The 107,000-nt window shown below is 52.9% G+C and overlaps 10 protein-coding genes, 1 long non-coding RNA gene and 1 other non-coding gene across 20 annotated transcripts; 10 read left to right on the top strand and 2 right to left on the bottom strand.

The window, feature by feature from the left end:
• Window positions 1-2,740: 2,740 nt before the first annotated feature.
• On the top strand, window positions 2,741-8,973 carry LOC122420642 (sialic acid-binding Ig-like lectin 8). 5 transcript variants are annotated; one of them, XM_043436019.1, is made up of 7 exons: window positions 2,741-3,253; window positions 3,456-3,542; window positions 3,961-4,008; window positions 7,139-7,396; window positions 7,611-7,707; window positions 7,959-8,066; window positions 8,397-8,973. In XM_043436019.1, the coding sequence occupies exons 1-6, from the start codon at window positions 2,818-2,820 to the stop codon at window positions 8,056-8,058; spliced, it is 1,026 nt and encodes a 341-aa protein (XP_043291954.1). In that variant the 5' UTR covers window positions 2,741-2,817; the 3' UTR covers window positions 8,059-8,066; window positions 8,397-8,973. The 5 variants fall into 5 exon arrangements, with proteins under 5 accessions (XP_043291954.1, XP_043291952.1, XP_043291953.1 ...); XM_043436017.1 differs by having other exon boundaries at window positions 3,456-3,734; window positions 7,986-8,066; XM_043436018.1 differs by having other exon boundaries at window positions 3,456-3,734; window positions 7,986-8,066; window positions 8,392-8,973.
• A 4,756-nt stretch (window positions 8,974-13,729) lies between these two features.
• Window positions 13,730-21,284, top strand: LOC122420643 (myeloid cell surface antigen CD33-like). Of its 3 annotated transcripts, none has more exons than XM_043436021.1 (7): window positions 13,730-13,817; window positions 13,945-14,442; window positions 14,506-14,889; window positions 15,075-15,353; window positions 15,548-17,144; window positions 17,498-17,633; window positions 20,826-21,284. In XM_043436021.1, exons 2-5 carry the CDS (start codon window positions 14,148-14,150, stop codon window positions 15,763-15,765), a joined length of 1,176 nt encoding a protein of 391 aa, XP_043291956.1. In that variant the 5' UTR covers window positions 13,730-13,817; window positions 13,945-14,147; the 3' UTR covers window positions 15,766-17,144; window positions 17,498-17,633; window positions 20,826-21,284. The 3 variants fall into 3 exon arrangements, with proteins under 3 accessions (XP_043291956.1, XP_043291957.1, XP_043291955.1); XM_043436022.1 differs by lacking the exon at window positions 20,826-21,284 and adding an exon at window positions 17,813-18,129 and having other exon boundaries at window positions 15,243-15,353; XM_043436020.1 differs by lacking the exon at window positions 20,826-21,284 and adding an exon at window positions 17,813-18,129.
• Window positions 21,285-30,274: 8,990 nt separating this feature from the next.
• Window positions 30,275-38,372, top strand: LOC122420599 (sialic acid-binding Ig-like lectin 10). Of its 2 annotated transcripts, XM_043435888.1 has the most exons (11): window positions 30,276-30,872; window positions 30,956-31,330; window positions 31,489-31,773; window positions 32,419-32,466; window positions 32,563-32,826; window positions 34,112-34,159; window positions 34,289-34,546; window positions 34,632-34,916; window positions 35,427-35,520; window positions 35,638-35,815; window positions 37,441-38,372. In XM_043435888.1, the coding sequence occupies exons 1-11, from the start codon at window positions 30,836-30,838 to the stop codon at window positions 37,696-37,698; spliced, it is 2,130 nt and encodes a 709-aa protein (XP_043291823.1). In that variant the 5' UTR covers window positions 30,276-30,835; the 3' UTR covers window positions 37,699-38,372. The 2 variants fall into 2 exon arrangements, with proteins under 2 accessions (XP_043291822.1, XP_043291823.1); XM_043435887.1 differs by having other exon boundaries at window positions 30,275-30,872; window positions 32,419-32,826.
• Window positions 38,373-41,424: 3,052 nt separating this feature from the next.
• On the bottom strand, window positions 41,425-58,577 carry LOC122420705. Of its 2 annotated transcripts, none has more exons than XR_006263349.1 (4): window positions 58,456-58,577; window positions 48,670-48,738; window positions 46,935-47,151; window positions 41,425-42,853 (listed from the first exon to the last, which is right to left on the bottom strand). It is a non-coding gene; the product is annotated as an uncharacterized LOC122420705 (long non-coding RNA). The 2 variants fall into 2 exon arrangements; XR_006263350.1 differs by having other exon boundaries at window positions 46,984-47,151.
• Window positions 43,867-46,169, top strand: C18H19orf84 (chromosome 18 C19orf84 homolog). Its single transcript, XM_043436076.1, has 2 exons — window positions 43,867-44,318; window positions 45,011-46,169. The coding sequence occupies exons 1-2, from the start codon at window positions 44,284-44,286 to the stop codon at window positions 45,516-45,518; spliced, it is 543 nt and encodes a 180-aa protein (XP_043292011.1). The 5' UTR covers window positions 43,867-44,283; the 3' UTR covers window positions 45,519-46,169.
• Window positions 46,435-53,122, top strand: LIM2 (lens intrinsic membrane protein 2). Its single transcript, XM_043436067.1, is given in 6 exon segments — window positions 46,435-46,515; window positions 46,990-47,182; window positions 47,185-47,304; window positions 51,159-51,308; window positions 52,647-52,781; window positions 53,019-53,122. Coding segments are annotated over 5 exon segments (654 nt in total). The 5' UTR covers window positions 46,435-46,515; window positions 46,990-46,995; the 3' UTR covers window positions 53,081-53,122.
• On the top strand, window positions 57,070-57,141 carry TRNAE-UUC. The gene has a single exon. It is a non-coding gene; the product is annotated as a tRNA-Glu (tRNA).
• Window positions 58,578-58,665: 88 nt separating the features above from the next.
• NKG7 (natural killer cell granule protein 7) lies at window positions 58,666-60,335 on the top strand. The gene is made up of 4 exons (XM_043436078.1): window positions 58,666-59,038; window positions 59,116-59,262; window positions 59,368-59,502; window positions 59,675-60,335. The coding sequence occupies exons 1-4, from the start codon at window positions 58,882-58,884 to the stop codon at window positions 59,731-59,733; spliced, it is 498 nt and encodes a 165-aa protein (XP_043292013.1). The 5' UTR covers window positions 58,666-58,881; the 3' UTR covers window positions 59,734-60,335.
• A 1,955-nt stretch (window positions 60,336-62,290) lies between these two features.
• On the top strand, window positions 62,291-63,755 carry CLDND2 (claudin domain containing 2). The gene is made up of 4 exons (XM_043436097.1): window positions 62,291-62,627; window positions 62,953-63,090; window positions 63,307-63,426; window positions 63,639-63,755. Exons 1-4 carry the CDS (start codon window positions 62,459-62,461, stop codon window positions 63,710-63,712), a joined length of 501 nt encoding a protein of 166 aa, XP_043292032.1. The 5' UTR covers window positions 62,291-62,458; the 3' UTR covers window positions 63,713-63,755.
• Window positions 63,756-64,432: 677 nt separating this feature from the next.
• Window positions 64,433-74,862, top strand: ETFB (electron transfer flavoprotein subunit beta). The gene is made up of 6 exons (XM_043436023.1): window positions 64,433-64,590; window positions 70,232-70,390; window positions 70,592-70,750; window positions 71,500-71,562; window positions 73,245-73,403; window positions 74,649-74,862. Exons 1-6 carry the CDS (start codon window positions 64,534-64,536, stop codon window positions 74,817-74,819), a joined length of 768 nt encoding a protein of 255 aa, XP_043291958.1. The 5' UTR covers window positions 64,433-64,533; the 3' UTR covers window positions 74,820-74,862.
• On the top strand, window positions 74,842-88,116 carry VSIG10L (V-set and immunoglobulin domain containing 10 like). The gene is made up of 11 exons (XM_043435842.1): window positions 74,842-74,971; window positions 77,591-77,724; window positions 77,805-78,638; window positions 79,033-79,326; window positions 79,475-79,759; window positions 80,117-80,371; window positions 80,660-80,938; window positions 81,364-81,660; window positions 85,565-85,678; window positions 85,850-86,004; window positions 86,484-88,116. Exons 1-11 carry the CDS (start codon window positions 74,850-74,852, stop codon window positions 86,541-86,543), a joined length of 2,829 nt encoding a protein of 942 aa, XP_043291777.1. The 5' UTR covers window positions 74,842-74,849; the 3' UTR covers window positions 86,544-88,116.
• Window positions 88,117-89,803: 1,687 nt separating this feature from the next.
• IGLON5 (IgLON family member 5) lies at window positions 89,804-104,309 on the bottom strand. The gene is made up of 8 exons (XM_043436047.1): window positions 104,113-104,309; window positions 96,116-96,194; window positions 95,038-95,270; window positions 93,254-93,373; window positions 91,882-92,016; window positions 91,566-91,686; window positions 90,855-91,009; window positions 89,804-90,397 (listed from the first exon to the last, which is right to left on the bottom strand). The coding sequence occupies exons 1-8, from the start codon at window positions 104,189-104,191 to the stop codon at window positions 90,309-90,311; spliced, it is 1,011 nt and encodes a 336-aa protein (XP_043291982.1). The 5' UTR covers window positions 104,192-104,309; the 3' UTR covers window positions 89,804-90,308.
• Between the last annotated feature and the right edge of the window lie 2,691 nt (window positions 104,310-107,000).

Below are 107,000 nucleotides of genomic sequence, written 5' to 3'. Positions count from 1 at the left end.
TGCTGTTACAACTTCTATTAAGCAATATATTATAGATTCTCTCCAGTGCAATAAATGCAAGAAGCAGAAATAAGAGCTATCTGATTCATAAAAGAAGTAAAACAGTCCTTATTCACAGATGATGTAATAATTGTGTGCCCAGAAATTCTAAAGTTATCCACAAAGAAACTGCTAAGACCAAGCATAGAGTTTGTTTTTGTTTAGTTGCTAAGTTGTGTCCGACTCGTTTGTGTCCTGATCGACTGTAGCCCGCCAGGCTCCTCCGTCCATGGGATCTCCCAGGCAAGAAGTGGGTTGCCATTTCCTTCTCCAGGGGATCTTACCAACCCAGGGATCAAACCTGCGTCTCCTGCATTGGCAGCCAGATTCTTTGCCACTGAACCACCTGGGAAGCCCGGACAGAGTTCAGCCAGATGTTAAGGTACTTATTCAAATTGCAAAGTTCCTTTGTAATTCTATGTATTGGCCAAAGGCAATTAGAAATTGAATATTTTTTAAAGATGCAGTTTACAGTTACATGAAATGTAAAATGAATTGAAATGTATGTAAGTCCTGTATAGTGAGCACATTAAAATATTGCTTAAAGAAATGAAAGAAGACCTAAATAAATGGAGCTATGTACCATGTTCATGGATTGGAAGACTCAATATTGCTAGGAGATCAGATGGATAAATTCAGTGCAATCTCAAATTCTGAGTGAGAGCTTTGGTAGAACTTGATGCGTTGGATTCTAAATTGTGCATGGAATATATTGCATCATAGGTCATAAGAGCTGGGAAGGAGCTTAACACGATTTTACACAATCCTCTTATTTGTAGGTGCCCTTGGTGTTACAAAGTCCCAGGCCCTAGAAAGGGGACCACAGATACTTTCAGTATTGAAGAGGAATGCTTTAGTGTGTTCTTCAGACCCAGCATACTTTCGTGAGGATTGAATGAGATGTCTTTCATTCTATTTTCACTCTTTTCATTGTAGTTAAGAAGAGCAGTTCATGGAAAGGAGTACAGGTGGCTTGGGGAGAAGGGAATAGAGAAGCATCTTGGAAAATGGCAGAGGGGATAAAAAGACTCGGTATCTAAGGAAAGGATTGTGCATTATAAACTCAAGAGAAGACAAAGCAACATGTCTCAAAAATAAAGAAAGCAAACAATGGGAATGTCGTAAGACATTATGAAAACCGACAATAAGCCCATTTAATGAGCCTCCTCTCCAATGCCTGTCCTACTTTCCCATCACTTCCCACCCACAAGATTCACAAGAGAAACATTCTTCCCCATATTCAGGAGCAAGACTCTCGCCCAGCAAATCCTGATGGTTCCCAGTGGTAGATGGTTCCCAGTCTGGTCATCCTAATTCTTTGTGTCCTGAGCACCAAAGCCCCCCAGCAGAGGGGTTTTGCATGAGCAAAGCCGGAGACGCAGGGCAGAGCCTGTCATGTACTGGACCAGTGAGAGGAAGTAACTCTGGGAAAAGGGGAAAGGGCTGTGTGGCAACCAGTCACGGAGGCCATGAGGGCAACTGGGGTAACCCTACATCCCCAACCCACAAAAAAATAACAGCTGCCTTCGAGTGTTCACCATATTATAGACATTCTGAGTTAAGCACATTCTCCTACTTACTTCTGGTGACCGCCCACCCTGAGGCTCCTGGTCACACCCCTCCTGCCAACCCTAGTTTTCCAGTTTCCCGATGCCCCGGCCAGCTCCCTGCCGGAGGGTGAGGAGAAAGTCTTGGTGTGTCATGCTCACCTTGCTCTCTCCACCATACATCGCTGTGCTTTCAGAGGAATGAAGGACAGGACAAATGAAGGAAATCTGTCTCCCCATATTGACAAGAAACATGGCTAGAACTTAAGGATTCAGAAAGTTTGAAATGAGATGTCAGAAGATACATGGTGCAAGTACTAAGCATGAAACGCTGATGTCGTTATCCTAACGTGAGCTGGAGAAGGTTTTTCGCTGTTGTCGTTGTTCGTTTGTTTTGTTTTAGCCATGCGGTGCAGCTTGCAGGGATCTTAATTTCCCACCCAGGGATTTGAACCCTAGCCCTGGGCAGTGATAATCCTAACCACTGGACCACCAGGGAATTGCCTGGGTGAGTTTTTGATGCCAATGGCATTAAGAAGGAGCACTTCATAAAGAGCAAAGGTTTAATTCACTGTCCCCCTCAAATATAAAATTCTAAACACGTATGCATCTACAAATGGAGCCTCAAAATACATAAAACAAACATTCACAGAATTACAGTTCCTCTTCACAGGGAGCTCTGAATGCTGGGACACTTACTGTGTCTCCACTGGACGGTGCCTCGGGGGTGTGTGACCTCACTACGTGGGCACTGAGGGAGGGTGGACAGTGGACCTCCTCGCCCCCCACCTCCCATGTCCTCAGGTCCCACCCTGGCTGGACCGATCTTCACAAACACCTACTAGCTGTGACTCAGGGGATCTGGCCAGAAGGGACTCTTCGTCGCTTTGCAGAAAATGACCCCCGAGGGAAAGGGCATTGACAGAGAGGCAGGAGGTGGGGCTCTGGCCCAGCATGGGATGTGAATCTGTGCAAGTCTCTCACCTTCCTTGGCCCAGCGTCCCCAGGAATGGACATGAGGTGGTGGGTGGGTGGTGGATTCCTCAGGTCTCTTCCTCTGCCAACGTTCTCTGGCGTGAAGTTCCTCTTCTGACAGAGGTTCCTTCTGACCTCATCCTCGTCTTCCTGCTGTTGCCTCCTCTAGATCTCGCAACTTTCACTCCATTTCCTGCGAAAGGAACCTTGAGAAAGAGGCTTGCCCTGAGGCAATCTGCCACTGCCAACCACAGACATGCTGCTACTGCCGCTGCTGGTGGCCCTGCTCTGGCGGAGGGAGGCAGCCAGGGGCCAGATGGGGCCTGGGGAGAATTACAAGCTGCAGCTGCCGGAGCTGGTGACGGTGGAGGAGGGCCTGTGCGTCCACGTGCCCTGCTCCTTCTCCTACCCCTGGAATGTCTGGGGCATCTTTACCTCAACTCTGGGCTACTGGTTTCGGGAAGGGGCTGCAACATCCAAGGATGCTCCCGTGGCTACAAACAACCCAGACCGAGAAGTGCAGGAGGAGACCCAGGGGCGATTCTATCTCCTCGGGGACACCCGGGCCTACAACTGCTCCTTGGAGATCAGAGACGCCAGGAGGAGGGACAGCGGTTCCTACTTTTTTCGGATGGAACGAGGAAGTGTGGAAAACAATTACAGGTCTAACCAGCTCTCCTTGCATGTGACAGGTAAGGCGGGCTGTGGGGGGAAGTCCAGGAGAGGTCGCAGGGAGGGTCCCAGGGCAGGGCTGGGATGGGAGCCCCTCCTGGGAGGGGGTCTGGGGTAAAGTGGCGGCCCAGGGGGAGAGGCTGGACCGAAGCCTGAGGCTTCTCTGGGGGCTGCACCTCAAACCCTCCTCCCGATCCCCTGTCTCCCCCCTCTTCTCACCAGCCCTCAACCACACACCTGACATCCTCATTTCGGGGACCCTGGTGTCCGGCCACCCCGGGAATCTGACCTGCGTTGTGCCCTGGGCCTGTAAGCAGGGCACGCCCCCCATCTTCTCCTGGAAGGGGGCCACCGTCTCTTCCCATGTTCTCACAACAGCCCTCTCCTCGGTGCTCACTCTCATTCCACGGCCCCAGGACCACGGCACCATGCTCACTTGTCAGGTGACCTTGCCTGGAGCTGAAGTGACCACAACAAGGGTCGTCCGCCTCAACGTGTCCTGTGAGAGCTGGGCCAGGATGCCTGGGTCCCTGATGGGGTCCGGAGGGCAGAGGGGAAGGGGGCACCAGGGCCTCAGACATCAGATTCTGGAATGCAGGCTGGGAGGGGGTCAGAAGGGCGCCCGCCCCCCCACCCTTTCCCAATTTCTGCAGCTCCTGGGGACACTGGGCCCATGTCCACCAAGGCCTCACCATTGACGTGGATCCACCATGTCTCTCTGTCCCAGACCCACCACAGAACTTGACTGTGACTGTCTTCCAAGGAAACAGCACAGGTATGAAGGAGGGCCCCCCGCCCCGGGCTGTCAGGGGCAAGGCTGCTTCCAGCTCAGGGCTGGGCTGGGCTCTGCTGGTCCCTGCCTCACTCTGGACCCACCCCAGTGACCAAAGCCCCCCAGTGGGTGAGCCCAGTGGTCCCTGCCCCTCCTCTGCCCCCATGGCCACTCTGCCAGCTGTCCCCACCGGCCCCTCACTCCCCTGGGACTTGTCCACTTCCTCTTCTGCTCCCCAAGAGCAGGGCGACATCCCCAGGGCAAAGTCCACCCCTCAAAGCGCCTCACCATCCACGACCTGACTCCTCCAGCTCTGCTGTTTATTTTCTCCCAATAGTTGTACATTAAAAAAAATTTTTTATTTAAATAGTTTTACATTTTAAATTTTATTTTTGGCTGCACTGGGTCTTCGTTGCTGCACAGGCTTTTCTCTACTTGTGGCGAGCAGGGGCTACTCTCTGCTTTTGGTGTAGGGCTTCTCACTGTGGTGGCTTCTCTTGTTGCAGAGCACTGATTCTAGGTGTGTAGGCTGCAGTAGTTGCGGTACGTGAGCTCAGGAGTTGCGGCTCCCGGGCTCTAGAGCACAGGATCAGTAGTTGTAGCACACGGGCTTAGTTGCCCTGCAGCATGTGGGATCCCCCCGGACCAGGTATCAAACTCACGTTTCCTGCATTGGCAGGTGGATTCTTCACTGCTGGACCACCAGGGAACTCCTCTCCCAATAGTTTGTAATTTACATCTATTTTGACAGGTTATGTATTGTTGTTCAGGCGCTCAGTTGTGTCCAACTCTTTGCGACCCCATGAACTGTAGCACGTCAGGCTTCCCTGTCCTTCACTATCTCCTGGAGTTTTCGCAAACTCATGTCTATTGAGTCAGTGATGCCATCTAACCATCTCATCCTCTGTCACCCCCTTCTCCTCCTGCCTTCAGTCATTCTCAGGTCTTTTCCATTGAATTTGCTCTTCGCATCAGGTGGCTGAAGTATTTGAGCTTCTGCTTCAGCATCAGTCCTTCCAATGAATATTCAGGGTTGCTTTCCTTTAGGATTGACTGATTTGATCTCCTTGCAGTCCAAAGGATTCTCAAGAGTCTTCTCTAGCACCACAGTTCGAAAGCATCAATTCTTCAGTGCTCAGCCTTCTTTATGGTCCAACTCACATCTGTACATGACTAGTGGAGAAACCATAGCTTTGACTATATGGACCTTTGTTGGCAAAGTGATGTCTCCGCTTTTTAATATGCTGTCTAGGTTTGTCATATGTATTTCACATGATCAGAAATTCAAAATGTTCATCAGAGTCTGTCCTCAGATGCCCAGTCCCCTTGTGGAAAGTCACCTGTGTCCATGAGCTGCTCTGAGCCTTGGTTTGCTTGCCCAAAGCATCTCAGGCATCCTTTGATAGCAGTAGTTCAGACATCCCTATTCTTCTTCAGGACTGTAGAGTACTCCAGCTCATAGATGGATTCTGAGTTCTTGTGCATCAGTGGGAAATTGTGGTGTTTGTTTTATTCTACCAACTGAAACACTGCACTAGTAATCTTGTAACTATTGTAATATTCTTTTATGTTCTTTCCATTGTGCTTTATCATGGGATATTGAATATAGTGGGCTTCCCTGGTGGCTCAGAATCCACCTGCAATGTGGAAGACCTGGGTTCGATCCCTGGGTTGGGAAGAAGCCCTGGAGGAGGGCATGCCAACCCACTCCAGTATTCTTGCCTTGAGTATCTCCATGGACAGAGGAACCTGGCAGGCTATAGTCCCTGGGATCGCGAAGAGTCAAACATGACTGAGCGACTGAGCATACACACGCAGTGATTTTTACAGTGCTTAGATGGATAGGCTACTCACTCCAGTATTCTTGGGCTTCCCTAGTGGTTCAGATGGTAAGGAATCTGCCTGCAATGTGGGAGACCTGGGTTCAAGCCCTGGATTGGGAAGACCCCTGGAGAAGAGTATGGCAACCCACTCCAGTATTCTTGCCTGGAGAATCCCACAAACAGAAGAACCTGGTTGGCTAGTCCATAGAGTCTCAAAGAGTTGGACACGACTGAAGCAACTTAGCATGTATGCATACCCACAGCTACATTTATCAATCACATTTGCTTCTCCTACTTTGAGTTTAAAAAAACAAATGCCACTATTTGTCCTGTGGCCTCATTTCTGAAGGCCCCCCCACACACCCACCCTAACCCCTTCCCTCCAGCCTTGCAAGTCTATGTGCTTTTCCCCGATATGCACAGGCTTTGGTCATCTTTGCAAGCTCTGTTCCTCCTTCCTTTAATGCCCTTCCAACCCTTCATCATCATCTTGCCATCCCTGCTTTCCTTTCACACTTGACTGCACATGCTGCCTTCTCCAGGAAGCCCTCCTGGACCTGACAGTAGCATTCACATTGCCTTACTCAGGGGCTCCTGCCACCCAGCGTCACTGCCACAATAAGTAATATATGGTGTTGTGAGCCCCTGTCCCTGGGCCCGAGCTCCTCACCAGACTGTTTCTAAGAGTGAGCCTCCTTGTTGTGTAGCTGCTATCACTAAGTCATGTCTTAACTCTTTTGTGACCGCATGGACTTTAGCCCACCAGGCTCCACTGTTCATGGGATTCTCCAGGAAAGAATACTTGAGTGGGTTGCCATTTCCTCCTCCAGGGGATCTTCCCGACCCAGGGATTGAACCCACATCTCCTGTACTGGTTCTTTACCTGGTGGGTTCTTTACCGCTGAGCCACCAGGGAAGCCTGAGCCTCCTTGGAGGCAGCTTGTTAAATCAGTAAATTGGCGTCAAGTGAAACCATGAATAAGGGACAAGAGGTTTCAGGGTCAATGTGGGTTCTAAGCGAAGGGCACATGGAATTAACGGCAGGGCTGACAGCACTTACGGGTGTCCTGTGTAGGCCAAGAGCCTCCCTGCTTGCTTCGTGGGGGCTGGATCCATGAGGCAGAGCCCCTTGGCGCCCAGACTGAGCACACAGTAGTGACCACGCTCACGCGCTCTCTCTGGATCCCTCTCACAGAGTCTTTGGTTCTCCCAGTGTCTGTGGGCCGCTCCCTCTCAGCCCTCCTCCAGGTACATCTTCCTCTTCCTCCCAGTCTCTGGGTCTCTCTGACCCTCGGTCTCCTTTTCTCTAGCATCCAAAGCCCAGGAGAACGGATCCTCTCTTTCAGTCCGGGAGGGCCAGTCCCTGCGCCTGGTCTGCGTCGTCGACAGCAACCCCCCTGCCAGGATCAGCTGGGCCCGGGGGAGCCTGACCCTGAGCGCCTCGCCACCCAGCCACCCGGAAGTGCTGGAGCTGCCGCGGGTGCTCATGGGAGACGAAGGGGAGTTCACCTGCCGAGCTCAGCACGCCCTGGGTTCCCAGCACGTCTCTCTGAGGGTCTCGCTGCAGAGTGAGTGTCCAGGGGCTGCCCGCGGGGGCCCACCCCCGCCCGCAGGCCCTGAGTGCTCCCGACGACAACTGCTGGACCAGCAGGTGGCGGGGTGGGGGAGGCGGGCACGTGGGGTCCCGGGAGCCTGGAAGGCCAGGGTCGGCAGTCCACCAGGGAGCTGGAGGATGAGGCCGAGGACCAGCGGGTGACCCGGGCCTCGTCCACTCTCCCGCAGGGCGGTCCGCGCGCCCGGCAGACGCGGTCCTGGTGGCCATCTGGGAAGCGGCTGTCAAGACCCTGCTCCTCCTCCTCCTCTGTCTCCTGGGCCTCCTGTGAGCACTGCCCCGGGGGAGGAGGCTGAGGGGAGGGCAGGAGGCTGAGGGGAAGGAGGATGGGCAGGGGCACCTGAGGATTCCGCTTGGGGACCGGCCTCACCCCCGCCCAATGTCAGGATGGAGGTCCCTGCCGTGCTCCAGGAGGTATGTGGGGACAACCGCCCTGTCCCACGGCCACCCCTCCTGGCCTTGAACCACGGCTGGGGGCTGGGTGAATCCGCATCCCCGTTGAATCCCAATCTGAAAAGACTGCAAGAGCCTGGTCTGTCCTGCAGAGTGAGGTGCTGCACAAAGACGTCAGCCAGACCGGCAGGGGGCGTGTCAGAGGCAAAAGAAATCCACCTTTAACCCCTCAGGTGAGTGATGGGGCACCTCACCGCCCAACATCCCAGTGCACACCTCCGCCAGGATGGCTCCTGGGATTGCTACACTCGGGGCGGCCAAAACTCAGCTGCCATTTCCCTCCACAAACTCTTTTCTCTACTGGGTTCCCTGTCACACTGATGACAAGGCAGCCCTCATCACTTAGGCCAGAAGCTGCAGGGGTGTGAGAACTGTTAGAAGGTGGGGCTGGGTGAGGGGGTTGGGGCTTGGTTGGAGGAGCACAATGTCCTTTATTTAACCTTCACCCCTTCTACGGATCCAACAAATCACTAAACGCTCCCCGACCTTCCTCCTAAGCACAGCTCATCTTGAAGCCCATCTCCTCCCGGTCCTGACCTGGTCCTTCCAGCAGCCTCATCTCTTCCCTGAGTCACTGAACCCACCCACCTCCTGCTTCCTCTCGCTGGGAAACACGGCCCTCGGGTCAGAGGACTCACCAGAGATGGTTCCGTCCACTTCCCGCACAGTCGGAGCCGCTGTGTTTCCTCCCCACGCAGGGGACAGAGGGGCCCACACTGCAGGCTGGATTCAAAGTCCTGGCCGGCTCTTCCCTGCTGACGCTCCACCCAGAGTTTCTGTTTCGGATGATGAAAGCATTCTGGAAATCGACAGTGATGATGGTTGCACTAACATGGTGATGTTCTTACTGCCACTCAGGTGTAACATGTTATTGTTTAGTTACTGAGTCATGTCCATTTTCTTCAACACCATGGACTGTAGCTGCCAGGCTCCTCTGTCCATGGGATTCTCCAGGCAAGAATACTGCAGTGGGGACCTTAACAGAACCATCACAAGCAAAGAAATCGAAACTGTAATCAGAAATCTTCCAGCAAACAAAAGCCCAGGACCAGATGGATTCACAGCTGAATTCTACCAAAAATTTAGAGAAGAGCTAACACCTATCTTACTCAAACTCTTCCAGAAAATTGCAGAAGGTAAACTTCCAAACTCATTCTATGAGGCCACCATCACCTTAATTCCAAAACCAGACAAAGATGCCACAAAAAAGAAAAACTACAGGCCAATATCACTGATGAACATAGATGCAAAAATCCTTAACAAAATTCTAGCAAACAGAATCCAACAACATATTAAAAAAATCATACACATGACCAAGTGGGCTTTATCCCAGGAATGCAAGGATTTTTTTAATATCCGCAAATCAATCAATGTAATACACCACATTAACAAATTGAAAGATAAAAACCATATGATTATCTCAATAGATGCAGAGAAAGCCTTTGACAAAATTCAACATCATTTATGATTAAAACTCTCCAAAAAGCAGGAATAGAAGGAACATACCTCAACATAATAAAAGCTATATATGACAAACCCACAGCAAGCATCACCCTCAATGGTGAAAAATTGAAAGCATTTCCCCTGAAATCAGGAACAAGACAAGGGTGCCCACTCTCACCACTACTATTCAACATAGTGTTGGAAGTTTTGTCCACAGCAATCAGAGCAGAAAAAGAAGTAAAAGGAATCCAGATAGGAAAAGAAGAAGTGAAACTCTCTCTGTTTGCAGATGACATGATCCTCTACATAGAAAACCCTAAAGACTCTACCAGAAAATTACTAGAGCTAATCAATGAATATAGTAAAGTTGCAGGATATAAAATTAACACACAGAAATCCCTTGCATTCCCATACACTAACAATGAGAAAACAGAAAGAGAAGTTAAGGAAACAATACCATTCACCATTGCAAGAAAAACAATAAAATACTTAAGAGTATATCTACCTAAAGAAGCAAAAGACCTATACATAGAAAACTATAAAACACTGATAAATAAATCAAAGAGGACACAAACAGATGGAGAAATATACTGTGTCCATGGATTGGAAGAATCAATATTGTCAAAATGACCATAATACCCAAAGCAATCTATAGATTCAATGCAATCCCTATCAAGCTACCAACGGTATTTTTCACAGAACTAGAACAAATAATTTCACAATTTGCATGGAAATACAAAAAACCTTGAATAGCCAAAGTAATCTTGAGAAAGAAGAATGGAACTGGAGGAATCAACCTGCCTGACTTCAGACTATACTACAAAGCCACAGTCATCAAGACAGTATGGTACTGGCACAAAGACAGAAATATAGATCAATGGAACAGAATAGAAAGCCCAGAGATAAATCCACGAACCTATGGACACCTTATCTTCGACAAAGGAGGCAAGAATATACAATGGAAAAAAGACAACCTCTTTAACAAGTGGTGCTGGGAAAACTGGTCAACCACTTGTAAAAGAATGAAACTAAAAAACACTTTCTAACACCATACACAAAAATAAACTCAAAATGGATTAAGATCTAAATGTAAGACCAGAAACTATAAAACTCCTAGAGGAGAACATAGGCAAAACACTCTCCGACATAAATCACAGCAGGATCCTCTATGACCCACCTCCCAGAATATTGGAAATAAAAGCAAACTAAAAATGGGACCTAATGAAACTTAAAAGCTTTTGCACTACAAAGGAAACTATAAGTAAGGTGAAAAGACAGCCCTCAGATTGGGAGAAAATAATAGCAAATGAAGAAACAGACAAAGGATTAATCTCAAAAATATACAAGCAACTCCTGCAGCTCAATTCCAGAAAAATAAATGACCCAATCAAAAAATGGGCCAAAGAACTAAACAGACATTTCTCCAAAGAAGACATACAGATGGCTAACAAACACATGAAAAGATGCTCAACATCACTCATTATCAGAGAAATGCAAATCAAAACCACAATGAGGTACCATTACAGCCAGTCAGGATGGCTGCTATCCAAAAGTCTACAAGCAATAAATGCTGGAGAAGGTGTGGAGAAAAGGGAACCCTCTTACACTGTTGGTGGGAATGCAAACTAGTACAGCCACTATGGAAAACAGTGTGGAGATTTCTTAAAAAACTGGAAATAGAACTGCCATATGACCCAGCAATCCCTCTTCTGGGCATACACACTGAGGAAACCAGATCTGAAAGAGACACGTGCACCCCAATGTTCATCGAAGCACTGTTTATAACAGCCAGGACATGGAAGCAACCTAGATGCCCATCAGCAGACAAATGGATAAAGAAGCTGTGGTACATATACACCATGGAATATTACTCAGCCATTAAAAAGAATTCATTTGAATCAGTTCTAATGAGATGGATAAAACTGGAGCCCATCATACAGAGTGAAGTAAGCCAGAAAGATAAAGACCAATACAGTATATTAGCATATACATATGGAATTTAGAAAGATGGTAACGATAACCCTATATGCAAAACAGAAAAAGAGACACAGATGTACAGAACAGACTTTTGGACTCTGTGGGAGGAGGCGAAGGTGGGATGTTTAGAGAGAATAGCATTGAAACATGTATATTATCAAGGGTGAAACGGATCACCAGCCCAGGTTGGATGCATGAGACGGGTGCTCGGGGCTGGTGCACTGGGAGGACCCAGGGGGATCGGGTGGAGAGGGAGGTGGGAGGGGGGATCGGGATGGGGAATACATGTGGGTCCATGGCTGATTGATGTCAATGTATGGTAAAGACCACTACAATATTGTAAAGTAATTAGCCTCCAACTAATAAAAATACATGGAAAAAATAAATAAATAAAATGCTGCTAAAAAAAAAAAAGAATACTGCAGTGGGTTGCCATGCCCTCCTCCAGGGGATCTTCCTGACCCAGAGATCGAACCCAAGTCTCCTGCTTGGCAGGCAGATTCTTTACCACTGAGCTACCTGGGATTCCCCAAAGTGTCCCCTATGCAGTCTTAAAAATAATTTTTATTCTATGAATATTTTACTGAAATAAAGGGAATGAGGAGCACTTCTGTCATCACGGGCTGTCATTATGTGGACCAAAACTTTTAAAAATATATGAAAAATAAAATTAGTCCACATCAGCTGCTGACATGTTTGGAGGAAAATCACACAAGGAAAGGAGCAGAATCCCAATGGCTGTTACAACAGAATCAGCCCTAAAGTGTTAGCCTCTCAGTCGTGTCCAGCTCTGTTTGACCCCGTGGACTGTAGCCTGCCATGCCCCTCTGTCCATAAGGAATCTCCAGGCAAGAATACTGGAGCGGGGTGCCGCTCCCTTCTCCAGGGGATCTCCCCCACCCAGGGAGCGAACCCAGGTCTCCTGCATTGCAAGTGGATTCTTTACTTTCTGAACCACCAGGAGACCCCAGAAAGATCCAGGACAGCAAGAAAGAGCTGTGGCAAGAGTGCTGGGCACCCCAGGCAGGAAGTAATGCTTCGATGGCCCAGGGAGATCATGTAGACAGGGAGTGTATATTTAGATCAATTGTGATCCAATTTCTTTTCTCTTTAAAAATCTTTATTTATATATTTGCCCAGCCAGGTCTTAGTTGCATGTGGGATCTTCAGGGACGGCATGTGACTCTTAGTTGTAGCCCGTGGGATCTAGCTCCCTGACTGGGGTATCGAACCCAGACCCCCAGTCTAGGGATCAGGGAGTTTAGCCACTGCACCACCAGGGAAGTACCTGAAATTTTTTAGTGGAGGTGGTAAGTGAGGGAAAAAGAGGAGCTAAGATGATGTTGAAATGTTTCTCCTGAACAATTGGGTAGATGGAGTTGTGTTACGTGGAGGGCTTCAGAGAGTAGGACTTTGAAATGCCGTGTTTTTCCTGCGAAGCCCTTAGGTATGCAACTGTGATGCCAGGGAGAGAGCTGGACAGGAATGTCTAGAGATCAGGAGAGGGGTCCAAGATAAACACCTTCAAACATATAGTTAGTGTAAGTTGATCACAGCCGCGGTTAAGTCAGGGGGGCAGCAAGTCAGTGAGATGGTAAGATAATGGTACTTCCTCGGAAATTAAATATATTATTAGCATGATCCAGCCATTCCACCTCTGACTATCTCCAAGGAGATTGAGAGGATGGACTCTTGGAGACATTAGCACACTCGTGTTTCTGGTAGTGTGTTCACAACAGCCAGACAACGGAAGCAATCCAAGTGCCCCTCAGCCGATGAACAGATCAACAAAACCATGGGCAATTATTCGGCCTGGAAAAGGAAGGACTGTCTATTCATTTCTACCTCTGCTGGGTCTTTGTTGCTGCACGTGGCTTTGTCTGGTTGCAGCCGGCTAGGGTTTCAGTCTGGTTGTGGTGTATGGATTTCTCATTGTTGTAGCTTTTGTCCTTGTGTGGCCCAGTTTCCAGGGCAGGCAGGCAGGTAATTGTGTGGCACGGGCTTAGGTGCTTTCCAGCATGTAGGATGCTTCCTGGCCGAGGATCGAACCCATGTCCCCTGCATTGTCAGGCGGATTCTAAACCACTGAGCCACCAGGGAAATCCAGGAGGGAATCTCTGACACATGCCACCAGGTGGATGAACTCTAGGGACATTATGGTACCTTCAATAACCCAGTCACAGAAAGCCAAATGGTATATTATTCCACATCTACGAGGTACCAAAGGTGTCAATTTCCTAAAGACAGAAAACTAGAACTGGGGAGGCCAGGAGATGGGACAAAGAGGAATAAGGATTTGTTGTTGACAGTTTCAAGCTTCTCTGTCGGAAAAGAGTTAGTTTTTTATTGGAGTGAGAGAAATCATACTCACTTAAAAAAACCCCAGCATGCTGCCAGGACTCATGGCAGTCTCACAAGCGACAAAGCTCTAGAGCCGGCAGCTCTGTGTGTCTGGGGAGGAAGTGAGGGCCCCGGGCGGGGGGCATCTCTCGGGCGGGGACCAGGTGAGTCGGATCCCTTCTGGCCTTCAGGTCACCACCCAGAGATGCTCACCAGTGGGGGGATGCGTGAATGGGTGGTGGGCTGCTGCCTCCACTCCACTCAGGAGTCCCTTCTTGTCTTCTGCTCCAGACGCTCCCACAGACCATAAAGAGCCTGACATCTCGCAGGAATGACCACCCGAGGGTCTCCGTGAGGCTGTGACTCTCTGGGTCCAGAGAAGAGTTGAGCAGGGCCCTGGTGTAGACAGCGGAGCTCGGATGGGAGAACCTTAGGAGGCCGCCTGAGTCCCAGCCCTCAGAGTCCTCACAGGTCCAAGCTCTGGTGCTGGAGGGATGAGCCCCAGATGGGGGTCAGGACAGGGGTCCCCTGCGTGTCTGCTCCTCTCTGGGCAGGTCTCTGGGTCTCTGGGCCCAGGGGTGTCCTGTCCGCTGTTTGTGGAGGAGGAGGAGGAGGAGAAGTTCCTCTTCTGTGAACAGAGTCTCGTGCTCCTCCCCGGCTTCCCACGGGTCTCCCCACAGCCCTACCTCCCTCTCGCCTTCCCCTTCTCTTTTCACACACAGGACGCCCAGACACCCTCCTGCTCAGACATGCTGCCGCTGCTGCTGCTGCTGCCGCTGCTGTGGGCGGGTGAGTGGACGGCGGGGCGGGGGTGGGCGGGGCGGGGCTCGGCTGACCCTCGATTCCCCGCAGGGTCCCTGGCTCAGAATCCGAGATACTGGCTGGACGTGCAGCCGTCCATGTCAGTGCAGGAGGGCCTGTGTGTCCACTTGCCCTGCTCCGTCACCTATCCCCGGGAAGGCTGGAACGACTCTGGCCCAGCTCACGGCTACTGGTTCCAGAAAAGGGTAGATTCCCATGGAGTTCTGGCAGTGGCCACAAACAACCCAGAACATGCGGTGGTCAGTGAGGCCCAGGGCCGATTCCTCCTCGTTGGAGACCCCCGGGCCTACAACTGCTCCCTGGACATCAGAGATGCTCAGAGGAGGGACACGGGGACATACATCTTTAGGTTGGAGAGAGGGCCTACTGTGAGATATAGTTATGCATTGAATCTGCTCTCCGTTCGTGTGATGGGTAAGGATGGGGTCAAGGGGAGGACACACATACAGGAGTCCTGAGGGTCCCCAGGGCAGGGTGGGAGGGGAACCCTGTCTTCTCATCCTGGGGAGGGGGGACCCAGGGATACAGGATGCTGGGGAACAGATGCTCTGAGGGGCACACAGGGGTCCCCGCTCCAGTCCTGGGTCTGCTCTATCCAGCTCTGGCAGACACACCTGACATCCACGTCCAGGGGACCCTAGCATCCGGCCGCCCCACCAACTTCACCTGTGCAGTGCCATGGGCCTGTGACAGGGGGACGCCCCCCACCTTCTCCTGGACCGGGGTCGCCCTCACCTCCCTGCACCCTGAGAGTCCCCACTCCTCAGTGCTCATCCTCACCCCGAGGCCTCAGGACCACGGCACCAACCTCATGTGTCGCGTAACCTTCCCCGGAGCTGGTGTGAGCACAGAGGTGACCATCAGGCTCAATGTGTCCTGTGAGTGGGGGCCCAAGAGCCTGGGTCCCGGATGTGGTCCTCCCCCAGGGGAGGGAGAGGCAGGGTTCTTGGTGGGAAACTCGGGGACTCCTCTTGGAGAAAAGCTGGGATGAAGACACGGAGACTTCTGCCTCACCCCTTACTCCTGACCCCTCATTACAATGCAGCAGGATTTTTATTCCTTTTTCTTCCAGACGCCCCACAGAACCTGGATATTCGGGTCTTCTGGGAAAACAGCACAGGTGTGAGGTCCCTGGGCAGCATGGAGGTCAGATGGGGGGATGCTGTGAAGACTGAACAGAATCAGGCCCCTGACCACTCACCCCTCTTGGCTCCTATGTCTCCCCTCCCCTGCCCCCCACTCTGTCCCTTGGCAGGACTCTCTCTGGGGCCACTGTGGACTCCTAGGTGACTATTCACTGTCATCTCCCCTTGTTCCCTCTCTTCCCACCTCTCCTCACCCCTCACTTTGCCATGCCATCCTTTCCCTGATTCTCTGTCTCTTCCTGACTGTGCCATCTCCACCTCCCCGGAGCAGACTGAGTTCCCAAGCTGGGTACCAGGCTCCTGGTCTTCCGTGGTGGCTCAGATGGTAAAGAATCCACCTGCAATACAGGAGACCAAGGTTCGATCCCTGGGTCAGGAAGATCCTCTGGAGAAGAGAGTGGCTACCCACTCCAGTATTCTCACCTGGAGACTTGCATGGGCAGAGGAGCCTGGCGGGCTACAGTCCATGGAGTTTCAAAGAGTCAGACATGACTGGGTGACTAACACACGCTAATACCAGCTTCCTGCCCATTTCTTCAGGAGGGCAAGGTCAAGTTCATTCACCCTGGAGTTTTCTAGCCTCCGCACTGAAGGCCCTCACAAATCTCTGTCCTGAGTGTCCTCCACTTCCTCTTGGTCGGGACCCTCCGATCTGAGTAATCAGAGTCTGCATCTCAGAAATTCCTTTGGACTGTGTCTCACTCAACCCTCCCCCAAGACTTAGTTTGCAAGCTTAACTTCCTGAAAATGCCTCATGTCCTCCCTTCCTCCACCTCCACGACCACAGCCTCAGCTCAGGCCTGCATTCTCTCTCTCACCTGGACTTGGAGCAGCCTCCCCTCTGGCCTGTCAGCCTCCAGCTGAGCCTTGTCCAGCCTGCCATAATTGGGGCCACAGAGGGGTGTCTGCAGGCCCAGAGCTGACCCTCCTCCTTCCCTCTGTGTCCCCCTTCTCCTTCATCACCTGTGTGCAGGCCTACATGTGGCCAGACCCACAAGTGTCCATGCCCGGCACATGCTCACACATCAGAGGCCACCTCCTGGGATATTATCTCCCAGGTTGAGATACAGCCAACTCTTCTTCTAACATCTATCCTTGTGTCCTGGGTTCACTGAATTGCCTCTCCTTCCCCCGCCCCGACCTCACCCCTACTTGCCCTTGCCGGTGATGAAATCTCAGAGCCACTGTCCTATATCTGGGAGGAAGGGCGGGGGTGAGGGGGAGGGCCTCTCAGCCCTGCCCTTCCTGCTCTCTCTGAGTCCCCAGTCCCCGAGATCCTGGGCAATGCCACCTCCCTGCGAGTCCGGGAGGGTCAGTCCCTGCGCCTGGTCTGTGTCGTCGACAGCAACCCCCCCGCCAATGTAAGCTGGGCCCGGGGGAGCCCGACCTTGAGCCCCTCCCAGCCTTTGGATCCTGCGGTCCTAGAGCTGCCCCAGGTGGTCTTAGGGGATGGAGGAGTGGTCACCTGCAAAGCTCAGCACCCGAGCGGCTCCGACCGCGTGTCCTTAGACCTAGTGGTACTGGGTGAGTATAAGCAACAATCCCCCAGTTCTTTGCTTTCTGGCTGCGCTGGGTTTTCACTGCTGCGTAAGATCTTTCTCTGGTTGCTTTGTTCGGGCCTCTTATTGCGGTGGGTTCTCTAGTTGCGGAGCACAGGCTCTAGGCGCTTGGGCGCAGTAGTTGTGGCACACGGGCGTAGTTGCTTTGCAGCAAGTGGGATCTTCCCAAACCAGGAATGGAATGGGTGTCCCCTGTATTGGCAGGCGGATTCCTAACCACCGAACCACCAGGGACGTCCGGATGCTGTCTTTCGGAGCTGGGGCCATAAGCGGGGCTAAGGTGTGAACTCACACCTCGCCTCTGCCTTCCTCCTGCAGGTGTCTCCTCTTTCTGCCCCCAAGACTTTGGAGAGAGTCATGGCTCCTGGCCCCTGGTCCTCACCCTGCTGAGGGGGGCCCTGGTGGGGGCTGGTTCCCTCCTTACCTGTGGCCTCTTCTGGATCTACTACACCAGGTGAGAAGCACTTTCAAGGTGTCCCTGCATTGGGGGGAGGGGGGAAGGGACCCCTCCTGTGGCCTTCTGTCTTGTCCTTTCCAGAGCAAACCGTCCGTGAAACTGACTCCAACACATTTGGTGAAGAAACCAACAAACTGACCTCTTATTTCTGATCTGTGTTTCCCTTACGGGTTCAGAAGGACACAGGGGAGTAGGGCTAGGAGGTGTGACTAAGCCTGGTCCTTCCTGGGGGTGCTCCAGAAGTCTGTGGACAAGGAGGCGCTAGAAGACCTGGCCCAAGTCCTACCCAGGAATAACATCTCATCACATCTGGTCTCCAAGTGTCTTCCTGATCATTCTACAGGAAAGGTTGGGAGGGCAAGGAGGAAACAGATGTTCTTATTACAAAATTGAACTGTGCCACATGTAATAGTTTTTCTTCTGTGTGCTTACCTTGGAGTGGTTTTGATATGCACATAATGCAACCTGTAAAAATATAATGTGCAAAAATGTAGTTGCTCAGTCATGTCCAACTCTTTGCAATCACATGGGCCGTAGCCCACCAGGCTCCTCTGTCCATGGGATTTCCCAGGCAAGAATACTGGAGTGGGTAGCCATTCCCTCCTCCAGGGGATCTTCCCAATCCAAGGATTGAACCAGGGTCTCCTGCATTGGCAGACAGGTTCTTTACCACGTAGCCACCAGGGAAGCCCCCTTGTTCCTATTTTCTGATTTTTGGCCGTAAGGCAAGTGAGATCTCAGCTTACTGACCAGGGATCCAACCCACACCCCATGCATTGGAGGGTGAACTCTTAACCACTGGCCCATGAAGGAAGTCCCAAAGGAGATTTTTTTTTTAATTAGAAAAATTAACTATTTTATGTTTAGGCATATATGTGAATCATTTCAGTTGCTCTTCATTCTTTTATTGGAAAAACAACATCCCCTAAGGGGGCTTCCCAGGTGGCTCAGTGGTAAGGAATCCGCCTGCCAATACAGGAGACGCAGGAGACGTGGGTTCAATTCCTGGGCCAGGCAGGTCCCCTGGAGAAGAGAATAGCAACCCACTGCAGTATTTTTGCCTGGAGAGTGCCATGGACAGAGGAGCCTGGCGGGCTACAGTCCATGGGGTCGCAAACAGTTGGACAGGATTGAGCCACTAAGACTTTGACACAAGGAGGAGTAAACATTAGAGGCTTTCCCTGTGGAGGGAACATGGAAAATGGACCCACTGTGGCTCCCAGGGACCCCAAATAAACTGGAGCCAGGCAGTCATGACAGACATAGGGTTCAGTCACGTACACTGTGTTCTTAGAAAAACCACAAACAAAAACTGTAAGAATTTCTGCTTGTGCTAAGATTCCCACTTGAGAAACCGCTCAGGACATGCTCTGATGACAGCCGTCATCGGAAACTACAGGTCAGCCAGCAAGAACTTGGGGTCCGTCTGCCAGGGCCATCCAGACTGGTCCATCCAGTCTCTTTTGGCAAGTCCCCTCCTGTTGCTTCTGTGGTTTGTGTTTTTCGAAGTCCCTCACCCCTTCACCTCCAAGGAACATACTTTTGGTTACAGCCAAAGGCTTCTTATCCCTGGTTTGCGAACCTTGTGAACGACAAAGCTGCCCTTTCGCTTTAAGATAACCCTGCCTCGTTTCTCAGATTTATTTGGAATTTAAGACAAGAACATAGTTCCTCTGGGCTTCCCAGCTGGCTCAGTGGAAAAGAATCCGCCTGCCGATGCAGGAGATGTGGGTTCAATTCCTGGGTCAGGAAGAGGCTCTGGAGAAGGAAATGGCAACCCACTCCAGTATTCTTGCCTGAAGAATCCCCATGGACAGAGGAGCCTGGCGGGCTACAGTTCATGGGATCACAAAAGAATCAGACACGATTTAGCAACTAAACAAAAACCAAGTATTTTCTCTATAGTATCATTTTCCTTTTACCTGAAAGTCTTTTCCTATATTTTTTTAGTGTAGGTGTGTTGGTAATGAATTTTTTCAGCCATTGTTTGCCTGGAAAAGTTTTCATTTACGTCAGTTTTGGAAAGGTACTTTTATTGTATTAGGAATTCTAGGTTAAATTTTCCTCTTTTCTGTTGTTCAAATTATTTTGGCTTGCTTAGTTTCTTATGAGAATTCTGTTACTTTCATCTTTCTTTGTAGTTTATATCTTTCTCTGGCTGGTTTTAACATTTTCTCTTTTTCACTGGGTTTAAAAAATTTGATTAAGGGAATCATCTGGCTGTCCAGTGGTTAGGACTCCCCACTTTCATTGCCAAGAGCATGGGTTCAATCCCTAGTTGGGGAACTAAGATCCCACAAGCCATGAGTCATGGTTTAAAAATAAATTAAATAATTAAATTAATATGTGCCTTGATGTGTAAATGTGTATGTATGTGTGTGTGAGTGAGAAGGAGACAGAGATTATCCTACTTGGAGTGTGTTAAGTATCTTGAATCTGAAATTTTATACTTGTGATCAAATTTGTGAAATTGAAGTCAATGTTTACATATATATTTTTATTATATATATGTATTTCTAGTCTTTTATATATATATGTATATGTATATATTTCTAGTCTTCCTGTCTCTATTCTCCTATTCTCCTCTGCATCTCCAAGTTTACATATGTGGTATTGCCCAATACTATCACACTATCGGCCCTGAGCATCTGTTCACCATTTCTAGTCTTTTTTCTCTATACTCTTCAGTTTGAATAGGATCTGTTCTATATCTTCAAGTTTACTGATTATTCTTCCACAATGTTGAATCAGCTCTTAGTCTCATTCAGCGAAATTCTTACCTCAGATCATTTATTTTCATCGCCAGAGGTTCATTTCCTTAGTTTTTAATCTCATATTTCTCTTTTATTGTGTTAATGTTTTCCTTTATGTCCTTGAGTATATGGATCATATTTGTAATAAATGCTTTAATGTATCTGTCTGCTAGATCTGTTTCCTCTGTCATGTCTAACCCTGAATCATTGAGTAATTTTTCTTTCATTAAGTGTCATATGTTCCTACTTCTTTATGTCTAGTAATTTTTCACTGATTGCTGGACATTGTCAATTTTATGTGGTTGATGACATGGTCTTGTATTTCTTTAAGTAATACTAGTCTTTTTCTTGATGGCAGTTATTTGCATGTTGGGTCAATATTTTAAGGGCTCTTTAATTTTTATTGAAATAACATTGATGTACAATATTGTATTAGTTTCAGGTGTACTACATAGTGATTTGACATTTGCATACATTATGAATTGATCACCACGGTAAGTCTAGTAACCACTTGTCCCAACACAAAGTTATTACGATCTCATTGACCACATTCCTTATGTTGTCTGTTGCATCCTTATGGCTTACAGTGTTTCTAAGTGGTGGTTTGCTGACCATATTCCTTATGTTGTCTGTTGCATCCTTATGGCTTACTGTGTTTCTAAGTGGTGGTTTGCTGACCATATTCCTTATGTTGTCTGCTGCATCCTTACGGCTCACTGTGTTTCTAAGTGGTGGTTTGCTGACCATATTCCTTATGTTGTCTGCTGCATCCTTACGGCTCACTGTGTTTCTAAGTGGTGGTTTGCTGACCACATTCCTTATGTTGCCTGCTGCATCCTTATGGCTTACAGTGTTTCTAAGTGGTGGTTTGCTGACCATATTCCTTATGTTGTCTGCTGCATCCTTACGGCTCACTGTGTTTCTAAGTGGTGGTTTGCTGACCACATTCCTTATGTTGCCTGCTGCATCCTTACGGCTTACTGTGTTTCTAAGTGGTGGTTTGCTGACCATATTCCTTATGTTGTCTGCTGCATCCTTACGGCTTACTGTGTTTCTAAGTGGTGGTTTGCTGACCACATTCCTTATGTTGCCTGCTGCATCCTTACGGCTTACTGTGTTTCTAAGTGGTGGTTTGCTGACCATATTCCTTATGTTGTCTGCTGCATCCTTACGGCTCACTGTGTTTCTAAGTGGTGGTTTGCACTTCTTGATCTCCTTTGCCTGTTTGGCCTCATCACCACCACTTCCTCCCCGCCAGCAACCACCCACTTGTTTTCTGTGAGTCCGTTTTCATTTTGTTTTGTTTGTATGCTTTCTTTTTTAGATTCCATGTACAGGATCATGTGGTAGTCGTATTTCTGTACCTGACTTATTCCACTTAGCATAATATGCCCTGAATGCATGTGTGCTAAGTCACTTCAGTCATGTCCGACTCTTTGCAGTCCTATGGATCATCACCCACCAGGCTCCTCTGTCCATGGGATTCTCCAGGCAAGAATACTAGACTGAATTGACATGCCCTTCTCCAGGGGATCTTCCTGACTTAGGGATCAAACCTGAGTCTCCTGCATTGCAGGCAGATTCTTTACCCTCTGAGCCACCAGGGAAGCCCTCCTTAATATGCTGTAGATTCATCCAAGTTGTCAAAAATGGCAAGATTTCATTTTTTATTTCTGAGTAATATTATATGTATATTATATATTCACTCATCTATCAATGGACCATTAGGCTGCTCTCATATCTTGACTACTGCAAATAATGCTGCAGTGAACATTGGTGTGCATATATATTATCAACTTATTGTTTTTGTTTTCTTTGAGTAAATACCCCGAAGTGAAATTGCTGGATCATATGGCAATTCTGTTTTTAATTTTTTGAGGAACCTCTGTATTGTTTCCCATAATGGCCACCCCAATTTACAATTCCAACAACAGTGCACAAAGGCTCCCTTCTATCCACATCTTTGTTATTTGTTGTCTTTTTTAATAACAGCTATTCTGACAGGTGTGAGGTGGGAGCTCATTCTGCTTTTGATGTGCATTCCTTGAAGATGAGTGATACTGAGCATCTTTTCTTGTGTCTCTTGGCCGTGTGTTTGTCTTCTTTGGAAAAATGTCTACTCATGTCCTCTGCCTATGTTTAGTCAGAGTGCTGGTTTTTTCTTTTTGATGTTGAGTCGCATGAGGCTTTTGTATATTTTGAATATTAACCCCTTATCGGATGTACTGTTTGCAAATATCTTCTCCCATGTAGTAGGCTGTGTTTTTGTTTTGTCCTTCACTGTGGAAAAGCATTTTAGTTTCTTAGAGTTCCGTTGATTAATTTTTGCTTTTGTTTCCCTTGCCTGAGGAGACAAAAAGATGTCTTTAAGACCAATGTCAAAGAGAGTACTGCCTATATTTTCTTCTAAGAGTTTCATGATTTCAGATCTTGCTTTTGGTATGTCTGAGACAGCAGCAGGAACAGACTGAAACACAACAGGAACATTTTCTTGTGTAGACATCACAGGTTTGATGTGTCTCAGTGGAAGTCATTTGAGAATGACACTGTGAAAGTGTGTGTGGGGGGAAGATATTGAGGTGTTTTAAATTTCAGGAAGGGTGAGGGCAGTGGGGTGGTTGTGGTACCTAAGTGCTTGCTTTGATATGCTCCCTGCAGCAGAGACTCGGCTGTACTGAGGTACAGTGAGAGGAGCAGACTCCTTGTTCCTAGGTTCAGTGAGTATGAATGCAGCCTTTTTGGACAAGCAGCATTTGCAACTGTGTCCAGATCCTGGGAACATTCCCGAGGGAGCTGCAGGTCTTCAGGACTCTGGACAGCACAGATCCTGGTGACTGGGGCACAGGGGTCAGTCTGCGCCAGGGGAAGTGGAGCGCCCCCTGGGGACAGCGTTATGAACTGCAGCACAAGCGCTATGGGTGGGAACAGAGACAGACATGACACCGAATTGTATCCGAATGACACCAAGATGCCAGCTAGGGGGTGGTCCCAGATGGGCTTTCCTGGTGGCTCAGACGGTAAAGAATCTGCCTGCAGTGCGGGAGACCTCGGTTTGATCCCTGGGTTGGGAAGATCCCCTGGAGGAGGGCATGGCAACCCAGTCCAGTATTCTTGCCTGGAGAATCCCCATGGACAGAGCAGCCTGGCGGGCTACAGTCCACGGGGTCGCAAAGAGTCTGACACGACTGTGAGACTAAGCACAACAACAGCTTCCCAGGTGGCTCCGTAGGGAAACAATCTGCCTGTCAATGCAGGAGATGCCAGAGACACTGGTGCCATCCCTGGGTCGGCACAATCCCCTGGAGGAGGAAATGGCAACCCGCTTCAGTATCCTTGTCTGGAAATTCCATGGGCAAGGAGCCTGGTGGACTACAGTCCACAGAGCCGCAAAGAGTCTGAGGCGGCTGAGCACACAGGGGGTGTCTAAGATAGCCCCCTCACCCCAACAAAGGCTCCTCAGCACCCCCAGGGGCTCAAACACAGCCAGACTCGGACTCTGCGTTCACCCCTGGGATGCTTCCCTACATCCTTTTCATTCATCCGTCCTGAGTCCAGTCCTCAGACCCACACCCAGCATCCTTCCTAGGGCAGAAACTTGAGCTGCCTACCCACCTACCTACACGTACACACACATACCTACCGACCTCTCTTCTTCCTCCTCAACCTCCCCAACCCCATACCTACCCACCCACCCCCCTCTCACTTCCCCTCAGTATCTATCTTTGCCGTTGTAAGCTCAGGGGCAGTCAGCAGGTGCTCAACATCTGTTGAATTCGAGAAGTGTTGCAGAAGTGTTGCAGAAGCTTGCAGAGTGTTTTTGTTTGTTTGCTTGTTTGTTTTTTAAGGAATAGGCTCAGAGACAATCTGAACATTTTTAGGCAGAGAAGATGTACTGTTTGCAAGGATGACTGAAAAAAGGTTCTTGCAGATTCCAGTAACCCCTCATCTGCTGTCTGGCCGAGGGTTTGGGAAGGGTGGCTTGGATGAGAAGGCAGTTGCAAAGTAGAGTGGGGAGGTGCTCTGGTCACACGGAGGAGAGGTGGAAAGCTCAGAGGAGGTCCAATGAATCACCAGAAATTTGCGCATGGGGGGAAAAAAGTATACAGGTGGGGAAATGTTGGGGCAACTTCATTGTAAGTTCAGGAAAAACATTTTGGAAGAGACAGCCTCTGAGCTGAAAACAGTGAAAAAGGGCGCCAGTCACAGGAAGAGCATTCCTGGAAGAGGGGACAGCTTGCGTCATGTTCTTGAAGCGGAAACAAATTTGGTAGAGGTGAGAAACAGAGGAGGTAAGTATCATTGGAGAGAATGCAGGAAGTAAAGTGAAGTGGATTCAAAATGAGTTTTGCAGGGATCATTGGGGGTTACACCTGGTCAAGTTCAGTGGGTTGAGGTGATTAGTTTAGATTTTTCTCCTTAATAGAATGAAATGCCATTGAAATGTTTGAGTAAGAGGGTGACTTGACCTGATCTGTATTTTAACAGTAACTCTGGTTGCTGTGTTGAAACGGCATTAGGGAGGGAGCAAAAATGGAAGCAGAGAACCATAGTCAGTATCCAGTGATAAACCATAATGGAAAAGAATCTGAAAAAGAATGTGCATATGTGCACAACAGACTCACTTTGCCATACAGCAGAAACTAACACATTGTAAATCAACTATACGTCAATAATTTTTTTTTGCATCTTTTTTTCATTTATTTTTATTAGTTGGAGGCTAATTACTTTACAATATTGTAGTGGGTTTTGTCATACATTGATATGAATCAGCCATGGAGTTACGTGTATTCCCCATCCTGATCCCCCCTTCCACGTCAATAATTAAAAAAAAAAAAAAGGAAGCAAGGAGAATCATTGAGATTTTTGTCATACAGATGAGTGGTAATGCAATAACCTCAGATATGTAGATGACACCACCCTTATAGCAGAAAGTAAAGAACTAAAGAGCCTCTTGATGAAAGTGAAAGAGGAGAGTGAAAAAGTTGTCTTAAAGCTCAACATTCAGAAAACTAAGATCATGGCATCTGGTCCCATCACTCCATGGCAAACAGATGGGGAAACAGTGGCTGACCTTATTTTTCTGGGCTCCAAAATCACTGCAGATGGTGATTGCAGCCATGAAATTAAAAGACGCTTACTCCTTGGAAGGAAATTTATGACCAACCTGGACAGCATAATAAAAAGCAGAGACATCATTTGTCAACAAAGGTCTGTCTAGTCAAGGCTATGGTTTTTCCAGTGGTCATGTATGGATGTGAGAGTTGGACTATAATGAAAGCTGAGCGCTGAAGAATTGATGCTTTTTTAACTGTGGTGTTGGAGAAGACACTTGAGAGTCCCTTGGACTGCAAGGAGGTCCAACCAGTCCATCCTAAAGGAGACCAGTCCTGGGCGTTCATTGGAGGGACTGATGCTGAAGCTGAAACTCCAATACTTTGGCCACCTGGTGAGGAGAGCTGACTCATTGGAAAAGACCCTGATGCTGGGAGGGATTGAGGGCAGGAGGAGAAGGGGACGACAGAAGATGAGATGGTTGGATGGCATCACCAACTCGATGGACATGGGTTTGGGTGGACTCCGGGAGTTGGTGATGGACAGGGAGGCCTGGCATGCTGCGGTCCATGGGGTCGCAAAGAGTTGGACACAACTGAGCGACTGAACTGAATTGAATGGTGACTAGGGCCTGGAAAGTCATTCTCAATCAAGGGTGAATTTGTCAACAGGTGACAATGCCTGGAGATGTTTTTATTGTCACACCTGGGGTGCAGGGGCAGGGAGTAGAGAGTAGTGAGTAGAGAGGCCAGGAATGCTCCTCAATATTCTATACAACATGCAGGACAACTTCTACTCACCAGGACTGTCTGATTCGAAATGTCAATTATCTTGAGATTGTGAAATCTTAGACTAGGGTAATGAATGGAAGTGGGGATGGAGATAAGTGAGTAGATTTTTTTTTTTAATATTTAAAAAGTTGAGGGCTTCCCCGGTGGCTCAGTGGTAAAGAATTCGCTTGGCAACACAGGAGACACAGGTTCGATCCCTGGTCCAGGAAGATCCCACATGCCTTGAAGAATGAGCGCCAAACTGTTGAGCCTGTGCTCTAGAGCCGAGAGCTGCAACTACTGAAGCCCGGGTGCCCTAGAGCCTGTGCTCTGCATCTAGAGAAGCCGCTGCAATGAGAAGCCCGCACGCTGCAACTAGAGAGCAGCCCCCACTCACTGCAGCTAGAGAAAAGCCCATGCAGCAATGAAGACCCAGCGCAACCAAAAATAAATAAAATTATGTTTTGAAAAAAGTTGAACTGATGGGTCATGCAGATAGACCATACATGGGACTGAGCCAAAGACATCAGAATGATGCTAGGATATAGGCAGATATTGGTACCAGAAACCATGACCTTTGGATCCCTGAAAAGCAGAAGAGCTCAGAGAAGCAGGCTATTTCTGAGATTACTGGCTTATTATAAAAGGATATATGTAACTCAGAACAGTCAGATGGAACAGGGCAAAGTATGGAGAGAGGGCTCAGGGCTTCCATGCGTTCTCTTTGGGGACATGTACCATTCTCCCCAAATCTTCACATATTCCCTGACCTAGAAGCATTCTGAACTCCATACTTCTGGTTTTTGTTTTGTTTTGTTTGTTTGTTTGTTTTTTAATGGAGGCTTCATTCCATAGGCACAGTTGATTAGATAACTGGCCAAGGGGATTGATTCAATTTCCAGCTCCTCTCCCCTCCTGGGAGGTCAGGATTTGAATGGAAAATTCTAACCTTCTAATCACAGGGTTTCATTCTCCCTGAGAAACAGCCCTCATCCTTTTGTGCTTTCCAAAAGTCGCCCCATTAACAAACTCCGGTATGGTAGAAAGGGGTTTGTTAAGAATAACGAGACACCCATTTCTAGCTCTGAAGTGTTTTCACAAATTGAGGACAAGAGACCAACATTTTTTTTTTTTTTTAACAAAAGATGCTAGTATTGCTCTCATCACTCAGGAAATTTCAAGGGTTTGGGGAGCTGTGGGCCAGGAACCATGAACAAAGACCAAAATATGTATTTACTGGAAGTCACAGTATCACACGTAGCAACGCTTTTTAAGGTCATGGAGGAAATAGGACATCTTGGGAGTGCGATCCTGATGCATTCTAAGATTTAGGAGTCAGGGGAAGAGGCAGAACTATTAAAGATGAGGATGAACGTCTAGAAAGGTTGAAGGAAAACCAGGGAAGTATGGACCTGGGCTCGATCCCAGGGTCGGGAAGATCCCCCTGGAGAAGGGAATGGCACCCCACTCCAGTATTCTGGCCAGGAGAATTCCATGGGGTCGCAAAGAGTCATCACGACTGAGCGACTAACACAACATCAGTGGTGTCTTCTGCGTGCCACATGCAGCCCATCTCCAGCAGGCGCTTCGGAATGACAGCTCCAGGGGACACAGAGGCCGGACTGAAGCAGTGCTCCAGGAAGCAGGTGGGCAGGGGGCGACCAAGCACATCACACGCTGCTGGGTGGGCAGCATCCAAGTGAGATGAGAACATAACTTACCTAGGGCTTTTACGCATTTGAGGTTTTCGGGGATCTTGACAGGAACAGTTTGAGTGGTGTGAGGATGGAGGCAAGATGGGACCAGGAAAAGCAGGATGGGCAGAAAAGAAAGGACAGGTCCTGTGACCAGAAATACTTTTCCTGTGATGAGAAGAGTGGACCCTCAGGGTTTCCAGGAAAGCGGAGGAGGGGAGCTGATGGTCTCAGGACCACCTCCAGGAACCTCTTGGCAGCCGCCTGTGGAAGAGGATGGGTTGGTCCGTAAGCAGGGTCACTGAAGGGTCCCCTGGTCCCAGTTTCCACTTGCCCCTGGCCACCTGACTACGGACGTAAGCTGCCCAGATGACCTCGCCTGGTACGGGAGGCCTCCTCACCTCCACATCTCAGGTATCAGCACTGAGGTTTGAAGGCGTATCTAAGCCCGCGGGTGGCCCATGTTCATTGATGGGGGAATAGGAGACCTCTGGGTTGGTTCGGAGGAACAGGAGAGCCACAGATTGGCGTCTTTTGGGCCCTCTCTCTCCCTTTTTGGGCTCACGGCACAGCACGGAATAGTGCCGAGAAAGCCACAGAAGGCCTGAGATGTTGCCAGCCTCCTGGTTCCTGCTCCCGTTAGCCTCAGAGAGGCACGAAGATGCTCCAAGTTGGGGGCAAGACTAGATCTAAGCTTTGAGAGTGGGGAACTGCAGTTCTTGGCTCCTTCAGGGCAAGCCCCCAGCAGGACCCAGGCTTCCTCGCTCCTTCTCACTCCTCCCTCTGGGAGGCCCTTCCCCCTCTGTCCCTGGACACAAGGGTGTCCCCGAGAGAAAGCCCAGGAGGGGCAGTGGGGACCTGCAAGCAGATGAAGAGGACAGTGGATGTTATAAGCTGAACTGTGCTACCCCGGCCTCCAAGTTCCTATGTTATGCCTTAACCCCCAGTGTCTCAGAATATATATTTGGAGATAGGATCTTTAAAGAGCTAATTCAGTTGAAATGAGGTCACAGGGCAGAGTCCCAGTCCAATATGACTGCTGTCCTTGTGAAGGACACACGCACACAGCCAGACCAGCTAAAGACTCGGAGAGAAGACGGCCATCTCCAAGTCAAGGAAAGAGACCTTGGAAGAAATCAACACTACTGACACCTTGACCTTGAACTTGCAGCCTCCAGAACTGTGAGGAAATGCATCTCTGTTGTTTAAGCCACTCATCCTGTGTGGTTTTATGACGGCAGATTAACACAGTGGGTCCGAAGACAGGGATAGCTACATGTCATTTCCTCCAGGAAGCCCCTCCTGACTTCACCAGGAGGAAGTGAACACCCTTTCCCCAGGGCCAGGCGGGGACATCTGTCTCAGCGTGTAGGGCGGGGCATTCATGAACACTTCAGTGCGTTTCTGTTTCTAAGGCTCTTGGTTTACCAAGCTGGGATCCCCCGAAGTCAGACGCTGTCTGATTTACCTACGTGTATTCCCCCTCCCCCATTCACAGCAGGACACCTGTCACACACAAGGTCCCAGGGCGTGGAGGTCAAGAGGGCAAACATGACATCTATGCGACCAAAACAGAGAATCATTTCAAGGCGAGGGGAGCAACAGTCAAGACCTGGAGGAGTCAACGCTGACTCCGCACAGCTCCCACGCCTTTTACACTGCCAAAGATGCCACCGTGGGCATCACCCTGGCTGGTGGTGGTGGTGTAGTCTCTAAGTCGTGTTTGACCCTTGTAGCCCTATGGGCTGTAGCCCGCCAGGCTCCTCTGTCCATGGGATTCTCCAGGCAAGAATACTGGAGTGGGCTGCCATTTCCTTCTCCAGGGGATCTTCCCAACCCAGGGATCGAACCCAAGTCCCTTGCCTTGCAGGCAGATTTTTTGCCACCGAGCCACCAGGGATCCTGAGTTTTTATCACAACAGGTGTTACAAATGTATGTCATCCAACTGTGGGATAGAAGGGGAGATTGGGAAGCAGACAGAGATCTTGGAGGACCAGGCTCCAGTGAGCCCATCAGGGAGGGTGAAGGGGACAGACACCAGCCTGGGACTGCCAGATGTAGCCAAAAAAAAAAAAATGCGAAGTGTTCAGTTAAAGCTGAATTTCAGATCTAAACAATGAATAATTTTAGTAGAAGCATATCTCACGCATGGGCTTCCCCGGTGGCTCAGCAGTAAAAAATCTGCCTGCAATGCAGAAGACATAAGAGACTCGGGGTTTGATCCCTGGGTCGGGAAGATCCTCTGGAGGAGGGCATGGCAACCCACTCCAGTGTTCTTGCCTGGGAAATCCCACGGAAATCCCAGGAGCCTGGTGGGCCACAGTCCATAAGGTTGCCAAGAGTCAGACATGACTGAAGCGACGGACCACGCCGCATGAATATCTCATGCTTATACTTCTGAGACATACTTATACTAAAAAAAACTATTATTTAACTGAAAGCCAATTTTAACTGGGTATTCTGCCTTTTATCTGGCAAGACCAGCACTGCTCCACCACCACCACCCTCCGCCCCAGAAATCCACTGCAGACACCAGGGGCCCCTGGAAGGATTTACTGGGGACTTTCACTTCTGCTTCCTTAATGACTCAGGGTCCAGTAGGAGAGCCCCCAGCCTCCACCCACCCAAAGCCAGGCCCCAAGGTTAGACACATGCCCTCCACCCCCTCTCCCAGAGATGACTGGGAAAGGTGACCAGCTCAGGGAGCCCAGACGCCAGGTGAGCCCCCCAGGAAAGAGTGAGTTCAAGTGGGTCCCAGGTGGTGGTGGGGAGAGTCCAGAAAAGGAAAAAGAGTCGTGTGGGTCTGTGCACCAGAAGCTCATTTCATGCATCAGTTCCCCGGGGCTCAGCTTCCGCCTTCTGCCCTTGCCCACTGCCCGTCAAAGCGTCTGGGGAATGAGTGTGTCCCAGGAACGTCCAAGTGCCTGAGATGTTGCTGCCGCTGTTCTTGGCCATGCTGTGGGGCGGTGAGTGGATGCGGGTGGCCAGGAGGGGCCCGGGTTGGGGGTCGGGGCTGGGCTTGCAGCTTGAACCTCTGTCTCTCCCATAGGGTCGCAGGCTCTGGACTTATTCAAGCTGCAGGTGCAGGAGTCTGTGATGGTGCAAGAAGGCCTGTGTGTGGTCGTGCCCTGCTCCATCTTCTACCCCTCCAGAGGATGGATTCCCACCACCCCAGCTTACGGCTTCTGGTTCAGAGATCAGACCCCCAGGCCCAGTCTGCCAGTGGCCACCAACAAGCCGGGTCAGGACGTGGACACAGACACCTGGGGCCGATTCCAGCTCCTTGGCGATCCCAGCGAGAGCTGCTCCTTGCTCATCAGAGAGGCGCGCCTGGAGGACAGCTCACTGTACTTCTTCCGGTTCGAGAGAGGCGATTATGTGAAATATAATTTCATGGAATACAAGTTCTATCTGCAGGTGACAGGTATGGAACTGGCTGGAGCTGGAATGGGGCGGGTGGGGGGAACCCCTCCCCCACCTTCCCACACTGGGGAGGGGCTTTAGAGAACAGACCATGGGTGACCCCCCCGGAGTACCCCCCAATCCGGGGCTGACATCCCACCCTCTCTTGGTCCATCCCAGCCCTGACACAGAAGCCGGCGATCTATGTCCCCGAGATCTTGCAGCCCGGTCACCAGGTGACGCTCTTCTGTGCATTTAACTGGATCTTTGACGAATGTCCCGTCCCTACTCTCTCCTGGATCGGGAACACCGTCTCTGCCAATGGGGCCAGCCCGAGAACTTCGTACTTGTCAGAGCTCACCTTCACACCCAGACCCCAGGACCACAACACTGAGCTCACCTGCAGAGTGGACTTCTCCGGAGAGGGTGTGAGCACGCAGAACACCGTCCGGCTTAGCGTGGCCTGTGAGTTTCGGGGGCGGGAAGGACGTCAGGGTGCGCTCCAGGCTAGGGGGATGGGGAGGTGGAGAGAGGCGGCCGGGCGATGACCGACAGCTCTTGGCAGCCCGCGGGGAGGAAGGCGCGGAGTCTCGCGATGCTGGGCTGGGCCTTAGGAGGGAAAGGGGGCTGCCATGCGGTCCTCTGTCCGCAAGCGCATCTTGGGCACTCATGAGTCGCTTGTCTCCCCGGGGACTGTCACACTTTCTTTTCCCTGAGGGGATACTCTCTGGCGGTGGGGAATGTATCATTCCTCCCCAAAGCCGGGTTTCCCTGACAGCTCAGCTGGTAAAGAATCCACCTGCAATGCAGGAGACCCCGGTTGGATTCCTGGATCGGGAAGATCCGCTGGAGAAGGGATAGATAGGCTACCCACGCCAATATTCTTGGGCTTCCCTTGTGGCTCAGCTGGGAAAAAATCCGCCTGCGATGCGGGAGACCTGGGTTTGACCCCTGGGTTGGGAAGATTCTCCGGAGAAGGAAAAAGCCACCCAATCCAGTATTGTGGCCTGGAGAATTCCATGGACTGTATAGTCCATGGGGTCGCAAAGAGTCGGACACGACTGAGCGACTTTCACTTTCCCCAAAGCCAACTCCCAATCCTCTTAACAGATGCCCCCAAAGACCTGGTTATCAGCATCTCCGACACCGATGAGCCAGGTACCGAGGGCCACTTGGGGGTGTCAGGAGGGCGGGGTGGGGGTGGCGTTTCCCCCCGCGGTCTTTCTCTTGTTGTTTCTTTCTCTCTCCCTGCAGCTCTGGAGTCCAGGGGAGTGAGCCCACACCTGGAAGTCAAGAAAGGCCAGTCCCTGCAGCTGCTTTGTGCCGCAGACAGTTTGCCGCTGGCCACGCTGAGCTGGACCCTGCAGGACAGAGTCCTCTCCTGGTCCCACCCCTTGGGCTCCACAACTCTGGAGCTGGCACTGCCCAGGGTGAAGGCCGAGGACGCGGGTCGCTACACCTGCCGGGCTGAGAACAGACTTGGCTTCTTGAGCCGCAGCCTGGACCTCTCAGTGCGGTGTGAGTGTGACCGGCAGGGGATGGACTGGGGCGCTGGCGAGGAGGCAAGGGGGCTGGGGGCAGAGTCCCAGGGCTCCGCAGGGACCTGGAACCCCAGGCCTATGGAATTAAAGATTCTGCTTCCAGCTCTGACGGGAGGAGCAGGAGTGGGGAGCCGAGCGGGGGGGGGGGGGTGCGCCGGGATTTTCCCCACACCACCGAGCAACTCTCCCACATCAGTGGGCTGTCCTACAGCTCAACTCGGTCCTGATCCTGTCTACCTGGAGAGAGAGTCAGTCAGACCCCCACGGGTTAAGGGATGGGGCCCACCAGGCTGGCCCGGCCCCCACCCCAGCTGCCAGTCACAAGTCCAGGGTGTCACCTGTGCTTCCGACCGACCCGTAATTGATTGAGGGTTCCCATGATCTCCTCCTTGGGTTCCATGAATTTGCTTGAGCTGCTCAGAGAAATAGTTTGCTCACTAGATTACCAGTTTATTGTAACAGTCTCTGACTCAGAAACAGCCAGATGGAAGCGATGCTTAGGGCAAGGTATGGGGAAGGGGCACCTAACTTCCATGCCCTCTTCCTGGGCGCCATGTTCCCCAAATCTCCATCTGTTCACCCCATTTGGGGAGGTGGTTATGGAGGCTTCCTTACATATGGGATTTCCCAGGCAAGAATACTAGGGTGAGTTGCCACTTCCTCTTCCAGGGGATCTTCCCGACCCAGGGATTGAACCTGGGTCTTCTGCATTAGCAGACAGATTCTTCACCACTGAGTCACCTGGGAAGCCCCCAATTACATAGACACTTTGATTAAATCATCAGCCATTGGTGATTAAACTCAATCTCCAGTCCCCTTTCTTTCCCCTCCTCAGAGGTCAGGGGGGTGGGACTGGAAGTTTCAACCCTCAAATCACATGGTCGGTTCCCCCAGCAACAAGTTCTCAGCCTTGGGCACTTCCAAAAGTCACTTCAATAATGGAATACTCAGGAATGGTGGAAAGGGGTTTGTTATAAATAACAAGGCACCTTTATCGTGCTCACCATTCAGGAAATCCAGGAATTTTAGAAGCTCTGTGCGTGGAGTAGGGACGAAGACCAAAGACCTACTTATGTTACACGGCACTGTATCTTAGGGACCTGCCCTTCTTACCAGTCAGGTCCCTTGGGTTCCTCTTCGGAGAATCACTCAGAGGGTGATTCAACCCTCCTCCCCTCCCAGCCCTTCATCCCGGGGGGACGTTCACTTGGCCCAGAAGGAAACCCCTGCGCTTAGAGCCAAGTGCCCCGTCTCTGTTTCAGATGCCCCGGAGAACCTGAAAGTGGTGGTCTCGCGAGCAAACCACACAGGTACGGAAGGGCATTAGAGGAGCCGGGGCTTCTGGGTGCCACACTGGGGCACCGACGTCCGGCATAGCAGCAGGCAGGAGGGTTCCTGTGCCCTCCTCTCTTCATCCATCCTGCCTCTTCTCTCCCTAGCCCTGGAAAACTTGGAGAGCGGAGCATCTCTTCGGGTCCTGGAGGGCCAAAGCCTGCGTCTCCTCTGTGTTGCTCATGGCAACCCCCCCGCCCAGCTGAGCTGGACCCGACAGGGACAGACTCTGAGCCCCTCCCAGCCCTCAGATCCCGGGGTCCTGGAGCTGCCTCAGATACAAACAGAGCAGGAAGGGGAGTTCACCTGCTGGGCTCAGAACCCGCTGGGCTCCCAAAAGATCTCCCTGAGCCTCTCCGTGGTCTGTGAGTATGGGGGGCCCTGGGGACAGGATGCTGGGGTTCCAGGGAGGGGAGAGGCGCCCCTGATCCCTCCCATCTCTCCCCACAGCTCCCCCGCAGCTGCTGGGCCCCTCCTGCTCCCAGGAGGACGAGGGTCTGCGCTGCAGCTGCTCCTCCCGAGCCCGGCCGGCCCCCTCCCTGCACTGGCGGATCGGGGAGGGGCTGCTGGAGGGGGAGCTCAGCAACGCCTCCTTCGAGGTCAGCTCCGGCTCCGCCGGGCCCTGGGCCAACAGTTCCCTGAGCCTCCGCCAGGGGCTCAGCTCCGGCCTCAGACTCAGCTGCGAGGCCCTGAACGCCCACGGGGCCCAGAGCGGGTCTGTCCTGCTGCTGCCAGGTCAGGGCGGGGGGGGGGGGGGGGAGGCGGGGGCTGAGAGGGACCGGGGCTGGCTCTTGTGGTTGGATCAGGAGCTGGGGGAGGGCGTGGACATGCCTGCGCGTTAGTCCCTCAGTCCTGTCCGACTCGGCAACCCCATGGAATGTATAGCCCACCAGGCTCCTCTGTCCGTGGGATTCTCCAGGCACGAATACTGGAGTGGGTTGCCATTTCCTTCTCCAGGGGATCTTACCCACCCAGGGATCGAACCCAGTTCTCCCGCATTGCAGGCAGATTCTTTACCGTCTGAGCCACCAGGGAGGCCCCTTGGGATGCAGAGGGGAAATTTAAATCGGAAAGCCTGACATCTGGGCATGGGGTGTAGTGGAATTTCCAAGAAGTCGATGGGAAGGGGCTGCAGGGGAAACCTCTGGCATGGGAGCCACAAGACTGAGCGCCTAGTGGCGGGCGGGACATGAGGACCCACGTGGATGGGACGGGCTCAGAAACGGCTGACCGTTTCCCGTGCAGATGAGAAGGGACTAGCCTCCAGAGCGTTCTCCAGCGGAGTCTCTCTAGGGACTGGCGTCACCACCCTCCTCTTCCTCTGCTTCATCCTGATCCTGTGAGTTAGGATGGGGCGGGGGGGGGGGGGAAGCGATGGGGCGTGGAATCTGGGGCACCCCGGGGAAAGGGGCGGGACCCGGGCGCACACCAAGGCGGAGGCGGGATGTTTCCTCAGCGTGAGGGCTCTGAGGAAGAAATGGACCCAGGCAGAGGTCCCGGCCCCGGCCCCGGCCCCGACCCCGGCCCCGACCCGGACCCCGGCTCCGGCCCCCGGAAAGGCTCCGCGGTCCAGGTTCTCACGCAGGAGCACGATCCTGGATTACATCAACGTGATCCCTAAGGCCCGCCCCCTGGTGAGTGCTCCCAAGTCGCTGCCTCCTGGTCCCCTGCTCTGACTCCTGTATGCGCTGCTCCCCATCCCCGTCCCCGACTTTCCTCCCAGTGGAAGAGGCCCGGGGGTTGGACTCAAACCCTGATTCTGGCACATAACTTCTAGGAGACCTTGACCATATCCCTCCCTCCTGCTGAGCCTCTGTTGCTTCCTCCTTGAGAGCCAGTTTGAGGATTACAACACATGCTATTGCTTAGTAGATGGCAGCTATTTCCCTATCACCACTACCAACGACATGACTGAGTACAATGAATGTCACAATGATTCATATCACTGAGGGGTGGTATGTCCTAGTGATGATTAAGGGCAGGGCTCTGAAGTCAGCCTGCCGGGGTTCCTTCCTGCTTTGTAAGCTGGTGTATTCTGGGATGAGTCACTTAACTTCTCCGTGCCTCAATTTAACTGTAAAAAGGGGATAATAGTAGTACAGACCATGTAGGCTTATTCTGGGTGCTTGATACGCTCATTTTCTACCCATAAAACATTGAGTGCCAAGTACCTAATAAGTGTTGGGTAAATGCTGGATATTTTCAGGAGAGAACATGTAGATGCTGACGACTCTAAAATTTACATTTCCCAGACTCATTCCTCAACTCTAGACTCACAGCCAACTCTCTAGGCAGCGTCTATTCGGATGTTTAACAGTCATTTCAAACTTTTCCTGTCCAAAATCAAACTCGTGACTAAGTACCACTTAATTCCCTTCTCCTCCACCCTCTGCATCTCAGCAAAGAGCCCACATTGGCCCAACCGCTCAAGCCTCCAGCCTTAAAGTCAGTCCCACAGTCATGTCCAACTCTTTGTGATCTCATGGACTGTAGCCCACCAGGCTCCTCTGTCCTTGGAATTCTCCAGGCAAGAGTACTGGAGTGGATTGCCATTTCCTTCTCCAGGGTACTACCTGACCTAGGGATTGAACCCGGGTCTCCTGCATTGCAGGCAGACTCTTTACCAACTGAGTTACTCGGAAGTACAAGCCTCCAGCCTTAAAGTCACTTCTTACTCCTCTCTTTTTTATCCTCCCACAATTGATCCATCAGCACATCTCTTCTCAAATCTATCCAAACCACTTCTCCCCACCTTGGTTGGATAGAGCTTAGGGACAAAGAGAAAAAAAAAAAGTGAAAAAAGCCAATTTCAAATGGTCACCTACACGGTGACCACGTGTGAAACACTCTCCAATGTTACGATTGTAGAGATAGAGGACAGGTTAGTAGTTGTGAGGGATCCGGGATGGGAGGATGATGAGAAGGGAGGTTTTGGATGTGGGAGGGAGATGTATGTGTTGAAGAAGCACTTCTGTTTTGTGGTGGTCCTCACACCAATCTACCTGCATTAGTCAGTTCGCTAGGGCGGCCATAGCAAAGAGCCACAGGCTGGAGGCTTAAACAACAGACTTCTGTTTATAGTTTGTTCCTGTCCCAAGACAAGAGGTGAGCTCAGGGAGGGCAGAGTCTTTGTTTCACTGCCTGATGTGATCCCAGTTCCTTAATTAGTACCTGGCACTGGGCAGGCACTCAAGTATTTGTTGAATGAAGGAAGGAAGGCAGGATGATCATTTCCACCCCCACCCCCTCTTATGCTTAGAAACAGAAAGCCAAACCAAGCAGTCCTTCCCAGCCTCCTCCAGATGGTCACTCCCCGGAAGCCAGAAAGAACCAGAAGGAGCTCCATCTCGTCTCCCACAACTGTCCAGGACCCAAGTCATCCCCACAAGCCTCAGAAGCAGAGAACAGCCAAGAGGAGCTCCATTACGCTGTCCTCAACTTCCCAGGACTCAGACCATGGGAGACCCAGAGACCCAAGGGCACGCACCCAGAGTACGCTGAAATCCAGTTCCACTGAGGGTCTACTGGGCCAGAGGACTTGGATCCAGGCCAGGGAGAGAGGCAGGGCAATTGGGAAGAGAACAGAGGGTGCTCTCTCTCTCTCTCTCTCTCTCTAATCCTCCGAGGATGGGTCATCCCATCCCAGACCCTAGCATTTTGGAGCAGCTTGATGAATGTCTCCAGAGTTGTTGTTCAATCGCTCAGTCGTGTCCGACTCTTTTCGACGCCATGGACTGTAGCCCTCCAGGCTTCCTTGTCCTTCACCATCTTCTGGAATTTTCTCGGACTCATGTCCATTGAGTCGGTGATGCCATCCAGTCATCTCATCCTCTGTTGCCCCCTTCTCCTCCTGCCCTTACTTCTCCAAATACACTCTTCTGAGCAAGCAAAAGCTTTTCCTGGGAGAAACCCAGGCCCCGCCCCAGCTGGTTATTCACAGTCTCAGTTTCTCAAGGGCTGGGAGGGCCTTTAGAGAGGATGAGGCACTCCTGTTTGTGAGGTTGCCCAGACAACCTCATGGGTCAAGTCTGGGCCACTGCGGGCTTTGATGGCACCTGTGAGCCGAGAGTGTTTTTTACATTTTAAATGGTTCAAGGGAAAAAAAAATCAAAAGAAGGATGTTTTATGATGCATGGAAATGACTTGAGATTCAAATTTCACTGTCCCTAAATAAAGCTTTATTGGAGCGCAGTCATGCCCATTTTTTTCTGTATTGCCTATGACTGATTTCAGGCAGAATGGAGTCGTTGCCTTGCTAAGCCTAAGAAAGCTAGCCTTTAGTTAGGAAAAGTCTGTTGTTGTTTAGTTGCTTTCCTTTTTCTCCTGCTTCTTCTTTTGGAATGGTAGGCACCTTTAAACAAAAATTTTTTTTTAATTACAGTATAGTTGGTTTACAATGTTGTGTTAGATCACAGTGATTCAGTTATATATATATGGGAAAGAATATGAAAAAGAATACATATACATATGAGTCACTTTATTGTACAGCAGAAATTAAACACAACATTGTAAATGAACCATACTTGAATAAAATAAAAAAAAAAAACTTTCTGAAGACAATAAGAGGACTTGGAGTAACTAAACTTTTACGTGAAATGTATAAGGTCAAGTTCATCTAGCCCTTCAACTAAGCATGATTATAACCTATATAAAATAAATTCCTCCAACATATAGTATGATTCTGGGATTAAGTTTTTAGTGAATTTTCAATAAATAACTGATGAAAACTTTTTAAAAAAGGTTATTATGACAAAGAGGTGGCACAAGAGAATTTGGAGGAATGAAAAAAAAAAACATGATCTTGTTACCAGTGACAGTTACACAGCTCTATGCATCTGTCAAAACTCGGAACTGCACACCAAAAAGAGTGCATTTTACTGTACTTGAAAGAAGGTAAATAATACAAATGCAAAATGTTTTGAGCACTTTTTAAAAGATTGTGAGAATTTAAATGATTTAATGCAAATATCTCAGTGATCTCCCTTTCTGGGGCCCTTCACCTCCAGACTCCCACTGCCACTTCAGCAGACTTTTCTAGCAAATCCTGACTACCAAGCAATACAAAAAGCAATCATGGAGATTTCTCTGGTGGTCCAGTGGCTAAGCCTCCATCTCCCAATGCAAGGGGCCTAGGTTCCATCTCTGGTCAGGGAACTAGAACCCACATGCTGTACCAAAGATCCCAAATGCCACAACCAAGACCCAGCACAGCCAAATAATTTTTTAAAAATAACACTTAAAAATCTTAGGGAAAAAAAAAAAAAAGCAATCATGAGAGCCACATAAACCCAGGGGCGCTCACTCAGCACAGACTTCAGACCACAAATCTGACCCCTAAACTCAGTCTCACTCCAGTAACCTCTTGCCAAGCATCCCGGCCATTTCTGAGGATAGAGGAAAACCCCAAGACCGGAAGGGCTGCTAAGTTGGAGGTGTTGAACGAATTGGTAAGGCTCAAGGGAGGGAGAGAAGAAGGCGCCCAAAGGTCTCCTGCAGGGAGAGGGACGGAAGGAACTTAAGGGAATCCTTGAGCCCCGTGGGCTAGGAAGGCCCTGAAGATCGAATCTTGGGACTTTGACAGTCGGAGGCCTGTAGGGGGCAGTGGAAGGAAGAGCTTCGTCGTTAAAACTGGCTGCGTGCTTAGTTGCTCAGTCCTGTCCGACTCTTTGCGACCCCAAGCACTCGCCCGCCAGGCTCCACTGTCCACGGGATTTTTCAGGAGTGGGTTGCCATTTCCTCCTCCAGGGGATCTTCTGGAGCCAGGGATTGAATCCATGGCTCCTGTGTTGGCAAGTGGATTCTTAACCCACTGAGCCATCAGGAAAGTCCAATGAGCTTCCCCAGAGGACCAAGAAGACCCCTGCATGGGCCTCCCCTCAGCCTGGAGACCCCTCTCCCTTTCTAGCTTCGCTCAGCATCCTGGTCTACGCTGCCACAGCGCCGGGAAGCAGACAAGGGACACCGCTAAAGACCCGGGCAAAACCCTCCGTTACAGCCCTGGCGTTGAAAGGAAACAGCCAATCAGAGGGCGAGAGAGAGAGACTTGTGCTCAGAAATGTAGCCAATCAAAGAATGAGGGTGCTAGCCTCCTGGGGTGCTAGCCTCGCTCTGCTTCCGAACCCCACCTGGATCTGACAGCCGGAGGAAGAGGGCTGGGAAGCAATGCGAGTTCACCCGCCAATCAGAGCTGAGGCTGACGCCTCGCGCTGTCCTACAGAACAAGGAGTGGGCGGAGCTCAAGCTGATGACTGCCCCTTCTCCCAACAAATCGGAAACGTGTTTCCCTCCAGATGCAGGTGTTGATTGGCCACTCTTCAGAATTTGCCTGTCAATTTTGGAAGCTAGGCGAAGCGCATTTCCTTAGAGACACATAAGCCCGCCTCCGCTCTCCTAGCTCCTGGAGGAGGGCCTTAAAGGGCCAGGTACCTGGTAAGGTTGCCAGGAGAAATATTGATAACCTCAGATATGCAGATGACACCATCCTTATGGCAGAAACTGAAGAAGAATTAAAGAGCCTCTTGATGAAAGTGAAAGAGGAGAGTGAAAAAGTTGACTTAAAGCGCAACACTCAGAAAACTAAGACCATGGCATCCGGTCCCATCACTTCATGGCAAATAGATGGAGAAACAGTGGAAACTGGCAAACTTAATTTTTTTGGTTTCCAAAATCACTGCAGATGGTGACTGCAGCCATGAAATTAAAAGACGCTTACTCCTTGGGAGAAAAGTTATGACCAACCTAGACAGCATATTAAAAAGCAGAGATGTTACTTTGCCAACAAAGGTCCGTCTAGTCAAGATTATGGTTTTTGCAGCAGTCATGTATGGATGTGAGACTTGGACTATAAAAAAAGCTGAGTGCTGAAGAATTGATGCTTTTGAACTATGGTGTTGGAGAAAACTCTTGAGAATCCCTTGGACTGCAAGGATTTCCAACCAGTCCATCCTAAAGGAAATCAGTCCTGAATATTCACTGGAAGGACTGATGGTGAAGCTGAAACTCTAATACTTTGGCCACCTGATTCGAAGAGCTGACTCATTGGAAAAGACCCTGACGCTGGAAAAAATTGAAGGCGGGAGAAGGGGACGACGGAGGATGAGATGGTTGGATGGCATCACTGACTCAATGGACATGCATTTGAGTAAACTCTGGGAGTTGGTGATGGACAGAGAGGCCCGGCAGGCTGTGGTCCTTGGGGTCATGAAGAGTCAGACACAACTGAGCAAATGAACTGACTGACTGACTTGTAAGTGACGAGGTCGGACCCTGATCGCAGAAATAGGAGGAACCGTTACGAAACAAAACCAGAAGCAGTGCCGTTATGCTGGGACTGAGTTTTATGTTGCAAAAAAACAGACTTAAGTTTGTTCTATGGCAAGAGCTGGTAAAAAGCAAAGCGAGGATTCGAACCATCATTTTGGAGCCGTGTTCAACAAAAACTTCTTCTTTGGGATAGACTGTACCCGGAATAATGAGACCTGAATGCTAATCATAGCTGCCAGAAAAGAAAGTCAGCTTTCTTGATAAAATCTTTTCTATTCCAGCCACCTGGCCTTTGCTCGCACCATTTTTTCTACGTCCATTCACTCTAGACCTAGTCTAAAGGCCCCTCCTTTAAAAACAAGCAAACAAAAAAAAAACCCTCCCCTATCTTCTTCTCCAGCCCGTAGCAAGCGAGCAACTGTTTTCCTGGCCCCCGACTTGACCCTCCACCTCCTGGCCTCCAGGCTATGTTTAACCCACTTCCAGCTCTCACTGTCCTGTCCCTCCCAGTGTCCCAGCTTCCATCACCCCAGAATGTTACTGTGGATTTCACCCCCTCAAACCTTGAGAGCCCTTGAAGAGTAGCTACTGGTTCAGCATCTACCTGGAGTCCCCAGCATCATGTAGAGTTAGCTCAAGAGAACTCGGAAAATGAAAGCTACTCTCCGATTTCTCATCCTTACAGTGGGATGTTGTGAGCTTTTATAAGAAAATTCATATTCAAAGGCGTCGCTCAGGTTGAAAACTTTGCATCATCCTTGATTCCCCATTACTCACCTCCAGCAGCCCTACAGCAAATCCTGATGGTCTCCTTCCAAAATACATTGTAAATGCACTCACATCTTCCCATCCCCATTAACCACACCACCCTTGAGGTTGTCACCACTTGCCTAGAGGATGACAGCATTCTCTCTAGGCTTCCTGCTTCCAGGCTTATGCCCCACCACAATCCACTCCCCAAATGGCAGGCACAGTGCTCTTCTTAAAACATAAATTATGTCACACCTCTGCCTCCAAACGTTCAAAGTCATATCAATGTTCCAGAATTAAATTTTAAAAATTCCATAGTCTTCACTGCAGCCTATAAGGTATTATACAATCTAGCTTCTACTTGTGTCTCCATTAAAAGCAGACTGGAGGTGGGGTTCAAATCCCAGTTGTGCTATTTACCTGCTCTGTGACCTTGAGTAACTTACTTAGCCTCTCTGAGGCCCAGTTTGAACCTTTGTGAAATGAGGACTAATAAATTGGAATTATTAATTTAAAAAGACCTCTGTTTTATTAAAAAGGAAAAAACTTACTAGTAGTCCTCCAAGCTGTCAAAGTTGTGAAAAACAAGGAAAGACTGAAATGGCTGCAGATCAGAGGTGACTGAGATGTGATGATTCAGTGAGACCCTGCACTGGATTCTGGAACAGAAAAAAAGAGGATGTTCGTGTAAAAACTGGAAAAATCCGAATCACATCTGAGTTTTAGTTAAGGGTCATGTAGGGGGACTTCCCTTGTGGTCTAGTGGCTAAGACTCTGAACTCCCAATGTAGGGGACTCTGGTTCGATCCCCGGTCAGGGAACTAGATCCCTAAGACCCAGCGCAATCAAGTAAATAACTAAAATAAATCTTTTTTAAAAGAGCTAAGCTAATTTCTTAGCTGTAACAAATGTTCCACGACCAGGTAAGGAAATAAGAAGGCTGGAAGCAGGGTGAGTTACAAAGTTATCTTTGTAATTTTTCTGTAAATGTGAAGGTATTCCAAAATTTAAAAAAATTTTTTAAAATAGACCTGTTCATCTCCTAGCTTATTGCTTCCCAGTCCCTCAAACACTATGTTTGTTTCACCCTGAAGGACCTTTGCACCTGCTGGTCTCTCTACCAGAACACTCAGTTCCCAGGTCGGCTGGCTCCATCCCACAAGTAGCCTTCTCTAACCATCTTAACTAAAATAATCCCCTGAGCCTTTGTATCCCTTGTCCTGTCTTTACACCTCCACAGCCCTCCTTCGTGTAGGAAATGTACTATTTGTGCCTTGTGTGATGCTCACCCAGCATGTAAGTTTCATAAGCGTGCATCTATTTTGTCCGGCGCCCAACCTGGCGCTGATTGCAGGCACTGAATCATATTTCTTAAATAAATGCATAGAAGAATCCCATTGCTTCTCAATAAAATACTACCAAGATAAAAAACACTCATTGATTGAGACGAATTTTAGTCCAGATCGTGTGTTGACTACTTTACACACGCAACATATCCTTTAAAGCTCACGAGATCCTATAAGGTAATATTAGCCCTGTTTCTCAAAAAACAGCGACTAGAAGGGTTTAAGCCTCTAAGATTCCCAACCCAATTACTAACCCCTCTGCCCCCGGGAGCAGATTCCCCTAAATGCCCCTTTAGTCCTAGAGTACACCATCGGCCCCACCCCGACTCCGTCCAGGACGCGGTCCAGGAACACAGATGAAGAAAGAGGAGGCCAGGGTCTTCTAGACCTGAGGAAGGAAGGGCTGGGGGCCTGCACTCCTAGGTCTGAGGGAGGAGGGGGCTCGGGGCCGGGCTCTTTGGTCTCGAGGAGGTGGATGCTGCGACCAGAGACAAGCGCGGTTGAAGCAACTATAATGGCCAGAACTCAACCCCCGAACGCTTTCACGTGACTCAACACTATCCGCGCGACCTGGCCCCGCAAGCCACGCCCAGCAAGCCACGCCCCGGCCCGCACGCCCCGCACGCCCCGCACGCCCCTTCCCAACAAAGTCCCGCCCACCTCCTCCCAGACCCTTCCCCTCTCTGCGCGCTGGAGAAATCGAGGCGAAGGTGCTAGAAAAGACTTGAAACACCCCGGTAAAGATGGAACAGCAAAAGGAAGAGACTGGGCCTCAGGGGTGAGAGACACGAGACTTCCCTCGGGAAGGACAGTGACCCAGAGTGAGGAGGGACAGAGAAAATCTGAGAGAGAGTTGAGCAGACCCGAGAGGGTACCGGGGGAAAAAAAAAAAAAAAAAAAAGCCTCTGGTATTATCACACAGAAACAGAATCTTTGAGGATCTTAATGACAGAGCTGAGCGAGATAGTTAGAAATAGGGAAAGAGCTGGAAGCAGATATTAATGGAAGAAAGAGAAGTTTCTAGCGGGAATCGGGAGAATTGAAGATACTAATAATAATTGTCTGGAGAAATAATAATAATAATTGATACCAGGTTTTGAACACTTCCCAGACCCAGCCCTTTCAGAGGCACCTTTGATACCACCAGAAGCTCTCTCTTGGTATGAAAACTTAAGGTTCGGAAGGGGGAAATGATTGGCCCAGACACACGGGTGAGGAGGGCAGCCTGGAATGGGAACCATGCTCGGTGGGACACTGAAGCTCCAACTGAGCTGTCTGCCTGTCTGTAAAGAGAGACAGGAAGGAACAGAGAAAGAGAGAAAGGAAGGGACCAGAAGTCAGAGGCAGACGGTCCTGAGGATGAGGAGAAATGAAAGCCTGGGAGAAGGCAGGAAGCAGCAGGCTGCGGAAAGGAAAGGCATGTGCAGACTGGGGACATCCCCTGCCTGACCTGTCCTTTTGTCGTTCTAGGAACAATCTGCCCTCCCCCGGGGCTGGGTCGTGGCCGCCTCCAGCTTTCCCAGCTCTGCCCTCTTCTTTCCTGGGCACCCCAGATCCAGCCCATCTGGGGCTCCCCGAGAGCCTGGCCTCTGTGACCGTCCCTGTCCGCCTGGATGCCCTCTCCTACCTCCTCCACAGCGCCCTGATGGGGGCCTACTCGCTGCAGCAGTCCTTGCCCTCCTGCCCCTGTGTCCCCCGGGCATGCGGCACCCAGCCAGGCACTGCCAAGAGGCCACCCAAGGGAGGCGGGGGCTGGGACGTCCCGCGCAGGCCAGGCCGGGGCCACCGGAGATGGGGACTTGGGAGGGCTGAACAGGCAGAGAGGGGCTGGGCCAGGGGCCGTGGGGCTGGCCCCCAGACCCCGCCGGTGACGCCGCCATCACCAGCACCGCCTGCGCAGGAGGGGAAAAAGGACACCCAGGGTCCAGAGCCACCCGTGGAGCTGCCGCCTGCTGAGGACTGGGAGGCTGAGTACTAGGACCCTGAGGATCCCGCACCCCGGATTCCGGAGGGCGCCTTGGAGGTCACCAGGAGAGTTTTCTTGGAGCCCAGGGTGACCCCAGCCCTGCCAGAGATACCCAGGGAACATCGCACTCCCATCCCTCTTCCCTGAAAACCACAGCCTCAGAAGGGGCTCCTGCGAGTCAGCTGGTGACACTGGGACCTGACTTCGGATCCCAAGTCAGGGAAGCAAACCTGAATCTCATGCCCAAACCCAAGCCCCTTCCCGGGGATCTCTAGCCCCCTTCCTAAGCCCAAAGCCATTTCCTCCAGCCCCACCCCACGGCCCCAGCCATTCATCCCCCTTCCTGCTCCCATCTCTGCCCTGACCCACCCTCGTAGCCTCATTCCCAGCTCCCTCATCCCCTTTTTCCTAAAGGCCAGCCCGACCCTCATCCTTCATTTCACTGAAGCTCCAGCCCCCAGTGCAGCCGTGTCCTCGAGCCCAGCCAGCCTGGCCTCATCCTCAACCCCCTTCCTGTCCTAACCCCCCAGGTGACATGCCCTGTGACCCCACTTGCAGAAAACCCTGTTTTCCCAACATAGCCAGGCACCTGCGGCCCCCACCCCATTTCCTGCCCTTGGGGGAGGGGGACCGGCTTGCACAATAAATGGCTGAGTGTCCCTATGTCTTGTGTCTGTGTGTGCTTACGCAGCTCGGGCTAACCCCGTGGGTGCCGGGAGCGTGGCTGGTGAAAGGCTTCCAGGGTGGCTGGGAGGGTCATGGAGAGAGGCCGCTGGGGCCAGGGGCTGCGGAGAGGCAGGGACTGGATTCCTGCCTCAGCGAATTCCATCTGGGGGCCTCTGCCTGCTGGAAGCTGCTGGGCTGCGGGGCCATTGTGTGGGGAGGCTTAAGGGATTTGGGGGGACCTGGGGAGCCGAGAGGCCAGCGACCTGGCCGGGCTCAGGCCGGGCTCAGTCTGCTCAGAGGGGCCGAGGCAGACGGAGGGCTCAGGGCAGAATCTGCGGCTCAGGTAGGGACCAGGCGTGGCCCCCTCCTCCCCGCAAATGTAGGAGGCCAGGGCTTCTTTCTCCCCCAGGGACTTGGTGGGGTCCTAGCCCTAGTCCCCTGCTACCTTGGATCTGGGAGTCCAAGCCCCCAGTCCTCTCCTTCCCCCCAGAGACATGGTGCCCCAAGGCGCAGGGAGTGTCCAGCCCCGTCCCAGTTTAGGTTCTGGATGTCTAGGCCCCCAGCCTCAGTCTCTCCCAGGACCCAAAGGTCTAGGTCCTCAAACTCTCCTCCCCCAGACCCAGGGGTCCAGGTGCCCAGTTCTTTGCTCCCATTGGGACCTGATGTCCCAGCCCCCACCCCCTCTCCCCACCCTAGGATTTGGAAGTCTAGGTCCCCAGGTCTTCCTCCCTCAAACCAAGGCTCAGATCCCCCAGCCCTCACCTCTCCCAGGACCCGGCAGTCCAGCTCGTGACCCCATTTCTCCCCTCACCCACAGATCACCATGTACAGCTTCATGGGAGGCGGCCTCTTCTGTGCCTGGGTGGGGACCATCCTGCTGGTGGTGGCCACGGCGACAGACCACTGGATGCAGTACCGGCTGTCGGGGGCCTTCGCCCACCAGGGCCTGTGGCGTTACTGCCTGGGCACCAAGTGCTACCTGCAGACAGAAAGCATCGGTGAGGCTCCGGGCGGGCTCCAGGCTCTGCCTGGGACCAGAGCGTCCCGCGGGGCAGAACCTTCCAGCAGAAGGGCCCCCTGTTTTGCAGGTGGAGAACCTTGTGGTTCAGAGAGGGAAAGGGTCCAGCCCAAGGTCACTCAGCAGGGAAGGAACAGAGTTGGGATTTCAGTATTTTTTTTCTGGTACAATTACAGGATGTACTGATTTAGAAGTTAAGGAGAGAGGTGACATTTTCTGGCATGAAATAGAGGTCAGGTAACAGCAGTTACCTGAGACCGGGGCTGACAAAAGAGCATTTTCTAAATATCTATTACATGTCAAGAACTCTGTTTAGTACTCGGAGGATGCAGAAGCAATACAGGCCCTAAATCTGCTATACTAGATGAGGTATTTTTTAATACTTGTTGTGAGCCAAGTCACGTAATACATATTATGTATACGTATACATTTGTGTATATATGTGTGTATATAGCTTATATAGTGGATATGTTGCTGCTAAGTCATTTCAGTCGTGTCTGACTCTTTGTGACCCTTTGGTCTATAGCCCACCAGCCTCCTCTGTCCGTGGGATTTCCCAGGCAAGAATACTGGTGTGGGTTGCCACGCCCTCCTCCAGGGGATCTTCCCCACCCAGAGATAGAACCTGCATTTCTTATGTCTCCTGCATTGGCAGCAGGTTCTTTACTAGAGGCACCTGGGAAGCCCATATAGTGTGTGTATCACACTATATATTGTAAAAGTGGGGATAAAATTGTTCTCACAGTATATGGACAAAAGTGCATATGTGCTCATCACTCAGTCGGGTCCAACTCTTTTCGACTCCATGGACCATAGCCCGCCAGGCTCCTCTGTCCATGGGATTTCCCAGGCAAGAATGCTGGGGTGGGTAGTGATTCCCTTCTCCAAGGGATCTTCCTGGCTCAGGGATTGAACCCCGTCTCGAGCACTGCAGGCAGATTCTTTACTATCTGAGCCACTTGCAATCTATGTTATATAATATAAATTATTTTAATGTATTATGTACATATGTCTCTATGTACTGCTTTCCCTATCTGTATATACTTGCATATATGTACAGTCATCCCTCAATCTCTTAGCGTGCTCAGAGGATGGTTCCAGGACCCGTAGTGGATACCAAAACCCCTGGATGCTCAAGTCTCATAATTAACTCTGTATCTGCTATTCCACAGCCAGGGGTCTGTATCCACAATTCTGCACCCGCGAATTCAACCTCAGATCGTGTAGTACTGCATGTATTTATCGGAAAAAATCTGCGTGTAAGTGGACCAGCACAATTCAAACCTGTGCTGTTCAAAGGTCAAATGTATACACGCACATATACATGGAAGTTATGCGTGCTCAGTCGTGTTCCACTGTTTAGGACTCCATGGACTGCAGCCCACCAGGTGCCTCTGTCCATGGAATCTTCCAGGCAAGAATACTGGAGTGGGTTGCCATTTCCTTCTCCAGGGGATCTTCCCAACCCAGGGATTGAACCTGCATCTCTTGCATCTCCTGCATTGGCAGGCTGGCTCTCTACCGCTGCGCCACCTGGGAATCTCATACCTGGAGAGAGAGATACATAGAGATATATATTATACTACCTTATATATATTATATAATATATGTTATGTAATGTATCAGTGATATATAATGTGTCACATGTTCTATATTATATGTATCCAGTGATAGCGGTAATAATAATAATAACTGGCATGTACTGTTACTGTGTCTTACATGTTGTACTAAGTACTTTGCCTGGATTAACTCCCATAGTCATCCCAACAACACTGAGAAAGCAGTTCCTTTGTGTCTATGAATAAGACCTGATACATGACCTTGAAAAACCAATTCTTTTGCAAGGGGAGGGGGTTGGGAGGAGGAGCCCACCTTCCCTGAACCCTGTGATGTGACAGGCTTGTGGCAGGAGATTTCATCTACCCCATCTCACCAAACCTGCCCATCACTAGAGCGGTAAACTGAGGCGGGGGAGTGGAAAAGCTTGTCCTGGGCTACCTGTTTCAGAGCCCCATCTGCCAATCAGGCTCATGTATCTTTTTCGTTTCTGGCCGAATCCACTGTCACACTTCTACCTTTCCTCCTGATTCAGACTGGGAACCACCCTGCCCCACCCCCCGCCCTGGGGCGCTCTGAGTTTCTTCTGTGTTTTATCTCTGCTGGGGATGGGAGAGAGGGAGGCTGGATGGAGGTCTTCAAGTTCATTTCACATCTTCACGACCCCAAGACTGAGGGCCTCAGGGACAACCTCACCCCAATAGATTTTTGACTATTTGTCCAAACAACTGGTTTATCGTTCATCCATTGTATGACTGATGTAATCCAATCACCGAAATTAGAGCAGGAGTCCTGAGCGTGCTTCCCCAGGGCCAAACCCAACCTTAGACATGTATGCATAACATTTTTAAAGTTTCCAAAGTCGTTGTCGTTGTTCAGTCGTTAAGTCGTGTCTGACACTTTGTGACCCCATGGACTGCAGCACACCGGGCTTCTTTGTCTTTCACTGTCTCGTGGAGTTTGCTCAGATTTATGTCCACTAAGTCAGTGACGCTATCTAACCATCTCATCCTCTGCCACCCTCTTCTCCTTTTGCCTTCAGTCTTTCCCAGCCTCAGGGTCTTTTCTAGTGAGTAGGCTCTTCGAATCAGGTGGCCAAAGTATAGGAGCTTCAGCTTCGGCCTCAGTCCTTCCAATGAATATTCAGGGTTGATTTCCTTTAGGACTGACTGATTTAATCTCCTTGCAGTCCAAGGGACTCTCAAGAGTCCCACACCACAATTCAAAGAGTCAACACCACAATTCAAAGGCATCAATTCTTTGGCGCTCAACCTTCTTTATGGTCCAGTTCTCACATCCATACATGACTACTGGAAAAACCATAGCTTTGACTACACAGACCTTTGTCGGCAAAGAGATGTCTTTGTTTTATAATACGCAAGTGTTAAAAAAAATCTGGAGATTTTACATTAAAATCTGGACTTGCAGCTCTTGTTGAAAAATCCAGTTTTGCAAGTCTTCTCTGGGTTCATGGTCAGCTGGGTATGAGCAGCAGGAGGCCCCAAGTAGTTAAGACTGAGAGTTTTGAGCTTGGCTTTCAACTCTAGTCCCTCTGCTAATGGTGGGACCTTGGGCAAAACACTTTACCTCTCTGAGCCTCTATTCTTTCCTTCACTTGAAAAAAATGGACAGGAAAACACTTAAAACATAGGACTCTTGGAAGGAATAGGCTCATACAGGAAAAGAGAGCCTGGCCCATACTTGATAGTTGCCAAGTGGAAGTTGAGATCATGAAGACTGTTCTCAGGGATCTTCATTCATTCAACATGTTTATTGAACACCTACTGCATGCCAGGCACTAGATGCTGGGGATACAGCAGTGAATGAGAAAGCCAGACCCTTGTCCTTACAGAGCTGAAAATTCAGTGCAAAGAGTTAGACATCATAAACAAGGTAGAAATAAACAAGTGGGATGTTTTTAGATATGGGCAAGTGGTATGAAGGAAAGGAAAGGGGGCGTGAGAGAGAGGCTAGACAGTGAGTAGCAGGGGGATATGGGAAATTGGTATTCATTCATTTACTCATTCATTCATCCAACAAACGTTTCTCCAGGCTGCTGTTCAAACAAGCCTCTGCTGGGCATGTTTGTGATATACAATCAACCAGGTACTTGTCCTCAGGGAGCAATCAGGTGGAGAGGGAGACAGACAAAGAGAGTCTCAAACCAGAGGAGGGAGTGTAGATGGTACCTGAGGGGTGAGGGAGTACTTCCTAGAGGAGGGGATCTGGGAGGTGGGCTTTGGAGGATGAATAGGAGTTTGCCAGGTGAAGCGGGGGGTGTTTGGAGAGCAGTGAAGGAAGAGTGGGGTGAGGGATATGGAGAGGGGGGGAAGCATTCCTGCCCTCAGAGGTGGCAGCCTTCACTCTGAGGGCAGGGGCAGGACAGCAGTGACCATGGGGTACTCTTACAGCATACTGGAATGCCACCCGCGCCTTCATGATCCTGTCCTCACTCTGTGCCACCTCCGGCATCATCATGGGCATCGTGGCCTTCGCTCAGCAGCCCACCTTCACCCGCCTCTCCCGGCCCTTCTCTGCAGGCATCATGTTTTTCGCCTCCAGTGAGTGAACCACACCCTACACCTACCCCTCTCCCCGACTCCCTGCCCAGCTCCAACCCCCACCCATGCCCGCCCCCGACACCACTTTCATTCCCCACTGCTCCTCACTCTCAACTCCACCTGCACTGGAATCCCACCTCCACTCCCAACAACTTCACGACTATTTCTAATGCTCGTTGATTCCTATACCACCCAGGTGTACGGCCATTCCATTCTGGCACTCGTCACCTGGAGCTGGCATCAGACCCCACAGGCTTAAAGGCACAGTTCCCAGCAAGACTGCCCCTACTTCAGCTGCAAGTTGGGGCCCCCAGCCCACTTGCACTTTTGACCTATCAGTTACAGATTCAGGGCTTCCCCGGATCCACTCGGGTTCAAAAATTGGCTGGAACAACTCACAGAACCCAGGAAAGCATAATACTTAAAAATTTCAGTTTTATTACCAAGAATACAGCTCAAGACCAGCCAACTAAAGAAATGCATAGGGTGAAGCTGGAGAGAGTCCTGAACACACAGCTCCCACGCCCTCTCCCGGCAGAGCTGGGGCTCATCACCCTACCCTCCAACGCCAGCACCCCCATACGTTCACCACCCAGGAAGCCCCAGTGGGCAGCAGTGGCCTGCATTTCTTTTGGTTTCATTACAAGGACGTGAATGATTGCATCATGGGCCACCTGATTGAGCTCAGTCTCCAGCTCCCCTCTCCTCCCCAGAGGTTGGAGTGATTCCAGGTGGCTCCAAGTCCCAACCCTGCCATCCTACAGTTGGACTTTTTGGTGACCAGCTCTCACCCTGAGTCATCTCTGCTCGTCAACATAAATTCAGGTGTGATTAGAGAGGCTCAAGAGAAACAAAGACACTCCTATTACTCAGAAAGTTCCAAGGATTTAGAGTCTCCCTCCCAGGAACCAAAGACCAGTCAGACTCTTTAAGACACAAGACGACCCCACCCCATCCCTGCCCTTAACCCTACTCCCCATTCATTTTTACTCCTACTTTCAACTCAGCCCCCATCTTCACCCTTATCCCTCTCTGCATCCATACCCCCTTCTCAACCTCATTCCAACTCCCATCTCTAAAAGCAAAAAGTTGTGTCTGACTCTTTGCAACCCCGTGGAACTGTAGCCCGCCAGGCTCGTCTCTCCATGGGGTTCTCCAGGCCAGAATACTGGAGTGGGTTGCCATACCCCCTCCGGGGGATCTTCCTGACCCAGGAATCGAACCTGGGTCTCCTGCATGGCAGGCACATTCTTTACCATCTGAGTCACCAGGGAAGCCCCATCTCTAAGCCCAGCCCCATTCCCCCACACACCCCCATCCCCCGCCCTCTCTCTCCAGCCTTTTTCGTCCTGCTGGCCTTGGCCATCTACACTGGAGTCACCGTCAGCTTTCTTGGTCGCCGCTTCGGGGACTGGCGCTTTTCCTGGTCCTACATCCTGGGCTGGGTAGCCCTGCTCATGACCTTCTTTGCAGGTACTGGGTTTGGGGATGGGAAGGTCAGTGTCTGTGTCCCAGCTGGCAGAACCCAGGAGGCCTAAATGATGGCGAGTCCCAGACGGAGCACCCAGCATTGAGCCAGAAGGCAGACTCCAAGCCCTGCAGACAATCAGGGAGAAAGGGAATACTGTGTTGGGGTCTTGGGCTGGCTGGGGGGCATGGAGGGGCGGGAGGGCTTGGGGTCAGGGTCCATTGGGGTCTCTTATTGTGCAGGAATTTTCTACATGTGTGCCTACCGGATGCATGAATGTCGGCGCCTGTCCACGCCCCGCTGAACCCAAATGTGTGCCCCGACTGCACCTGGAAGTAGAAGTCCGGTCACTGAAGAGGAGGGGAAGGGCCTAGAGGCCTGAAATCCTGGTTCCTAGGGGGCGTGAGGGGGCTTGGTCCCGGACACTGGGTGGGGACCCCTGACTCCTGTGCCCCAAGGGGAAGGGAGCAAGACTGGGGCCTGGGGGAAGCAGTTGAGAAGACCTACAACCCCACCCGCCGGGGGGTTGTTAGAGAAATGGGATATCCATTAGAGCGGCTTTTTGGAGTCTAATAAAACTGGTTGAAACTACTGAAGTGTGGTCCCTGAGGGCTTGGGGCAGAGAGAAAGAGGGGTGATTGTGGTGAATGGGGCAGAAGTGGTTGCATTAGAGTAGTCCAAGCTGTCCGGTTCCTGTAGGGGTGGGCACCAGAATAAACCACACAGGCCCCTGCTACTGGGTTCCACTTCTTTATTTTTTTGGCCACACCATGCAGCTTGTAGGAGCTTCATAGGTGGCATTAGTGGGAAAGAACCCACCTGCCAATGCAGGAGACCTAGTAGATGCAGGTTTGACCCCTGGGTCGGGAAGATCCCCTGGAGGAGGGCATGGCAACCCACTCCAGTATTCTTGCCTGGGAAATCCCACGGACAGAGGAGCTTGGCGGGCCACAGTCCATGGGGTCGAAAAGGGTGGGACACAACTGAAGTGACTTAGCACACATGCACGCGTGCAGTTTGTGGGATCTTAGTTCCCCAACCAGGCATGGAACCCAGGGCCCCTGCAGTGGAAGCATGGAGTTCCAACCACCGGATGCCTGCCAGGGAATTTCCTAGGCTTACAGCTGCTAGGAAGCTGATGTGTGTAAGTCCAATTCTTTTTTTAAGATTTATTTGGCTGCACCAGGTCTTAGTTGCGGCCTGCTGGATCTAGTTCCCTGACCAGGGATGGAACCTGGGCCCCCTGCACTGGGAGCATGGAGTCTTTGCCACTGGACCACTAGGGAGGAACCTGTCTGTTCTGATGTGTGTTTTCCCCACATCACCAAGCAATTAACTCAATTCAGATACAATCTACCTGAAGAAACTGACAGATCACACAGGTTAAAGACAGCCCTGTAAGACCACCCCCCACTGCAGACGCCAACCACACGTCCAGGTTGTCACCTGTGCTTCTGGAGGACTAGCAATAGAGGAGAGGTCCCCATGACCCCCTGAGGGGGTTCAATTCATTTGCTGCAGCTCACAGAACTCAGAGAAACATTCTACTTACTAGGTCACCAGTGTATTATAAAAGAATCTAACTCAGAACATCCAGATGGAAGGGATGCCCAGGGCAAGGTAAGAGGGAAGGGGCCCAAAACTTCCATGCTCTCTCCAAGTAGGTCACTCTTCCCACCAAAAGCACAAGTTCACCAACATCAGAAGCCCTCTGAACCCTCTCCTTTTGGGTTGTTACAGAGGTTTCATTACACGACTATGATGGAGAACATCACCGGCCACTGGTGACTGAGTCAGTCTCCAACTCCTCTTTCCTCCCAGGAGGTCAGGTGTTGGGACTGCCTGTTCTGACCCTCTAACAGAGTGCTTGGTTTCCCTGGCAACCAGCCCCCTCCCTCTGGTTAAGGAGGGCTGGTCCCAAAGTCAGGACATTAATATAACAAGAGACACCTTGATTGCCCTCACAATTTAGGAAATTTTATACTTTAAGGATCTGGATGCCAGAAAGGTGAAAGTGAAAGTGTTAGTCGCTCAGTGGTGTTCGACTCTTTGTGACCCCATGGAATGTAGCTCACCAGACTCTTCTGTCCATTTCCCAGGCAAGAATACTGGAGTGGGAGCCATTCCCTTCTCCAGGGGATCTTCCCAACCCAGAGGTTGAACCCGGGTCTCCTGCATTGCAGGCAGATTCTTTACCATCTGAGCCACCAGAACTTACCTCTTTTTTCTGAATGCCAGAAGTGGGGACAAAGACCCAGTATATATTTATTATAAATCACAATATCACAAGAGGATAATAGGATAAATGAAAATATCTGTGGGACTTTCCTGGTGGTCCAGTGGTTGAGACTCTGAGCTTCCAATGCAGGGGGCCTGAGTTTGATCCCTGGTGGGGGAACTAAGATCCCATATGCTGCATAGCATAGCCAAAAGAAAAAAAAAAATCTGTGAAAAAAACAATTTCCTTGCCTACTCATGCCATCTCTAGTTGGTTCTCCCAACTTCCCGTCCCTCCCTGGATGAGCCCCTCTAAGAAGAAACACTAGAACTCTGACCTGCACCTCCTCCTGCAGCTGCCTCTTCATCCATCATTCATGACCTTGACCTTGACCTTCTCTTCATTCACTCATTCATTAGTTCATTCAACAAACTCACGCCTACTGCCATGAGATTTACTAATGCTTATCATAAAACAATAAGACTGTTTAGAAAGCTAGTTCCAATAATAAGAATATTTATTGCAGCCTATGTTAGGAACTGTTATATTAATAGAGGCTTACTCTCTAGACATATTTATTAGGCCCTCCTCAAATAACAATAATACTGTATTTATAGAGGCTTCCTCTAGTAATTATAGCAATTGAAGTCTTCCTCTTTTCCTCTTTAGAATATATGCTGCCAAAGCAATCACAAAGTCTTCTTTAATTATAATTTATTGAAGCCTATTTAAGTAGAAATATTTACTGAGACTTACTCCAAGAATTTATAGGGGCTGAAAGCTATGGTTTTTCCAGTACTCGTGTACAGATGTGAGAGCTGGACCAGAGAGAAGACTAAGCACTGAAGAATTGATGCTTTCCAACTGTGGTGCTGGAGAAGGCTCTTGAGAGTCCCTTGGACTGCAAGATCAAACCAGTCAATCCTAAAGGAAATCAACCCTGAATATTCATTTGAAGGACTGATGATGAAGCTGAAGCTCCAATACTCTGGCCACCTAATTCGAAGAGCTGACTTATTGGAAAAGATCCTGATGCTGGGAAAGATTGAGGGCAAAAGGAGAAGGGGGGCAACAGTGGATGAGATGGTTAGATGGCATCACTGACTTAATGGACATGAGTTTGAGTAAACTTTGGGAGTTGGCGATGGACAGGGAGGCCTGGTGTGCAGCAGTTCATGGTCACAAAGATCTGGACATGAGTTAGCAACTGAACAACGACTCTAGTAATAACAATAATGTTATAACTTCAGACTTACAGCTCCAACTACCACTTGCTCAACATTCCCACTTGAAGAAGCAACTCAATTTTCACATGTTGGTCTAAAGCTGAGCTCCTGATCTCTCTCACACCCCACATCTACTCCTACCAACATCTCCCCAAACGAGTGCAGGCTCAACATGGGCTTAGTTGCTCCATGGCATGTGGGATCCTCCCAGACCAGGGATCGAACTCGCATCCCCCACACTGGCAGGTGGGTTCTCATTCACTGTGCCACCAGGGAAGTCCTATTTTTAGTATTTTGAGGAACCCCATACTGTTCTCCATAGTGGTTGTACCAATTTACACTCCCACCAACAGTGTAAGAGGGCTTTTTCTCTGCACCTTCTGCAGCTTTGTTTTTAGACTTTTAAAGGAATTTTTATTAAAACATGATTCATATCATGTCCCCCTTCTGCTCTAAGTCTTCCAGTGGCTTGGACCTGGAGGTAGGATGAAGGTAAAAATGGAGGAGGGTGTCGATTGAGGTAGGAATTACTGGGGTTGGGGAGAGGCATGAAGAAGGAAGTAGGGGTGGAACCGGTGTAGGTATAGAAATGAGAAGAGGGTTAAATGTGAGGATGCATTTGGGTTTGGGGATGGGTTGGGTTTGGGATTAAGAAAGGGGTTAGGTGGGAGGAGAAGGTAGGGGTTAAACTCAGGGGTTTAATATGGGTTGTGTTTGGTCATCAGGCTGAGTATAGAGTTGGGTTTGGGAACGAGAATGGGGTTATGTTTGGGGTTTGAGATGGGTTGAGTTTGGGGTTGGAGCTGAAGTTTGGGATTGAAATTGGGGTTAAGGATGGATTGAGGGAATTCCCTGGTGGTCCAGTGGTTAGGATTCGGCACTTTCACTGCTGGGACCTGGGTTCAATCCCTGGTCAGGGATCTAAGATCCTGCAAGCCTCGGGTGCAGCCAAAAAGAAAAGATGGACTTGAATTTGGGGTTAGGTTTGGGAATGAGAATGGGGTTGGAGGATAGGAAAGGGGCTAAAAATGGGATTGGAGCTGCAGTCAGGATGAGGTTGGGCTTGGGATAGGGTCGAGATCACAGAGGACATTTCCCTGGTGGTCCAGTGGTTAGGACTCTGTGCTCTCACTGCCAGGGGCCCAGGTTCAGTCCCTGATTGGGGAACTAAGATCCCACAAACCATTTAGTAAGGCCAAAAGAGAAAATGGGAGAGAGGTGGTGGGGAGAAAAAGAGGAAAAACAGAAGATCCCAGATGGGTTCTGAGCATGTGATCATCACATGCCCTCAGCCCAGACTTCCTGAAGCCTGTCCAGCTGCTCCTCACAGGAGCCGGGTCCACCACTGCTTTTTCGATGGTGCCCCAGCTGCCTATGACCCGGATCTCCTTCCGGGAGCCTGTCCTCCCGAGCCTGTTCTCAGGAGTGACCAGTTGCCCAGGTGGAGAGGATCTAGATGGGAGCCAAACTCTGCAAACTGGAGTCTCCAGCTAAGGAAGAGGACCAGCCTCCTGCAGTCACTCTCGTTCTCCCCTTTGCCGGCTGTCCTGGGACTGTCGGCTCAGTTCCTCTCGGGACAGCTCCTGCTTCACAGCGTTAGGGTTAGGGTCTGCGCTTCCCCCCTGGGCTGTGACACGGTCCCCTTACGCCTGAGGTGGGGCCCAGGGCCTGACGCTGGTTGAGGCGGGGAGGGCCGGAAGGTCTTGCCCTGACATCCTTTACCCATCCCTCCTCCCCCCCCCCACCCCTGACCACAGAAACCCCCATCCCAGTGATGAGGCCCACCAGGCTGAACGCCTTACTCTCGGCCGAGCTGTTTGTGAACTCATTTGTATCAGGATGTGGGCACGTCTTCCCCTCTGCAAACTTTCAGAACTGTGGTCACTGTTTATCTTCCCCGCCCCCAGCACAAGCTCCAAGCAAGGAGCCGGGAGTCTGAGTGCCCGCACGCTCAGCACCTGGAGTCTAGGCTTCTGGCACCTTCCTCCTGCAGCTCCCAGCACCCTCGCCAACTGCCCCCTCTTTTTGTGGAGACCCCAGAATTGGGGGCCCCCACCTCCCAGAACGGAAAATTGCAGAATCACAGGAAAGCATGATGCATTCCCCCAGCTGTCTCCCTCCAGTCACACCTCCCCCTCCCATCTAACTCACACCCCAGCCTCACTCACCGCGTGCCCCTTCTGCTCACCCCTCTACCCACCCCCCACCCCCTCAACCCCCATCTCTCTCTCTCACCTTTTCCAGGAAGCCCCTCTGGTGCAGAGGCCCCCAAGGGCAGCAGGTAGAGAGGCTTCCGTGGAGACAGACAAGTTTCAAACCAGAGACAATGCAACGCCAACCCCCGCCACCACCGTCCAGGGTGAGGGAAACCTCAGAGAGGGGCGGGGTTGGGGGGACGGGTGTTGATGCAACCCAGGAAGGCAGGGTGTGTGACACAGCAGCTGCCTGGAACAGGCTGAGACCAAACGGGTCTGACGTTGAGAAGCAAAGACCACCCCCCAGCCACCTCTAGCACTTGCTGGTTTCTCTTTCTTGAGACCAGAGGACCCAGGAGTCTGGGGCGGAGGGGGAAACAGCTTCCTCCTCTCTCAGAGACCCAGGAATCTAGGTCACCAGCCTGGTCATCATCACCCGGGACCGAGGAACCCAACCTTCACCCCCATGGAGCCCTGCCGGTCCCTGGCCCTCCTCACCAGCTCCCTGGGCCTGGTGTCCCTCTTAGTGGCTCTGAGCACGAATTTCTGGTTTGTGGCCCAGGGGCCCAAGTCTTCATCTCACTCGGGCCTCTGGCCCAGCAGCGATCAAGTCTCAGTAGCAGGTAAGGTTGGGGGGGGTGGCCTTGGTGGGGGGAAAGGCCTGTGGGGACGGGCAGTCAGAGGTCCCATCTCCGAGCAGGCTACATCCACGTGACGCAGAGCTTCTGCATCCTGGCCGTCCTGTGGGGCCTGATCTCCACGGCCTTTCTGGTCATGTCTTGCATCCCTTCGCTGTCTGCCCCCGGACGTGGCCCCATTGTCTCCACCTTCATGGCCTTTGCTGGAGGTGAGGACTCCGTGCTGGGCTTGGGGGGCGGGGAGGGGTGTGTGTGCTGGGACCTGGTGAGCTGCTGCAGGGGGGCTGAGCCGACCCTCGTGTCTCCGTCCCCAGCGCTGTCCCTGATAGTGGCCATGACGGTCTACACCATTGAGCGGTGGAACCAGCCTGGAAACCCCCAGGTCCAGAGCTTCTTCTCGTGGTCCTTCTACCTGGGCTGGGTTTCAACCCTCCTCTTTCTCTGTACAGGTGATTGTGATTGCTGCCTGGGGAGTTCTGGGGTTGACTTGGGAGGTGCTGGCTGGGGGGCCTGGCTAGGGGGGCTGGCTAGAGGGGCTGGCTGGGGCTGGGGTGGGGGGGCTGGCTGGGGGCTCTGATGGAGCAGGAGAGGAGCAAGTATCTAACTTCTCTGCTACCCCAGGTGGCCTGAGTCTGGGCGCTCACTGCACGGCCCACCGGCCCGGCTACGAGTCCATGTGAACCACAGGATGGCCTTAGAGCTCCGTTCTCTGAAGGCATCATCAGGAACCCTGAAAACAACAGCTGGCTCTCCTTCTAGTAAGCCAGGCCTGACTCCCAGCCTCCACAGGCTTCTTCCTTTGTGGCTTCATTCATTCAACAAAAATTTGCTGGGATCTGGTTTTTCCAAGGGTCATGAAGCCGTGACATAAACCGATGATATGCCAGCTCCATGGTGGGTGATGCTGGGCACGCAGAGGGGAGTCAGTCCTGCCACCTGCCCTGTCCTCCAGGAGCTCCCACCCAGTGTGGGGACCAGTCTAGGCTCAGGCATGGCCCCAGGGCCCTTGTTGTCTCTTTTCTTTGTCCTTCCATCTCTTTTCTTCCCTGTGTCTTTTTTTTTTTTTTTTGCTGCATGGCATGCAAACTTCCTGGACCAGGGATTGAACCTGCTCCCCCTGGAGTGGAAGCACAGAGTCTTAATCCCCAGGCCAACAGGGAGGTCTTCCCTGTATCTTCCTCCTTTTAGTTCTTATCTTTTGGCTCCCTCTCTGATTCAGTCACCCTGGCGTTCATCCTTAGTCCTTGTTCATTTCATTAATAAATCCACTCCTTCGGCTGGCTTTTCCTGAGTGCTTCCTTTCTGCTGGGCCTTCCACCGTGGATGCCGAGGTGACTCAGACCAGGCCCTGCCTGCCAGGGGCTCCAAGTCCCTTGAGGGCAGGCAGAGCCCAGGGCCCGTGTGGCAGAAGGACTGGCTATGTCTGGGGGAGAGGTGGGGTGTGGGGGTGAGCTTTCTGGGGAGACTGTGTTTAGGAACTTCTCCAGGGCCGCAGGAAGGTAATGCAGGCAGAGGGACCCCCGAGTGGAGGCAGGGAGAGGCTGGGAGTTCTCAGAAGATGGGGAGCAGCACTTTGTGGTCCACTGTCGAATGTGAGGGGGTGACAGGAAGTGAAGATAGGTGAGAAGTAGAGCCTCTAAGCCCACAGTTGACTCTCTCTTGAGGGTGATGGGAGCTAAGGGTGGAGGAGGGGAGGGACAGCATCTGGTCCGAGTGCCAGAAAGCCCCCCACTCTGCGCCCTTCCCCCCACTCTGGGGGCCAGAAGGGGCCAGAAAAAAGACTGGCAATCCAACAGGAGGGACATGAGACAGGACAAGGCTGCACTGGGGCCAGGGCACAAGAGGGAAAGGAGGAGCCAGAAAGATTCGGGGCGGGGGGGAAGGACTTCCCTGGCAGAGAAGTGGATAGGAACCTGCCTGCCAATACAGGGGACATAGGTTCGATCCCCGGTCCAGGAAGATTCCACATGCCTTGGAGCAATTGGGCCCACGAGCCACAACTACCAAGCCTGCACACTGTAACTACTGAAGCCCGTGTGCTTAGAATCTGTGCTCTGCTACAAGAGAAGTCACTGCAATGAGAAGCCAGGACACCGCATCAAAGTGTAGCCCCTGCTCGCGGCAACTGGAGAAAGCCTGAGCACAGCACCGAAGACCCAGTGCAACAGAGAAGTAAATAAATAAATAATTTAAAAAAAAAATTTGGGAGGCAGGAGGAACTGGACTCAGGGATCCAAGGTCTTTGTAGGGCAAGGAACAGGAAGGCGACAAGGACAGTGCCCAAGGGTATGGTCCAACTAACTGGGTGGGATGTCAGGGGCCTCCCTGATTTGGTGGAAGATGCTGAGCTCAATGGGGCTTCCCAGGTTGCTCAGTGGTTAAAAAAAAAAAAAAAAAATCTGCCTGCCAGTGCAGGATGTGCAGGAAACTCTGGTTCTATCCCTGGGTGAGGAAGATCCCCTAGAGGAGGAAATGCAACCCACTCCAGTATTCTTGCCTGGAAAGTCCCATGGACAGAGGAGCCTGGTGGGCTACAGTCCACGCGGTCACAGAGAGTCAGATATGAATGAGCCACAGCACGCTCGCACGCCTAGCTCAGTGGGGATGTGGTTGAGGGTCAGGGTCTGAGAGATGGTTGGAAGCAGATGAGGACCCAGACTGGAGATAGGGTTTGGGATGCTCTCAGAGCATCAGACATCCCTGGAGCTCACCTGGTAAGAAGATGCAATTGGAGTTCTCCAGGAGAACAGGCTGTGAGAGCTGAGGGAGGAGGAGGGGCAGGAGGCTGCCTGGGGGCTTGGGAGGGCACAAAGATCTGAGGACCAGGAGAGCTTATGGGGGTCAAGGGAAGGGAAGTTTCTAGAAGGACATGGGCTACCATGTCAAGGCCCTCAGACTCCCCCGGACTTGCCACCTGACACTGCCTCTGTCACTTTGCCAGAAGAGCTGCCCCTGTGTGTGTGTGTATGGCTGGTGAGTGGTTATCTCTTTAAATGGCTGCTAGGAGAGGGGGAAGTTCTGGAATTCTGCCTCATAGAGACACAGTATCCCTTCTCTCACACCTCTGGGCCCTGTCCAAGAAGCCTGAGGGAGCTGGGGGTGAGTCATTTAGGTGGGTGTGCACAGAGGTGGGGTGTTAGGAAGGCACACCCATTAGCGGACAGAGGTCTCCAGACAGAAGGGAGGTGTCTAAGCTGTGGTGCCTGAGGGGAAGGTGGTCCGTCTTAGGTCTGGGGGGTGGGGGGCGCTGAGAGGGGTCCCCAGAAGTAGAAGCCCCAGGCAGGGGTGAAGGAGTAGCTATCTGGGATACGGAGGGACATGCAGGAGGGGGTCCCGGGGACCTGAGGGTGACTGGGGCATGGGTCAGTCTTTGCAGGCGTGGTCCTTGGCAGCAGTCGCCCCGGCATGGGGGTGAAGCGGAGCCTTCAGAGCGGGGGCACCACGCTGGGCTTCTTGGCCAACTTCTTCATTGTTCTGTCCAGTGCCTCCAACTACTGGATCCGCTACTCCGGGGGCCACAGCGGCCTTTGGCAGGAGTGTAACCAGGGCATCTGCTCCAACATCCCCTGCGATAGTGAGGCCCGGCGGCCCAGCTGTCAGACCCGTGCCCCCCGTGAACAGCCCCCAGCACTGACCACAGCTGCCCCCTCACCTGACACCACATCCTGCAGCGCCCCCACCCCCCTGCTCTTTCCACTTCAGCCCCTCCGTCACCGAGGCCACCACGAACCCCCACTCTGGGACCTGCTTCCCTGTTGCAACATTAACCTCCCCTCATGATGTAACTTCCGAGTCCCCATCCAAACTCCTGACTCTGCTCCCAGCCCGGAACCGGCGGGTGGGGGTGATGGGCAGGAGCTACGTCAGCGGAGCTAGTTGACGCGGTCCGCTCTCCCCAGGCAGGCTGACGGTGACCGGGGGGTGCATGGTGCTGGCGGCGGGCTGTGGCTTCGTGGGCTTCGTGATGGGGCTGCGGATTCTGTGCAATGAGGGCTACTCTCGGGGTCAGACCACGTGTTCCGTCTTCTTTATCTCGGGTGAGATGGCACAGGGTGGGCCTGGCAGAGAGAGCCCAGAAGTGGGGCGGGGCTCCGGAGGACAGGCTTCGAGGGGGAGGGGCCAGGGGCGGGGTCGGGAAGAAGGGGGCCGGAGGGTGAGCGAGAAGGGCGTGGCTTGGGGCGGTGGGCGCGGTCAGGGTGGGGCCTAGGTGCAGCCCCCAGGCCACGCTCACCTAGCGGCGGGGTGGGGCCCAGGCCTGCTTCTGCTGATCGCCCTGACAGTCTACACAGTGAAGAATGCATGGAAAGACGACGTCTTCTATTCCTGGTCCTATTTTTTGGGGTGGCTGGCTTTACCCTTCTCTATTCTCGCGGGTAATCTGGGCAGCAGAAGAGGGTGGAGAGGAGACTTCCCAGAGGGCCCCACCCCCCTCCTTGCAGAGACTTCCCAGCTGCCCTCCCAGGGACTTCCTAACACCCTCCACTCTGGGCCCTTGGAGCCCCAAACCCCAGTCCCCGGGGCCCTCCTGGTCATCTGCCCCAGGACCCACCCTGCTCCACCCGCCCTTCGTTCCCCTTCCCGCCAGGCTTCTGCTTTCTGCTGGCGGACATGATCATGCAGAGCACGGATGCCATCAGTGGATTCCCCGTGTGCTTATGACCGCGGCTGCCTGGGGGCAGAATAAAGGAACGGATCCCACTGCCAGCTGGCTCCACGTGACTTTCTGGGGGACCCGAGGATGCACGCATGGGGGTACCTGGAGGCTCAGGGAGGAAGTAAGGACGCGAACCTACAGGGAAAGTGGAGACGTGGGGGACGCAGAGAGATTCCGACGTGGGTAGGACCAAGGACATGGGTTTTGACGGGAACAGGTACACGGGGGTTGTGGAATCAGGAGGGGACAAGGTGGTTCGTGAAGAAGAGGTAGGGACGCAGACTTGCGGGGAAAATGGAGGCGGGGGCGGGGGAGGACGGACAGGAGTGAACGCAGAGGTGCGATCGGGGAGGGGATGAGGAATACGAGCGTGGAGAGAACGGAGGAGCGCGGACACCTGCGGACTTAGAGGCTCGGGGACATGAGCACGTCCGCTCTCACCACTCTAGAGAGGGAGAGTAAGAGGTGGGGACCTCGGGGAGGGGGCCGACCCCCGAGGGCTTTGGGGAAAAAAGTTTGGGATGCCTCCCACCCCGGCAAGACCTTTCCCCCTGTTCCCGGCCACGGCCCCTTCCAGAAGCTCCTTTCCCCTCCCCTTCGGGTTCCTCCTCCCTCCCCAGGGGCCGCTTCCCATTGGTCCGCGTCTGCTGGCGATTCTGCCTCTCGGCCTCCCGATTGGTCCTCTGTCGGGGCGGGGAGGCGGGCGCCGCCGCGGTTGGCTGGCTCGCGGCACGGGGCGCAGGCGCAGAGGAGGGCAGGGGGGCGGGGCGAGCGGTCAGGGAGGCGGAAGGTGAATTCGGACCCGGCGGGTCGCCGCGGCGGGAAGATGGCGGAGCTGCGCGCGCTCGTGGCTGTCAAGAGGGTCATCGACTTCGCGGTGAAGGTGACCGGGCCCCCCCCTCCTCTCCCACCTCCCTGAACCCTGCGGTCGTGTACTTCCGGGGTCACGAGCGCCCACCGTATGAGGGTCTTCTGGTACCTCCCGTGTCTGCCGCTCTCCCAAACGTCAAAGTCACATCTGAGAGCGGAGATCACCGAACGGAGAGGTTCTGAGGTTCCTGTCAGAACCCGTCCTGGTTCATTTAAACCCAGCCCTTCTGGGGTCATGACCCCGTCCCCCTTCCGCCACTTCTATACTCAGTGTCTTGAGAACTGTGTGCGGGCCGAGTTACCGTCTCTGTTTCTTACCTGCTGGAAGAGCCGTGGCCTCTAACGCACGAAGAAACAGTCACAGAGAGCCCACTCGGCTGAGAAGGGGCTGAGCCGGGATTCCCAGCCAGGTCCCGCTGACTCCTTACCCCAGTTAGTGCCTTTGAACACGAGCCAGGATTTCACTCACTCAGCTGCGTTGCACACTCAGAGGACTGTTGGGCACAGGCAATGTGCTATAATGGAAGTCCTCTGGGAACCCAGAAGCTATCCAGCCCCAGGGCGAGCGAGGAGGCTCTAGCTTGGAAGGGGAAAGGTTTGCTAAAGATGAAAACCAATCTGACAAGCTGATGGAAATGCTTACAGCCTCCACCAGACGGGGTGGAGGGCAGAGTCCCTGAGGACCGGGCATGTCCCCAGAGAAGCTGGTCTGGACAGAGGTAAATCAGACAGACGCCCTCAGACAAAAGCCACTTTGTCTCAATAGTTGGCCTGAACCAGACTGAAGGCAGTGACTGTCCATCCACATCTGTCCCCACCTCCCTACCCCCGTCAGTACTCCTGAGTACACCTCTGTGTCCCCAGCATTGCCCAACACAGGGCCTGGAAGCCTGTGCCCGCATGAAAACTTCAGTGATTGTTGACAGCTCATGTTAAGTGGGTCCTTGCTATGCACTAGGCAGCGTTCTTAGTTCTTGACGGAGATGAACTGATTCAGTCCTTTCATTACCATCTAGATATTACGAATCCCATTGGACAGGTGAGGACACAGGCCCATGGAGGTTCTGTTGATGGTCTTATCACCCGGCGGGGCAGCAGCAGTCAGGATCAAAAGGCAGCCAGGGCTTCCTCTCATTTCCACCTGACACCCATTTGGCCTAATGACAGCTCGGCACCATGTGACAAGGGAGTTGCCTCCACCATTTGGGGGGCAAGCTTGTTTTAGGATCCTGCGACCCAACTCTCCTGGAGTCCTCCCCACTCTGACTGTCGCTTTGGGCTCCCATAGCCTCCCTCAGCGCTAGTCCTAGTCCCTGGCCTGAGATGCCTGTCTCACCCATCAGACAGGCTCACATTTGACCCAGCTCTAGGTCTCAGCTTGGGCTTTCCTGGTGGCTCAGATGGTGAAGAATCTGCCTGCAGTGCTAGAGACCTGGGTTCGATCCCTGAGTTGGGAGGATCCCCTGGAGAAGGGAATAGCTACCCACTCCAGTATTCTTGCTGGAGAATTCCATGGACAGAGGAGCCTGGCAGGCTACAGTCCATGGCGTTGCAAAGAATCGGACAAGACTGAGTGACTAATGTTTTCTTAGGTCCCAGCATTGCCCAGCACAGGACCTGACACATGGGTGTCTCTGGTGTTTGTGCTGAATGCGGAAGTGTGGATTCCTTCTTATGTGAATTCCTGTCCTTTTTCCGAAGTGTTGGCGCTGCCCGCCCCTCCCACAGTGCCCCAGGGTGTCTCACTGGATGTGTTTGTTAATGTCCCTTATTCAGAAAAAAAGTGATTCAAACAGTGCCAACTCCCTAAGCACCCGGCCAAACCTGGGGCACCACCCCAGCCTCCTTCCTTCACCTCCACAGCCTGTCGTTTCTCAGCCGGGTGCCTTCTGCCCTCTCCATCTCTCTGCTCTGCTTCCTCTTCTCCAGCGGTTCAGGCTTCCTCTTCTACCAGAACGCTCAGTGTCGTCTCCTCCCCAGTTCCCCAGTCTCTCCTCTCCAGTTCATCCCTTCCCAGCCTCGGAGTTGGAGGGGGCTTCCTACCCCCAGGGCTAACCCTGTGCCCCCACCATCATCCCATTTTTCCCCAACTCCCGGAGGACAAAGTCCCAGTCCCTCAGCCTGATGCTCAGGACTCTGTGTGGTCCAGCCCTCACCCCCTGGCCTTCCATCACCCCTCTTTGGTTCCTACGCAGCTTCAAGCTGCTCAGACTTTCCTGACAGACCAGACTGCTGCTTGCCTTGGGCCTTTGCCCCTGCTGTGCCTTCTGCCTGGGTGCCTTTCCAGCTCCACCCTCCCACCTCTGCTTCTTATCCCTCCTTTGTCCTGCCTAGTTCCCATCTCATCGATTGCAATAGGGCTAAAGGATTCTATGACGTCACCACCTCCCGGAAGCCCCCCTCCCTCACCGCCTCATCCCTTTAGGCTACTGTGATGTGTCCTTGGGCCCTCCCGCAGCCCCTTGGGCTTGGTCTCAGCCCTTCCCACACTGGATTAATTAAGATCCTCTGTTTGCCCAGATGTCCACCCCCCGCCCCCGCCCCCAGAATGACAGCTCTTTTTTGGGGGGGACGGGGCGGGGGGGATGTGCAAGGCCTGACCCAACTCTGTATTTCCAGCATCGCTTCCTCACTTCCGTCCAAACTCAACTCAGCATCACCTAGTCTCTGAGGCCTTCCATGGTCACCTGCTTGGCCTCTCTGTGCCTTGGTTGCCCCCTCTAGCAAGTGGGGATGGCAGTGGCAGTAACCAGCCTCCTGGGCTCTTTGGATGGTTAAACGAGTTAAGGCTTATAAAGCCCTTGGAGGCTTGCCTGCCTGTTTCTGTTGAGGGTTAATTTGTTGCACCTTAAAGAGAAAGCCTGGAAGCTTCACTGAATCATCTCCCTCAGTTTATAAAAACATCTTTATTCAAAAAAAGAAGAAAAGACCATACTGAGTTTGCAGGCCAATCATTGTTTCCTGACTTAAGCAATTTAAGTAAGCAGTGTTTCTGAAGCCTGGAAACAACTCAAGCTTCAAAGGTCTTCCCTGGAGATGAGCTGGCACGGGTCCCCACTACCAGAGAGCTCACATCTCTTTCTCCCTGGGAGTCAGGAGTGCAGGGCTGGGCATCCTGCCAGGGCTGGAACAGGCTGGGGTGCTCCCTTGGCCCCTGCTGACTACCCCCAGTGAGGCCTTGTACTGATTAGGGGGGCCACTTTCCTGTTTGTAAAGGGGAAGCGCCTATCTTGAATTTTTTTTTTTTTTTTTTTAATGAAAGAAAGGGCTTTGGTGTTTTAGTTTCCATGCTGTTTAGTAAGTGACTGATGAGCGGACAGGTGCCCTTGTGAGCAGGCTCTCATTTAGTCATCCGTCTAATACTTTTAATGCACCAACCATGTGCCAGGCACTATGCTAGGCCCAGGGGATATAGTCATGACCAAAACGCACGTAAATTCCTGTCTTCGTGGAGTTGATTTTTGCTGGGGAGAAGACAGATCTGACATAATGTCCTGTGGCAGGGGGTTGGGCATTGTGACGGAAAGAGACAGAGAAAGATGAGACAGGAAGAGTTGAGAGGGTTGCAGTTTGAGGAAGATGGCCAGGGAAGGCAGAAGGAGGTGAGGGATGGAGCCAAGGGCCTATCTGGGGAAATCCTGTGTGATCCACCCAGTGGAGGTTCTAGTAGGAAAAAAAACAAAACAAAACATGGACTCAGTGCATGGTGTTTGCTCCATGGCTTTTTCTGTAAAGTGAATTGATTAAGTTCTAGAGTCTGTGCCCTATTGTTGATGTCAAGATGACTTTTCCAAAACTGGGATAGGGTTGTTCTTTTTCTCTTTCTCCCCCTCCGCCTTTTAATGTTACCAGTCCCTGAGGCACAGGCAGACGGGGAGACCCCCTCCCCAAATCCCACACTCCCATCTCAGTTCCGTCCTGTGGATGGGAGGAACAGCCACACCTCCCCCACCCCCAGGCCCAGAGAAGCTGGTGCAGGGACATAGTAAGAGAGAGAGTCCCAGTGTCCCCCCCGGGGCCATGCTGTCACGCGGGATCTGCTCTGTTCAAGGAAAAGAGAGAGGGAGGTCCTGAGCCAGGTTATGTAGGCTCCCAAGCCAAGCTCCTCTGGGCATCTCTGTCTCAGGCTGCAGCCCAGCTCAGTGTCCCCCACTCTGCACCCACTGGAAACCCGAGAGTCCTGCTGGACCCTTCCCTCTCACCGCTCCCCCTCCCCGACCCCAGCACCCCATCAGTTTCACCTCCAAAGACCTCCAGCCCATCCACTTCCCCATCACCACTGTCACGGCTGTCCAAACCAGAGTCATGGCTGATTTCAGTGACCGACAGCCACCTAGTCCCCACTTAACGCTCTTGCCATTTTTCCAGTTTTCTCCACCAAGGATCCAGAATGACCTTGTGCAAACTTAAGTTGGATGCACTCACGTCTTTATGCTGTTCTTTGGATCAAGGCCCAGCTCCCCGGTGGGGCCTGCTAGGCCCTGGACAGTCATATTCCTTTCCTGTTGCTGCTGTAACTAGTTACTGTAAACTTGTGTGACTCCCAACAACCCAGATTCCTTCTCTTCCATTTCTGGAGGTCAGGTGTCTGCCATGAGTCTACTGGATTAAGTTCAAGGTGTCAGCAGGGCTGTGTGCCTTCCAGAGGCTCCAGGAGAGAATCTGTCTCTTGCCTTTGTGAGTGCCTGGAGGCCCCCTGCATCCCTTGGCTTGCGGCCCCTTTCTCTGTCTTCAGTCAGCAGCATAGCATTTTCAGTCTCTCTCCTGGATCCTGACACTCTCTCCCCTCCCTCTTTCACTTATAAGGAACCTGTGACTCATTTGGGCCCACCTGGATCATCCCAGGTAACCTCCCTCTCTCAGAATCCTGAACGTAAGTACTTTTGCATAAGTCCCTTTTACCACGCAGGCAACAGTCACATGCAGGTGACATGCAGGCAACAATCACAGGTTCCAAGGGTTAGGATGTGGACATCTTGAGAATCACACCGGTCCAGCCCTTGCCAGCCCCTGCAACAGCACACTGCATTCCCCTTGCCGTACCAGCTCCCTGGGACTCCTCAAACCCCAGGGCCTTTGCACATGCTCCCCCTACCACTGACACTTTCCCACACACTTCACCTCCTCAATGCCAGTTCCCCTTCAGGTTCAGCTCAACTGCCACTGCCTCAGGGAATCCTCCCCTGATAGCCTCCAACATCAGACTGGGTGGGGCTCCCCTCATCCTGTCTCACAGCTCCCTGACTCCTCCAGGATTCGTCAGGTGGTACCAAAGGAGACTAGAATGCTTGGGGCCCAGGGCACTGCCAACTGACCACGTGACTGTGGGACAGTTACTTCCATTCGGGGGCTTCCCTGGTGGCTCGGGGTAGAGAATCCACCTGCCAAACAGGAGACACAGGTTCAATCCCTAGATCGGGAGGATCCCCTGGAGAAGGAAACAGCAACCCACTCCAGTATTCTTGCCTGGAGAATCCCACGGACAAAGCCTGGCGGGCTACAGGCCATAGAGTTGCAAAGAGTTGGACAGGACCAAAGCCACTTAGCACGCACGCAGGTGGTCCCCATCCAGCCTGGGTGGGGCTTGATGTCTCAGCCCCTGCCTCCTCACCTGCTTCCCGCTGACCCTGCCCCTTCCCCTCCTGGCTGAGCAGATCCGGGTGAAGCCCGACAAGACGGGTGTGGTCACGGATGGCGTGAAGCATTCCATGAACCCCTTCTGTGAGATCGCCGTGGAGGAGGCCGTGCGGCTCAAGGAGAAGAAGCTTGTGAAGGAGATCATTGCCGTCAGCTGTGGGCCCGTCCAGTGCCAGGTGCTTGGGGGCCTGGGGACGGGTGGAGCCCCAAGTCCTGGGTCTGAGGGAGGAGGGGCTGGGGGTCTGGACCCCTGGGTCTGAGGGAGGAGGGGGCTGGGGTCTGGACCCCTGGGTCTGAGGGAGGAGGGGGCTGGGGGTCTGCACTCCTGGGTCCCCCACAGGCTAGAAGCCCAGTCAAGCCTCTTCTTTGCCTGACAGGAGACAATCCGCACTGCTCTGGCCATGGGTGCAGACCGGGGCATCCACGTGGAGGTGCCAGCTGCAGAAGCGAATCACCTGGGGCCCCTGCAGGTGGCTCGGGTCCTGGCCAAGCTGGCAGAGAAGGAGAAGGTGGACCTGGTGCTGCTGGGAAAGCAGGTAGGTGGCAGAATCATGATTCAAACTGACTGAGGCGAAAAAGCAAACTTATTAGTTCATGTACGGAAGCTTCAGGCACAGCTTGATCCAGGTCCCATGTGCTGTACACTCTGTAACTCTGTCTTGGCTTTACTCTCTGTAGCTGCAGGCTCATAGCCCAGCAGCCTGAGAACCCCAGCAGAAAGACAGGAACCTCTATCCCAAGGACTCCAGCAGAACTTTCAGAGCTGACTCTTCATTGGTCCAGCTGGAGTCATGTGCCCATCCTTGAACTAATCACTGGCGTCGGAGATAAGGTGTTCCCACTGACCCAGATGCCATTCATGTGGTTCCTCTGTGCAACCAGAACCGGTGTGCCTAGAGCGACACCGCTGGAATATTTAGAGAAGGGGCAAAGACTTTGCATCAGGAATACCAGGGCCCCTTGTGTGCTCCTCAACAAGTGACTGCCTCTCTCGGGGCCTAAGTGAGTGGACAGGATCATTTTGGACCAGGAGTCAGCAAATTGGTCCATGGCCACCACTGATTTTATAAAGTTTTATTGAAATGCTACCACATTTGTTTATGTAGACACCTATTGTCTATGGCTGTTTGTGCTCTATAGGAGCAAAGCTGAGTGATCGTGAGAGAGTTTATATTTTCTACCTGGCCTGTTATAGAAACGTCTGCCAGCCTCCTTTCCAAAACAAAAGCCCAAATGGTTCCTGAGAAACCCCATTATTGTACAATCTTCTCTCTTCTCCACTCAGGCCATCGATGATGACTGTAACCAGACAGGGCAGATGACAGCCGGATTTCTGGACTGGCCACAGGTGAGGCCAGAGTGGGGACCATCTGCTGAAGGCCTGGGGGTTCAAAACACAGCCACCCCATCTCTGCCCTCCTAGAGGGAGGCAGGTGTGAAGTTGGACGCCTGCTCCAGTGGGCAGAAGTGGGGTCGACAGGCAAGACTCCAGGCCTCCTCTGGGCCTTCACGTGCCCCTTCCCCATCCTGCTGCTCCTCAGCCACATCCAACTCAGCCCTGCCCCAGGGCCTTTGCACTTGCTGTTCCCTCAGCCTGGAACAGGGTTCTCTCAGATCGCCTCAGGGCTTTTCACTCACCTCCAGGTTTCTCCTCAGGTTTCACCTCTTCAGAGAGGCCTACCTTGCCCACCATCTATGAAATATGCTCCCTCTCCAACCCCATGAGTCCCATTCCCGCCTAATAGAAATGCAAATGACAGGAGTCATTTAAAATTTTTCACAGCCACATTCAAAAAGTAAAAGAGGCCAAATTTATTTCAATCTTATTTTATTTCACATAATATATCGAAAATATTATTTCAACATGTCACAGAGAAAAAATATTGGGTACTCTTTTGGTTTTTGGTATGAGGTTTTTGAAAATACAATGTGTATTTTATATTTACAGAGTATTTCAATTCAGATGCTCAGTTTCTATCAGAAATATTTAGATTCTTAAAACTTATTATTGAAAAAGTAGATTCACATGCCCAAGTTGTTCCAAACAGGCTTAAATAACCATTAAATATCCTTATTTTAAGCGGCATTATTGAGATAAAACTGACCTGTACAATAAACTGCACATATATAAAGTGTTCAGTTAAGTGAACTTTGATACGTGTTATATGTATATTCTACACCCGTGAAACCATCACCACAGTTATGGTAATGGATCTTGCTTATTGGTTTTAAAATTTAAATTAACGAAATAAAATGAAAAATTCCATCCACACCTCAGTGGAACTAACCACATTTCACGTGCTCAGAAGCCACATGTGACCAGTGGCCACTGTGTGTTTACTTGGTTACTGGTGGTCTTCACTGCAGGATAAATGCCCCCAAAGTCAGAACCTTATCAGTTGTGTTCATGGTGTATCTCCAAGAGCAGGCTCATGGGACATTCCGGGTGAGACCTGAAAGATTTGTCCAGTGGATAAGTGACACAATAGAGAGAACATATTGGTTAGACAGAGGGTGTGGGTCACATCTGGAAATGGTGATTCAGGACCAAAGGACCCAAGAGCCTTGGGCCAGGGGGTGGGTGCTATGTGAAGAAGGTGGGGCCCCAGAGGATGTTTTGAGGATCAAGGTACACATGAGGTTCTGTTGTCAAGAGGTCTCAAAGGAGCTCTTGGGGACAGAAAGATGGGTAAGTGAGACCATGACACGAGCCTTGAACCAGCCTGGACATGTTTTTGAGCCTCTCTCTGCCTCAGTTTTCCTCATCTGTAAAGTGGGATAATAGCACTTACCTCGTAGAGTCCCTAAGACGATCTGATGACTTAATACATTTCAATCACTTGGAACAGTGTCCCATACTCAACACATGTTTGTTGTCATTAAAAAAGGGAGATCCAGTGGGTAGGTTTAGGATATTAGGAATTGTACCCTGGGTCCCAAGAAAGACACCCTGCCCTGGATTTTTGAGATCCCTCTCTGTGACTTCCTTAGTTAACCTCCCCTGTGTTCCCCCACGCTGTCTCTCCCCAGGGCACATTCGCCTCCCAGGTGACACTGGAAGGGGACAAGATCAAAGTGGAGCGGGAGATTGATGGAGGCCTGGAGACTCTGCGCCTGAAGTTGCCTGCTGTGGTGACCGCTGACCTGCGGCTCAATGAGCCCCGCTATGCAACGTTGCCCAATATCATGGTGAGTACTTGGCAGAGGGGCCACTGGGGGGCTGGGAAGGGGTGGGTGCTTCAGGCCCCATGCCTTCCTGGTGGTCAGGTGGGAGGAGAGAAGACCCAAGGGACATCTCCTCCAAAGGAAGGGGCCACCTGGTGAGTCTGGCTGACAGAGGGTTCACTGAATCATTTCTGCCAATAGTGAGAGTTCCGGGAGAGGGTGCTGTTTTGGTGAACAGGGCAGGTTTTCTGGTCACCTCAGCCAACACAAAGGATTCACTGGACAATAGGAAGGGTTACCCATCATTCCAACATATGGGAAAAGTTCATTGTGTAATCTTAGCCAATTAGATCATCTTGGTTCATCAGGGAGGGTTCCGCTGGTAATCATTACCAACAGGAAAGAATCATTTAGGCCATCGTGACTAACTAGGAAGAGTTCATGGGATCTCTTGGCAAACATGATGAGTTCACTGTTCATCTAGATTCTAGAATGGGTTCATTCTGTCATCTCAGCCAATAGGAAGAGTTCTGTGTATCATCTCAGCCAATAGGGAGGGTTTAGTGTGTCATCTCAGCCAATAGGAAGAACATCGTGGGCCATGTCAGCCAATAGGGTGCGTTCAATGCAGCATCTCAGCCAATAGGGAGAGTTCATTGTGTTTTCTCAGCCAAACTGGAGAATTTAGCATGTCATTTCAAGTAATAGGGAGCATTCAGTTTGTCATCTATCCAACAAGGAAGGTTCATTGAGTCATCATAGCCAATAGGTGAATTCAATGAGTTATCTCAGCCAATAGGAAGGTATTATTAATGTGTCATCCCAGCCAATAGGGAGGGTTCAGTGAATCATCTCAGCCAATAGGATTTTAATGTGTCATCCCAGCCAATAGGGAGTTTTTAGTGGGTTATTTCATCTAACAGGGAGGGTTCACTGAGTCATCTCAGCCAGCAAGGAGAGTGCAATTGGTCATCTTGGCCAAAGGTCCATTGAGTTATTATTGCCAGAGGATGACTTTTCCAGCCCTTTCCAGCCTTCCCATGGTGGTTGACTAAAGGGGGACTTCCACAATAGGAGTGCTCCCCAGGGCATCCCAGCCAGCAGGAATTGTCCACACCAAGTGTGGCCCTGTGCCCTGGCCAGTGGGCAGATCCAGAAGGGTTCGGCCAGTGAGAGTGGTTCTGCAGGTGTGGCACCCATGGAAAGGGGCCGCAAGAGGGTGGGCAGGGGCTGGGGCAGCCCTGTGAAACCGTGGCCTCCCGAGTGCAGAAAGCCAAGAAGAAGAAGATCGAGGTGATCAAGGCAGGGGACCTGGGCGTGGACCTGACCTCCAAGATCTCCGTGATTAGCGTGGAAGACCCGCCCCAGCGCACGGCCGGCGTCAAGGTGGAGACCACTGAGGACCTGGTGGCCAAACTGAAGGAGATTGGGCGCATCTGAGCCCCTTCCCTGAAACCCAGCAATAAAACCATGACTCTTCCTACGTCTGTCTCTATTAACTCATTCCCCAGGAATCCATTCATTCATTCAATGAACATTTACTCAAGTCTACCATGTGCCAGGTCCTATGCTGGGCGACACTGGGGACCCAGGTGAGTCATATCAGGTCCTTGCCTGTGAGAAACTTCCGTGTTGAAGGAGGGACAGACATGGGTGCCTGGCCTTTGCTGAGACTTGGGACACAAGAGGGAATGAGGCTGGAAGCTCTGGTCCTGAGTGGGCAGACAGATAAGCAGCAGATAATCCAAACCTAGGGTGGGGATGAAGAGCTGCATCCTGGAGTCAGAGACAGTGATTTTAGAGCCTCACTCTCATATTTAACAGTTGTGAGATTTTGAGTGAGTTCCTTCCTGTCTCTGATGTTCAGTTTCCTCATGTGGACGATCGAAACAGGAAGAGCTTGGTATGGTGGTTAAGGGCCTGGTTAACCCAGGTTCAGCTCCCAGCCTGGCCAGTCCCTGGCTCTGGGAGAACCTTTGGCAGGCTCCTATTCTCTGAGCCTGAGCTTCTTGCTCCATCAAGTGGAGTCAGTAATGATACCTGTTTTCTGCTTGTTTGTCACGGCATAAGATGCATGCTAAGTCACTTCAGTATTGTCTGACTCTTTGCAACACCAGGGACTGTAGCCTGCCAGGCTCCTCTGTCCATGGGATTTCCCAGGCAAGAATACTAGAGTGGGTTACCATGCCCTCCTCCAGGGGATCTCGACCCAGGGATTGAACCCAGGTCTCCTGCATTGCAGGCAGATTCTTTGCCACTGAGACACCAGGGAAACCCATCACAGCGTAACAAACCTCTCTAAAACTTGATGGCATAATTAGTTTTACCTACAATTACTTTGCTCGTAAATCTGAAGTTTGGGCAGGGTTTGGCAGGGACAGCTTGCCTCTTCTCCACGCAGCATCTCTTTGGATGGCTCTAATGGGAAGTCCAAGATGCCCCAGTCACGTGCCTGGCAAGCTGGCTGGGGCTGTTGACTTGAGCTGGCTGTTGGCCAGGGGCCATGATACCTCTCCATGGGGGTGATTGAGCTTCTTCTCAGCATGGCAGCTGGCTCCCAAGAGGGAGTGCCCCACAGTACAGACAGTGGGCAGTGCCAGTCTCTCAAGGCCTAGATACAGAAACACGCAGGGCCGCTTGTGCTGTACCCTCTTGTCCAACAGTCCCAGAGCCCACCCAGATCCAAGGAAACGGGGCATAGGCCCTATTTCCTAATAGAAGAAGTGTGGCATTTGTTGCCATTTTAAAGCTACAAAACCTACCCCATGGGATTTTGAAGGGTTAATTACAATAGCACCTTCAGAACCATACCTGACGTGCAGAAAATGCTCACTCTGTATTATGACCATTATTATCATTAGCATAGGGTGGTGGGGGAAGCTCTCAGGAGGAGTGAGCAGCCTGACCGTCACAGACTAAGCTCTTCCCCCTGCCTGGGCATCCTCCAGCAGGTCCCTTGACATCTCCGAGCCACAGTATCCTGGTTCGTAAACATTCAGTTCATAGAGCGTTTAGAAGGGGCTCTGGCAGATAATGCCTGAGAAGCATTTTGCATGGTACCTGACCCATGATAAGTGGGTAATTATTATTTTGGTTCCTAATAAGGTGAGACTTGAAGGACAAGTTGTGGTTTAGCTAGGTGGGAGGGGGTGGGGGAGTGAACCAGAACATTCCAGGCAGAGGAAACTGTCCAGGCCAAGGCTGGGAGGGGAGAGATGGGCTGAAGAATGGTGGAGTGTTCAAAGAGTAAGTGCTGGAGGGGAAAAGGAGTGGGTGGCTCTGAGTGATACAGGACCTGGATGTTCGGATGAGGAACTTGGTTGTCTTCCCAGGGCAGGTGCTGGGGAGCCATGGGAGGGCTGTGAGGGTTGGCTGGGGTGGGAGCAGCTCTGGGTTTAGAAAGACTCGAGGACCATCTGGGGATCCACAGGCTGGAGGGAGGCTAGGCAAGGGGGCAGAGGAAGAAGTCAGGGCCTGTGCTGGGGTCATGCCAATAGAGAAGAAGGGATGGAGCAGAGAGATTCAGGGGACCAAGGGGGTGGTATGGGATCTGGAGATTGACAGAAGTGAGGGCAAGAAGGGCCGGAGGAAGGCTTCCAGCATCCCTCTAGAAGGTGGAGCTGATTGGAGATGGAGAATCCTGGAGGGTGGGGTTAGAGGAAAGATCCTAAGTTTAGTGGGACAGAGGGTGTGTGAAGGTCTAGGGGTCAAGGAGACACAGCTCTGGGTCTCAGGAGATTTGATTGGGTGGAAGACACCCACTCGAAACGCCCCTGAGGGCAAAAACGGACGATGGAGAGCAGAGGAGGAGCAGGATCAGACGAGTATTTGAGGCCTGGCAGGACAGAGTGGACCAGAGGCCAGGAGGCTGCAGAGGAAGAAGACCACAGCCATTAAGCGGGGTGGGGGTGGGGCCTCTCTGAAAGGGCGTCTCACCCTCCTCCAGGCAGTCTTCCTGGCTTCGCCTCCCCTGCCCCTCTCCACAAGCTTGTTTCCAGCTGGGACTAAGTTTCCAGCTGGGACTCCACTCTCACCATCTTCCCTGCCCCCCCTCCCCAGGCAAGTGGGGAGTGCAGGGGTCAGGTTAGGCACCCGCCCCGAGATCGGACCAGCTGATGAGGACAAATAGGGTGGGGTTGGTGGCTCAGCCACCAGATCCGGGTGGGGGATCCTGGCACCTCCCACTACATCTTTCTTTCTTCCCCGCCCAGGAAGCTACCAGTCCTGTCAGACTTGTCCAGCCCCAGAGGGATCAGTGCAGGCCCTAGGTCTTGCTCCAGTATCCTCGCAGGTGCGGCCAGCATCATGGACACCTCACGGGCTCTGCCACTCCTCCTGCTCCTGGGTAAGCCCCCGACTCAGCCGGTTCCCCACCTGCTCCCTTTTCTGCAGCCCAGCATCACCCTCCCCTCCTCTCCTTTGCAGCCTCCGGAGTAGAGGTCCTCGCCTTCCAAGCCTCTTCTGAAATTCAGAGAACCAGTCTCTCTTCGGACCCAGAAAGCTCTTCCCAGGGCCCGGGTGCGAAAGTTCCCTCCACCCATCCCCCCAGCTGGAAATTCGCAGATCAGACGGCAGGCTCAAAAGTCTCCACAGATACCCCGCTTTCCAAATGGTCTCCCAAGGGGCTAAATTTGAACAGTTCCTTCGGGTCCAATATTTCTGCTGAGAGCAAAAATCTGAATCTGGAACCCTCCTCTGGAATGCCCAGTTCCAGTGTATCTCCTGACACCTTGGGTTCACAAGTTGCTGCCCCAAGCTGGGAGCCTTCCTTGTCTGTTAGGACCCCAGCTTCCAGCATTTCTGCTCACGTCCCCGATACTAAAGTCTCTGTGGAGGCCTCAGCTTCAAAATACTCCCCTAAGGATGGGGATCTTGAGTTCTCTGCCCAGAGCCTGGGTTCCAAAGTGTCCTCAGAGGCCCATGTGGGGACAAGCTTCCCCCTGCAGGCGGGGGAGCGTCTTGCGGTCATGGTGGGGACCACCATCCAACTCCGGCTGGTTCCAGTCCCCAGCCCTGGCCCCCCACCCACTCTGGTAGTTTGGCGCCGAGGTTCCAAGGTGTTAGCAGCGGGGGGCCTGGGGCCAGGGGCCCCTCTGACTAGCCTGGACCCCGCTTACCAAGACCGCCTACAATTTGACCAGACTCAAGGGCACCTGGAGCTCACCTCTGCTCAGCTGAAAGATGCTGGGGTCTACACAGCAGAGGTCATCCAGGCCGGGGTCCCCCGGCAGATCCGGGAGTTCACGGTGGGTGTGTATGGTAAGTGGGCTCTGAGGTTCGGAGAACTGACCGCGGGGCTTGCTGGGGGCAGGTTGCTGCTGTTCTGCAGATGTGTCCTGCCCAAGAGGACACAGACAAGGGCGAGGACTCCTGGGTCGGGAAGAGGCAGAAAAGGAGCTGGGGGTCAAGGCTGATGCTTGAGGGAAGTTGGCCCTGGGGACCAAAATTCCTGGGGGCGCTGACTCCTGAGTCCCAGAGAGGAGAGAGTTGGGGACTCAGTCTGTGAGAAAGGATTCTTGGGGCTAAGAGGAGGGCTAAGACCGAGACTCAGCTGGGCCAGGTCCTGGGTGTAAGAGGTGGCAGGGACAGGGTCTCAGACCTAAGGGCCGCAGGGACTGAGAGCCTAGTCCTGAGCCCGTGCCCCCTCCCCCAGAGCCCATGCCCGAGCTGTCCATGCAGCCTGAGGCTCCGGAGACCCAGGAGGGAGCAGCGGAGCTCCGGCTGCGCTGCATGGGGTGGGGGCCGGGTCACGGGGAGCTGAGCTGGACGCGGGACGGACGCGCCCTGGATATAGTGGAGTCTGCGGGAGCCGAGTCACCGCGGATCCGCGCAGAGGGCGACCAGCTTCTCATCGCGCGTCCAATGCGCAGCGACCACGCCCGGTACACCTGCCGCGTCCACAGCCCCTTCGGCCACTCGGAGGCCTCGGCCAACGTCAGTGTTTTCTGTGAGTGGGGGGACGCCTCGGGTTGGGGACACGGATCTGAGGGCTCAGGCTCCTGAAGTCGCTAGGGAGGATGTCCAGCCTTTGGAAATCCTGGGGCGGCCCCAGATGACCCCGACCTTCGCGGTTTCAACCCCCTTCCTCTGCCTAGATGGCCCGGATCTGCCGGTCATCACTGTCTCCTCGAACCGCGATGCCAATCCCGCCCTGTATGTCACCGCGGGCAGCAACGTGACCCTGAGCTGCACCGCCGCCTCGCGGCCACCGGCCGACATCACCTGGAGTCTGGCCGACCCCGCCGAGGCCGCCGTGCCCGCCGGCCCGCACCTCCTGCTGCCCGCGGTCCGGCCCGGCCACGCCGGCGCCTACGCCTGTATTGCCACGAACCCGCGCACCAGCAGCCGCCGGCGCTCTCTGCTTAACCTCACGGTGGCTGGTGAGCGCTGCACGGCAGGATACAGGGGCGGGGCCATCTAGGAGGGGCGGGGATGCCCGGGAGAAGGGGCGGTACCAGCGAGCGGCTGGGACTCCTGGAGGGGGCGGGGCCAGCGGGGAGGGGCGGAGATCTCTGTAGAGGAACAGGGATGCCCAGGAGAAGGCGAGGAGCAAGGATGGCCAGTAGCTGTCCATTTAGCCCCGGAGTTGCCAGAAAGCGAGAGGGGTTTGCACGAGAATGGGCGGGGTCAGTGCCTACAGGGCGGGGTCAGGTGAAGAAGAGGAGTGAAGGGGCTGGGGAGAGGGGGGAACGGGAACAGAGCCGACTGACCCCTTGATCTCTCTCTTTCCTCCACAGATCTGCCCCCCGGGTCCCCTCAGTGCTCCGTCGAAGGGGGTCCTGGGGATCGCAGCCTCCGCTTCCGCTGCTCGTGGCCAGGCGGGGTCCCTGCCGCCTCCCTGAAGTTCCAGGGTCTCCCCGAAGGCGTCCGGGAGGGACTGGCGTCCTCTGTGCTCCAGGCAGTGGTCCCCGCCCACCCCCGGCTCAGCGGCCTGCCCGTCACCTGCCTTGCTCGCCACCTGGTGACCACGCGCACGTGCACTGTCACCCCGGGTGAGAGCCCGTGGGATTTCCTTACTGTTTCCCCCGAGGAGGAGGGGCTACTGCTTTGCTCCTTTAGGACCCGAGGAAGGGGGATTTCCTGTTTTTAACCCTACAGATGTTTGGAGGATTTCTCTATACCTCAAGCAGGGGCCGGTCCAAAATTTCTTTCCTGGACCCACCAAGAGAACTGACATGTTCCCAGGATCTTCCTCTTGTGGCTAAGGTGCCCTATTAGATTCACCAAAGGGCACAGGACGCCTTCTTTGACTTTCTTGCTCGGGTTTCTTCCGCCTGCAGAGGCCCCCCGAGAGGTCCTGCTTCATCCGATCGTGGAGGAGACACAGTCTGGGGAGGCAGAGGTAGCGCTGCTGGCGTCTGGCTGTCCCCCACCTTCCCGAGCATCCTGGGCCCGGGAAGGGCGGCCCCTAGCCCCAGGAGGCGGGGGACGCCTGCGGCTCACCGAGGATGGGCGGAGACTTCTCATCGGCAACTTCAGCCTGGACAGGGACCTGGGAAATTACTCCGTGTTGTGCAGTGGGGCGCTGGGTGCTGGGGGCGACAAGGTCACCCTCACTGGTGAGTCCCATTTTCTCCCAGAACCTCTCTTCTCCTAAACCCAGGAGACTGGGATTCCAACCAGTTCCTCCCTCACACCTAGGGCTCCAGACCTCCAGCCCCTCCTCCCTTAGACACAGAGATCTTGGTCCTGGGCCTCCTCCAACCCCAGACCCTAGGACTCCCACCCCCCAGATCCCTGATCTCTCACGGAATCCTGGACCCCAGTCAGTTCTTCCAGGGAACGCTCAGACCCTTGCTCCCTCAGACCCAAGATTCCAGGCCCCCAGTCTCTTCCTTTCTTAGATCCAGGAGTTGGGGTCTCCAGACCCTCTGCTTCTAGGACTTAGGAGTCCAGGTCCGTGACCCTGTTCCTTTCCCTCTTGAACCAGTGAATCCAGTTTCCACCTTGACCCCCCCCCCGTTCCACCTCCCCCACTCCCCAGGACCATCCATCTCCTCGTGGAGGCTGCAGAGAACCCGGGATGCAGTGGTGCTGACTTGGGATGTGGAACGCGGGGCCCTGATCAGCCGTTTCCGGATCCAGGCACAGGTGGAGGGCCCTGACCCCGGCAGAGCCATCGCCTCCAAGGACTGGGTCTCCTTGCTCATCCTGGGGCCTCGGGAGCGGTCAGCTGTGGTGCCCCTCCCTCTTCAGAACCCTAGGACCTGGGTCTTTCGTATCCTGCCCACCTTGGGAGGCCAGCCAGGGACGCCCTCCCAAAGCCAGGTCTACCAGGCTGGTGAGTTGGAGCCTTTCTCCTGGACTTCCTCCTCTCAAGTCTCTTTAGTTGGATCTTCCTTCTTTCTCTGCGTTAGTTTCCTGGGGTTGCCGTAATTAGATGCCTTGAACTGTGTGGCTGGAAACAGCAGAAATGTATTCTCTGCCAACTCTGGAAGCCAGGAGTCTGTGCAGGGTCACGCTGCCTCTGAGATTGTTGAGTTTTTTTTTTTTTCCTGTACTGTATGTTCCTTGTGGTGCATGGGCTTCTCTTGTGGAACCTGGGCTCTAGAGCGTGTGCGCTTTTCTTTAGTTGTGACCCACGGGGCTTAGCTGCCTGTGGCATGTCCCCTGACCAGGGACCGAACCGTGCGTCCCGTCTGAATAAGGCAGATTCTTTTTTAAAATTAATTTTTAAATTTTTACTGCACTGGGGCTTCATGGCAGCCCACAGGCTTAGTTGTCCCAAAGCACATTGTATCTTAGTTCCCCAATGAGGGAGCGAACCCACATCCCCTGCATTGGAAGGTGAATTCTTAACCTCAGGACCCCAGGGAAGTCCCTGCCTCTGAGATTCTGGGAAGAATCCTCGCTTGCCTCCTTCTAGTTTCTGATAAAGCAAAAGTGAAAGTCGCTCAGTCATGTCTGACTCTTTGCGACCCCATGGACTATACAGTCCATGGATTTCTCCAGGCCAGAATACTGGAGTGGGTAGCTGTTCCCTTCTCCAGGGGATCTTCCCAACCCAGGGATCAAACCCAGGTCTCCTGTATTGCAGGCGGATTCTTTACCAGCTGAGCCACCAGGGCAGCCCTCTATCTTCTGATAGTGACTGTCAGTCCTTGGCATTACTCCAGCCTTTGCTTCCAGCCTCCCACAGTCTCCCCCTCCTCCCTATATGTGTCTCTGTCTTCCTGTAAGGACACAAGTCATATCCAATGTGCACCCACACTCATGATCTCATCTGGACTTGATTGGTTGAATTGTGCCTCCCCATGCAAAAGATACAGTAGCCCCTTTATCCTCGGTTTTGATTTCTGAGGTTTCAGTTACCAGGGGTCAGCTGTGGTCTGAAAATATTCAATGGAAAATCTCAGAAATAAACGATTCATAAGTTTTAAATTGCATGCCTGAGTAGCATGGTGAGATCTCATGCTGTCCACTCCATCTCGCCTGGGAAGTGAGTCATCTCTCTGTTCAGCATATCCTGTCTGTTAGTTACTTTGAAACTGTCTCGGTTGTCAGATCAACTGTCATAGTATGTCAGGGCTTGTGTTCAAGAAACGCTTATTTCACTTATTAATGACCCCAAAGGGCCAGAGTAGTGATGCTGGGAAAATGTAGATCCGTAGGTTTTGATGCTATCCATGACTTCAGGCATCCACTGGGGGCCTTGGAATGTATCCCCTGCAGATAAAGTGGCAGGGGGACCTACTGTATTCTGACATCCTGACCCTCAATATGTGTGAATGTGACCTTATTTGGAAATGAAGTCTTTGCGTATCATCTTGATTACATTTGCAAAGACTGTATTTCCAAGTATAGTCACATTCACACGTATACTGTATCTTTTGGGGGAGGAGACAATTAGTAACACTCTCCAACTTCCTTTTAAAATTTTTTATGTATTTAGTTAGCTGCATTGGTCTTAGTTTCGACACACAGGATCTTCATCGTGTTAGGCAGGATCTTTCATAGCAGTGCACAGACTCTCTAGCTGTGAAGCGCGCAGGTTTCAGTAGTTGCGAATACTCCCAGCTTCTAAAGTATTGGATGCGTCCATCCTTAGCTCTCTTCTCCACCTATATTTCTCACCAGTGTGGCCTTTCCATTCTCACTGACTAAATATCATCAATACTCGGATGACTGTCAAATGTCTGATCTCCAGCCCAGACCGCTGAACTCCAGACTTGAAAAGCCACCTCCCTACTTGACATCTTCACTTTGAATGTCCATCTGACATTTCAGACTTTACATGTCCAAAACAGACCTCTTGATGTTTCCCCAAACTATACCCTGCCCACTACCCTCCTGTCAACTCTCCAGTCTTCCTATCCTGGAAAATGGCACCACCCACATGCTGACATCACCTCTAACATCCCAAATATCTCAAGAGTCCCATCATTTCCTTCCGAAATGCTTTTTTTTTTTTTTAGTTTTAAGTTTTTGAGGGTCTTCCCTGGTGGTCCAGTGGCTAAGGCTCCATGCTCCCAATGCAGGGGGCCTGGGGTTCGATCCCTGGTCAGGGAAGTAGATCCCACATGCTGCAACTAAGACCCAACACAGTCAAAGAAATAAATAAAAACAAATATTATTTTAAATAAATGAATAAATTTTTAATTTTTCAAACTATGAAAGTATGATAATACATTTACAGGAGACTTGGAAAATACAGAACAAAGTTACACATAGTTCAACTATATATTGCAGTTATTTTTTAAGTAGATAAGATATTTAGCTAGAGTTTCAATATCACACTCAAAAATTAATAGAATGTGTAGACAGAAAAGTAGAAGAATATAGCAGATCTGAAGAGCACTATGAGCCAATCCAACATAATTAAAATTTACACAACTTTCACACAAGAGCAGGGTACAAGTTCTGTTCCAAAATGCTTTCTTAATCATCTACTTCTTTCCATCTTCACTTCTACGCTCTGGTCAGACACCACAGTCCTCTCTTGCTTTGACTGCAGTAGCCATTTTCCTGGTCTCTTTATGCCCCCTCTTGCCCTTCTACAGTCCATCCTCCACGTAGAAGCCAAAGTTATACAAAGCAGACCACGTTGCTGCTGCCTTGCTTAAAAGCCTTTCATGCCCAGGCTCTGGCCCTTCTTAATCCCTCTAACCTCAACCCTTACCTCTTCCACCTTCATTCCATATCCTCCACCCACCCTGGCCTTCATTGAACACAGAAAACTTTCCTGCTTCTGAGTCTTTGCATGTTCTGTTCCCTCTGCTGGGAACACCCTTGTCCCCCTGTTTAGCATGCCTGGCTCCCCATTCCCCAGGTCTCTGTTCAAATGTTACTTCCTCGAGGCCCTTCCCTCACCAACTTTTCTAAATGTCACCTCCCCTTCCATTATTTCTATCATTTGTTGTTGTTCAGTGGCTAAGTCGTGTCTGACGCAACAGCATGGACTGCAGCATGCCAGACTCCCGTCCTTCACTATCCCCAGGAGTTTGCTCAAGTTCATGTCCACTGTATTGGTTGATGCCATCCATCCATCTCATCCTCTGCCACCCCATTCTTTTGCCTTCAATCTTTTCCAGCATCAGGGTCTTTCCTGAAGAGTAGGCTCTTTGCATCAGGTGGCCACAGTATTAGCACTGCAGCTTCAGCAGCAGTCCTTCCAATGAATATTCAGGGTTGGTTTCCTTTAGGATTGACTAGTTTGATCTCCTTGAAGTGCAAGGGACTCTCAAGAGTCTTCTCTAGCACAATTTAGAAGCATCAATCCTTTGGCACTCAGCCTTCTTTCTGGTCCAACTCTCACATCTGTACATGACTAGTAGAAAAACCATAGCTTTGACTATAGGGACCTTTGCCAGCAAAGTGATGTGTCTGCTTTTGCTCCTGAAAGCAGAGACATCAAAAGCAAATTTCCATCATAGCACATTTATTTTTCCTTCTGAACACAATCTGTAATTATGTTATCTATTTGCACATTCATTTCTGATTTCCTTCCTAATATTAATATTAACCCATAGGACAGCAGGTATCTTGGTTTGCTCACCAATGGATCTTCACCACCTGACAGAATGCCAGCCACATCACAGTCATTCAGGAAACATTTAATGAACTGAGGGTGTGGGGGTCTCAGATTCCTGGGTTCTGATGAGCAGAGGGTTGAGGTAGAAGGCTCAGGAAACAGGTCCAGCTTTGGTTCCTGTTCTCCTTATTCCCTTTCTCTTGGTTTCCTCCAGGTTCCACCCTGGGCCCCGGGGCCATCGCTGGCATCGTTCTGGGGTCCCTACTAGGCCTGGCAGTCCTGGCAGCTCTTCTCCTTTTGTGCATCTGCTGTCTGTGCCGCTTTCGAAGTAAGTGGGGAACCCACCCCTGGAAAGAGTCCCACTGGTTCAGCCTCTGAACCAATCAGCAGTTACCTCATCCAATCCACGTTCCACCCAGCTTCCTGTGCCATTGACTGAATGGGCATGTGGGTACAGTCAATCAAGTGTTCCTATTTCTCTTCCTCATTCCTTTCCCAGGAGAGGCCTGTAAGAAAAAGAAGCAACCCTGCACGTGGACCCCTGTAGCCCCCCAACCAGAAAAGAAGGTGCAGAGCGTGACCCCAGTGCAGACCCCACAACCTCTGCCCCTCAAAGTACCGCTGGAGAACCCTAGCCCAATCAGGGCTCACCCAGTGAGTATGGGTGCTCCAGGGTCCTGGAATGGGGGTGGAAATTTTTGTGTTTTAGTCAGGCAGAGGAGATAGTCAGAATTCTCTTCCTCCAGCTTTTTTTGTTGGTTCAGAAAGTTGATAGATTTCCCCCCCTTTTTTTTTTGTGATACATAGAAGCTGGACAGGACTTTCCATCCATGCATATATATATATATACGCATGAAATTCCAGTTTCTCGAAAACGCCTTCATTCATTTCCATAAAAATTGGGAAAACTTCCATTTTCTCTCTGAAGTCGGACAGAACATCTCTTCCCCATAAAATTTGAATTGTTGTATGCCTTATCTCTCCCAAGGGTGACTAGACCTTTTTTCCCCCTTGCAAATGGAGGGAACTCAGTTAATTTTGGAATGGTGCCAGCTAGCGCTGGGAAAGGGTGAGTTATGGTCACATCCAGGGTAACTCTTGTGTTCATACCCTGTCCCTCTTCTCTCTTCTAGGCCACCGGCATGCCTCCAGGTGGGGGCCCCAAAACCATTCGGGCGGCCACACAGGTGTGAGCAGAGATGTGACTTGCTCTGTGCAGGACTTGGGGGGCGGGACTTCCTATTTCGCCTCCTATTTCGCCTTCGGACTTCCTGTCCCGCTGTGATTGACGGTTGGACCTGGAAAGTGGGACTTCCCGTCTCCCTCTCTCAGCGCCCAAGAAGACTCTCCCTGTATTTATTCAACTAAGGAGATGGGACTCCAGGGCTGGGAGAGACTCCTGCTAACCGAACAGTGTGGTTTGTACAGCCTTCAAGTGGGCAAGGGTCTGTGGCGGCGGGCAGGGCGTGCTGCGGCTGGGAGCTGGAGAGGGTGCCCTGCCTCATTCTCTGGAAAGGTCTTCCTATATCGATGTTTGCCTCCTCCAGGCTAGCCCCATCCAGCTCCCAGAATCTTCATCTTAAATCAGATCATATACCTCTTCTCTTTAAGCCCTTCTAGAGCTGCCCATTGCCCTTCAGATATTGTTCAAGCTCCTCATTGTGACCTTTGAAGCCTTGTGGTTTGGCCTCTGTTGGCCTCTCTATCCTCTCCTTACAGAAATTTCACCCCTGCTTTTCTTCATCATACTTTAGTTTGCCTCCAGGCTTTGCTTCTAGAGTTTACTGCACCTAGAGCAGGATTCTTTGCTCTGCATCATTAATATTTCGATTGTAAAGGGAACTATTACCATCTTAGAGGACCCTTCTCTAACCCATGACCCTAACTTGCCTTGGCTATGAATTGGGTCCTAGAGGCTCTGAACCTCCTGCTTCTTGTATGTAAATATGTAATTACTTGTTTAACCTCCGACTTCCTTTCTAAACTGAGAGTTCCACAAAGGTAGAGACTGTGTCGTTATCAGCAGCACTTAACACAGAGTTTGGCACAAACACCCATAAGTATTTGTCATCTGATCAAATGTCTGGGGCCAGTGAAGTTCAGGGCTTGCTGCTACTCTCCCCAGCAGGATGACTTCTTTTTCCAATTGAGTTTCTCACTGGAAATGTAAGGAATGCTTCAGTGAAGATTATTTTGGCTATAAGTAATAAAGTAAATGATGGCAAAAATATGGAGGTAGGTAGTTTCAGTGATAAGTAGTTTCTTCAGTACTACTTCAGTACTACTTCAGTAGTAAGTAGTTTCAACAACTTAGTGATACCATCAAGTATCTGGATTCTTTGTGTCCTTCTGCTTTGCCACCTTCAGTTGGTTGGCATATTGTCTCAAGTTACAAGATGGCTGCTGCAGCTCCAGGCATCACATCTGCACACAACTGTACCTAATGACAAAAGGAAGGGAGCAGGGTTCCTTTCCTCACATGAATGAGGGAAAATTTTCCTGGAAGCCTGATAGCAAACTTCCCTTAAGTCTCATTGACCAAAAGCTGGCTATATCACTGTGACGGAGGCTGGGAAACAAAATATCTCAGTCTGTGTCATGGAAGGTGGGCAGAAATGAAAGTGTAAACAAATAATTAAAGCATAGGCAACTGTCTATCTCGGGAGGAAAGGATGTGAGCCGTTCTGGCTAAATTTGGGTGTGAAAGAGGCCTTTGGAAAACAGAGACCTTGGATCTTTTTAGAAAGGTGATGGCTGGAGTCTCTGGAACCTCTACATCTCATCTGTCAGTGAGAATTTTCATTTCCTTTGTAATCACTAGAAATTGAAAACCTAACATGAGTTGGTTTAAACATACATGGAACTTTATTGCTTATGTAAGTGAAGGTAGGCATCAGGTAAGTTTTGATCCAGTTGCTCAAATGATGTCATCATGGACTCAGTTTCTCTAGACTTTCCACTCTGCATTCCATGGTGTTTCTATCACTCAGGCTCCATGTATTGTCTTCCCCACCAGTGCTATCCCCATAGACCCAAGATCTCTCCATGCAATGGAGAATAGACATCCTGCAGATCTTGGCTGCATACCATTGAGCCACATTATCCTAACAGAAGAGCAGCTCTGCCTGGGAAATCCACACTGCTCTGGTGTTCATTCTCTCATTAGTCTGGCTGGGCCTTGTGCCCACCTCTGAACCAGTCACAGTGGGAAACGGGCTATGCCGAGTAGCTTCAGCCAATCAGGGGCCACATCTGTAAATAGGTCAATTCCAAATCTTACCAAAGAGAAAGGGGAGGGCAGAAGTGACGCTGGGGAGGCACCACCAATGACCAGGAGTCTGCGCTCCACTCAGCCATGTGCTTACTGACGTTGACACTGGCAGGCGGAGACTTTGGAAAAAGGCGTTTATTGGTGTGGCGGTCTCAACACTCCCCATGAATCGGAACACACGGCCCCCAGGGCCCCCCCGCCCCCCTCCCTGGCACCCCTCCCCCTCCCCTCCCTGTCCCCTGGACCCTGGGAATGGAAGACAATGTGGGATGGGGCCCCCATCTGAGGTACAGTCACTGCCCCTTGCCCCCCTGCCCCTGCTCTGCCCTCTCTCGCCCTCGCAAGCTCCGGGTGGTACAGTTTTGGGTGGGTGTTTATAGAAGGTCTCCTGGGAGCAGGAGTTGGTAACATCTTGGTCTGGGCTGAGGACGTCTGCATGATGCCCCTCTCTCCCCCTACTTTGTGGGATGTGGTGTGCCAGCGTGGGGTATGCCTACAATCCGAGCTGAAGTTACAGCCTCGGAGGGCCTTTCTGACATAGTTGCTCATCCTCGGGGGAACCACAGCTGGTCACCGGCTACAGGACAGCTGAAGCCAGGGGGCTATTGCTGGTCACAGTCGCTGGTGTGTGTGTGTGTGTGTGTGTGTGTGTGTGTGTCTGAGTGTGTGTGAGGGTGGTCAGTTGGACTGTGGGAGGGTCAGTTGGTGGAGAGGCCAGGGAGTGGTGGACCAGCAAGCTCACACCTGTGGGCCGGCCGTAGGGGCGCTGAGGGCAGCTGGCGGGCGCTGCGGGTGGCCGAAGGGAGTGGGGGCGGGCTAGGGCAAAGCACTGAGGCAGACAGGTGACAGCAGGCACTGGCCTGACAGTTGGATGGAAGCACCGATCGGCCCGGGAGAGGGCCAGAAAGTCCAGGGCGGGGAGGGACGGGGAAAGCGGGAGGGTCTCAGGCCGCTGAGCCGGTGATGGGGCCTCTGGCTCCAGGCAGGTGGTTGGTTGACAGCAGGGAGGCCCAGAGCCAAGGTGGAGATCCCGCACCTGCTCGCAGAGGTTGAGTGACAGCTTGCCAGGCAAGTCTGATGCCCCTCCCACTTCCAACCTGCCCGGGAGACAGCCTTTCAGCAGGGAGGGGAGGGGGCGGGGTGCGTGCATATACTGGGAAAGCGGGAGCCTGGAAAACCTCCCCTCACAACTTCCAGCAAGAAGACCCCCATACCTACCTCCAGCCAGAGGTGAGAGACAGCGGGGATGGGGGCAGTGGATGTTGGGGGGGTGTCCAGGAGGGAAGGGTGCTGAGCCCCCTTCCCCACCCACCCACCCACCCATCCATACACACACACACACACACATGCACACACACGCACGCGCTCACGCTCACACCCACCACACGCGCGCGATCCAGTTGACAGCCTGAGCTAAGAGAGGGGTGTGGGGGTGGCCAGGGGTGGGTCACAATCGGAAAGGTGAACGGTGGCGAGAATGGCTGTAGAAAGATGCATAATTTTGCGTTATCCCTCACAGTGATGGGTTCTCTATAGATCTTCCCTCCTCCTCTTCCTTTTCCTCTTCTTCCTCAGCGGCCGAGAGCTCCTCCGCCCCTCGAGACCCACGGCGCTTGCTCCCCCTGCTTCTCTCGCTCTCGGCCTCAGGCCCCCCTCGCAGGGGGACTCCAGCGGCACTGGGTTCTTCCTACATCCTCCACCACAGCCAGCCCAGGGCGGAGAGGAGGGTCAGGGGCCCTGGGGGCCTCGGGGCTGAGTTTTCCAGGGATCCTGGGCCTGGGGAAAGAGAGAGGGTCAAGGGAGGAGGCCCGGAGTGGGGAGACCCCATGCGTGTCTCTCCCTGGTGTCTTGTTTCTGAGGGTCTTGTCTGAGGCCGCCTGCTAAGGACCTTTCCGGGTTTTCCCTCAGGGACCCCGCTCTCCCCTACTCTGTTTTAACCTAAGCATCTGGCTCATCTCTGTCCCCGCCCCGGTCCGCTTCAAAGCTCTTTGGTAGATCTTGGCAGGGCTGGATTCTTTTGACCATTCAGGTCCCATTTCAAACGTTGCTTCCTCTAGGAAGCCTTCTCTGATGCGCTTGTCTACTGCTACCATCCCCAAGTCTATTGTTTATTTTCTTGATAGTCCTTATCGATCTGCAAAACGGTTCTGCATCGCCACCTCCCTGGCCACGCCCATTCAGGTCGGCCCCGCCCCGGCCCGGCCCCGCCCCTTCCGCTGCTCAGGGGACGCACGCAGGAGCCGCATGGAGGCGCTGGACGTTCCCAGCCGGTTGGCTGCGCGGCACGTGTAGTTGCCGTAATGCCGGGCGCTCACGTTGGCGAAGAGAAGCATCGAGCGGGTGCGCTCCGTCTGCACCTTCAGGCCCTCGGCCGTGCCACTGCTCAGCCTGCCGGGGATCCGGGTCAGGGACCAGAGCGCAGGACCCTGGCCCGTGACCCTCTCCGGAAAAAAACCCAGCCCCCCGACTGTTAGACTCCCTGTGGAGACCCTACCTTCTGTCCCCCATCCCACCGACCCGTAGCCTCTGGTTCTAACTCCCCATGGATCCCGGGCCACTCCCACCGACGCCCCTCTCCAGGCAACCCAGACCCTCACCTCCAACCTCTAGGGATTCCCAGGCCCTGCTAAACCTCAGATCCAGTGGTCCCCTAACCCTAAAGCTTCTCTGACAAATCTCAGCATCGCCCCCCACCCCAGACCTTCTTCCTGAATAGTCGGAGGAGGCCAGGCTCCAGCATTCATTATCCGAGGACCCAAGTTTCCAGTAAGCCACCACAGCTCCCCTGGGGCCCAGTGGACCCCAACACCTAGAACCCGGACTCCCCCCGCCCCCCAGTTTCCAGGACCCGGAACTCTGCTCCCTCTGCCCCCTCCCCGAGTCCCAAAGGACCGAGGACCACCTCCCCCCTCCCCACCACGGCCCGCCCCAGTGCCATCCTCACAGTCTGTCATCCTTGTACCACTGGAAATCCGCGGGGGGCACCGCCATGGCTTCGCAGCGCAGGAGGGCGGCCCGGCCCACAGCCGTGCGGGCGCTGGTCACGTCGGTGATGGTCGGAGGATCTGGCGAGGGACAGGGTCAGCGAATTTTCCTTGCCCAGTGCGGACGAAGGGGTGTCACCCCCAGCCCCTCCTTCCTCCTAGAGTCCAGGTCCTCTGGCGCCCTCCTCTTAGAGCCCTTCCTCCCGCAGACCCACCCCCTTCCTCCAGGGCCCGCCCCGCTTTCGTGCGCGCGCCCGGGCGGGGCGGGGGACTCACAGTTGACTGTGACCAGCACTCGGCGGCTGTCCGGCGCGGAGTTAACCCCGTTGTGCGTCACGCACTCGTATTCCCCGGCCTGGCCCCGCTGGATGTCGGAAATCTCCAGGATCTCGCCTTCGGAGGTGAAGCCGTCTGTGGGGGGAGGGGAGGGGAGGGGGCGGGGCCGGACGCAAACACTTAACACGGGACAAAACGGGCACAACACGGACAGACATCAGCGGGGCGGACAGGCGCGGGGCCTGGGGCGCCGGGGTCAGTGGGGCGGGGGTGCTGGGCTGGGCCCGGGAGTGGGGAGCTAGCCAGGACTTAGCAACTAGAACCCAGTGGGGAGGGTGCCAGGAGCGCCTGAGGCTCAGAAGGATCCAGAAAACACAGACCCAGCGAGGGAGGATCCAGGATTCTGGGATCTAGCCCTTGGGGCCCAGGGAATCAGGATCTGGTGACTGGCATCAGCAATCCAGGTATCGGGGGTCTTAGAACAGCACGCCCGCTCAGAAGACCCTTTGGGACTCACAGCATTCGGGCATCCAGGAACTCAAGACCAGGACTGTGGGGCTCAGATGAAGCCGTAGGGGTGGATCCAGGGATCCGAGACCTAGTTATGGCGTTCTGGGGTCCCAAGAGATCTAGGGACTGGCACATTTGGTCTCCCAAGAGCCACTGAGTGAGGATCTAGGGGTCTGGGAAATGGTGGTGGATATCCAGGTAAAGGGGGCGTTGCGCCATGTCTAGGATATGGGATTTCCCAGTCAGGTCCCTCTGTTTGGGGGCCTCCGTGGTTCTCAGCTCTACCTCGGGATCACTTGAAGGGCTTGTTAGGACATAGGACAGATTGTGGTGGTGATGGGGGGAGGGGTGGTTCTGACTCATGCGTTTCTGGCAAGTCTCCAGGTGATGCTACTGCTGTGAGTCTGGGGACCAAACTAAGAGAAACGCTGGCCTGAGGCATCCGGCAGAGATGCAGTAATGTGAACAGGAGACGGAACGTGGGCAGAGGCCGTGCCTCTAACCTGGCTCCGGCCATCTAGTGGGTGGGGGTCTGAGTCCAGGAGAATCCTGTGAGCTGGTGGGAAGAGCCTGGGGCTGCTGGAGTTGGGGGGGGGGGCAAGCTGGGATCTAGCAGGTGGGTGGAGGAAACAGCCCCAGCCTGGGAGGGCACATGGGTAGGCTCTAAGGCTCTGGGGTCTGTTGGTGAAATAACAGGACCAGGTAGGAGGGGGAAATCCGGTCATGACAAGGCTTTGGTGGGGGGCGGGGATCAAAGCAGGTGGGAGTGGGAGGTTCTGGGTATCTAGCTAGGAACATGGGGAGCTTTGGGCCAGCCTGTGGAGTGGGGGAAGGGACTTTGAGCCAGGGGTGGGGTCCTCACCTCGGAGCTGCCTCCAGGTGACCGTGGGCTCTGGCCGTCCCACAGCCAGGCAAAGCAGGTTCACGTTGCTCCCCTCATTCACTGTCACAGGCGAAGAGATATTCACGATGCGGGCAGGGACTGCAGGCCGGAGGGAAGGTCAGTGAGAGGCGCTGTGGGTTCCCAGGACCCAGGATCTAGGCCTGGTCCCTCCTCCCTGAGACCAGGAGTCCAGACCCCGAGACCCTCCTCCCTCAGACCCAGGGATCCAGACCCCCAGACCCTCCTCCGAGACCAGGAGTCTAGACCCCTAGACCCTCCTCCCTCAGACCCAGGGGTCCAGACCCCCAGGCCCTCCTCCCTCAGACCCAGGGGTCCAGACCCCCAGCCCCTTCCCCCTCAGACCCAGGGGTTCAGCTGACATTCCTGTCTCTCTGTAAGAATTCCTCTGTCTCCCCTTCCTTCTGGATCTGGCTTCTTCTCCAGTTGCTGGTCTTGTGTCTTCCTCACTCTTTCTCAGTCTCTCTCCACCTTCCTTCTCACTTGGTTTCTATTTTCTGTCTTTGGGTCTGAATTCCTCCCTCCCCATCTCTATTTTTACTGATTAGTACTATTATTTTGAAAATTAATTTGCTTAGCTAATGCTTGTATGGTGCTTCCTGAGTGTAAGCTTACCCTGTTTTAAGTATTTCACAAAAATGAACCCATGAAATCCTCACTACTCCCCTCTGGGGTGCGTGCATGCTCACTCAGTCACTTCAGTCGTGTCTGACTCTTTGTGACCCGGTGGACTGTAGCCCACCAGGCTCCTCTGTCCATCGGATTGTCCAGGCAAGAATCCTGGAGTGGGTTGCCATGCCCTCCTCCAGGGAATCTTCTCGACCCAGAGATCGAACTCTTGTCCCCCTCATCGCAGGCGGATTCTTTACCGACTGAGCCACCGGGGGATGTTACTCTGTTCATCAATTCTAACACATGGGGGCGTTCCCCGCCTCGACCCCGCCCCCCCGAGCATTTCTCCAATCAGGGTGGCCTTTTGAAGGACGCCAGTGTTTAACTGGCGGGTTACCCACCCACCCTGTTTCTAGCAACACAGAATAAAGTAAAGGTGTCCCTTCCAACTGATGATGTCTTGAATTTGATATATGACAGCGTCATCTCCGTTTTGCAGATGAGGAGTCTGATCGTCCGGCTCGCTTTGGGTGCCTCAGCCCCTGGGTGGCGGCGGCAAGGTTGGAACCGGAGGGTTTGGCTCCCAGGTCGGGGCTTGTCAAGGGCCGTCCCTGGCTTCCTGTCTCTCCACGTGCTCGCTGCCCTCTAGACCACCTCTGATGCCAGCCTCCCGCCCCCCGCCGTGGGTCTCTCCAGCGCCACCTCTCTCGCTCTGCGCATCCAGCCTCCGCACGTGCTGTTCTTTTTCCTGAAGGTCTCGGCTCAGACGTGATGTCTGGGAAACTGCCTTTCCTCGGAAAGACACCTCCAGAAAGCCAGGGCCAGCCTGCCTGGCTCCTCTCTGTCCCTGGCCTGTGGCGCAGTGCCTGCACGCAGCAGGAACTCAAGAAACAGGGCTGAGCCAACGAACGAGGGGTCTTCCTCCAAGTGTCCCCTGGCCCCCGTATCTCTCCTGCCCTGGAGGTTGTCTCTGACTTTCTCTCCCTCTGCCTGGCTGGAGTCCGTGAGGGCAGGGAGGGTGTCTGTCTTCCCACGGGTGTCCCTGGGATCGACGAGGACACGAGTGTCCCCTCTCCCCAGCGCCCATCCCCCGGCTCCCCCCTCCCCCGCCAGGGCCCCGGCGGAGGGCTCACCGTGGACGATGAGGTAGACCTGAGTGGTGTACGGCTGGTGGCGGGTCTGGAAGGAGCAGGTGTAGAGGCCCTCGTCGCCCAGCCCCACCTGGGTGATGAGGATGGAGAACTCCTCGGGCGTGTTGGTGAGCAGCCGCACCCTCGGGTCGCTGGTCCAGCGGTCGTTGCCCGCGTACAGGATGTTGGAGCGGTTCAGCCAGGCCACTCGGGTCACATGCTCGTCAATGAAGCAGCTGGAGGGGAGGACGAGGGGAGGGCAGTTCTCTCCCCCACCCCCGCCTGGCCCTCCAGGGTCACCCCCCATCGAGGGGGGCTTGGAGGTGGGGAGAGGAAGGCTTGCTGCGTCTCCAGTTCCCACGGCAGTCCTCGGAGGCAGGTGTGACTGCGCCCACTTTACAGGTGGGTAAACTGAGCCTCAGGGATAGTTGTGAGCCCAAGTGCGCAATGGGATGACAGCTGATGGTTACTGAGTGACTGCTGTGTGTCATAGACCCAAAAAGAGGGGGACAGGCACCCCGGGGGAGAGGGACAGAGATGCAGAGATGGGGGGACGACCCACAATGAGGAGAGCAGAGAGCTGGGGGAGGGTAACACTGGTTCTCATTAAACAGTCAGTGTGCTAAGCTCTCTAAGCTCAGCTTGGTTGTTGTTTAGTTCCTAAGTGGTGTCCGACTCTTTTGTGACCTCGTGGACTGCAGCCTGCCAGGCTCTTCCATCCATGGGATTTCCCAGGCAAGAATACTGGAGCAGGTTGCCATTCCCTTCTCCAGGGGATCTTCCAGGCCCAAGGATTGAACCTGGGTCTCCTGCATTGGCAGGTGGGTTCTTTACCACTGAGCCACCAGGGAAGCCCCCGGGGTGTATGTACAGACTCTTGCATCCTCCAACAACCCAGGTGGTGGTCACCGTCCCTCCACCCATTTGACAGATGGGTACACTGAGGCCCAGGGTGGAGCTGGGCCCAGAGTCTGGGCCCTGATGGCCTCTGTCCTGATGGGGGGAGGGATGGGTGGGGCCTGCGGGTCAGGACAGTCCCCCCTAAGGAAGGCGAAGGGGCAGCACTTCTGTGTCCCCCTACCTGAGCGTGGCGTTGTCGCCTTCACACACCGTGTAGTTGTCGGCAGGAGAGCCGAACTCCAGGCTCTGAGACAGCAGCCCTGTGGAAGGGAGGGCAGCTCAGCTGGGCAGGACCGTGCACATGTGTACACACACACACACATACACACACGGCAGATACGCACTTCCCACACCCACTGGCACACACATTCATTGATGTTTCCAGAGACACTCACTGCAGAAACACGCAACGTACCTTGCCACAAGCCCGTGCTGACCCAGACAGGCTGGGACACACAAACCTACACACCTCCCGAGATACTGAGACAACACAATCACAGCACATAAACACATGTATATGCACACAGACACACGTACATCAAAGCTCAAGTATACACACTCACAGATGCTGTGTACAGATGCATGCACACACAGACACATGCATACTCAAACACAGAAGTGCACATGTGCAGATACAGACACACACAAAGCTGTGCACACACATACACACACAGACATGTGTAAACACGGCACACACATACATGTTCACAGTGAACGCACACACAGAGATTCAAGAGTACACACCCACACAAAACATACACGGGGGCACATACACATATTCACAGCCCCACGAGTACACACTCATATACACAGATGTATGTTCAGATGTAACAGACAGGTACACACATGTACACATTCAGAAATACATGGAAAGACAGGCTGCAGGCAGATACTCAACACCCACATGTGTGCACACAGACACCCTGACACACAAATGCAAGCACGCACACAAACACGGATGTGCGCGAATATTCACGTGGACACACATCTATCACAGACGCCCAGGACGCCCTCGGGCGTGGTGTAGAGACCCCCCGCGTGCACACAGACTGCCCCATGTGCCCGGGCCCAGCGGGGCACGCTCTGGAGGGCGCATGCCCACTCCTGCCTGCCCGCTCCAGTGCCCTGGCGCCTGGCAGAACCCCCGCCCCCACCCATTCATCTCTCCGTGGACCGTGGCCAGAGGCTGGACCGGGGCCAGGGAGTGGGGGCTGGGCCCGCGGAGGCGGCGGATGCAGACAGCACCGGGCGGGGGAGAGGAAGAGGCCGGGTGACCTTGGACGCCTGGGGAGGCTCGGCCCCGCGCAGGGCTGCCCTGGACCCCGCCCCGGGATGAGGAACTGATTAATCTGATGAATTAATTGCCCGCGCCGTCCCGATGACTCCCGGAGGCCCTCTCCATCAGCAGCCCCTCTGGATGTGGCTGGGGCAGAGCCAGGGCGGTGGGCTCGCCAGGCCCTGGGGTTTGGGGCCTAGGCCCTACAGCCCTCACCCCCGGCTCATCCGCGCGGGAGTCACTCTGGTCATTTGATGAGCCCTGGAGGAGGTGAAGGGACTCACCCGCCCTGAGCCTGGTGGAGAGGATGCGCCAGGACAGCCCTAGGAAGAGGAGGGGGCAGCCAGGGGATGGACAGACAGACACACACAGTCACCAGGGCCCGGGAGGATGCACAGAGTCAGCCCCGGGGACAGGAAATAGTCCCACCCATGACAAGCGGGTCCCGCTGGGGGACAGAGGCATACACACCTAGGCTGACGCACACAGCCCGGGACACACCCCCAGGAGAAGGTCAGTTAGAAGAGACAGCTCTTTCCCAGAAGCACGCGGGTTGGCCACCAGCCCCCCAGACATAAACGGATGCACACGGTTACACACACTCAGGTGCAAAGTCTACACACGGTTACAGCCCTGCCCGAGGACTCTCTCTCACACACACACATACAGGCTTCATCGGTCACAGTGACCTCCCAGCCGGAGGGCTATGCTCATCCCCACCCCTCCACCCTGGAGAGTCGTGCATGAAGCTACAGCCTGAAACAGCAACACAGGCTCTCCAATACAAAGCGAACGCCCTGGACCAAGACTCGGGCATATGCAGCCATGCTGTCACCTACAATCAGATCATACACAGCCATGCACACACACACACACACACACACACACGCACACCCCATAGATCTGTGATACTCCTGGTCACACACATCCCAGACCAAGCTTTCTCCATCTCGGCACCATTGACGTTGGGGGGGCCAGATGATTCTTCATCGTGGGGCCATCCTGTGCAGTGTAGAGTGTTTGAGAGCTTCGCAGATTTGACCCCCCAGATGCCAGGAGCTCCCCCACCCCAACCAAAAATGCCGGCATCGCCAGATGCCTCCTGGGAGCCAAAATCACCCTGCCCCCCCACCCCACACCTCCCCAGCCCTCTGACAGCAACTGTCCTAGGTTCAAGGAGGCCTGCCCTAGGCAGGGGGTTGAAGAGGGAGCTGTCCAAGGTGCCCCCGAAGCCTCAGGGTAGAGCCAAGGGCTCCTGAGCTCAGCCTCGGGCCCTGGGGTATGGTGTGGACCTCACAAAAGAGGGCAGGATCTTAATCACATGTCCCAGGAGACAGAGAAACAGATGGACAGACAGACACATGCTGTTTGCTAGAAGGATCTTTCCAACACTCAGAGCGACCTCCAGGACGAAGTCCCTGCCCCTCAGCCTGGCATCCAGGCCCCTGACATTGCTGTCTCCTGCCTCCTCTCCCCTAGTGCGACCCAGCACCGCATTTCCCATTTTTCTTTCCCCTCTCTCCCTCCCACTATTCCCCATCAAAAAGCTTCTCCTTCTCCAGGCACCTGGTATATGGGGCCTCTCGGAGGAGAGATGGCCCATCCAAGCCAACGCAGCCTCTCGCTCTTTTCCCAGGGCTCCGTGGATCAGAGGCGTCTGCCTCCCCCACCTGCTCCTCTAGGGCAGGGCCCGGCTCAGACCATCTGCGTCCCCAGCACGCCCAGCTGAGCCCTGGCTGAGGGCAGTCTCGGGAGATGAGTGATGAAGTTATCTCCAGTGGGTCTTGGATGCCTGGTCTGTGTGTCTATAAATTTGGATGTCTGCCTATCTGTCTCTTGCAGTTCCCAGACTCCAGGCTCAGGAGGACCCTGTGTGCTGTGCGATCTTGTTAAGTCCCTTCCCTCTCTGGGTGTCAGTAAATGGAAGAGAGAGTCAGGTTAGCTGGGCCTCTCCCTCTCCCTCTCCCTCTGTCTTAGTCCCAGTCACCGCCCCTCCCTCTTAGTCGCGATCACCTGGACTGTGTCTCAGTCTGCTTTCCTCACCAGATGGGAGCCTCTCAGGGTGGGGCCTGGGTCTCCTCACCTGCAGCATCACCCCATCCACAGTTTGACCCATAGGCGGCCTCAAGACATGTTCAATACCTAAAGAAACAAGCTAGTGCACATGAGGTCCCCTCTGCTTGGAAAATGCTGAATCCCTACTCTTTCTAGTCCTCTTTTGTTTTCCCACAATGCCTGCACTACCTCCCTTAGAGCTCAGATCACACTATGGTGACTGTGTCTGTCTCCCCTATCAGACTATAAGTTTCTTGAGGGCAGAGTCTGAGTCTGACTCAGGTTTGTGTCCCCAGCATCTCCCAGCACTGGGCCTGGCCTGGAAGACCTTGGGAAATATTTGTTGAATGAGTGAATGTAAATAGATGCCCGCAACATGCTTTGCCAACTCTTGAACTCCTATGCATTCTTCAAAACCCCAGCTCAAATGCCCCCTCCTCCAGAAGTACTTCCCTGATTGTTCGAGCTGGACAGTTCCCTCTGTCTCTACTGGGTACCCTCTGACTCAGCTGTGACAGCGTCCAGGTGTGTCTCCCCTTCCTGACCAGGAGTTCTCCAAAGGCCTGAATCTTGGTTGTGTCCCCCAGAGTTGGACTTAGTGCAGAGAACTGTTGGTGGGAGGGCTTGATATGTCTAGAGATTGGATAAGAAAGCCCTAAGGAGCCTGAACTGATAGATCAAATGTCTGTCCCATCATTTCCTGACTGGGTGACCCCTGGCCAGTCTAAGCCTCAGTTTCCTCAATGGTAGAAAGGAGAAAAATGGTATTTCTTTCCTCAGCAGGTTTTTGTCAGGGATTCCATGAGGACATGCAAGCAAAATGTTTAACTCAGCGCTTAGCAGCCAGAAATGCTTGCTGCTCTTAAGAGCACCTTCTTTTTAAAGAAACATCTATTGTTATCCCAGGTTGGGTGACGGTCAGGGTGGGGGAAGGGCGGGGCAGGTCTGGGTTGTAGGTTGCTCTATGCCCAGCACCCACCCCTGAGTCCAGGACTCAGCATCTGTTCTGCTACTACTAAGCCAGCATAACCAGGCTGCTAAATGAACAGACTGGGGAGCCTGGCTGCTTAGGTTCAAATCCCAGCTGTGCCACCGAGCTGCACGAGTTAGTTCCTCCACCTGGGACTCAGTTTCCCCACCTCTAAATGGGGCCCATCGGGGACAGTCATCATGCCTCACTCACTGGCTTGAGGGAGAGAGGATGAAAGAAGGTCACCCAAGCAAGCAGGCTCTATATGGCTCCTGCTAGTCAAGCGCCTGCAAACAGCTCTACTTGTGTTGGCTGGTGGGATGGTTATGGGGCAGGGACCAGCCTGGAGGTGAATCCAGTGGTGATGGGAGGGACCATGTGGGTCTCTGCCATTCCAGATGGGTGACCCTCATGTGCTGCGCTAGGTCGCTTCAGTCATGTCCAACTCTTTGCAATCCTATGGACTGTAGCCTGCCAGGCTTCTCTGTCCATGGGATTCTCCAGGCAAGAATACTGGAGTGGACAGCCATGACTTCCTCCAGGGAATGTTGGATCAAACCAGTGTCTCTTAAGTCTCCCTCATTGGCAGGTGGGTTCTTTACCCACTGAGCCACCTGGGAAGCCCAAGAAAGGGCTAGTCTAACTGCCACTGCAGAGCCCCCAGACCCCTCTCCCTCTTGGCTGACCTTCCAAATCCTTATCACTGATGTCCGGTGTCTGTATGCTGAGCCTAGAGCCCTGAAACTTTCCATGTGCTGGCTGCTCATTTCCACTGGTCCCTTGTGGCTCAGCTGGTAAAGAACCCACCTGCAATGTGGGAGGCCTGGGTTCAAACTCTGGGTTGGGAAGATCCCCTGGAGAAGGGAAAGGCTACCCACTCCAATATTCTGGCCTGGAGAATTCCATGGACTGTATAGTCCATGGGGTTGCAAAGAGTTGGACACAACTGCGTGACTTTCACTTTCACTTTCCCACCGCAGGGCCTTTGCTTCTGCTGTTCCCAGGGGGATCTTTCCAAGGCTGACTCCTCCCCTCCTTTCAGTCTGAACTCCACTCATCGGCTCAGATGTTACCTGAGCTCCCAAGGCCAAGTCTTCTGCCTGCCAAGTCATTCTCGTTTCTTCTGTGCTCATCACTCTCTAAAATCACCTGTTTACTTTTTAGGTTTTGTTTTAGTTGGTGGATCTCTCTCCATCCCACTAGAATGTAAGCTCCAGGAGGGCAGGGACTCCACTGCTGTGTTTATAGATTCCCAGTGTTTAGAACAGCGACTGTGTACCCAGTAAATACGTGTTAGATGAGCTAACAAGGGAGCGCCCACAGTCTAGACAAACTGGGTGCTTGAGGGACCCCCTAGAGAAGGGTCCCCATGCCTGTGTTCATCCTGCCCCTGCTTCATCTAATACGGCAAAGGAACCACCCCCAAATCACCAGCTGCAGCTACTTTTCTAAGTGGATGTGTGGATGTGTGTGTGTGTGTGTTGGCATAAAGAATTTTGGGGGAAAAAAAGGAAAGACAGAGCAATATCTACAGATGCCAGGGAAGTAGAGTTAAGTGGAAGAAAGCCAGTCGCAGAGAAATGGCTTTACTTTGTTTCTATCTTGGGAGAAACATCAACAAACTAACCAATCCTTTACAGACGCTGAACTCTGGGCATCTGACTGCAAGTGAGAGGCGACTGGGGAGGCTGAGGACCCTGGCTCTCTCTGGAGACTGGAAGGTGGGGGCGGGACGTGGCGGGGTTTGCTTTTATGCATTCTTGTAGTGGATGGTTCACTGGTATGCTCTCCTCCCGTAATCTGGAAAGCATCAAATGAATGAAAGAGAGGAGATGCAATCTGGTGTGACTTCCACTGGCTTTTTCTCAGCCTCAGCCGTCAAGCAAGCGGTGGTGGGTAGGTGGGGCTGTCTTTCCAACCCTCTAATCCTGTCTCAGCTCAGCGGCCAGCCACTCTGCTCTGTCCCTCTGGTCGCAGTTCTCTGATGGGACAAAAGGCCCAGAGGTGGGAATGGACTTGACCTAGGTCACAGACCACCTCCTGGTAACACCAAGCTCCCAGCCCTGCATGTGTGAACAACAGTGATTTCTAGGGTTCTGAAGAGTCAAAGTAGAAGGCAAGTGGGAAGTGATCTTGAGAGTAAAGGAAGAGAGAGAGGAAAATGGAGAGGTGAAGAGAGAAGGCCAGAGACATTTCAAAGGACAAGGAGGAGAATGAGTAACCTGGGATGGGACGTGAGTTCCCAGAAGCGGGTGAGGATCAAGGCACCGTGTGAGGGGCTGGAAAGAGACAGAGACACACGGGGTGTGACGGGGACAAGCAGTTCCAGAGGCCGAGCGGGCCAGCTGTGGAATTGTGCTGAGCCCAGCAGAGATGGAGAGCCGGCGACCCAGCCACGGAGACCAACGGGATGTCACCCCGAGCCACGGAGCCTCCGGAAATGGCCGAGATGTGAGAGAGCCCGAGAGAGACAGGCGACAGAGACAGAGAGACACAGACAGGCAGGCAGAAAGTCAGACAGGGATTCAGATGGGCCAGGTGGGAGGGGGTGATCCCCGCCCCCCGCCCCCGCCGCCAGCATCCCGTGTGACTCTGGCTGTCTGCAGGTGTGGCTCCGGGTCGGACCGGGTGATGGGTGTTTATGTGGCTGTGCCTGCCTGGCGTTGTGTGGGTGGGAGGCTGAGAGCCGCTGTCTCGCTGAGACTGTCGGGGGTTTCTAGGATGTTCCCGACTGTGTGTCCCTGCCTCTGTGATTCTGGGTCAGGGCAGGGCCTGGGGGTGATTCTCCAGAAGCACTAAATGAACCCCGGCCCCTGCCTCCAGCCTCCTAGCTCTCCCCTCCCCTCCTTAGGGGGTCATCTCTTGGACCACCCCCAGGCCGCCTGCCTGCTGGGAGATACAAGGTCCAGCTACACAGCTTCTAAACAGAGACTGCCAAGTTCACCACCCTCCTCCCAGCCTCTCCCCTTCCATTCTTCCCTTCCAGCCCTACAAAAGACCAGCCCCCAGCCCCCCTCCTCAACTAGGAAGACTGACATTAACCCTTTGACCCCGGGTTAACCCTTCCCCTCCCGCGGTCCTCTGTCACCCTCTGTCCTGCCCGGAACCCAAATATTCAGCCAGGGCTTTCCACATCTGGAGTCCCCAGCCCAGCACCCCAACTTCTTGGATCTTCAGCCCCATCTCCCCTTACACATAAATGCAACCCTCCAAATACTAACACTTTCTCCCAACCTAGACGGCCCAGCTGGGGAATTTCAGTCCCTTCCCAGCTGAGAGACCAGCCCCACCCCCTTCTTTTGCCTGTCTGGGACGGAGGTCTCTGGACACCCCTGCCCCCACCTCTTACTGACCCTGGGGACCTGGGAAGATATCATCCTCCCAACCTTCCCCCAGAAACACCGACCCCAGCCCGCAGGCCGGGACCCCCAGGGGACCTTCCCAGGCAGAGATGAAGACCCCCGACGGGGCATCCCTCTGCCTACCCCCCACCAACTCAGTTCAAAGATCCTGCCCAGGGACCCTTACTTAGCGTCTGATCTCCTCCCCCCCCGCCCCACCACGATCCCGAGCCGCAGACTCCCGCCCCCAGGCCGGGACCAGGTGTCCGCGACCCTCTCGCCGACCCGGAGAAGCAGACCTCCGCCCCTAGGCCCAGGATCGGGCCCCAGGACGCGGACCCCTGCCCCCGGGCATGGAGCCAGACGTCCGAGGACCCCTCTCCCAGCCAGAGGATGCTGCCCCCGCCCCCCGGGCCCAGACCTCGGCGTCCGGGGGCCTCCTCCTCCCCGCCCGGGGATGCTCTGTCCCCCGCCCCCAATCCCCGCCCGGGACCCTAGAGTCCCGGCCGAGCCCCCCGCCCCCGGCGCTGCGGTACCTCGGCTGATGACGGCCAGGCCGGCCAGGGCGGCGGCGGCGAGAAGCCGGAGCCGGGCCCCGGGCGCAGGGGGGGGCATCGCGGCAGCGGCGGCGCGAAGGGGGAGGGGAAAGGGGGGGCCGGTCCGGGGCGCGCGAGGCCTGGGGGGAGAGGGGGGAGGGGGAGGGGGACCCCGCCTGCGGCTGCACCGGCCCGGGGGGCGGCGGGGGCGGGGGGAGGGGGCTGGGGGGGCGCGACGAGGCGGCCGGAGCTGCTGCAGACCCGGGGAGGGGGCGGCGCTGACGGGCAGGAAGGCCGACCAATCAGGGCAGGCGGGGGGCCGGGGAGGCGGGGCCGAGGGGGGGGCGCTTGTTGGAGGGAGAGGCCTTTGTTACTGCGGCCCGGCCCCTACCCCCTCCCGCCCCGGTCGTCCCCGCGGCTTCCCTGCCTCGGATCCCTAGGACCCCGGGCCGGGACACTCTCTGGAGCCCACCTTCCTCCTGCTTCAGGCCCCAGCCTCCTCCTCCCGCAGACCCAGAAATCCCGGCCCCCCAGACCCTGGGGACTGTTCCCCCGGTCCTCGCTGCCCAGACCCAGGAACCAGAGCCCCTAGTCCCTTCCCCAACCCACACCCTAGGAGTCCTGGTCCTCAGCCCCCTTCTCCCCAAGCCCCAGGAGTTCTGACTCCCAACCCCCCTAGACCCTGCAGTCTGGTCCCTTAGTCCTCACTGCTCCCCCAGACCCAGGAACCAGAGCCCTCCAACCCAGACCCAGAAATCCTGGCCCCAGCCCCAGGAGTGCCGGCACCCAACGCCTCCAAACCCAGGAGTCTGCTTCCCCAGTCTCCCCTCCCCCAGACCCAGGAACTGGAGTCCCTGGTGCCCTCCCCCACCCAGACCCAGGAATCCTGGTCCCCAGTCCCCTTCTCCCCTAGCCCCTCAGGAGTCTGGGCTCCCAGGTCCCCCAAACCCTGGAATCTGGTCCGCTAGTCGTCAGGGCCCCCAGACCCAGGAATTGGAGCCTCCTGTCCCCGTCTTCTTGTGGGAAAGTGTTTTGCTTCTCTGTCTACTTTCATGAATAACAGTGACTCTGGGGTGAAATTTCCTTTGGTTCCCCGCGACGCCCCCCCCCAATCCCTCATCCCCAGGATAACAAGGGAATGGCGAGAGACTGGGGGACCTGACCTTGGGAGGTGGTGACTCAAGGTTTAGGGATGAAAAAGCCCCACTTCTCATTTTTTCACTTCCTTGGCTGTATGACCTTGGAACAGTCCCTTCTTTTCCCAGAATCTCGGTGTCTTCCCTGTGAGATGGAGTCTTTACATCTCAAGGTTACTGAGAAGAACAAGAGAGATCCTGGGAGGTGCCGGCTCTCCCTGGAGCCCCAAAAACCTGTAGTTAGTTCTTTCCTCCTGGTTCCACTATGCATCCATTTACTAGGCGCAGTCCTCTCTCCTGTCTACCAGGTGAGGTGTTCCAGTCCCTGTCCCCCCTACAGGCTCTGAGGCAAGAGAACCACCCCTGAGCCTACCATCTGTCTGGGGCACTTGGAGGCAGGAGTTATTGAAGTCACCCTCTAGGGGCTGTTTTACCACAAAAGCAGGAAAAGCGAAAGTGTAAGCCGCTCAGTCGTGTCCAACTCCTTGCGACCCCATGGATTGTAGCCCACCAGGCTCCTCCACATATGGAGTTCTCCAGGCAAGAATATTGGAGTGGGTTGCCATTCCCTTCTCCGGGGAATCTTCCAATCCTCTATTCCTCCCTGATCCCCCCCACATCCAATCTGTCTGCAGGAGCAGCTGGCTCGGCCTCCAGAACGGATCTCTGCTGTGTCCTCTTCTCCCCACTTTGCCCTTCTCTGGGCTGTCACCTCTCCCCTGGATGGCCGCTCTGACAGCAGCAGCCAATGCCCCGGTCTCCTGGCCTGCACCTCTGTCTCCAACCTCAGATCAACAAGCACGGAACACGCAAACCGCCTGATGCTACCGCCCTGCTTCACCCGCTCGCTCAGCTTCAGCTGCTCTGCCGTTCACTCTGCTGCTTGAACAAGCCCATCTCGTTCTAACTCCAGGGCCTTTGCACTTGCTGTTTCCTCTGCTGGAAGGCTCTTCTCATCAAACTGGCCTAAGACTCTTTCTTAGCGTTCAGGTCTCACCCTTAAGCAGCCTTGGTTGATCCTGCTATCCAAAGTAACCCCCTGCTCCCAATGCACCCGCTCTCTGCCACACCGGTTTGGTTTTTCTCCCTGACCTTTGCCATTCCTTTATGTCGCGTGTTCACTTGTTTGTTTCTAGTCACTTTCCCTCCCCACTCCCCTCTCTCACTTCCAGAATGTAAGCTTTGCTAAGGCCGAGTTTTGTGGTTTTGTTTGTTTCATTGAGGTATAGTTGATTTACAATATTATATTAGTTTCAAGTGTACAACATAGTGATTCAAAGTTTTTATAGATTATACTCCATTTAAAGTTATAAAATATTGGTTATATTCCCTGCGCTGAACAATATAATCTCGCAGCTTATTTCTTTTATACATAGTAGTTTATATCTCTTAATCCTCCACCCCTATCTTGCCGCTCCCTTTTTCTCTCCCCTACTTCCCACAAGAAACCACTAGAGAACTACTTGTTCTCTGTATCTGAGTCTGTTTCTCCTTCGTTATACTCATCTGTTTGTTTTATTTTTTAGGCTTCACATATAAGTGATAACATAAAGTATTTGTCTTTCTCTGTCTGACTTATTTCACTAAGTGCAATACCCTCTAGGTCCATCCATGTTATTGCAATAGGCAAAATTTCATTCTTTTTTTATGACTGAGTAGTAGTCATATATATATATATATATATGTTTCCCCAATGGCTTAATGGGTAAAGAATCCGCCTGCCAATGCAGGAGACACAGGAGACTCAGGTTC

The sequence above is a fragment of the Cervus canadensis genome, chromosome 18, assembly GCF_019320065.1.
Source record: "Cervus canadensis isolate Bull #8, Minnesota chromosome 18, ASM1932006v1, whole genome shotgun sequence".
Lineage (NCBI taxonomy): Eukaryota > Metazoa > Chordata > Mammalia > Artiodactyla > Cervidae > Cervus > Cervus canadensis.
This window is presented reverse-complemented; position numbering and strand designations above follow the sequence as displayed.

Excerpts from the sequence above, each read along its gene's own strand:
- LOC122420642 (XM_043436014.1), top strand. The coding sequence starts at position 2,818 with ATGCTGCTACTGCCGCTGCTGGTGGCCCTGCTCTGGCGGAGGGAGGCA. Across the intron at positions 3,254-3,455 it reads GCTCTCCTTGCATGTGACAG|CCCTCAACCACACACCTGAC; the intron begins GTAAGGCGGGCT and ends TCTTCTCACCAG. Across the intron at positions 7,708-7,958 it reads CTCTGTCTCCTGGGCCTCCT|ACTGCAAGAGCCTGGTCTGT; the intron begins GTGAGCACTGCC and ends CAATCTGAAAAG.
- LOC122420643 (XM_043436021.1), top strand. The coding sequence starts at position 14,148 with ATGAGCCCCAGATGGGGGTCAGGACAGGGGTCCCCTGCGTGTCTGCTC. Across the intron at positions 14,890-15,074 it reads GCTCTCCGTTCGTGTGATGG|CTCTGGCAGACACACCTGAC; the intron begins GTAAGGATGGGG and ends TGCTCTATCCAG. Across the intron at positions 15,354-15,547 it reads CATCAGGCTCAATGTGTCCT|ACGCCCCACAGAACCTGGAT; the intron begins GTGAGTGGGGGC and ends TTTTTCTTCCAG.
- LOC122420599 (XM_043435887.1), top strand. The coding sequence starts at position 30,836 with ATGTTGCTGCCGCTGTTCTTGGCCATGCTGTGGGGCG. Across the intron at positions 31,331-31,488 it reads GTTCTATCTGCAGGTGACAG|CCCTGACACAGAAGCCGGCG; the intron begins GTATGGAACTGG and ends GGTCCATCCCAG. Across the intron at positions 35,816-37,440 it reads TCCCTAAGGCCCGCCCCCTG|AAACAGAAAGCCAAACCAAG; the intron begins GTGAGTGCTCCC and ends TCTTATGCTTAG.
- C18H19orf84 (XM_043436076.1), top strand. The coding sequence starts at position 44,284 with ATGGAACAGCAAAAGGAAGAGACTGGGCCTCAGGG. Across the intron at positions 44,319-45,010 it reads GAAGAGACTGGGCCTCAGGG|GAACAATCTGCCCTCCCCCG; the intron begins GTGAGAGACACG and ends TTGTCGTTCTAG.
- NKG7 (XM_043436078.1), top strand. The coding sequence starts at position 58,882 with ATGGAGCCCTGCCGGTCCCTGGCCCTCCTCACCAGCTCCCTGGGCCTG. Across the intron at positions 59,039-59,115 it reads CGATCAAGTCTCAGTAGCAG|GCTACATCCACGTGACGCAG; the intron begins GTAAGGTTGGGG and ends ATCTCCGAGCAG. Across the intron at positions 59,263-59,367 it reads CTTCATGGCCTTTGCTGGAG|CGCTGTCCCTGATAGTGGCC; the intron begins GTGAGGACTCCG and ends CTCCGTCCCCAG.
- CLDND2 (XM_043436097.1), top strand. The coding sequence starts at position 62,459 with ATGGGGGTGAAGCGGAGCCTTCAGAGCGGGGGCACCACGCTGGGCTTC. Across the intron at positions 62,628-62,952 it reads CTCCAACATCCCCTGCGATA|GCAGGCTGACGGTGACCGGG; the intron begins GTGAGGCCCGGC and ends CGCTCTCCCCAG. Across the intron at positions 63,091-63,306 it reads TTCCGTCTTCTTTATCTCGG|GCCTGCTTCTGCTGATCGCC; the intron begins GTGAGATGGCAC and ends GGTGGGGCCCAG.
- ETFB (XM_043436023.1), top strand. The coding sequence starts at position 64,534 with ATGGCGGAGCTGCGCGCGCTCGTGGCTGTCAAGAGGGTCATCGACTTC. Across the intron at positions 70,391-70,591 it reads GTGGGCCCGTCCAGTGCCAG|GAGACAATCCGCACTGCTCT; the intron begins GTGCTTGGGGGC and ends TTTGCCTGACAG. Across the intron at positions 73,404-74,648 it reads CAACGTTGCCCAATATCATG|AAAGCCAAGAAGAAGAAGAT; the intron begins GTGAGTACTTGG and ends TCCCGAGTGCAG.
- VSIG10L (XM_043435842.1), top strand. The coding sequence starts at position 74,850 with ATGACTCTTCCTACGTCTGTCTCTATTAACTCATTCCCCAGGAATCCA. Across the intron at positions 77,725-77,804 it reads GCCACTCCTCCTGCTCCTGG|CCTCCGGAGTAGAGGTCCTC; the intron begins GTAAGCCCCCGA and ends TCTCCTTTGCAG. Across the intron at positions 80,372-80,659 it reads CACGTGCACTGTCACCCCGG|AGGCCCCCCGAGAGGTCCTG; the intron begins GTGAGAGCCCGT and ends TTCCGCCTGCAG.
- IGLON5 (XM_043436047.1), bottom strand. The coding sequence starts at position 104,191 with ATGCCCCCCCCTGCGCCCGGGGCCCGGCTCCGGCTTCTCGCCGCCGCC. Across the intron at positions 93,374-95,037 it reads GGTCTACCTCATCGTCCACG|TCCCTGCCCGCATCGTGAAT; the intron begins GTGAGCCCTCCG and ends TCCGGCCTGCAG. Across the intron at positions 92,017-93,253 it reads CACCTGGAGGCAGCTCCGAG|ACGGCTTCACCTCCGAAGGC; the intron begins GTGAGGACCCCA and ends CTCCCCCCACAG.